The sequence below is a fragment of the Canis lupus genome, chromosome 21, assembly GCF_003254725.2.
Source record: "Canis lupus dingo isolate Sandy chromosome 21, ASM325472v2, whole genome shotgun sequence".
NCBI lineage: Eukaryota > Metazoa > Chordata > Mammalia > Carnivora > Canidae > Canis > Canis lupus.
Window position 1 is genome coordinate 25,040,209 of NC_064263.1, and position 105,884 is coordinate 25,146,092.

At 54.9% G+C, this 105,884-nt stretch overlaps 3 protein-coding genes across 16 annotated transcripts in view; 1 reads left to right on the top strand and 2 right to left on the bottom strand.

The window, feature by feature from the left end:
- Positions 1–9,270, top strand: part of FAM168A (family with sequence similarity 168 member A) — a 188,031-nt gene extending 178,761 nt beyond the window's left edge. For all 8 annotated transcript variants that reach the window (XM_049098909.1, XM_049098908.1, XM_035703844.2 and 5 more), the window contains 3 exons: positions 1,387–1,561; positions 2,807–2,937; positions 3,648–9,270. In XM_049098909.1, the coding sequence (XP_048954866.1) occupies positions 1,387–1,561; positions 2,807–2,919 (288 nt within the window). In that variant the 3' untranslated portion in view covers positions 2,920–2,937; positions 3,648–9,270. The remainder of the gene's footprint in view (positions 1–1,386; positions 1,562–2,806; positions 2,938–3,647) is intronic.
- Positions 9,271–13,103: 3,833 nt separating this feature from the next.
- Positions 13,104–31,819, bottom strand: RELT (RELT TNF receptor). 7 transcript variants are annotated; one of them, XM_035703845.2, is made up of 11 exons: positions 31,766–31,819; positions 19,630–19,698; positions 18,608–18,682; positions 18,311–18,477; positions 18,031–18,110; positions 17,162–17,419; positions 15,878–15,958; positions 15,502–15,583; positions 15,080–15,337; positions 14,433–14,631; positions 13,104–14,304 (listed from the first exon to the last, which is right to left on the bottom strand). In XM_035703845.2, exons 1-11 carry the CDS (start codon positions 31,802–31,804, stop codon positions 14,257–14,259), a joined length of 1,356 nt encoding a protein of 451 aa, XP_035559738.1. In that variant the 5' UTR covers positions 31,805–31,819; the 3' UTR covers positions 13,104–14,256. The 7 variants fall into 7 exon arrangements, with proteins under 7 accessions (XP_035559738.1, XP_025314866.1, XP_025314864.1 ...); XM_025459081.3 differs by lacking the exon at positions 31,766–31,819 and adding an exon at positions 31,415–31,651; XM_025459079.3 differs by lacking the exon at positions 31,766–31,819 and adding an exon at positions 31,068–31,181.
- A 6,060-nt stretch (positions 31,820–37,879) lies between these two features.
- ARHGEF17 (Rho guanine nucleotide exchange factor 17) lies at positions 37,880–96,556 on the bottom strand. Its single transcript, XM_025459092.3, has 21 exons — positions 93,332–96,556; positions 57,372–57,449; positions 51,663–51,845; positions 49,193–49,309; positions 48,907–48,999; positions 48,497–48,673; positions 48,121–48,171; positions 47,766–47,875; positions 47,596–47,681; positions 45,937–46,055; positions 45,320–45,533; positions 44,719–44,792; positions 43,964–44,163; positions 43,522–43,820; positions 42,773–43,022; positions 42,444–42,530; positions 42,061–42,128; positions 41,665–41,813; positions 41,038–41,212; positions 40,653–40,922; positions 37,880–39,460 (listed from the first exon to the last, which is right to left on the bottom strand). Exons 1-21 carry the CDS (start codon positions 96,539–96,541, stop codon positions 39,264–39,266), a joined length of 6,207 nt encoding a protein of 2,068 aa, XP_025314877.3. The 5' UTR covers positions 96,542–96,556; the 3' UTR covers positions 37,880–39,263.
- Positions 96,557–105,884: the final 9,328 nt, after the last annotated feature.

Below are 105,884 nucleotides of genomic sequence, written 5' to 3' on the forward strand. Positions count from 1 at the left end.
CTCTGGCCAGTTGTCACTGTTGTATCATGGAAACAATAACCCTGTAGTCTATATACTCCTTCACCCCACCTCAGCTCCTGGAGGGGTGACACATGAAGTCATTTAGATTAACCCTAGAATGTCAGAGGAGCAAGGGCCCCTGGAGATCACCTAAGATGCTCGATTCCTTTTCATGCAAGTGGGGAAGCTTAGACCCAGAGAGGAGAATGACTTGTCCAAGGTCACACAGAGAGATACTGGTTGAGTCAGGATGAGACCTAATGTGTCTTGTTTCTCTCCCTAACCCCCACATCTACCCTTCCTTGATAAAGTCCGTGAGCCAAACAGGGAGGAGGTAAGTGCTCAAACTTTTACTAGTTCACTGTGTGATCTTGAATAAGTTAATCTCTCTCTCAGTGCCTTCGTGTCCCCTTCTGGGCTCCTTCAGCTAGAGAATGTGTGTACTCTGAGGGGATGGCTATCACGGGGACTATATGAGGCCCCAGCATACCCATGGCACATTTTTGGGGAATGACAATTCTATGTGAGGTTTATTTAAGTAGTGAGGAGAACACTTTGATTAAAAAAAAAAAAACAGCTACGTTCTAGAGTAGAATGTGAAACTTTTTAAAGATACAACAGTAGGCTTGAGATGGATTTTTCTTGTTTGTGGTAAGCTGCTTTGCACTATGTTCTCAGACCTCTGAGATTATAAACTCATATTCTGAAGCTCCTGTCATTAGTTAGTAGAGACATTTGAGAAGCTCTGGATTAAGATGATCCAGGGGCCTGTGTCTACTGCCCACAGAGGTCAGCAGGCCCACAGGCCAGGCTGCTTCCTGCTGGCACCGCCATGTGAAGCGGGAAGTCATCTCAGACCACTGTCTCCAGCCTCACTTCTTTGCCTAAAGAGAAATAGTAAGAGACATCTGAGGAGGTGCTCTGCATTTGTGACAGTTCCCAATAGGTGAGATGGCAGTACTCACACCAATGTGATTGTCCCACTAGTCATGCTTCATGTACATGCACACAGTGGTCTGGATTCACCAGCCCCATCCATCCCTGCCTTTACTTTTTAGGCAGCTGACAGAAACACTGCAATAAGACACAAACGTTTTAAAATGTTAAAGTTGGGGCTTTTACCCCATTAGATCACCATAGCAGCCTTAGGAGCAAGGCAGGATAGGTTTGGAGCCTTATTTTTCATAGAGAAGGTGAGGCTGAAACTGAATTGTCCGCAGTCATGTAGTAAGACAGCTGGAACCCAAACCTTGAGTTCCTGGGCCCATGCTTCTCTGAGCCCATCCCATAAGGTCTGGGAAGAACAGGCTCCCCTCCTTTCTCCTCTCTCCATTTCCTATCCCACTTCTCCAAAAGCCTGTGTGACCTCAGCCTTTTTTCCCCCAGGGAGCCTACTATACACAGCCAGTGTACGCTGCCCAGCCCCACGTCATCCACCACACCACGGTTGTCCAGCCCAACAGCATTCCCTCTGCCATCTACCCGGCGCCTGTTGCTGCCCCCAGGACCAATGGTGTGGCCATGGGTATGGTGGCTGGCACCACCATGGCAATGTCAGCAGGTGAGGGCAGTGTCTATATCAGTGTCTGTCCCCCTTCCCCTGAAACTCGTGACAGACTGGAGAACACAGTCATGGAATCGAGTGTAGCATAGCATGAGAAATTCTCTGCTGTGGGGGTTCTAGAAACCCTGTCCACAGGGATGAGGAAGATTTCACTAAGAAGGACATATTGAGCTTAGTCTTAAAGGGGGAACAGAAGCTAACCAGAGGGATGGGAAAGAGAAGAGCAGTCCAGGTGGAAAGAAGAAGAGCATGACATGTTCACAGAATGGAAATGGTCCCAGGCCCTTGGAAAATAGGGGCATAGAATTGGAAGGGCAGCTAGAGCAGTCAGCAAAGCTAAAGTGGAAAGGTGCAAATACTTTTAGGTAATGGGGAGCTGGCATGGTTAGATGGAAGAGGCTGGAAGCAGGTAGGTCAGTGGGAAGGCTGTAATTTAGAAGGATGATGGTACTAGGACTCTGGTTCCAGAAAGGAGGGCACAGGGCAATGTTATTTAGCAGGCAGGAGCTTAAGACCCTATCCAATAATTAATTGTAAGGCCTGGAGGACCCCTTCTCCATTTCTGGCTCTTCCAGAAATCACACCAGAGCCCTGTTCATCTGGAACCTTGAGGATGAGGGTGAAGATGCCACAGGAATAGCAGGTTTAGGGAAATCTCTGATGTGCTGACATTCAGAAGAAAAGCATAAGATGACAAGACGGCTATGAATAACCTTTAGTGACCCAACTTTTAAAGACTCACTTGAAGGATTAGAGTACAAGTGGTCTAGTGGGTGAGAGGTGAGAGTTGGGATTTTATTCTTCCCCTAATGTAAGGGGTTATTGAGGCCTCATTCCCCAGATCAGGTCAGCAAGTTATCTGCTTGGTGCCAGCCTTGTTGTTCTGGTCCTGGGGATCAGTTACTGATAGATAGATCAGACCAGAGCCCTGCCTTTAGGAACAGCAGGGCTAGTGGTAAATACAGCCATATAAACCAACAATTTCCACTCAGTAGAATAGGAGCATACAAAGAGTAAAAGGAGGCCACTGAAGATGAGTGACTGTCCTGGAGCATCAGCAAAACTTGCCCTAAAGAGATGAAGCCTGGCAAGGTGGGAGGGGCGGGCAGCAGTTTCTGAGCAGGTGGGGAGGTGGGGGGTCCAGATTGGGGAGCAGCTGTGTGAAAGACCATGGCTTCATCCTCTTCATCCCAGTGCCCTGGAATGGCCTCATTGGGTTGACTGTTCTCTCTGGATGCTCAGGTACCCTGCTGACTGCACCCCAGCACACTGCGATTGGGGCACACCCTGTCTCCATGCCAACATACAGGGCCCAAGGGACCCCTGCGTACAGCTATGTGCCCCCGCACTGGTAAAGCCTGCAGCCTGTCCAAGTGAGTGGGGCCCGGGCTGGGAGAGGTAGGAGGATGACCCAGTACCAGAACTGCCCCTAGCAAAGCCCCTTGTTTGGTCTGCACAGGTGTCCACAGAGGCCAGTGACAAGTTGCTTCCTGCTCCACATTCAGTAATCTCACTCTTAACGATTGCTACGACTTTACCTATATTCTAGATACTTGACATGTTATCTCATAATCCTTATGGTAGCTCTGTGAAAAGAGGATTATTAGCTTACAGATAAATACATAGTTCTGCATCACTTAGCCAGTAAAAACTAAGGTGGAACTTTAACTCCAGTCCTCTAGTACCAAATTCTGTGCTCTTTACTACAGTCTTCAGACTTTAACTCTGGTCCTCATTTTTCAAATGAAATCTTACCTTAATCAGATGTTGGCTATGATGGACTGGATGGATATGATGATGCACTGCCCTCCCCCACCAGCTTCCTTACTGCCCTCCACAGCTCATGCGCGGTGCCACTTAACCACAGGGCTCCTGGGATGTCACTTTTAAATTCTCTGCCCTACTGATCTCCTCTGCTCTCTACCTCTTCTAAGAGCTCTTGGCACTGGATGGGAGCTCTTGGCACTAGGAAAACAGAGGGCTCCATGTAGGGCTCCCACAATGAGGGGAGGGGACCCAGTGGCTTCCTGAAATAGCCTCAGGAATACCTCTGTCACTAATGGCTTTCCCCTTCCTTCCTCAGATCTGGAGTCACACATTGTATGCAACTACTCAAGTCTTACACAGGTGCTGGAGCAGTTCCCTAGCAGCACCACCTCTATTTGCAAGAAGAGACAACGGAAGTGCAAGGGTCACTTTATGCATCTTTAACGGTTTTGGTTTTTATTTTTGGTTTTTGTAAAAGCTGCTTTTTCTAATCTCCTGCCTCTCCCCACTGTCCCCTTTGCCGCTACCCTTCAAGCTCTGTCCCCTCCTCCTGACCAGGCATATCCTCTCTGCTCTTCTCTCCTTCCCCAAGTGTCTGGTCCCTGGGGACCCCAGTCTAGCGGCAGGCAGAGAGTGGGGTTTATTGCAATGGTTCAGCTGAAGGTGTGTTTTCCTTTGAAGAGCATAACACATGTGGCCTTCGGGTCCAGGGTAGAAACTCAGAGCTGTTGAACAAGTTACATCTCTGGGGGGATCATTTATTTTTCCTAAGCAAGATGAGTTTAGGACATTACCATGTCCTGACACAAAGGAAATGTCTTCTGAGAACCATCGCAACAGACCAAGAACAGAACCACCTGATTAGGTAGGAGTGTTCATAGCAGCTTAATACCCCAAGTGAGAACCTGGGAAAATCAGATTCTTTCTTTGGGAGAACTTGAGGGAGGGTGGGGGGAGGGAGGGCACTGTGGGAAGGAAGAGGGGAGAGAGGTGCTTGCCTGCTGGCTTTGGTTTGTAAGGTCTCTGGCCAAATTGTCTGGGCCTGGACCCTCTGATTTGCACAGTGTTGTTAACTGACCTGGCACTTCCTCAAAAGGTAATTTTGACCTCAGACCTGCCAAGCAACTTCAGGGTGATGGTATCCCAGCCTCCCAAAGCCTTGGAAGGCCAGGTGCCCTACGTAATCCACACCTTGGCCCCTGAGCCCACATGGACCCACTCTGATAAGATGCTTCCTCCTAATTAGAGTGGGACCCTATAGCATTTTTCTCCCTTCCCTCTGCCCTTCCAGGTACCAGGGCTCACCAGTCTGTCCCTGGGGCTCTTGGTTACCTTGTGCCATTCACGGCCAAAGTGAAGGAACCACATTCCAGGTGGGTGCTGGCAGCTCTGAAGGTCAGGATAGTGAAGGAAAAGCAATAGCAATAAACATTTCATAGACTCATGGAACTGAAGGGACCTTAGCAATCATCTCATCCATTCCCCTGTTTGATGAGGAAGCTGAGGCCCAGAGAAGACAAAAGGACTTCCCTAAATCTAGCAGTAAATTAGCATTAAATGCAGCCTTCCTACCTAGGGGCATGTTATCCACAAAAATCTACCTAGGGATGGAGTAGCTTGGTTTTGTAAAAATGAAGTCATCAGCACCCATACCTGGTGAATTCTGGAACAGTCTCTGGGCCTTGGTTTCTGCTCTTTTCCTCCATGGATTCCAAAGTGGGGGTTGATTGGGCAGAGGTCACATGGGGGCAGATGGCAGGAACAGAAATTGCAAATGAGGAAATAGCATTTGGAAATTCTGTGAAGACATCTGGAACTTTCATTCTATACTGGACTCCAGCCCTAGGAGGAGCAAGTGGACTGGCTGAAAAAAGAAAATCTATGCTTTTAGGACAGTAGCCCCTCATCCTGAGAAGAGAAGAGGACAAGGATGAGGCTCAGGAGACATGGGCTGTCATGGGAGAAGAGGGACCCCTGAGCAGGAAGTGTGGCTAGTCTCAGCCAGGAGCCCACTGTCCCAGCACTGTCCCCTACCCAGCTTCTGGCTGGGCCAGCAGCCCCTCTGGGGGTGGGGGGTGGGGGGGTGCAGGAACATTTTACTGTACAAAATGGGATCATTGATAACGTTTGGGACTTTTAAATAACCCTTTTCATTTTAAATTCACACATACTTGGACATACCCCTACCCCTACCTCCCATGTCTCCCTTAAAGGAGGAAAAAATCAGGAAACTTGAGCCAGAAGGACCTCAGAGGCTATCTGGCCCTTCCCAGGAGGGCAAAACCCATCAGCATCCAACGGAGAGCCAGGAGTTGGGGGACCCACCTTCTTGGCCTTCCAGGGAACTGCAGGATCAGAAGGAGAAAACTAGCTATTCTAAGAGGTCTGTTCTAGGGTGCTGATGGGATTTCATTTTAAAACAATTTTCCAGTGTTAATCCATTTTTTGCAAATACCTCCTCCTACTCTCTGGTTTTGTATGGGTGGGTGAAGGTTGTTCTAGATTATGTCATATGTGTTTGGAAAATGCCAAAATAATACTAATGATAATAGGAATCCTTTGTATTTGTCAAGCGCCCCATAGATTTCAGAGCGCTTCCAGCCTTTCATTTCCTGGTTCTGAGAGAGAGATGGGGTCAGAGTTCTTACACCCATCAAACAAATGAGGAAACTGGTTTTAGAAGGAAAGGGAACTTGCCAATGTGAGGAGAATGCTAGTATCCTAATAGGCTTCCCTCAACCCTGCTGCCTTTAGGTGATCTGGGTAAAACCAGAGAGGAGGAAAAAGGAGGAGCCCTAGGAATGACCTTGTTACTTTTGCTCTTTGTATACCAGTAAGTAAAAACTAACATCTAGTACCTCACAGTTCATGAAGCAATCTCCCATCCATCGTCTGGCTTAACCCTGTGAAATAGATTATTCCTCCCATTTGATCCATGGGGAAACAGAGACTTGGGAAAGCAAAGTGAGCAAGTCAAAGCTCACAAGTGGTAGAGCCACCTGAATCCTGCTTGTCTGCTTTCCCTTGTCTAACTCCACACACAGGCCTGTGAACTGAAGCATCTATGCTCTGCACCCCCTCTTTGCCCTGGTATGTAATCCAGATCAAAGACAGGCCCCAAGGCAAAAACCAGGTACAGAAAGGCTGTGGTCTGGAAGAGCCCAAGTCCAACATGCCTTTTTCAGTATGTGTGGCAGAGCCCCAGTTCTGCTGGCCTCCCCCCTTGCTTTGATGGAGATCCACAAGCCTAGCCAAGCTTGGGGAGTCATTGCAAAGGGAACAAGACCAGGAGAGCAGGGGCAGTAGTGTGCCTCTGGTAGGATGAACATTCCTGGTAGGATCATAGGCATCTTTTGGGTGGCATCCAAAGATGCTGGGTGGGCCCAGTGGTAAAAGCTGGACAGAAGGTCAACTTGCCACTGTGGGAAGGCCAGCATGCCAGAGAGGACAAGGGGTGTGCCCACGGGAGAGTGAGCTACAGCACTGGCACCAGCATGCAAATGCCTCTCCACTCCACTGCCTTCCTGCAGTACTACAGGTCTGGTGGCCAGGTTTAGGGGTATAGGTGGTTCTAGTCAATAACCAGCCCTCTTGGCTTCCCCAATTTCTTCCCTCCTCATTAGCCTGGGGCTGTAGTGCCCCCAAGTGGTCAGAACATAATCTTTTTGCCACCTTTTGGAAAAATTTAATTTTTTTCTGAGACAGGATAGTTGCTGCAGCGCTTCTCTCTTGGCAATGACCCTAAAGTATATATCCCCTTACGTAAATCTTGAACAAGGCCACATACACCTATCCAGCTTTTTTAATGTACAAAGTACTTTGACATAGATTGCTAAATCCTCATATTATTGATGGAAAAAATGAAGTCTAAAAAGACTTAGGAGACTTGGGGCACCTTGCTGGATCAGTCGGTAGAGCCTGTGGCTCTTGATCTTGGGGTTGTGGGTCCAAGCCCCACACTGGGACTAGTGGGGGGCTTAAAAGACTTGATAAAAATTAAAAGAGCCAAGATTTCAACTCTTCAAATCGTCTGCTCTTTGAGCTGGCACCTGCTCACCTGCTGGGTCTCAGTGGCAGGCATGAAGAAGGGGTGAACTATCTGCCCCAAACAGAGGAAGACTCCCAAGACACCTGGGGAACTCAGTCCTCCTGTGGAGATTTTTAGGAGGTGCCCTAAGGACCTTGGGAATACCAGGAGGATGAGACTTGGCAACAAAAGGCCTAACTTGAACAAAAAGCTTTGGGGTCATGATGCTCAGGAGTGAAGACACATTCAAAGGCAGCCCCAGGTATCTATCCATTCAAAGACCCATGTCCCTGGGAAGCCTGTACAGCCATGTTTTCTGAGCCTGGAGAGCCTGCCCACTGTCCAGACCCAGTGAGCTGGCACTCCCAGAGGACCTGGTATAGCCCTGAATGGCCAAAAGCACATCTGACTTCAATTCCTGGGCTTCCTTTTCCCATGGGGGAGAACCAGAGCCAGCTCTTATCCCTGGCCACCCAAATTGTTCCAAATTTGAGGTTTACCTACCCCCAGAGAGCTAGGGGCTGCTCCTTTGGAGGGACTTGCTTTGTTCTGAGTGGCATTCAAGAAATGAATCACATGGAGTATAAAAGGGCAGGCCCCTTGGTCCCCCAGCCTGGAGCCCTGCACATCAGATTCCTTGGTTCTGCTCCATGGCCAGAGAAGGAAAGCCTGGTCTTTAAGCAGTCTGGCTGGCTTAATCATTTAGATGGCACCGTGGCATCTCTCAGTTGCAGTTGAGTGAAGACCGTGGAAGCTCTGCTTTTCCATCCTGTAATCTGCCACATTACTGGGGTATGCCCCTCTGGCTGCTTGCCAAGCTTCAGAGTCCAGAGAGGGGCAGGTCAGGCGGGGCAGTGGCAGGTAGGAGGTGGCTCCAGGCCGGTGCACAGCCCCATGGGAATCCAGGCCCAGCCCAACAGCAGGATCACAGCAGAGGAAACCCAGCCAGGCTGCCCATCGAACCCCATACCTAAGCCTCGGAGATCAGGCTCCACGGCATGCCAGGGTGACTGCAGGGTTTGTCCTTTACCCGTGTTCCCCTCTCCTAGAAACTTGTTTCTGAAGTTACATATTACATGGTTCCAGGGCCCAGGCTTCAGAATTCCTGCCTGACAGGCCAGCTTCAACATTCCATAGCCATCCTTGCCTGAACCAGACTTGGGCCCTATTCCTTCAGTTTCTCCGATGGTTATTTTCTATCTTGCATGCTGTGGAGTCAGCTCAGTGGCCAAGTGAGGAACACAGGAGTTGGGACTGGCTGTCACAAAGCCAGAAAGGGAAACTAGAGCTTTTGTTCCCTGTGGCTGCATCCATAGTCCCTGGGCATTCGTACTGTGGTGGTGAGACCCTGTACCGATCCCAGTTCCTGGTAAAGTGGGTACTCCTCTTCCTGAAGAGAACAGGTATTACAGCTTTGCAGATAAGTACCAGCCCATAGGAGTTAAATGAGTGAAATCTTCTTTGGGCCTGACCCCAGCAAGACCAGCATCTTGAGGCTCTAGCCTTCCTCCTCATGCCTGTGAGTCAGGGACAGAGTGGGAATGCCCACAGACCACCTTCTCGGGTTAGCCAGATCATGGGGCTCAGGGGGAGGGGGAGGATCAAGCTCCTCCTTCCCCAAGGGGAGGTAAAGGCAAGGTGTCTAGCAACTTGGAAGTTGTCTGTAATGACCTTTAAAGGCCCAACGGTCTGTCCGCATCTCCTGACTAAAAGGCATTGCATCCCTATTTCATATCACATGACAGAGAAACCTGTTCTCGTGGCATGTAACATCCCTGTAAGAGCATTGTATATGATTTTGTATTTTTTAATTCATTTTAATCTACAGGTTGGAATCTAATTTTTAAATTTTATTGGAACTCACATTTTAAAAAGAAAAACATTTAAAATAATAATAAACCTTTGACCGGTGTCTTCCAAGTAGTTTGATCAAAGAACTTATAAAATGTTTTTAAAGCACAGCCTGGAGTGTAAAGATTGGAAAGCCCCATGGCCTCGCCTTGTGTGTATGAAGTGTAAATCTGGTTTTGTTTTGTTGTTCTGGATTCTTTTGGGTTTTTGTTTTGTTTTGTTTTGTTTTGAAGATCAGATAGTGATCACTCTGAAAGATTGAAGCCAAGAATTTGTAACTATGATATTTACTGTAAGCTGTAGAACATTCAATAACTATTAAAAAAAAAAAAAAGTTTCCAAAAAAAAAAAAAGTCCAGGATGACCAGACTGGTGGTTCTTGGGGCAGGGAGACACAGGCCACCACTTAAGCCAGTGAATCCCCTGGGTTCTTCCCAAGCTGATTCTAAACTTGTTTTCACCAGTCAGGTAACGCCTATGATGCATCTCCCTGCAGATAGCAGGTCTTCCCGGGGAAGTAGCCATCAGTCAGCACCTGGACTAAAGGTGGGTGACCCAGGGAGGCCACGAATGAGGAGGGCTGCCATCTCCCGAGGGCCTACCATATGTCCAGCACTGTGCTTTATGTTTGGTAACTCTCAGAATCCCCACAGCCCAGTGGGAGGTGAGCCTGTCAAGAGGTGGGCAGCCAAGGAGACGAAGTACCTTGGCCAAGGTCACAGAGCTGGTGAGGTTCAGAGTTGGAGCTCACACTTGGTCTGGCTCCACAGCCCAGGCACCAGATCCCACATTCTGCCCACCCTGGAGGAAGTGGTGTCTATATTAAAGGGTGAATTTGTCAGGTGGGAAACCAAGGGAAAGCTTACAGGTTTGTAGTCACAGAACAGCAGTCAAGGGAGGTCAGGTGGTCTCCATCCTAATAGTTTATGCTGTCAGTTTTCCATCCTGAATCTTGTCCTCCTCTCCCCTCTGGGCAAAGCAGCTGCCCTAGTCCAGACCCAAGCTTCTTCCCCTGGTCATTGTGGCCACCATTCCCTCCCTGGCCCCAACAATCCACGCTCTTCCAGCCTATAAGTATTCAAACTCCTTGACTGGAGAGAAAACGGAGGCCCCACAAGGCCAGTTGACCTAGCCTGCACTAGAGCTGTAATTACAATTCAGGACTCCTAACTCTCCCACCCTTTCTGCCACCCTGTGCCCTGTGCCTTTGCAGAATGCCCCCCAGTACCCCCTGCTGTCACCCGACAGGAAGCTCATTCTCCCTCCCTTGTAGTGGAAAATTCTGTCAGATGTGGGGAGCAGAGGGCACCTCTGGAGAAAGTGTCACAGCACTTGCTCCAGGTCACAGGGCCAGGAGCAGGCAGGGAGGTAGAGATCTGGGCTCCCGTCCTCACTATTCCGGTCCTTGGGGTGAGGGGTGGAGTAAGGAGAAGTCAAACTCTGAACTCCCCTCAGCCCCGTGCTGCAGCCTGTCTTCCAGCTTCCAGGGCAGCCAAGATTCAGAGGGGAAGCCTAGGAGAGGACAAGCCAGAAAAGGCCAAGAGCATTGGATATACCCCTACCTGATCCCTCGGCAACTCATCCCATCCTTTTGGGAGCTAGGCCCAAGGGACAGGTGAAGAAATCTAAGCCAAAGTCCTAGTTTTACCTTCCAGCAGACAATAAGGGGTGAGGGGCAGTGCTGGAGGGGAGCTGTGCTTATTACCCAGGGCCCAGCACCAAGGTGAAGATTCTCTTACCTGGTCTGGGAAGCCTCAGTCTCCACAGCAAGATGGCATTTGGAGTCCACAATCTAGCCTTCCCCTGGGAAAGGAGGCCAGCGATAGGAGGGACCACCTCCCACCTCATCTACCCCAGGGCATTGGCTCTTGCTGTCTCATCATCTTGGTGTGTCATCCAAGTCCTGGGTGAAGTGGGGTTGGTTGGCTGAGGGGACAGCCAAATTTAAGAAACCAAACCCGGAGATGGAGCTAACGGTCGGCAAATAGGGACACCAAATAAGACAACCCTGGCAGCCCAAGGGAACATTTAAGAGTGCTGATGACACCTACTAGTTTCCTGCAACAGACAGTTCTAGACTTTGGCAACCTTTGGTGCTCTAGAAAATTCCTCCTGATGTGCAGCCTGCCTCCTTTCCTGCACACTTCAGAAGCCTGTGAGAGAGAAGACTGTGCCCTGGAGAAGCAAGAGGCAGGGAGAGAGCAAATCTCAAGGCACATCTGCCCAACTTCTCTGGGCAGGAGTTTTTTGTGCTGCTGCTGGGCCAGGCCCCTGCCCATGGCTTCCTCACAGGAGGAAGCCTCTACCCACGGACAAGATGGTGATCTCCCCCACTGGCATCCTACCACGCCTCAGCCTTGGAGAGCCCTGGCCAGGTTGGGCAGGAGTCTGGGAGTGGGCGTGGCAGCAGCTATGGCCTCAGGGGACAGCAGCACCTTAGGCCACTTCTGGCTACAAGAGGAGCAGCAGAGGCCAGAGTGAGCTGGGCTTCCAGTAGTGCTAGCCCAACAGCCACCCTCCCCCAGCTGCAGCAGGCCTAGGACCCCCACAGGCACCTTCCCAGGCTCCCTCAAGCATCAGTAGCTGGTTCCTCAGCCTCTCCCACTAGCATTTAAATGTGTCTCCTTCCATCTTTAAAAAATATACCAAATACCCAGTGAACCCGGAATTAAACCCTTTTCTTCCTGACCCCTAAATCCCTACCCGCTATTTCGTGACACAGTGAGGCTTCTGCAGGGAGGTCGATCCACTCAGACCTGGTCCTGCTCTCTCTCCCCATGTCCCTGTGTCCATTGACCAGGGGCTATGGCAGTCCTGACACTTGTGACCTACCCTGCCCTTCCCTTACCTTTCCTCACTTATAAGGGAGACCACCACCCTAGTCTCCTTCCCACCTCTTGGCAGTGCCCCTGGAACAGCCCAAGAGTGCCCTGAGCTCTCTCAGGTCAAGTCCCGGTATAAATGCCTACTTAAGTGCTTCTAGATACTCTTGTAGCCCAGATCAGCCTCTTGAGCACTCCAGGCCTTCACATTCAGATGTAGGAGGGCTCTTTCACAGCTATCCCTAACCCCTTGACCCACAACCCATTCACAAACCCTAGCAGTTCTTAGGAGTCTTTGGTCTCTTGGATTCCACCCCCCCCCAGTACCCCCCCCCCACACACACACTGTCTCTTGCCTGAACAGCTGGAACAGTTTCCTTGCAGAACTCCTGCTCCATCCTCCACACTGGCCAAGAGCAAACGGACCAGTCCTGCTTCTCCCCTTCCTAAATGCTTTTTTTATGCATCACTGGCATGAAAACAGGGTGACCAAGAGCACCTGTGGCTACCTTCTGTTGCCCACTCCCACTCTGCTCTCCACACGTGTCACCTCTGACTACCAGCTTCTCCAGTTTCTTGTAGTTCCCTGGGCCTCTGCACATGCTGTTCCCTGTCTGGGGACCATGCTTCCACGTCCTCTAGAGCTGTGCTGTCCAAGACAGGAGCCACTGGCCATATGTGGCTATGGAGCCCTTCAATATGCTAGTTCATTATTAAGATGTGCTTTATAAAATACTAGATTTCAAAGCAAAAAGTTAATGGCTCATTCATAATTTTTTATACTGACTTTATATTAAAATGAAAATATTTTAGATATATTGGCTTAAATACATTATTGATAACTTTCATGATTTACTTTTTAAAACGTGGCTATTAGAAAATTTGAAATTACATATGTGGTGTGTACTATCCATTGGACAGCACTGCTTCTAGGAGCTTCAGTGAGAACCCAGCGAGGTGAGGGACCTCCTCCAGCCCCACCTCACATGCTGCCCCATGCCCACCCACCACAGAGCTGGCACCGCAGGGGGAGGGATGGCCTGTCCCACACATGGTACCTGACACACAGATATTTGGTGAATGGACGGGTGACAGGGAAAGAAGCTCCTCATGACACCACTTTCCCACCTTTTATTATCCAATAAATGGATGGGAATGTAGACAGGACAGGACAACAGCAAATTTTCAATAAATAAGAGAAATGGGGATGGCAGTGGGCCCCATGCCTGCACGGCCCCACATAAATAACCAGGTTGCTGAGCTAGAGTGGACATAGGAACTGAGCTGGGCAGTTGCCTGCACTGCCCAGGCTGGGGACAGACACACCAACCCCACAAGGACACAGAAACCACGGAGGCCAGAGGTGCCTCTCCAGCCCCACACATGCCTCTCCCTGAAAGCTCCTGAGATCTTGGGGTGGCTATGCAGGCTGGCACCCCGTATCAAAGCCCTGCCCAGGTCAAGACTGTTGTTCCAATTTCAATAAAAATAGTGGGGGAGGGGGCAGCAGATACATGCATTAAGCCCCTTCTGTAGGCAGAGCCAGAGACAGGCAGCCCCATGGGGGCCTGAAGGCACAGGCCCTGGAAGCCGCAAAAATGGGGCCAGATAAAGCTACTAATGGGAGGGGTGGCAAAGACTCCAGCTCTCTCTGCACAAGACCCAGGCCAGAGCCTGCAAGGACTGGAGAAGCCTTGGGACCAGAGAGATCTTTCTCTCCCCACTTCCTGGTCAGAACAACTATAACCAGGTGATGGCCAGGGGCTTGCCCACGATTAGAACCAGGGAACCCAGTGTCCAGCCCGTGGCTTTTTGTTGCCCCTTCCCTTTACAGGGCCCACCAGAAGAGGAGGGAGAGGTCCATGCTAGGGCCCTGTACAGAGGCAGGGGCAGTTAACTACCAAGGTATGGGGCCAGGGGTGCCAGGCAGAGGACCCCTTCCCATGACCAAGGCCTAGCGACCTGGTGGTACAGAGGATCCTGCAGGGGCATAGGGGCGGGAGCAAGGGAGGGGCTCTGAACCTGCTCCTGCACACAGCACCCGCCGGCTGGCCTGCCTCTTCACAGGGGTGGGCGCTCCCACCACCAGGCCTTGGCCTTTGCTGTTCTGTCTGCTGGACCATTGCTTCTTGATCCTCACAGGCTGGGCTGCAGTTCTACCTCCTCCAGGAAGCCTTCGGAACCTCCCAGGGCAGGGCTGCAGCATCCTCAGATGAGGCCGACCATCAGATAACCAGGTTGCTCTCACTTAGCCGGACCACATAGCGGTTCTCCTGGGAGACGGGAGTAAGGGGTTAGATCTGAGTCAGGGGGCTTCTGGGCTCCAGGAAAGTGGCCCCTGCCCCACGCAAGTCAGGGTTGGCCCAGGTGCCAACAGACACTCTCCCCTTCTGGCCCTCACCTCAGCCTTGTTCTCTGCTGGGGGCTTCAGCCACTTAGTATGGCTTCCACCACTTCCCAGCAGTGCCCGCTGCTCAGTGGGGAGGCCGGGTTGTGGGGAATCTGGGAGATCACCCCCTGAGGGTCCAGCCTCCGTGATAGTCTTCAACTCAGAGGCTGCTGAACTCGACCGTTGCTCCGGAATTCGGGCCACTCGGAACCTGTGAGGAGTGGTGATGCCGTAACCCGCCCCCTCTGGGTTCATTAAAGAGGAAACCCTGGGTATAGAAAGGGCAGTGGCTGCTAGGGTCCCACACCAAGTTCATGGATCAGAGCCTGAGCCCTTCCTATACCCTCCTACCCACAGATAAGCCCCCAACCCCCCCAACCTAGGTTGTAGGTAAACAGTCCTTTGGCTTGAGGGGCCCACAGTGGGATGGCTGGAGGCTAGGACCCTGCCCCGGGGCCTAAGGGCTCATGTGAGACATAGCAGAGCTGGGAAGACCAGACTTCTCCCTGGTCTCCCCACCCCTCTTCTGCCCAGAGGCCTACTGAGGCCAGAGAGGGGCCCTCACTGAACACAATGTTCAGGGCTCAAATAGGGGGCTCAAATACCCACCCTGGGTATAAGGTCTCTCCCTGACCCTCCTGTGTTTGTGCCCACCTCACCTGCCCACAGACAAGATGGTGATCTCGCCCTGGCGTCCTGCCTTGGCCCCAGCCTTGGGAGCCCTGGCCAGGTTGGGCAGGACTCTGGGAGTGGGGGTAGTGGCAGCTGCGGCCTCAGGGGACAGCAGCACCTCGGGCCACTTCTTCTGGCTACAACGGGAGCAGCAGGGGCCAGAGAGTGAGGCCAGGCCCTGCACGGTGTGGAGGTGGTGGCGATGCGGGCAGATGTGTGGCATGCTGGGAGGACCCGGCGGCAGCCTGCAGAGGGCACAGGGGGGAGCGGTCACCAGGGCAGGCCAGTGCCAGGGGGTCCCAGGAGGTAGGAAGGGGAACCAGGGTACCATGAAGGGAACACAGCCAAGTGGGAACTCCCCAGGGAAGCAGGCTGATTACAAACGGGTTTGGGGCACCTGCCCACTCACCTGGGCACAGGCCTGTGGCTGGTCTGCACCAGCTGTTTGCTGTGATACTCCTTCAGCAGCTCCTCCAGGGCCGCCGCATTCTCTGTGGGCAGCTGCAGTCAGAAGCCGCTCTCGGCCAGGAGGGGCACTCCCCACGCGCTCCACCCCCACCCCAGCCGACAGAGCGCCTTTTCCTCCACCTCTCATCAGGCAGGAACAAGAAAAAAAGGGGCAGCGCCCTCAGCTGCTGGCCAGGGAGCACCAGAGGCTGGCCCAGGGCATCCCAATGGGAGGGGCGGGGCACAGTGGGACTCTGACCCCCCCACTGCTGCCTCAGCTTCTGGGAGGAGACGGGTCCTCTCCTGGGCCTGGAGACAGGATCAGAGCTTCCTCTCACCTTTCTTCTCCGTGATCAGGCGTACCAGGACCCCAATAGTGTCCTCGTTGGCATCCTCAGCCCGGTAGGCAGGGTTGATCCCTGTGGAAAAACGCAAGAACTGTGATCCTGGGGTTTTGGGGGGGTGGGGGTGGTCTGGGCTTGACAGCTATACCAAGATGTGGCAGCAGAGGGCGCCCCACCTTCCTATAAGCTGTGCTACAGGCCTGGGGGTTTTATGTACCAGCGGCCCTCCAGGCCTCAGCAATGGAAGCTCATTATCACCGCTTCCTGGGGCTGGGTAGCCTTTCTGGGGCCTGATGTCTCCCCTCCCCAGCTTCAGGGAGCTGTGGGCTTTCTGCCCAGACCCCTGCACAAATCTCTGGCAAACTGCCATTCCAGGCTGATCCACTTCCCTTCACACCAGCCTGTACGCGTAGCAGGACCCTTAGGGCCCAAACCCCAAGAGCACGAGAATGAGCCATGGGACCAATCCTAGGCCAGCAGCAGACAGCTCTTAGGACTTGCACCCAGGCAGCAGCCAGCAGTTAAAGGAAGCCCTAGGCTAGGAAAACACATGGAGTCCCAGGCAAGAGGGCCTGAGCTGCCATCTTCCTGCCCGCCATAGACCGCAGTGTCAGGAGCCGGGCAGGACCCTGGGCAGCCTAGGGCAAAGGCACCAGAAGCACCATTTCAATCCTGACTTGGCCACAAGGCTCCGTGGGCAGTGTATCTGTTTCGGGGACCCCTGCCCTACTGGCCTTCGGGGGACAGCTGGGCGGAGGAAGAGGTAAGGGGCCAAGGGCCCTGGGATAGGGGCAAGAGGAACATATCTCTCCCTTTGGTTCCAGGACTCCTAACTCAAACCACAGCTTGGAGCTGAAACCTGAGCTCCTTGTGGTGCCCGCTAAGGACAAATGCCCTGCCAGTGGCTCAAGTCAGAGGTCAGCTTAAGTTCCCAGAAGGCGGTCCAACCCTTGAACCACATACATGAAACCACAGCCCCTAAGGAGTCCAGACCCCGACAGCTGGGCAGGGCCTCACCCAGGAGAGAATCCTACTGAAGCCACTTGCCCTCTGCTCTGCCCCTGTCGTCACCTCAGGCCTCTTCACCTTTCCTTCCACTTGATCACTACAGCCCACAAGCAGCACCTCCAGGAAGCCCTCCTGGTTAGCCCTCTGCAGGTCCCTTCCAGTTAGACCCTCTAGGCCAACAGGTTCCCTCGCACAGCCCCCCAGCTGAGCCGGCCTGGGCCAGTCCGTGCCCCCTGGCCTCCCCCACTCAGACCTCAGGCCGGGCCTCACCGCTGCCTCCACCTCCAGGGCCGGGCCCAACCTCCTTGTGGGCCGTGCAGTGGTAGCCCTTCCGCTTGAGCAGGTTACACACCAGGATGCCCAGCAGCCCCATGAGGCAGAAGACAGGCACGATGGCAATAACCGCATACTGGGCAGCGGTCTCTTCGGGGCCTCCCGCCCGGGTACCATTCCCAGGCTGCCGAGTGTCCCCAGTGCCGGTGGTCCCAGCTGCTACCTCCACACCACGTCGGGCCCGCCGTCCCCGCTCTGAGCACCACAGGATGGAGGCACGGAGGAAAGACAGAGGCAGAGAGGCCCAGGGCCCGAGTTAAAGTGGGGGGGGGGGGCGCACGAACATGTCCAGAGCCACCTACGGCCACTCTCCATCGTGCTGGGGAAGCAAAGGCCACCTCACCCGCACCACGTGGTTTTGGCCATCTTATCAGCCTGAGCAAGGCCGCCCCACGCCTCAGGGCAGCTAGACCCCCAGCCCCCTGGTCCACCCCTCATCCTGGGGTGAACAGACAGCATGAGATCTGGGCACACGAATACTGGATGCCGCCTCCCCGTGGCTAGGTCCATGAGTTAGTTGCCTCAGAAAGTGACAACAGGTGAGAGGTGTGTGTGAGAGGGGATAAGGACAGGAAACAGGATGTTAGCTCCTCAGCACCCCGAACTCCCCCCTACCCCGTGCCCCGAGCTGTGGCTGCTGCCTGCTGGATGGTGTCTGCCACTCGGAAATACGGTGCGCAGACACGCTGCCAGCAGAACAGAACACATCCTGCCGGACACCCTCTGGCTGCACACCCTTCCCCGGGCTCAGGATTGAGGGCCCCATTGTCCCAGATGGACCAGTCCTAGCCCCATCTGCCACTCACCATAACAGCTGCGAATACCCAGAGGTGTCCAGGGGCACAGCTGACAGGGGACATGGGTGACCTCTGAAGCAGCAAACCACCTACAGAGAGAGAAAACATCACTGAGGCCCAAAAACTATCCTTAAGAGAGGCTCCTGCCAGGCATACTCACTGAGCCTGACCCACCCCATTTTACAGATGGGAAGACTGAGGCCTGCTCAGGGAGGGGGTGAAGCTGGGACCCTAGGACTCCAAGTCTTGGTCACCTAGCCGTAAGCCCTCACAGCACCCCATGGCTCACCCGGGCTGGCAGTCTCCACATAGCGTGTCTTGAGTCGCTGTGCCTGGCTGGGCCTCCAACCTCCCTCGAGGGCTGCAGCGGGAATGGGGCTGGCATGGACCAGGGCCCCACGAAGCAGAGAAAGTGCCGGGGGGACAGGATCGGCATAGTGTGCCCTGCCCCAGGTCCTGTGGGAGGGAAAAGGTAAGAACAAAGCCAGGAACCAGGCCTCAGGTCCCCGGGAAGCCAGGCCTGGGGAACCCGCCCCTGGCCTCAACAGTCTTCCTAGGACAGGGCAGGTGGGCAAGGCAAACTCACCAGGCTGGGCTCCTCCCCAGGTGGGCACTGCCAGGGGGTCGTTGATATCGGAGTGGCCAGAGGCCAAGGCAGCAGCTGGAAGAACAGCAGGCAGGACACACCGAGAGTGCAGAAAGTGCTAGGATGTGGCATCTCTGGGGCCATCTGTCCACCACCCACTTCCTAATGCCCCTAGGAGTGGGGACCACTGACCACTCGGGACCAGCCCCCAGGTTTCAGGGACACTCTGATCTCAATCCCTTATGCTGTGAGTAAAACCTGCCTGTCCGATGCCTGCATAACCGTATCTGCTTCTGGAAAGTGCTGGAAAACCCCAGACAGAGCCAAATCAGGATCTCAAGCCCTCAGGTCCCCGAGTCACACCCATTCCAGCTAACCAGGATGATAAGGAGGAAGGGCTTCCGAATTCCTCTCTCAAGTTCTGTCCGCCTTCTGTCTGCCTGCCACCCCCCTACCCCCCGCCCCATCATCCCTGGGGCCAAGTCTGGAGCCAGTGCTTCCTATTCTGGGCCCTCAGAGGAGTATTTGGGACCACATCCTCAGTGACCTCTCCACACAAAGCCAACCGTTCACACTCGCACACCCACACAGGCCAGGATGCATCCCAAGGAAAGGGATCTCAGGATGTAGCGCCCAGCACACTCCACTGAGAGCTCCCTCTGCTCCCCATCCCAGGCCTGAACTACCTGCCCTGAATCCCTCATGCCATGGGGAGATCTGCCCCACAACCTGTCTTCCAACTTGGGCCCAGCTTGGGAGAGCAGGCAGGGAGCGGAGCCAGCTGCCCTGGAGGGCAGAGGGAGTATCACACAGGAGGCTCTGGGGCCCTCTGCAGACCCCAGACCTGGCTCCAGCCTGCCAAGCACTGGGAGACCTGCACCCAGAGCTGCATAGGCCAGCAGGTGCTTCCTGCAGAGGAAGAGCCGTGTCACCAGCCCTGGCAAGGCTCCTGGCATGGGGTCCCTGAGCACAGAGGGCTGGGGCACAGGGCTCTGTACTCCTAGATCCCATCCCCAACTCACCACAAAAAGGCAGGACAGGGGCCAGTGTGGCCAGCTCAGCTTCATCCTTGGGCCCAGGGAATCACCAGCCTAGGAGAGGAGGACGTGAGGCTCAGCAGGACGTGAGGACAGGCAGGCAGCTGCTCTCCTCCCCTCCCGGGGCAGCTTCCAGGACAAGACCAGGGAATTTGCAAGGTGGTGTTGGGCGGGCAAAGCTGGGGTAGTCCGGCCCCTCTTCCCCCTCAAACCTGAGTAGAGGTGGGGATGCACTGTGTGGGGCTGGCCTCCCAGAGCAGCAGAGGAGGGGGATAGAATGCTCTGCCAGGCTTGGGGGGCTTCCCTGAGGAGCAATGGCTTCCTTCCCCTTCCATAAATAGGCAGGTGCTCTGGGAGGAAGGAAGCCCACATCAGCAGTCCTGGGAGTGGGGGGTGGGGGGGGAGCTGCGAGGGTGTGCAATCCCCTCATGCCCAGACTGCACCTCATCTCTACCTCCCAGGCTCCCACCACCTGGACTTCCTGGTGGGTCTTGGTTTTCCCTGCTTTCCTGCCTTCACTCTTGCCATGTCTGCTCCAAGGAAGGTCCTTTCCCTCAGCCATCAAACACCAACATGAAGTCACTTCTTTCCAGAAACCTCTCTACATTTCCCTTTCCCCAAAGCTGAGCCCAAAACTCCTGCAGGTCTCCCTGGGTAGGGAGACACCCCCACCATCACAGTCCTAGTCTCCCTACGTGTCCCACCCCCCACCCAGAGGTCTTCTCCACCAAAGGATGTGGAAGGATGTGCCCAACACTAGGATGGGTCTGAGTGCATCTCTGGGGCTGTCACAGCAGCCAGCATTCGGCCTTCTGTCCTCTCTTGGTCACCTACTGCTGTGTGCCAGGCACTGCCCTTAGCACAGGAAACAGCCTAAGACAGACACTGTCCCTGTCCTCGGGGAGCTCACATCCCTGCTGACCAGTGACCAGCAGATGAACAGGGACTGTTCCCCTGCCAGGTGGGGGCAAGTGCCAACAACCAATAAGGCAGGGTGAGGGTGCAGAGTGGGAAGGCCACTGGCCTAAGGTAAAGCACCCAGGTTCGGAGTATGGTGTCCTCTGGAGAAAAGCCTCCACCCAGTGGGCAGGTGAGAAGAGCAGGAAGGAAGATTCGGTTTAGACAACAAAAGGGGCTGTGGCAAAACAAAGGAGTCCTGTCGCATGTTTCCGGGGGGCCTGCCTTCAGGCCCAGGAGGGTGAAGGGAGCTGGATCTGTCAGGCCTCAGCCACAGGCCATACGGCTTCTGACTCCCAAAGAGCAGCCAAGCCACTGGCTCAAGGCCCCTGCAGATCAAGGGGCTCCCCAACTGGAGCCCAGCCCCATGCCGCCCGACGCCAAGCCTGGTGGGAGAAGCGCAGCCACACGAGAGCCCCTCAGGCCTACAGGTGGCCTGGCCTTCCCACCTGGAAAAGGAGCCGGAGGAAACTGATCCCCATACACAGACCATGGTGGCAGCAGCCAAGGGTTTGAATTACACCACAGGGCGGGGGGCGGGCTGCGGGCACAACACCCCGGGACTCTCCAGGTCACTGGCAGCGGCTCTCGGCCCAAGGCCAGCTAAGGGAAAATGTGGGACAGGAGAAGGTCGGGCCACAGCAGAAAGGCAGTCAGCTCCCAACAGGCTGCATACCCAGGCCCATCCCCCGACCCGCCCCCTCCTCTAACTTGGTCACAAGTCTTTCTTTCTAGTTCCTGGCCCAAAAGGTCCTTTCCCTTACCCAGGCAGCTCCCATTCAAGCCCTTCTCCCCATGAAGACGCTTCTTCATAGGATCTAACCCACAGACTTGACCATAAGCCCCCAGACTTCAGGCGGGCCCTACGGGGGCTGGGGCAGGAGTGAACAGAGACACAACAGCCACAGAAGAGAGGGCCCCAGGGCCACCTCGGGCCCAACTGGCACCTACAGCGTGACCTAAACCCACAGGGAAGGGCTGTGCAGCTGCTTACCTCCAGGTAAATGGGGAGCTGCGATCTCGAGACTTCCAGGAGGAAAATGGGGGTCTGAAGGCCCAGACTCAAAGCCAGCAAGGGCCCACTCAGGCACATTCAGACACTCGCCGCCTCGCGCCCTGACGCCTTCTAATTACGTGCCTTCTAATTATCCCAAACTGGTACTTACTCCAGTCTGGCCGCCGGAATCTCTGCTGACAGCCGCTCCCCCAGCCCCCACACTCAGCTAGACCGAGCCCCCCAATGGACTGTCCAGTCAGGCAGCCCATGCCGGCCACCCAGAACCCCCTCCATGCATACACCTGCTGCTCTGACCTCCCTCTCTGTACCCCCTTCCCCACAAGGCCTCCAGCATCCAAGCCTAGAAGCCTGGAATCTTGACTGAAAACCAAATTCAGATCAAAGCCCCCTGGCTGGGGGGTGTCCGGGAAGTCTCTAACCCCACCCCTCTGCTCAGTCCTAAGGCCAGGTAGTGCGTGACCTTACAGAGCCTCCAGGGGGCCTCAGGAAGGCGGCCAAGGCTCACAGCAGGGGGCCTCCTCTCCAGGCCTCCAAAAGCCCCCTGGGGCAGAGGAGGAAGTTGGCCTAGAGGCCACTCCTCCCATAGTCTCCCGGCCTGGGCCTATCCGGTTCCCACTGCCACCAACTCCCTGTGGGACTTGAGCCCCTGCTTCACCTTGCGGGGTCTCAGTGTCCTCATCTGCAAGATGGGGATACTGCTCTTCCAAGACAAGGCTGCGGGGAAGGTGAAATGAGGTAATAAGCCTAACACTGGTCCTGGGTCCGGTGATTTCCACCCCTTCACTCCCTTCTTCCCCTCAGCACCTCAGGCCCAGGTTTGTAATTAGTATCTGTTTGCTTACTTGTTTGGCTCTGCTCCCTGCTCCCCACCCCACCCCCAGCTCGACAGCAGCAAAGGCAGGGTGTCTGTCTCACTCACCGCAACCCCCACCCCCGCAGTGTCTGGAGCAGGGGCCACCACAGAACAGGCTGGGGTGGGGGGCGGGCTTCCTCACAGGCAGTCCACCCCCACCTCCAAAAATGCCCAAACAATCAGAACCAGAAATTCCCTGGAAGAAAACCAACTAGCAAAGCCATGACCGACCACTGGGCAGTGGAGCCCCAGGGAGGCACAGCCCCCAGGCCTCAGAGAAAGAGGAAGCTGTGACACTCCCCAGCCCTGGCAACTTCCCCTTTCCCAGAACTGCCGGGCCCCAGGCTGGGGCCCTCCTCTCCATGCTCACCTCCAACCTCACTGGGCCTGGCCTCCCAGAGATCGCCCACCTCCCAGAGGTCACTCACCACGCCTCGCCCCTGGCCCCCAGTTCAGCCCCGACTGCGGCCTGGGGACCCTCACACTGGGACCTGGCCCCTGGCCCTCTCCCTACCACTCTGCCTCCCTCACCAAGGCACTGGAACCTGCTGCTTCCTCCACCCAGAAACCCTTCCCATCACCTGGCCAACACCTACTCTTCCTTCAGAGCTCAGCTCAGAGCCATTTCCTCCTGGAAGCCCCCTCCTGTGTTCATCATCCTGCACGTAACCATCCTGTTTACCCGGACCTGACCCCCCCCTTCTCCCCCACCCCGCATGCCAGTGCTCAGCACACAGCCTGGCCCTGGGTAAGGAGTAGGTATATATCGAACTGGGGATAGCTGGGGGACCCACGGGGGGTGGGGGGCAAGGTAGGGGGAGATGTGGTGGGGAGAGCAGGGATCAGCAGAGTGCATAGCTTCCGCCAAGGCTGGGAGAACCCAGAGGCTGGGGGGTGGGGGGGCATTCAAACTGGATCTGAGCTAACCTGGGGGAGAACCATCCTGCCTGGCTCTGCTCTCCTCTAGCTCCGTGGCTGTGGACACTCCCTCTCCCACCAAGACAGAAGACTGCTGTGAGGCCAAGAAAATTCACCTTAAATACTCAGCATGGAGCCCAGTATAGAATAATCCCTCAATCAGCATTCACTGTGCCTCAGTCTCCCCATGTGTAAATCATGGAGCAGGGAATGGCACACACTTGACAGGCAGGTGTGAGGTATAAAAGATTCTTCTATATTTACACATAGTGCTTGGCCCAGAGCCTGGTACACAGGAGGTGCTGGATTAGCCGAGGTGAAGGTCTGGGAGGTAGGAGGGTGTAAGAGGGGAGAGAGGTCTGGAAGGATAGGTGGTAGGAGTCCAGGTCACACCAAGACTTGGATGCAAGCTGAGAAGCTTACACTGCCCTCAGGGCCTCTGGGAGACTTGAAGGGTTGGGGGGGGTATGGAACAACTTGCCTCTCAGAGGGCTCCCCGGGCTGCCTGCCAAGGAGGCAGGACTGGGGAGACAGAGGTGGGAGGCGAGTCTTCATGTGGATCAGGGGTTGGGAGGCAGGTATTTCTGTTTCCCAGCCAGGGGCTCTAGGGCCTGTAGAACCCCCCTGCAGCCTCCAGAGGCTGGAGTTGCCTAGGAACACATCTGGACACAGGCCTTCCTTGGCAGTGGCCGAGACAGAAAGACAAAGGCCGCCCATCAATAGAGAAATCCAGGTTAGCAAGCAACCCAGTGGTTCCCTGGCAACTGGGGCTGAAGTAGGACACTGTCCACAGTGGGCGGCGGGGAGGGCAGCCAGGCATGCCTCTCTTCCATCCTCCGCCCTCACAGGGAAGGCAACTGACCCTCATTCCCTTGGGGTCAGTCTGTCTGGTTGCTCCACTCCTCACAGAAGAGATGTGCATCCCTGTTTTACACCCAGGTAAACTGAGGCCACAGGCGATCACTGGTATGGGTCACACAGCCAGTGAGTGGTGATGCAGGGCCAGAGCCCAGGTCTGATTCTGCTGCCCACCTCACGCCCACCCCACTTACCCTGCGCCTAGCCTAGGGCCCAGCATCTCGCAGATGTTCTCCAAGTGTGGTCAACTTGCCAGCAGAGGCTAGGGAGCTAGTGGCACCCAGAAGCGGCTCACTAAGAGGCTATTTACAAAGCACCCAGGTGGGCCTCAGGGAAGGAGGTGCTGCCCCCATTCCCAGGGGCTTCTGGGGCCTCCGGGGTTTCCCTGCATCCATAGTCATTTGCATACTGCCTTAGTCTGTGCCAGCCTCCGCAGGAAAAGGCCCTGGCACCTGTGAGAGGCAGGAAGCCCAGGGAAGGCTTGGAAGAGGTGGTCCCAGGGTGGACAGGGTGGAGGCCAGCTCCTCAGGATGCTGACAGGCAGAGATGTAGGGAGGCTATCTCAGGGCCATTCAGTGAGAAGGGCACCCCCATTCCCACCGAGGCCTTGGGCAGCCATGGTCTCCCAGGCCACACCCCTTGGGTAAGGACTCCATGCACATGTACCCCAAATCCTGCAGCAGGGCCACCAGACAGTGGCAGTTCCCTGGCCCCACTGGGTTCTCCCCCTCCACCCCCAGGCTGCCACAGGGCCTGCGCTTTTAGAGGCTCAGGGAGGTAGGTGGGCAGGTGGGGCTGAGGGAGCTAATTGGCCCTTGAGGCTAAGAAAAGGCTGAGGTGGCCAGACTGGGCCCATCCAGCTCCTCCCAGTCTGGTGTGGTACGGATGCAAACCCTGCCCCTTCCCTGATCTGAGTCTGGGGCAGGTGGGGGTGGAGGGGGGCACCAAACCACACAGTCGTCTCTGGGGCAGAGCTGGGGCTCCCCAAATCCCCTCACTAAGCACTTACTGCATGCCTCATTCCCATTCCAAGCCTCAAAGATAGGGTCCCAGGTTTCACAAATGAGGAAACTGAGGCTCAGAGAGGCTAAGCAGTACCCTATAACAACTCAGTCTCAAAGGAGACAAGGTTTACCCACCCAGGAGCGGGGGGCAGATGACAGGCAACCCATGTCCTCGCCACACCAGGCCTGGCATTCCTGCTGCTTCTGCAGGCCCTGCTCTGGCCCCACAGCCAACTGCTCGGCACCCTGGTTTCCTGCAGGGAGCCGGGGAGGGCTGGAGGACACCCCACTGCCCACCCACTCATGCTACTGCTACGTCTTCCTCCGAGAAGCCACCTTTGCCTCAGATCCCAGAGGCACAGCTGGTACCGCTCACCAACATATCAATGTCAGGTCAGCCCAGAGTCCACGTAGCACAAGCCCTACCCCATCACCCCCACTGGGCGAGGCTTCCAAGAGACTGAGGGAGCTCACAGGCCCAGGCTGCCCTGTCCTCTAGACTTGGGGTGCCGGGGGAAGAGACCCCTGTCCCCAGCAATCCCAGGCCAGGCCCTATCCAACGGCGACCGAGGGCTGGGCTCAGCACAGGCCGAGCAGTCACTCCTGGGTTTAAGCTCTGGCTCGTCACTTAGCTCTGTAACCTTGGGCAAGTTACTCACCCTCCCTGAGCTTCCGGGTTCTCCTCTGCAGACAAGGGCTCTGGCCCCTGCCTTCAGAGATGCTGCGGGGATAAGTGGAGCCACTATAAACAGTGCGGACCAGGGCCTGGCCTGACAACCTCTCCTATTAGTTCTCACCACAGCCCACAAGGGCCAGAGGAAGAGCCAAGCTCAGAATTAAGCAGCATCCAGCCAAGGTCATCCAGCGGCTTGGAGTAAGCAAGGGTGCTTTGGGGAACCCAACATCAGTCCCAGCAGCCTGAGTAGAGGAGCCTCGGCCTCCTAGGATGGCCCCTGGCTGCCCATTTCCCAGCTGCTCTACAGGCCTGTGTCCACCTTCTCCCATGCCAGCTGAAGCCACGGTCTGGAAGGTGGAGGGATGCTGAGCAGTCAGGACCCAGCCCCACAGCTCCAAGCCTCAGTTTCCTCCTCTGTAATTTGGGATAGTTGTGCTTATTCAGCTGACCTCTTGGCTGGAGGATCCAGAGTTCAGAGAACAGTGTCTCTTCTTACAATCACGCTTCAGCCCAGATGCCACCTCCCCCTGCAGGAAGCCTTCCCAGCTTCCCTGAGTGGACCCTCCCCTCTCTTGCCCCCTCAGCCACCTGTGATCTCCCTGGAGGGTGGAAGGCACGTGCACGCAGGAAGCTGGGCACACAGCTGGGCCAGGCCCCTCCCTCCCCTCACTGTTCCTTCTCACCAGTGACCACACCATCACCATCGCCATCGTGGTCCAAGATCCAAGCTTAGGTCCCTCCCTCCAGGAGCCTTCCTTCCTTCTCTCTCCACCCACACAGTCAGACCCTGCTTCTAACTGGCTGTAGAGGCCCCTCCATCCCGCTCTCCCTGCCAAGTAGCCAGGGCACACACTCACAGCCACATGGGAAGTTTATTTATAGAGCTCTCATCTTTCCCAGGGTGGCCCACGAAAGAGCTCTGGCCTTCCAGGCAGCAGACCCGGGTTAGGATCCCAGTGACATTAGGGTCTTGCAAGTCCGTTCCCCTCTCTGGGCCCTCCTTTCCCTACTTGTACCTGGAGAAGACTGCTGGCCCTCAGGACATGAGGCTAAAGATGTGAGAGCCTTGGGGGCCCTAATCCCAGGGTTGGTCACACAGTAGGGATGCAGTACTGGCTTCCTCCTGTCCTCGTTGCCACCCCAGCCACTGCCACTGGGGCCAGGCCCAGGCACCCAGGCCCTCGGCAAACAATGGGTACTGAGCTCTGGCAGAAACCTGGTCCAAGCAACCCCCGATCCTGAATGGAGGTGGGGCCAGATGGGCCTTGCTGGCTGATCTTCAGCAAAACCCCTCTCCGCTCCATATCAGAGGGAGGCTGGCCTTTACCCAGCCAGGCTAGGTGAACAGTCCCACCACTTCCTCCTCCCAGTGCAGGCCAGCATGGTCCTTTTGTGGAAACTGATGCCAGAACTGTCAGACAATACTTGCCTCCACCTGGAGACAGGGCTATGCAAGCTCTTGAGTGCCAGACTCCAGCAGCAAGACTGTGTGACTCAAGCTAGGGCTGGTTCCCTCTACCCTGAGTCTCAGCTTCCCCACTGAGCAGCTCTGGAAGGAAGGAGATCCTCTCTGTCAGTACTGTTGAGACCTGAGCCCAGGGCCTGGCACACAGCAGGGAATTTGCTGGCCCAGAATGTCTGGGTATGCAGCACCCAGGAGAGCCCCACATCTGTGTCTGTTGCCAAACTGGTGAGGAGGGACTGCCGGGCAGGTGGGACACAAAAAAGAAGAGGGACTAACATTGGGCTGGGAGGGCTTCCTGGATGAGGGAGCGCTAAACTCTGAGTGGCCAGGAGGGCTCTAGAAAGAGAAACCAAAAGCAAAGGCAGAGTGGAACTGAGACATCTGGTAGGGAAAGAAGGGTGTGAAAATGTAAAGTTCGAAAGGTCTGGGAAGTGTCAACACTAGGATGAGGAGTCTGGACTATATTGTGTAGGCAAAAAAGGATGCATGGAAGAATGGGAAACGGAGGCAGAGAGGCCAGTACTGGGGTCTGAGGCAGGACATCAAGGCCAGAGTGGAACATAAGAGGGAGCCCTGATTTTGTGAAGGTGTGTCTCAGGCCTGCTTCCTGCCTTAGGCCACATCCTGGCTGACAGGAAACCTGTAGCAGCAGAGAAGGTAGGTAGGTACCACATCTGGAGGGTGAGAGCCTGAATATGAGGGTTCTGGAGCCCTTGGGAAGTCCCAGCACTTCTCAAACCTCAGTCTCTCTCTCTCTTTAAAAGGAGGCTGACCCCATGAGCAGGGGCAGAGTGCTGACTGCCCCTCAAAGTCTCCGCTCCTTGGCCAGACACGTGCCTCCGTCCCGCAACTATCAGATGAGTCTCAACTGGGGCCACATATGGAAACCCAGCCTGGCCCCACCATTGTCATCCTGGGAGGCCCCAGTCCCCAGAAAGGTCTAGCTCGGGCAAGGCACGGGATAGGGCTGGGAGGGCCTCCATCAGAGCTAGGACCAGAAGACGCTGGTCCTTCTCCTCTCCCAACCCCTCCCTGGGCCCTGAGCTATTTCCCTGTTTGCTAGGGATGGAAATAACTCAGGGTCAGCCCCAGGAGACCAAGATAACTATTCTGATCAGCCCCAAGAAGCACAACTCCAGTCATTCCAGAGAGGACCAAGGGACACCCTGACCCCAGCTCTAGCTCTCAGCCAAGCTGCGAGCAGTGGTAAGGACTAGCAGGGGCCTCTGGGAAGAATGGGGAACTGAGAAGGGGCATAATCTCAAGGTCACCCCCAATCTGGGCCCACCACAGAGTGTGGGTAGATTTGGGAAAATGCCCCTAGAGCAACTCTGAATAGAGGAATAAAGCCTCTCCAGTATGGTGAAGGTCACTGGGACTCTCAATTATCCTTGCCACCCCCTGGAGCTGGGGCCGTGCTGCTGACTCCCGACACTCTTTGTAGCTATGTGGATGCTTCCAAAGCCAGTTGCAGGCTCTAGAAGACAGGAGACAGGCCTCTCTGGTGACCTCTGGCTAGGGGTGAGACCTGTGGAAAGGGAAGAGGAGGAGGAACAGGAAGACCACATAACCTACTCACCCGCAATGTTTCAGACATGTGGGCAAATACACACCACTTTCAGAACTCACAAAGGGACACCCTGGCAAGGCCATGCTTATCAGTCCAGGTTTGAGAGAAGCAGCCTAGGTAAGCCCTGAAGATATTAGAAAGGTGGGTGGCCCTCTCCAAGCATCTCACATGGTTTTGGGGGCAAAAGACCGAATTCCAATCCCGGCACTGTCCTGTCTCTGCATGACCTTGGGCAAATCACTTTGCTTCTCTGAGCCTTGGTTTCCTCCTCTGAAAAACAGTCACATCTCAGAACCACTGTGAGGATTTAGAAGGAATACACCATAAAGTGTTCAGCATAGCACCTGGCACTGTCCCTCTATCCTCACCCCAACACAGAATGCAACCAGAATGCAACCAACATTTTCTGAGGACAGAACTCTAGATCCTTTAGCAGGTATCCCCTCACCCCTCCTGGTCTAGAGGGTCCAATTTTCATTCCACCCTGTATAAACCCAAAAGACCCTCTTGTGGGGGTGGGAGCCTCAGAGAGGAAGGGGCCCTGCTCCAGGTCTCCAAATCAGCGACCACTTGGGAACAAGTCCCACGGAAAGGGAACTGAAGGAGACTGGGACCAGTCGAGGTCTATGGATCAGAATTCTGGGCTTGGTCAGAGGAGCTGTACTTCCATCCCAGTCACCAGCAGCCCCTGGGCCACTGTGTCCCCAAGCAGCCAGCCTGCCCCCACCTCCCACTTGCAGTCTTCTGCCTGGAGGGAGGGGAGAACAAAGGCAGTTGACCCAAAAACAATAGAGGATCCCAAAGTGATGATTCACAGGCCATTCACAGCCCAACACCTCAGTGTGCAGAAGGGGAGACTGAGGCCCAGTGGGGACAGGGTCTGAGAGGAAGATGGTTACAGGTTACCAGGGACAAAGCTCTGCCGGGTGTCTGGGACCTCAGTGTGTGAGTGTGTGTGTTTGGGAGGCGGAGCCTGAGGCTACTTCAGGGCCCCTCCGCGGCTGCCAGAAGTGTCAATCACCACACCAGATGCCACCCAGCCTCGCCTCCTCTCCATCCGCCAGAGCAAGTCACTCAGGGTCCTCCTCCCCACTGACTAAACTGAGATCCTGAGAAGGGGCAGTTCTGGAAAGACCCCTGGCCTCCCCCCTCCCACGACAAGCAGGTGTTTGAGGTCCCTCCTCCTTGGGCCTCTTACTCATTCTCCTGAGGCTCAAAAGGGACGGACACACACACACACACACACACACACACACACACACACACACAATACTTGCTCGACCCGACGAGCACACTACGGCTCCAGTGATTTGGGGGCTGGTTTGTCAGTCACTTGGGGTCCCTCTCCCTCCATTTCACACTCGCATTACGGAGCCGCTCTGGCCCTGCCCTGGTCATGCATGTCCCGGGCCACACACAGGCTCGGGGACCGGGTGTCACAGTAAGCTGGGGTGGGTCACGGCCACCCGCAGGGGCCTGGGTCTCTCTCACACAATCACACGCACTCACCGGCCTGTCAGAGGCACACAGAGCCCCTCTGTGTCTCCCGCTTGGCCCCAGCGTCCCCGCTCAGTGTCCCGGCCACACGGACTCCCGGGTTGGGCCGCCTCACGCGCCGTGTCACCCAGTCACGGGCTGACACCGTTCAGAGCCCCCCCCCCCCGGCCCCCGCGCCGCAGCCGCCCCGTCCCGCACCCGGTCCCGGTCCCGGTCTCGGCCCAAGTTTCCCGGGCCGGGGGCGGCTGCGGGGCCCGCCGGCTCCGCCGACTGCAAGTCCCGCCGCTGCTTCGCCATCGCGCACGGCCGGGCCTGGCGGCGGCGCGGCCCGAGGACGCGCAGGTCCCGGGGCCGGGGGCTCCGAGGCTCCGAGGCTGCGGGGAGCGGGGCGCGGGGCGCGGACGACGCCGGGCCAGGGCGCAGGGGCTGGGGGCTCGGGAGCGGGGGAGGGGGAGGGGGAGGGCCGGGGGCCAAGGGCTGGGGCCGCGGCACCCGCCGCGCCGCCAACTTCCTCAGAGACGCGGGGGGCAGGGGCGCCCCTCGGCTCCGCACCCCCCCGCCCCGGCCGGCAGCACCCCCGGGCCGAGGCCCCGCGCGCCCCGCTCACCTGGCCGCCCCGCGGCAGCTCCGGCAGGGCCCCGGGTGGCGGCGCGGCGCGGCCCGGCCCGGCTCGGCGAGGGCGCAGGCGGCCGCGCAGGCTGCGCGCCTTTTGAATGAATCGCCGGCCGGGCCGGGAGGCGCGCAGCCCCGCCCCCGCGCGCCACGGCCGCCGGCCCCGCCCCCGACGTCGGGCCCCGCTCGCGACCCCCGGCCCCGGGCCCCGCCGCGCCGCTCCGTGTCGCCGCCTCTGGCGCCCCGCGGGCACTGCGGGGGCTGCGCGGGGAGGAGGCCTCTCGCACCAGCCTCCTGGGGCAGCGAACGGAGAACCAAGGGGCTGCGCGGCGCAAGACGGACCGCACGCTCGGGAGCTGCTCCGCGTCCCGTCACCGTCACCGTCACCGTCACCGCCGCGGCCCCTTCCTGGGTCCTGTTTTCCTCCCTGAACCGGCAGCGCGAGAGAACCACCCCACTGTGCCCGCGAGGCCGAGGCCTGGCCCTGGAAGCCCCTGCCTAGTCGGGAGGAAAGCCCAGGTGAACGTGGATCTGTAATGGACGTCCCACGGTCGTCTGCACGTTCCTCCGGGCCCAGCCCAGATCTTTCTCCGGAGGCCTTTCCTATCTCCACTCCCCCCTCACCCCATCCTCTGACAGGAGAGCAGGCCCCTCCTTCCGGCAGGACAGATGACACCGCTCTCCCCTCCCTACCGCCAGCTGTCCACTCTGCCACTTCCCATCGCCAGCCATCAGGGTGCGCAGCAAGGCAGTGACCTGGACCCCAGGACGCTATTCACCTGTATCCCCCCCCCCTCTGTGAACTGGGCCCCCTGGGGTTGTGCAATATGGTGGCGGGACCGGAGGTGGCCGCTCGCTCGGCAACCAGAGTCTCCCCTGCTTCGTATTGAGGAGATCCCAGGTGGCGCTCCCAGGCCAGCAGGGAGGGAGGGCCTCATGCTGGGGGCAGAGGCCTGACTGGGCAAAGGGATAATTACAGCCCGACTGAGGTAAAGGAAGGTAAATAAGTCTGTTGGGGATAGGTTGTGGGGAGAGGTGGAGAATTCTAAACAAACTGAGTCATAGAACCTGAGCTGCGGGATGAGGGGGCGGGGTAGGTCAGATCCCCAGGGTCCAGGAGATTCCAGGAAGAGAACCGGACACCTGCAGAGAGAGGGGGGCAGGGGAAGAGTTTCTGTTTCCCTGGGCCATGCCCAGGTTGTAGGGAAAGAGCAGAAAGAGCTCCAGGTGACTGGTGTCCGGATCAGAGCCCCATCCCCTTCATATCCCAATGGAGACCCCCCCAGAGCTAGGGCAAGGATGGCCCCAGGGTCGAATATCTCAAATCCAAGTCCATGGGGGATGAAAGGGGGAAAGCCCAGAGAGGGTCAGGTGGGGACCTGGTGATGGGGTGAGAGCAGCCCAAGAGACCCTCTGTTCCTGCAATGTTTTCTTTGTAAGGGGACCTTCTATACCCCAGCTCCAAGTTCCAGAGTTCAAATGGTGGCATGTCATGTGCCACTTAATAGATCAGATGGAGAAATGCTTTTTGGTCAAGGAGCACTGGCTGTTCATCAGACATCCTACAGAAAAGGTCTATACCTACTGCCAGCTTTCTGTGAGGCTTTGGTCAAATCCATCCCCAGATTCAGTTTCCTCACCTGAAAATTAGGGTGCCAAACTTGTTACCTGAAGGTCGTTCTAGTTCTCTGCGGGCTGAGGTGATCTGCCTCACCTGCCTGAGAGGTAAGGGTGGGCAGCAGCCACCTGAGCCAGGAGAAAAGATCAATGATGGTGGGGCTGATGTGTCCTGCATGTGGCTCTGGGGACTTTGGGCTCTCAGGCTGCAGCTCCATAGAGTCGGGCCTCCTGGAGCCACAGACCACACACATCTCACCCTCACACCCTCAGGTTATGAGGGAGCCTAATTGTTATTTACGGCCAGCTCTGACTCCTGAACCACAATGAGCTACAGATGGGACCTTGCCTAAGAATCTAGGAGCATCTAGTGAGGAGACAGGGAAGGAGTTGTGGAGGCCACGGAGATTTAGATTGGCTTTTTATGAAGCTTGGAGAGCCCGGGGCTCCAGAACAAAGGACTCTCACAATCACAGGCTTTTAAAAATCCTGGCATCTCAGATAAACCCTCGAAATCTTAGCATTACAATCCCTGCCCTTAGGGACCTCAGAGACCGTCTCATTTGAACTTCTCATAGTGCGGCTGAGGGCGGAAGTGAGCCCAGAGAAAGCCTGCACCTCATCCTAGGTGGCACAGCAATGCCCCAATAAGCAGGGATAAGCTGTGATGGTGCTCCAGAGTCAGGGACATGGGCTCCAGGTCCCACTGAGGCCCTGCCTGCCGTGGGGACCCTGTCCCACAGGATCAGAGGCATGGGGTCCAGTTGTATGCAAGGGATCTGAACAGATGTCAGTCTCTGGGGTTGTGGACCAGAAGTCGTGGCGCCCTCTGCTGGCCGCACTGGATTTTAACAAAGAGGCACAAAGCAGGAGGAATGCACTAGGGGCGCCGGGCTCGGGCTCGCTCAGTCAGTGGAGCGTGGGACTCTTTAATCTGTGGGTTGTAAGTTTGAACCCCACATTGGATATAGAGAATACTTTAAAAATCTTCAGAAAAGTTTTTCACTTTTTTTGAAATTGCACTGCACTTGACCCACCCCTAACTGGCCAAGTCGTACCCCTCTAAAGGTGGGCTGCCCCCCTGTGTGTGCGCCTTAGCTCCAAGGGGAGGGTGGACTTTGGTCTAAGAAGGAACTTGGGCTAGGAGGCCAGGGCAGGGCTCAGCCTTGGGGCAAGGCAGGAACTCAGCTGAGGCTGCTGGGCCTGAGAGCTAGCTTCAGTCCAAATTTAGGTCCAGACCCTGAGCTGGGTCTGGAATCCCACTGGGGTTGGGTTTTGGGGCCACATAGATAGGGGTCAAGTCCTAGTTCTGCGATTGCGGGGCTGTGTGGCTTGCGCAAGTGGCTTTACTGCTCTGAGTGCAAGCTCACCAGCCCAGGGTGGTGTGAGGATCCACTGAGACCCCATGTCGGGGGCTTCTTCCAGGACGCTGGCCTCAGAACCCCTATCTGCTCCCTCTCGTCCTGCTTGCTCTGTGTCCTCCCCACAGCCTGGCATCGGGGCTCTGCCCCCTGTTTGTCCCTGCTACCTGCTCAGTGTCCACCTCCTCAGTTCGGCCCCGCAATCTATCCCTGATCCAGCTTGCAATGCCTGTTCACTTGCCTTTGCAGGCGGGGCTCCTCATTGGCCATAATGGGCCCAAAATAGCACTTCCCCTTGCTGCTTCCTGCAACCTGGCCTGTGGCTTAAAGTCTGCGAGGACAGAAGGGAGAATTGGTGTTTGGCAAGCATGCCAAAGATGTGAAGGGCTCACAGAGGTCATTTGGTTCCAGAGAGGGGAGACACTTGCCTAGGGTCACACAGTGAGGAGAAGCTAGGGCTGAGGCTTGAGTTCAAATGTCTAGGTCCCCCCATCTCCTCCCCCGGCTCTGCCTAGAACGTCTAAGCCAGGGCCTAAGCCAGACTTGGCCTCCCTTCACCAAGACTTCTGAACCTGCAGACTACTGCTGACCCCAGTTCGAGATGTACAGTGGGGCCCCTGGAGGCTAGCTAATCTAGTCCTGTGCTTCGTAGGCTCTAACGGTCATTCTCTGACTATTCTGACCACAGGAAACCTTCCGGCCCGCCGGGGCTGTCCTCCACACCCACCTCACCCCGATCGCACGCCGCCCTCCCACCCTGGCCTCAATGCCACCTTGCTGTGTGACCTGAGGTTAAGTGTCTCTCCTCTGTGCCTCATCTTCTCCATGAAGCTGATGTCTAGTTAAATCCTGCCCTCCGTCCCTAGCCCAGGAGACCACCTGGAGAACCCCTTGGAGAAGAGATGGCTCTCTCCCGGCCTCTGAGATCAGGACACCCTGCCCAGGGCTGGTCTACAGAACATGAGCCAGACACCTCATGAGCGGCTGGATGTGGCTCTGGCTGTTCAGACACTGTCTCTCCTGTGGCCGCCCCTCCTCTCTTCCCTGAGCTGCAGAGACCTGAGCAGACATCACATGTGAATCCAGGCCATAACACTTAGACTGGTGACCTTGAGGAAGGCAATTTACCTCCCTGCGCCTCAGTTTCCTTATCTGAAAAAGAATAAGGATTAAGTGAGAGGGTCCACACTCCTGACTTGCAGCAAACAACTGGGAGCTGGGGTTATTATTCTGTAACATTTAAGACCCGGGGAGGATGGCGAGGGCAGTGCCTGGGTGGCTCAGTCCGTTGAGCGTCTGCCTTCAGCGCAGGTCAAGATCCCAGGGTCCTGGGATCAAGTCCCACATCAGAGCAGAGAGCCAGTTTCTCCCTCTCCCTGCCACTCTGCCTATTTGTGCTCTCTCTCTCTGTGTCATATAAATAAATTTTTAAAAAGATTTTATTTATTCATGAGGGACACACAGAGAGAGAGGCAGAGACACAAGCAGGGGGAGAAGCAGGCTCCATGCAGGGAGCCCGATGTGGGACTCGATCCCGGGTCCCCAGGATCACACCCCAGGCTAGGTGCTAAATCCCTGATCCACCCAGGGATCCCTGTAAATGAAATCTTAAAAAAAAAAAAAAAGACCCAGAGGAGGACCCCAGCTGAAGTCTCTAGATTTAATTCCACATCTGCTGTTAGTGTCAGGCATTACAGGCAACCTGGGGATGGAGCAAAGAACGAAATGAAGTTGCCTCTCCCAGAGCCCACATTCTGGCTTCCCTGCCTGCCTTTTCCTCTGCTCCAGCTGGGCCTACACCATGGACTCCTCACTCCTCTGACTGCCTTGGCTCAAGCTATCCTGCTTTCATCCCCAACCCAAGCCCCACTTCCTCTAACCCCAATGGCCAGCCATGGCCAGACCCTGGTTCTCCACCTCTGCTGGCAAAATGAAAACATGGTGCCATAAGGCAGGGTCGTGGTTACCCTTGAAGGGTAGACACGGAGGGGGCTCATGAGCAGCTTTCAGAGCAATGGAATATTTCGGTTTTTGATCTGGAGGTGTCCACCTCATGAAAATTCATCAAGCCCCACACAAATAATTTGTGCATTTCTCCATACAAACATACTTCCACGTAGTTCCTTTGAAAAATAGTGACACCTGGGCCCTACCCTCCAAATTCTGATTTAATTGGTCTGGGATGTGGACTGGGCCCCTCAGGTGATTATAATGTGCAGCCAAGGTTGACAACTACTGCTTTAGAGGAGCAAATTCTTCCAGGACTCTCCCCTGGGCCTCTGGCCTGATAGCTGTTCATCCCAGGACCTCCCTGCCCACAGCTGCCTGGCTCAGGGCTGAGCACCCACCCACAGGCCGGCCATTGCTCTGGGATGTGACCTCCTAAGTAACACTTGGCTGGGCCAGGCCCAGTCCTGCTAGGCACTTGAGCTGGGACTCGGCCTTGAGCTGCTAGGCACTTGAGCTGGGACTCGGCCTTGCTGGGGACCCGGCCTTGAGCGTCAAGTGCTGAAACTGAAGTCTGGCCAGGTTCCTATGTTGAGGGCAAAGAGGCCCCGAGGCCACAGAAGCTGTGAAGCAGTGAGAACAACAGCCATTTGGCAGCAAGGGAGGAAGCAGAGTCTCAAGGTGGAGAGGTCAAGTGTCCTGAGATGGAGCTCCAGTATCTGGGCCATGGTGCTGACAACTATTTAATAAGTGGTTCCACTAGTTAGCTTCCCTTTTATTTCAGAGCAAATCTTTGTGGAAGAAAGGACTGGCCCCATTTTACAGATGGGAAAATGAAGGCTTATAGGGGATGCAATTCATCCAAGGCCACGTAGCTAGTTAGTGGCAAAGTCAAGATTTCTGTTCAGCTTCAAAGCCTGTGTTCTTTCTGCTTTGTTTCACCGCAAATTCCACATGAACATTGCCTTCTACTCTGGAATATACACGTTTAATATAATCCCCTCCTCCTCAGATCTTCCAAGTGAAGTGGTGCTGCAGGGAGATGCTCCATGCACGTCCTATGGCCCTGAGGGCCCAGCAGACCCGAGATGCGTGTACACCAGCTTGTCAAGCATGAACCTGCACTCCTCCTTCAGCAACCGATTTGTGTAAAGTGTTAATCACTTAGGCTGAAGAATGTTCCAGAGTGTTCAGCAGAGCAGAGGCATGCTCTGTCCTCTACGGGTGGTTGCTTTCTTGAGCTCTGTGGGTATACCTGGTGGGAAGAGACCTGCCTGCGTGGACCAGCCGGTGCCCCGGGGTTGGCCTTTCCATTCTCATGTCTGATTTAATGACACATCACTTTGGACCAGAAATCAGACAGACTTGGATTCTCCCCTTGCTCCAAAACCTGACGTCACCTTGGCTTTTGTCAGATTCCCCAGCCTCATATGAGGCTTTGCTGCAGAACATCATTTCCTGGAAGAACCGTACCGTCTCCTGGTCGCCTCGTTTTTCACTGCTGCCTCATTTTGACTTGTGTCACCTTCGGATTCCCAAGCCCCATCCGAGGTCCAGTGACTGAGAAGCTGTGGGGAGCCTGGGAATGTCTACTTACACGGATGTATGATTATGTCTCATGCTTTCTATTCACACATGTCTGTAAGGGATTCTAACATGTAGCCCTGGTTACAAAGCAGTGAACTGGAGAGAACTACAGCCCAGACAGGGGCAGCAACCTGCCCAGGATAACACAGCAAGTGGCAGCCTTGCCATCCCAGCACCCTCCTGGGTCCCTGAGCCCTCCCGTCTGGGCAAGTGAGTGGGTGCCAGGAGGCCCATCAGCTGGGGAGCCCTGAGGCTGCTGGCTGGAGGCCACTGCGCCACTGATGGGGAGCGGTCATTTGGTGTTTCTATTTATTGACTCTTTAAAATTCATCATCCAAGGAAAGTTAATACATGACTGGTAGCAAGAGAAACATAATCTAAGACCGCAATGACCCACGCACCCCAAACAAAAACAGAGCCAAACAAACCCCATCTGAAACCAGACCTTTGGAGCTGTAGCTGAAGAAGCGAGGGGGCTGGGGGTCAGACTGGCTCCTGCAGCCTCAGGAGCAGGGAAGAGGCTGCCCTCAAATGGGTCCCAGGTGACCAGGCCATGTCCAGCCCCTCGGCGTTGGGCATTCTTCCTGGAGGGACTGCCCTGGCAGGAAGGGTGTGGAGAGAGGGTCTCCATGGTCAGAGTAAGGGGGCTCCCGGGCCCACCCTTCCAAGATGACCATACACACCAGTGCATGAGACATAGGGGCTGGGGGCCAACTCTGAGGAGGACATGGGCCCTTTCCTCTTCCCTGCTCAGGCCAGGAGAGACCCCTGGCCAGGTCCCTATCAGTGTTAGCAAATTTGGAAACGACTAAAGGCACTGCCAGCAAGTTAGGAAATGCCAAGGCCTGGGGAGGCCCCCAGATGGGAGTCGCTGCCCACTCCAGTCCTTGTCTTGTTCTGGATGACTGAGGGTGCTTGTTCCTGGTCTCCGGATACTGGAGGGCAGCCCAATCAGGACAAGGCCGTGGAAAGTATACGTTAGGAGGCAATCTTTTAGTGCCCTGAACATGCAGTGTGTGTGTGTGCGTGTGTGTGTGTGTGTGCGTTTGTGTGTGCGTGGGTACGCACGTACGAACCCATGTGTATGCGCACACATGTGCGCAAATATAATGAGGGGGGACTGGTCCTTCCGGGAAGGCTTGCCTAGGGTCCCAGGTGGCCCCCAGAGCAGGATTAGGGTTTTTTTCCCTTCTGTTACTTCCTCAGATCACCCCCTGCCCAGGTCATTGCATAAATAAGTGCTTGGGAAGGTACACATCTAAAAAGGAACATAAATACTGTACATGGGAAAGGGTTCATCCTCAGCCCTCCCACTGCCCCCAGAAAACCCTCCAAATATTGCACATGGCCCTCCCCAGCCCTGTGGGGTCAAGGCCCGGCCGTGTCTTTGGTAGAAGCTCCAGGGACAGAGGTCCTGGGCAGCCCACACGCCCCCTACTGCACCCCCATCATGAATGGGAGCACCGAAGCAGCCAGAAGGTTGGGAAAGGCCTTGGCCCACCGGCCAGCAGGTGTTCCATCAGGAATACTTCTGTGGGGATGGGAGGGAGCCCACGCAGGCATAGGCGTGCCCCTGGTGGGACGCTCCTGGTCAGAGTCTGCTAGGAAGTGTGGGCTAGGAAGAGGCAAGCAGGCTGAGGGCAGGTGGGCGGGCAAGTCCTGCGCCATGGTGGACAGGGTCACACCCTCCATAGGAGGAGGTGGTTTGTGCTGTCGTCCCGGCCCACAGTCTCGCTGCTGCCACCACCCCCACTGCTGAGTCGGAAGTCCTCATAGCCGTCACCTCCACTGATAACCAGCATTTTTGGCCTGGCTGAGGCAGGTCCTCGGTTCCGAGGGGAGTCCCGGTGCTCCAGGGATGGCAGCTTCTCAGGGCCTGGGGGGTGGAAGGAGAGGATCCATTAGCCTGGGGGTGACTGGTGGCTGTGCTGTCCCCTAAGGGCCACACCCCACAAGACAGGAAGAAAGACAGGCACAGTTTCTGTGGGGGATCCTACTTTCTGTTAGCGAAGAACTTCTTATTTGGAAGGAAATAACCACTTCCTGGCAGTCACACAACTTCTTACCTCTTATCTGTACTTTCTTCTCTCTCTCTCTTTTTTTTTTTAAGATTTTATTTATTTATTCGTGAGAGACACAGAGAGGCAGAGACATAGTAAGAGAGAGAAGCAGACTCCCCACAGTGAGCCTGATGCAGGACTCAATCCCACGACCTGGGGATCACACCCTGAGTCAAAAGCCCGGCCCAAGGTCTCGCTACTGCCACCACCCCTACTGCTGAGTCGGAAGTCCTCATAGGACTGAGCCACACAGGCGTCCCTCTTATTTGTATTTTCTAGTCAAGAGTGACGCAAGTTCCCAGGACCACATCACTTTCTCTTTCTCTCTCTCTCTCTCTCTCTCTCTCTCTCTCTCTCTCAGTTACTGGTTACTGCACATGTACTGTCCTCCTCAAACTGCTTCCTGCTTCCAACAGCCCCTTCCCAGCTAGGGAGCTTAGGTCTTTTCTGGGCACAGACCCCTCCTGCCCAAGGCTTCCCTGTTCCTGATTCCCACAGCCACTTCCTCTTGGGAATCTGGTTTCCTGCCCAGTCAAAGCAAGACTTGGCTAACTTGATGGATGCCATCTCCTAACATGTTTCACTTTCTAATCCTCATAGTCCACTTCTGTCCTCCCTGCCATTCTGTGTTCTCCCTGCTGGTGCTACTTCTGTTTCCACTCTGCACATCACTTCCTGACTTCCGGACGTCTTGCCCTAGACATCATTTCTGGTCCTCTTTTAATTCTTGCCATATACATCCCTTGCTGTGCCAGAGTCTAATTCCTGGGTGACAGTTCTTATACTTCACTCCTTGTCTACTGTGACACTTCTGGGTAGAGTCTTACACACACACCCTATCCTAAAAGGTTTTGTTTTGGCGTCTTTAGAGCCTATTTCCTGTCGCACACGCCATGTCCAGCTCTGTATTACACTCCTCTTCCCTCTTAAAATCTCTCCTGGCAGGACAGGGAGGATTCTTAAATAGAGTCCAGGATCCCTGGGTGGGGGTAGGACGCACAAACCCACCGGTGTCTGGGGGAGGTGGTGGGGTTGGACAAAGCAGGTTGAAGCCATCTGGCAGTTGGACTGCAGCCAAGAAGCGGACGTGGCCAGTATGTCCCTGGCCTAGGCCAGCAGGGCTAAGGGGTGCTCGCGGGCAGCTAACGGTACTGGGTGAGGTGGGCATGGTGAGCACGACGCCAGCACTGGTGCCCACCCACAGCAGTTCTTCGCACACCAGCAGCGCTGTGATCCTCAGGCAGGCGGCCTTGTGCTGCCGGATGATGGCGTCCGAGCCTAGGGCGCGAGAGACAGACCAGAGCTGAGGCCAAATCCTCGCCTTGGCTCGGCCTCCTCAACGAGGGCGCAGAAAGGCTGGAAGGAATGGGCAGTGATGGACTGAGGTCAGTACCTGCCAGCATCCTGTGCACGGGAGGTGTGACGTCCACCTCAGCCAGCTGCTCAAAGGTGTCTGGATGGTAGAGACACACGTGGGCACTGCCTTTCAATGTCACCCATACACCCAGGCTGGAGTCTACCATACAAGCCACGCTGCGGCTGGAATCCTGGCCCACGTAGAACGTGTGCTGGTAGCGGGGGCAGGGAGAGACCAGATGGGTGACTGACAGGCCTGCCTTCCCTGGCTCTCCCTGCGCATGCTCCACCAGTGCCTACCTCCCCCACCTACAACTCACTCCAAACCTCTCTAGAAAGCCCACCTGGACTAACAGCACAGGCAGCCTTGTTCCTTGATCAAGGTGATCAACCTGTGGAAGCTTGAATTTCATGGAAGACCACCCCCCCCCCCCCCGCCCCACTTAATCCTCAGGAATTAAAATGAGGCTTCCTTTTCCCCAGAAACTCTGATTCTGTGATCAGAGAATTTTAGAGCTTGAAGCGTTTTTGGATCAATCACTGGCCTCTCCCTGGACAGAGAGATGCTTTTTTATGGCCCCCATGGTCTCATCTCCCTCTCTCATGGGCCAGGCTTACCCCAAATCAATTCTGTCCCCTTCCCCCCACCCCCTGCCACTGCTACCTCTAGCTGCAGCGTGTCAGGGCTCAAGACAAGGACTCGGTTTTGGCAGCCACACCACAGCCGCCCACCAACAGACACCATCTTGGTGATCGGGCTCCCCTGAGAACCCAGGGTCACTGACTTGAAGTTCTGAGGGTCCCAGAAATGGCCTGGAGTGAGAGTGGGATAAAGAAAAACAGAGCAAATTCAGTCTATTATTGCACTGGAGCCTCACTCCCACACCCTGAAATGAAATGCTAAACACCCCATTTATATATGAGAACACCAAAGCCCAGAGAGGGCCTGAGAAGTGCCCAAAGCCATGTCTCCAGACTCATGGCCCCAGAGCCCCACCCTTGCTCAGAAGAGAGTGCCACACTAGCAACATTAGCTGGGTGGGGTGGGGTAGGCACTCACCTGCTTCTCTTTGGTAGACCACAAGTTCTCCATTGGCCAGAGACACAAACACCTGGTTATTCAGATACCTAGGCAGGGAAAAGAAGGAGGAGTCAGGGGTTTCAGGAGGCCAGAGGAGGTCACCTGGGGCCAAGGCAATCATAGAATGGCTATGGCTCCTGAGAGACCACCACTGCAGGCAGGGGAGCCTGAGGCTAGGAAGGGGTAGACACTTGCCCACAGTCACATAGCGTGTGGGAGGCACAGCTAGCCTAGGACGAGGCTTCTGGCCTCCAGCCTCCATAGAGAGAAGGGGCCAGCAAGGCAGGGAGACCTGGGTGAACAAAAGGAGGCCTGCGTGTGTACAAGGGTCTGGAGCCAGGAGGACTACCCAGGGGTCTTACAGGATGCAGGTCACAGAGGCTGCGTGCTGGAGCTTCATGCTGTTCCTGCGGTCGCGGATGCTGTCGGAGGACTGGTATACGTGGACACTGTGGATCGGAGGTGGGCACCTGTGACAAATGCTTGCGTATGCCAGTCCCTCAAGGTATCCCTCCGCCTCTGTCTCCACCACCATCTCCTCCCTGCCGGGTACTGCGCGAGGTACTGAGATCCCAGAGCCTCCCCGTGGGTTTCAGGCCCACTGGCAGCCCAGGCTGGCAGTGCTCCTGAGGTCTGACCCAAAGCCTTCCTGCTTCTTGCACCGTGTTCCCAGCCCCTCTCCTGTCCCTACCAGCCATCCTCAGTGCCCAGCCACACAGAGCTCTGGTAGGCCTCGGGGTCAACGCTCAGCAGGTCCTCAAGGCTGCCCCGGGTGAAGGAGCCATGGCTGGAGCGGCGAAGGGCTCTCCCATCCATCGGGCTGGTGCTGCAGGGACCGCTAGGCCCGAAGGAGCCAGACAGTGGCAGGAAGCCGGGCTCCTGCTCCTCCTCTGAACTGGTCGTCTCTGCCGTGGCCTCCTTGGAGCTCGGGGTCTCCTCATCTGAGGGAGACAAAGTTCTCTCCCTCCATTCCCCTCTGCCAGGCCCAAGACCTGATAACTTTCAAGGTCCCTATCTCCCCTCCATGTATCCCTCCTGGCCACGTCCCTCCTGAGAGCCTCCCACTGCTGTTCTCCCTTCCCCGAGGCCTCTGTGGGGCTCAGGCCTTGTTATTCTGGTCGCTGACAGGTCAGTGCTACGGGCTCCTACTCCTGACCTGGCCCACTCCAGACCACCACCACATCATGGATGGGGGGGGGTCAACCACCCCACCCCCTACTCTATCTCACCTACTCAACTGGGCTTTCTGGCGTCTTCAGGATCTGGCCCGACTGGCCCACTACCCGCTGCCCGCCTTGCCCACTGCTCTGTGTGCTGACATCCTGAGACTTGATTCCATGCCTTTGCCTATGCTGGTCCCTCCTCACCCACCAGTACCTATTGGGCTGCCCCTCCTCTGTGTAGTCCATCCTGCCTGACAGCCCCAAGCTGGGCACTCACTGCCAAAGCTGGAGGAGATGGTGGACCGGCTGGCTTGGCTCTGCAGGGTTCCCGAGGGGCTGGGCGAAGACTCATCATCAGAGTCACTATCAAAGGGCACCAATTCTGGGCGGGGATCCCCTCCGGCGGGGCCTGGTGCCATCTCCAGCCCCGAGCCAGCAATGGAGATGTGCAGGCAGGGCTGGGGCCCAGGCTCTGCCAGTGTCGCTGCTTCTTCGTCTGTGGCCTCAACGTCCAGTTCTGGACCGGGGGTCTCCATTGCCGTCTCTGGGGGATTCCTCAGGGAGGCAGGCTGCTCCCTGTGAGATACAGGAGTCGGGAGGAGGGCCGCCAGGACCCAGGGCTCTTCCCACCTCGTCCGCAAGCCCACTAGGCCCCGCGCCACCCATCACCCCGATGTGACAAGACTGCCACCACATCGGGGTTAGGGTCAGGGCCTCACCTGTGGCCGCGGCGCTGCAGACCTGGCACTGCGCCAATGCAGAGGATGCGGGCAGAGCAGACGGCAATGCAGGCTTCCACGTCCGGCTCAGCACGCAGGCTCAGCAGGCACACCTGGCCCACATAGCCATCGCTGTTGCACACCCACACTTCAGGCATGGGCTCGGGGCAGCTACTCTGGGTCGGGGCCGCACAAGAGAACTGCAGAAGGCACCAGGGGACAGGGGAAGATAAATGAGGAACTGCTGGTGGCTCCCCACTGCTCTCCAGGCTGACTCGCAGAATGGACGGGTGTGCATGAATTCCCAATATACACGTACACGCACACACACAGCGCATGTGACACTCTACAGATCACATGCATATGTGTCCATGTGATGTAGGTATCATCCATTCACACACATATGTGCACCCACACCCACACATATAAACCCTAATGTGACCACATATATGTATGGGTAACAAATGTGAAAAGTGTAACCTCTGTCCAGATGTATGCAGACTCATAAAAGTACATAACTTAGACATCTCATGTTAACCAGACAGCCTTTGTTCACATGCACCCATGGATGTGCGTGGCCATACCCACATGTGTGACACATGTAGTATCCATGTGCATGTGCAGAGTTATACACTCAAAGGCAGAGGGGGCGACTGTAATGTTCAAGACATATACCTGATGTTGTGCACAAAACAAAAACATGTGAACACATGCTGGAATACACATACTCACGTGACCCAGGTGCCCACACGCACCTGCATGCCACTGCGGGTTTTCATGATGGGGATGGCCTTCAGGAATTCAGGGTCTAGACAGCTTTTGCTGGATGCTGTAGCAGAGGAGGACAAGCAGACATACTTAGCATCCACCTCACCTGTGACCATCTCCTTTCCTCACCTGTGACCATCTCCTTTCCTCCCCTGCTCTTCAGGGTCTCTCAAGGAAAAAGGAGGTGCCTGTAGGTTATGCCCTGCATGTCCCTGGCCTCAATCCTCCCATCTGTACAATGCAGGAGGCAGACTCAGAGGTCCTGAAGGATCTTCTAAGCCCTGGACCCTGATGAGTAGCTTTCCAGGGCCTGCTCACACTGTATGTGCGTGGCGGGGGCAGGAAGGGGGAGGTCCTGGCATCCTCTCTCACAGTAGCACCCCTGCCCTGAGCTCACCCTATCCACTGAGTCCCCTCCCTGCCAGTGAGGCCCTGGCAGAGTCCCCAGCTTCTCTGTCGGAGTCTCAGTCCACCCTCCCAGCAGCAGGGACCAAAGCACAGGACTCAGGATTTCTGACAGATCACTACATGGTGCGGTACACTGCCTGGAGGTGCTAGAAGGAGGACACCAGCATGGGCCTGGCTTACCCAGCTTCCTCTTGGCCTCATCAAAGGCCTGCTCGAAGCCGAGGCGGGCGTCAGGGTGAGGGAACTCAAAGATGAAGGAGTCAGTGCCTTCAGGCCTCGTGGCGCACAGCTCCAGCTTGGTAGGGGGGAAGGACAGTGCATAGCACAGTGCCTGCTTCTCCGACAGGTCCCGGTGCATGGCGGCTGAGAGGTCCCGCAGCGCTTCATCCAGGCTCTGCCGGGAGGAGGACCTAGGCCTTAGGCCCTGACATCTCCCCACAGTCTGCTCCTGCCCTGAGAATGCAAGCGGGGCCCTGCCTCTCCCCTCAGACAGAAAATGGGACTCTGTCTCCCCACTGGAGGAGGTAGGCTGGCCTCCAGCCCACCCCCCACCCCCCCACAGACACCATGGGCCCTCTCTCCTCCCTCAGCTGGGGACAGAGCTGTGTCTCCACCCTCAGGCCTGGAACATGTCACTTCCCTCAGCTGCAGTGAGGCTGTATTTTCCCCTTGCAGTAAGTGACAGAGGTGAGTGACCTCTTCCTCGGGCAAATGAAAAGTCTGTTCTCTCTCCCTCAGAGAGAGTCTGGTGGACCCCACCACCCCCACTGCCCTAGCCTCAGGCAGAGGGCACTGACCTGGTGAGGGAAACCAAGGCTCTCAGAGAGCTTGCTCATTTGGCCTAGGGTGGTCAGGTCCTCATCTAGGCGGTTGATAGCTTTCTGGATGTTCTCCCGATTGGTGGCCTGGGATGCCCCTGGTAGGGACAGAGGAAGGCCATTGGTAGATACAGAGGCAGACAAGGTCAGGTTTGGACAGACATTCTTCCCCTCCCTCACAGTCTGCAGTTCAGTGTGGGGAGTGGCCTGACAAGCTGAGAGCTTGTAAACCCTGAGATCCAAGGAACAAAGTGACAGGCAGCTTGCAAAGAAACACCAGGCCTGGGAACAGGGGACTGCCTGATGCAGAGCCACTTGGCACAAGGTGCTGGTCCCTTGGAGAACTCCCTGGAAGAGCATAAAGCATAAACAGCAGACAGCTCTGCAGCTTATGCAGGCTCCAGCTGACACTGGAAGCTGCAGTGGTACGGCCTCCACAGGGGAGTCAGCCGGGCAGCCAGAGCCTCAGGCGGTCAAATCTGCTGACCAAGGGACTCAATTCCCCCACAAAGGAGGGAAAATGAGCTGATGCTCTGGATTTCTCTAGTCCTACCCCATACCTGACCATAGCCAAGTAGCTGGCCCCATAGGCCAGCTCAGCATCCCCACACCCAGCACTGCCTGGCTGGGGGTTTACACCCTGGGCCAGTAACCCACAAATGGGCAGAGTAGACAGCAGTGGAATGTACTAGACAAGCTAAGGCTTGGGTCGTCTCGTACTCCTTCTGAAGGAAACCGTCCCCCCCACAACCCTCACAACCTGGGCGCCATATGTTCTTCCGTATGACCCTGTCTCACTCTCACCATACTTGACTGGACAGGAGTAGACACCTGACCTAAAGGTAATCATTTTATCAACTGGCCTGTGCTCCAGTGAGAAGAGACAAATTAGACCAATAATCAACTTGTATTCCTACATACAGGCCCATGTGAGGCAGGCCTGGCTTTACCCTGGGGGCCACCAGGGAGCCTAGGGACAGAGTCTGGACCTAAACTGCCTGCTGGCCCAGAGGTGCCCACACCACCATCTCAGACCAATCGCCCCACTCAGAAAGGTAAACTTCAGACCCTGGAGTGGCTAGAGAGAAAGACCACGATGCAGAACAGGCCATGATGGATCACAGGAGTTGGGGGGAAGGAAGAAGCAAAGAAAGCGGAGTAGTGAAAACAAGCAGACACACAGAAGGAGACACAGACACATGTACACACAGCGGGAGGAGCAGCTCTTTGAAACCACCTCAGCTCCTAACAGCCTCAGCCCCAAACAACACGGATCTTTCCAACCAGCCCCGTGCTTGGACTGACTTGAGAGCATCTCTGCTCCCTATGAGCAAAACTGCTGGACCAGAGCAGCGTGTTGTGGTCTAACAGGATGCTTATACAGTGGTCAGTGGCAAGCAGCGGGTGTCTACACCCCTGCACCACCCCAGCCTAGGTTAGGGTCCCGCCAGGTCAGAAGGTGGTCCTGGTGTGGCTCTGTGGCAGGCAAACTGATCCTGCAAGCCACCTCCCTTGTCCTGGATGGGAAAATGAGGCCCCAAAGCGCAAAAGAGGATGGGTAGGCAGCCAGCCTGGTCACAGTTCTTACAGGAGAGCCCGGATACCCAGAACCCTGGGGTGGGCCCGAGGCAGCCCCACCTTTGATGATGTCCGCATCTTCCAGAGGCAGCTTCCATAGCAGCTTATACTTGCTGGCTGTGTCAATGACACTGGCTGCCGTGTACCTGTGGGGAGCCAAGGGGGTGTTGTGGCCAAGGCAAGACAGCTGCTCACCCCTACCCAAGGCCAGCCCCACCCCAGGCACTCACAGGCTCATGGAGCTGCGCCGCAGGGAGCCCGACTTCCGCTTCAGGGTGGTGCAGACAATGAGATCCGTGAACAGGAAGAGGGACCGGTCCTTCTTGCCACCGACTGCCTTCTGTGGAGCCCGAGGCAGGACTCATGTCCAGAGGCCCACCCTCCTGCCCACCATGCCCAAGGGGACAGCCAGGCCCAGAGAGGGGTGAGGGCTCTGCCCCAGGTGCCCAGAGGCAGAGTTGAGACTCCACCTGGGACTCTTGTTGTGGGGAAGAGCAGGGAGGCCCAAGGGCAGCAGGTGTAAGCAGAAGCATGAACAAAGTGGGGTGATGGGAACAGGTGGGTAGACAATGGGACACTTCTTACCACTTCAATGACCATCTCCTGCCTTAGGAACCGCCGCAGAGGGGCTTGGAGCTGTGGGGCAGGACAGATAAAACATCTTGAAGCCCAATTATTAATCCCACCTCCTCCCCAGACCCTGGCGACCCCTCGGCCCCACCCCATGGGCGAGGCCAATAGAAGCAACACCCCATCTATCCTCCTAATAGTGTGTCAGGTGGTGGGACATGTGGCCAGACACAGACACGGAAGAGGACATGGATATGGCCAGAGATGGGTGGAGATGCTGGCAGACATGGATGTGAACACACTGCAGACACCACTGTGGATGTGGTCGTGACTGTGATTCCAGGTGACCACAGATGCAAACAAAGCCATGGGTGGAGTGGGGGGCACTCACATCCTCCATGCCCTCGATGTGAGCCTCAATTTCCTGCAGCACACGGGCATGTCGCTCTGCCTCCTCAGCACTCCGCACACCCTTGTTGATGCGTTCAGCCACCTGTTTGATGTTCCGCTGAGCATCCAGCAGGAGTGGGTGGTCTGGGTGGTCCTCAGGTGTGTGCTTCAGGAGGTCCTGGGTTAGGAATGGGGACAAGACCTCTACTTCGCTGCCCCTTCCAGGCCCTGGGTGCCCACACTGACTGCTGGAACAGGAGTGACTATAGGTGGACTGCAGAGAGGATTTCTTTTCCAACCCAACCCTTGAAGACTCTGATATCAGCCCCAACCAGGTAGGGGCCTCCCAGCCCGCTGCATCCTCACATGCCTCCCGGCTTTGCCCCCCTGCCCACCCAACCCCATGCCCACCTTCACCAGAAGTTCATAGCGTGGGATCCGCTGCACAGGCTTGATCATGAGGTCAGACAGTGCCTGCTTCTCCTTGTTCTCACGCATGCTTTGCTGAAACCAGAAACAAGGTGGACAGGCACCCGTGTGAGGAATGTCATGGAAAGAAGGGAATGTCCAGGGGCAAGCCCCCAGCTAGTCCCTCCAGCCCAGCCTGGGAGCTCTTGCCACCCCACTCTCCGCGCCCCCAGCCAAAATTGGCCCACGGTGAGGGTCATGGTCATCCCCCTGAGCTAGCACACCATACCTCCAAGAACTTGAGAAAGGCAGGCCTTGCCTCCTTAGCCACACGCACGGCATCCTTTGCATTGAGAAAGTTATCAATGTAGGCAGAATAGATGTTGACCAGGACGTCCTTGGAGAACTGTGGATGAAGAGGAAGGTTGGGGATCTTCAAGGTGTCCCTTACTCCACCTCATCCTATCCTGGTTTCCAGTGACTCATAAGCCAATATCCTTTCCCTCCAACTGGACATGATATGGTCTCTAAGGGATCGAGCATGTGCTCCTGTCATGTATACATGTGGTATGTGTGACCATGTGAGTAGGTGTGTGCATGGGTGCACACACACCCACATATCTTACCTATGGTTTGTGCATACACAGACATATGCCTAGATGTGTCCTGTGGACAGGCTCTCCCATTTCCAACTGGGTGTTTCCATTCCTTGGTCTCCAACCCCCCTAAATCCAGCCAGGCAGGTCTCCCTCCTCACTGTCCTCTGAGAGATACTCATTCCAGCCACTTGGCCTTTGCTCATGTAATTCCACCAGAATGCCCTTAGACATCAAATCTCACCTACTCTCAGGGCTAAGCTCCACCTGTGCCTCCTCCAGGAAGCACTCCCTGCCCTGACTAGGGCTCTTCCTGGAACCATACCTGGCCTCTGGCCTCTGGCCTCCCTTGATCCCCCCAGGACAGGTCTCCTCTCTGCAAGATAGGTACGAGATACAGACACCCACCCTGTCCAGTAAAATCTTGCTCTGTGGGGGCACACAGCTGGTGGCTAACCCCTGATAGCCAGCAGACAGCTGGGCTAAATGTGAAAGGCCCTGGCTGGGAGTTGGGACACCCTGGTTCCTGTCTCGGCTGTACCATGGACGGGTTAGGTGACCTGTGGTGGTGTTTGTTTCTGGCCCCTCTGGACCAACAAGAGCCTCTGTTTCAAAGACACTAACTGTCCTCCTCCCCAGGCCTGGGGTGTGCTGCAGGGCAGAGGCTGCAGCAATTTGAAGAGGAAGACAGCCCTTACCCCCCAGCCCACCCTGCGGTAGAGCATTCTTTGTTGTGCCTTCCCTGGGGTTGGGGTTTCTGCTCCAGTCAGACCATGGTCAGCATCAAAGTCCAGACAGGGGATGAGCCTGGTGACACTAAGGGTGGTGATGGCCTGGAGATGTCAGCACTCAACCGGGGTCCCATCAAGATTCTTGTCACATCAGTTCTAGGTCAGCAGGCACCGTCTAAGATCTTCTTAGGCCCAAGGCCCACCCCCATCATCACAAACACATGAAAAGACATCCACATCTCACAAAAATAGATAAGGTGTTTTGTTTTTTTTTGTTGTTGTTGTTAGTACAATTTTTGGAAGGGGTTTTATAATTTTGCTTTTGAAATTATTTGGCTCTGAGTAACCATTTAGTTTGTATTCGCCTATGATTTATCAGTCATCACCATGCATTCTTGGGAATTCTGGCCAAATAACAAAATGTCACTTAAGTTTTTTCAAATGTAATTAAGTTCATATAAATGAATACTAAATTTAACAATGAAAGAAAATGGTATGCTATGTTTTTACATTTAATTAAACGTTTATTAGTTTTGCTTTTACAGTTCTTTTTGAATTTTGAAGCCGATGCCTTTTCTAATTTCCCATTCACTACTGTAGGATCCTGAAGAGCTCACAGGCAGGGGTCTGCTTGTGGTGAAAGGGGGTACAGAGTAGGGCAGAGTGTGGGCATTGGAGCCGCATTTCCTGGAGTTGAACCCTTTATCACTCACTAACCATGATTTTGATCTGGTTACTTTCTCTCTATGCTACAGACCCATCAATCTTAAACATAGAGATATAACTTAACTGCAACTTTCTCCTAGACTTGTGGATATATATAACGTATTTAGAATGATGGCTAAGTACCAAATAGTCAGCTATCTTATTAAAATGCTGGATGGAGAGGTGCCTGGGTGGCTCAGTCAGTTAAGGGTCTGCCTTCTGCTCAGGTCATGATCCCGGGGTCCTGGGATTGAGCCTTGCACTGGGCTCCCTGCTCAGTGGGGAGTCGGATTCTTCCTCTCCCTGTGCCTTCTCCCCCCTGCTCATGCTCTGTCTCTCTCAAATAAATAAAATATTTAAAATGCCAGATGGAGAAAAGGGCTAGTCAAGGTGAGGGCTGAGGTCAGTATCAGCACCAGCTCAAGGTCAGGACTAGTGTCAAGTGCCAGTGACCAGAGTTGGGTCCAGGATCGGGGTCAGTGTCTGGTTGGGATTGGGGTCCATGCCAGCTTCAGCCAACTCTGGGATTTGGCAGTGTTCAGGTTCAGGTCAACCCAAGGGCTGGAGTTAGTGCCAGTGTTTGCTCAAGTTCTAGGGTTGGATTTGGGATCAGAGGCAGCGTCCAGGTAGAGTGGGTGTGGGTGAGGGGTCTTCAGTAGGAGCCATCCCCTTCCAGGAGGCACCCTGGCTTGTGGGGGCTGTGGTAGTAGGCAGCTGGGCCACTCACCGACTGGACAAGCAGGTCTCCCACCTTCTGCTGGGCATGCCAGGTCTGCACACAGTGCCGCACCTGCTCTAGGAATTGTTCATGATGCTCCAGGAGCTCAGGGATCTGGTCGAAGATTTCATCCACCAGCGATGGGTCACACAGCAAGGAGTTCTCTGGCTGCTTCAGTGGCTGCATGTAGCCCTGGGGGACCCACAGGGTCAGTGTGGGTACCCTCAGAGGGATGGACCCCAACCTACTGGCACAGGTGCACACGAAATCACCTGGGCCAGTAACTCAGTGGCTGTGCCTCCCGGATCTTCCACATGAAACTTCAAGCTCTAGGAGGGAGATGGAAGGCCTATCCCTACACCCCTTGCTGTGCAAGGGCCTGGCCCAAGATGGGGTTCAGGAAAGGTTTGTTAGATGCATGAACAAGCAGAGCTTGGAGTGAGGAAAGCAAGAAGATTGGGCTCCTGGGAGACCCCCACACACAAACTTAGCAAACATTTTATTGAGCACTCACTCTGTTCAGCAGTGAACAAGGAAGACCAAACTCCCTGCCCTAGTAGAGCTTACAGTCTGGTAGGAAGAAACACACAAATACAGAAAGAAACAAAAATAAGCCACATTTCATCAAATCTTTAAGAAAAAAACTGCTGCCGGGACACCCAGGTGGCTCAGCAGTTGAGCACCTGCCTTGGGCTCAGGGTGTGATCCTGGAGTCCTGGAATCGAGTCCCACACCAGGCTCCCTGCATGGAGCCTGCTTCTCCCTCTGCCTAATCTCTGCCTTTCTCTCTCTGTGTCTCTCATGAATAAATAAATAAAATCTTAAAAAGAAAAAGAAAAAGAAAAGAAATGCTGCCAATTCAGTTATTATTATATGCCATCAGTTATAGGATGAACCTGGATTTCAGAGCTGTTAAATTGTGAAGGAGGTATCTTAGAAGCAGTTACACATGGAGAGTTAAAAGATGAGAAATGCTGTAGGGAAAATAGAGCAAGGAGGGGCATGGGAGGCCTTCAGTGCCACTATCTGAGCATTGTTTTCAGTTTTCAGATCTACTGGTCAGTCTGATTAAAACTGTTCTTTTTCACCTCAAATCTGCATTCACCTTTGTTTCCTGAGAATGGAGAGAACCTGCTTAGCAGCAGGCCGGGCTCACAGAGCGGTCGCCCTCTACTGGCCTAAACTGTAACTACAAGCCCAAGAACTGATGTTTGAAAAAGTAATGCAACGTTGGGGTAAAATTTAAATTAAACATATTTAAAAATTGGCGTGTTTTATAAAGCAGCCTCAAGAAAGTGAAGCTCAACAGAATCCTCTTGCCCAGTTGGGGATTCTTAAAAAGGCCAGGAGGGTGACGGTGAGGAGACAGGCAGGGAGCCTCCTCTTTTACTGCATCTAGGCTAAGGCCTTCTCTGTGCGGGGTGAGGCAGGGTGGGGGGTGCTCTCCCACAAAGAGAGGAGCTAAACTGCACCACACACACAAGCAGGCCCACAGTGGGAGGAAAAAATGAGCTGAGAACCCGATATGGAACTTCCTAGGAGCCAACACCTGCACCCACTCACCACATACTTGCTGAGCAACTACTGAGTGCCTCACCTTCTAAGCTCCTGGCAGACACAAGTCCCCTGTGCGTGTGGAGCTGACACTTCAGTGCAGGGAGGCAGAAAATAAGCACCGTAAATAATGACATTATCACACATGTATTAGAAGGCAGTAAATACTGTGGGAAGAAAGACAAGGTCAGGAGTGCTAGAAGAAGGGTGCTGGGTCAGGGAAGAGGGAGGTTGTTAGCTGGGAATTCAGGGGTCGAAGAAAGACTCAAAGGGTGAGGGGGACACTGAGGAAAGGTGTAGCCTTAGGATGTGGGTTCAAATCCCATCACCTCTGGCTGTTAACCTTGTTATTTATTTATTTTATTTCTTCATCTTAAACTCCTGGCCTACACCTGAAACTACTGTAACGTTGTGTGTCAACTATACCTCAATTTAAAAAAAGAGAAAGAAACTCCTGGCCAGCAGGAACAATATCAATTGATGCGGGGGGCGGGGGGGGCGGGCAGTGGTCACTGCGAGAGAACACTAGGGCTACGGAGTCCAGTCTCAGCTTGAATACCACCTTTGGTCGGGCAGTGTAGACTAGCTGATGAGAGGGAGCACCAGAGAGTCACACTGACAGGGATTCAACCCAAAGTGTGGCATTTCCTGGCTCTGTGACCTTGAACAGAGGCTTTACGCCTCCGTGTCTCAGGTTCATCATCTGTAAAATGAGGGTGACAATGAGACTTATATGATGTAACTTTATGTAAAGTGCACATAGTCAGCACTCAATAAATGTCAGCACTTAGTATTACCACTTGTATTCCCCCAGAATCCTTATGCTTAAACCTGATCCCCAACGTGTTGGCATTTGGAGACAGGGCCTTTGGGTCATGTGTGTAGGGCCCTCATGAATGGGATTTCTGCCCTTATAAAGTAGCCCCACCTACTGTGAAAGTTGGGGCAAGATGGCAAGGTCTGGGTCAGATGTGGAAAAACCCTGGAGTCAGGATGCACATGCGGGCCTGGGGCCTGGGACAGAGAATGTGGATCCGAGCTCACGTGGGGCCTGGCAGGCACAGTGGAGGACGAATTTACTCAAGCCATCTAGGCTGAGTGAGAGCAAAGAATAGAAGGTAGAGCTCTGGAAACATCCAGAGTGTTCATTCGTTTACTTCACAAATCTGCCTCGAGCAGACTGCATCCTGGGAGCAGACTGCATTCTCTGTGAGGATTCAGCAGTGAGCATGAGTGATGAGATCCTGTGTCCTGGACTACAATACCACTTAAAAGTTTGACCCTCGGCAGTTTCTTTAACCTCTCTGAGCCTTCATCTCCTCATCTGAAGAGGGAGTTAGAACATCACAACCTTAATGCAAGGATTAGGTGTGATTTTATACACTTGCATGCAGATCTGCCAGGCAGGATGCTAGATTACACATGCGTCTCTCTTGTAATCTGCACTCGAGGTCGTACTCTTACTATTCCCAGTCTGCAGACAAGGAAGCTGAAGCAGAGACTGGTTATGTAACTCGCTTCAGGTGACATGGCCGTTCAAGACGTAGTGCCAAGTTTGAACACTGGTGGTCAGGCTTGGACCTTGGTCCTTCTGGCTGCCTTGTGTGACAGTCCTTGAGTTCAGCTGACACTCTCTTGCTCATCTCCACCCCCTGCCACCAACACTGTCAACCTGGCCTCCTGAGAACTGTTCTCCCTTAGCTCTTCCACCTGCAGGTCCTGCGAGCCTCCGCACCTGCAGCCCTGAACTGGCCAGGAGATTTGAAGGTAGAGAGACATGCCCAGGTCCTGCCAGCCTCCTATACGTGAGCAAGTTGTGAGCAGCCTCATTACCTGTTCATCTTTGCGATGGGACATGGGTACGATTCATCACATTTTACACACAGAAACAGAAACACCGAGGCTCAGAGAAGAGGAGTAGGCTAGCAGGGAGGCAAGTGACTCAAACCTTGGACAGCCCCGACCCCAATGCCTTCCACTCCCACCTAGGGGATGACAAAGGACCCCACGCACTGGCAGACCCCCACATAACCACTGCCACCTGGCAGCCAGGGGCATCTCTTAAAGATGGCATTCTAGTCATGTCCCTTCTATGCCTTCCTTGTGCTTTCAACAGAGGCCAGCACCTAAGGCAGCAGCCACCTTGGCCACCCCTCCAGGGCTAACTGCTTCATGTTTCCTCCCACCTGCCGGCCTTTGTTCCTACTGTACCCCCGGCCAGAACCATTCCCTGCTGGGCTCTCCCCCTGCCTAATTCCTACCCATCCTCCAGGTCAGCTAAACACCCCAACCTCAAAGAAACTCTCCCTGGCCTGTGACCCCAGGGCAGGTCCCCCATCCTGTGTTCTCATCTTTCTGTGCCCTTACTTTTAATATATAAAAGCAGTGTATTTCCTGTGTGGCAAAATATACATCATAAAATTTGCCATTTTAATCATTTTTAAGCATACTGTTCAGCAGACTTACATTAAATACATTCATGTTGTTGTGGAACCGACAACACCATCCATCTCCAGAACCTTCTCAGCTTCCCAAACCATTAAACACTAACTCCCCCTTCCCTTCCCCCAGCCCCTGGCAACCATGGTTCTACTTTTCTGCTTCTGTGAATTTGGCTACCCCAGGTACCTCGGGGGAGTGCAATCATACCGTATTTGTCCTTTTGTGACTAGCTCATTTCATTTAGCATAATGTTCTCGAGGTTCATCCATGTTGTGGCATGGGTCAGAATTTCTTCCCTTTGCTGGCTGAACGAGTCAGGTGTTACAGGTACACTCTCCATGCACTCTTGTACCCTATCTGTCCACACATATGGTCTGTCTGGCTGGTTACTGTCAGTGTCTGCCATAAACTATGGGCTCCAGGACACAGGATCTCATCACTCATGCTCACTGCTGAACCCTCACAGAGAATGCAGTCTGCTCCCAGAAGATGCTCATGGCAGATTTGTGAAGTAAACGAATGAACACTCTGGATGTTTCCAGAGCTCTACCTTCTATTCTTTGCTCTCACTCAACCTAGATGGCTTGAGTAAATTCGTCCTCCACTGTGCCTGCCAGGCCCCACGTGAGCTCGGATCCACATTCTCTGTCCCAGGCCCCAGGCCCGCATGTGCATCCTGACTCCAGGGTTTTTCCACATCTGACCCAGACCTTGCCATCTCACCCCGACTTTCACGTAGGCGGGGCTCCTACTGTGCTTCGGTCACCCAGACCAGGAGTCTAGGCCTCAACCCACAGCCGACCTGGCCTGACCAGTTCGCTTCCTAAATACCTGTCCCTACTCCCCTCCCCGGTGCTTCTGTCCTCACTGGCCTTTGACCATCTTGTCTGCTGCCCACTTTCCCCCCAGACAGACTTTGTAAAGCATGAATCACATGACATGCTGCCCTTGCTCAAAGCCCTTCACAGACTCTCCAGGGCCCCTGGCAGGGTCCAAACCTTCTTGCTGGTATTCGAGACCCCTACCACATGGCTCCTTACCACATGGCTCCTGCTGGCTCCCCCAGCATCCCCATAGGACCAACCCTTTGTGCTCTGTGCTGCCTCTCCTTACTGGACTTTGCACATGCTGTTCCTGCTGCTGAGAAGACAGATGGGGTGGGAGCCAGCACCTCCTCCAGGGAAAATCCCTGACCCCATGCCTCATAGGTGCCCCCTCAATGTTTTGAGAGTGACCACATACTCAACTATGTCCACCACAGGACTATGAGGTCCTGTGGCAGTGGCTCGTCTCTCTTCTCATTCTTGTGCTTCCTATACCTGGCACAGGGCCTGGCACACAGCAGGGGCTCAACATTTTATTTCATTCAACAAATATTTTCCCAGTCAATGAGTAAGATGGAAGAAGGGGGAAAGCGGGTGGGGGCAAAGATCTAAGCTCAGGCACAAGGCTGCTAGGGGAGGTGGCAGGACAGTAAAGGGAGGGAGTGCCTGCCCTGGGGTAGCCTATCTGGCCTTAAGTCCCCTCTATGTTCTCTCCTGCCCTGGAGGGGGCTTCCTCCTCTGGGGTAGTCATATGATGGGGCACTCTCCATGGGAGGTGATGTATTCCATCTCTCCTCTCTAGTCTCAATCCACAAAATGGGTTTGTTCCCATATGTCTGACAGCCTCCTAGACTCAGAATGGCTGCCCTCAGGGGTGTGGTCCAGCCTCGAGCCTCACCTGCATCAAGGTGCGCAGCGACTCCACATACGACTGCTCTGTGTCCAGCAGGGTCATGGTCACGTGCTTCCGCATGTCCTTGGGGGACAGAAGGCAGAGGGTGAGCAGTGCCTTGTTCCCTTCAGACCCCGCCACCTACAGTCATATGGACCCAGAGAGCCCATCCACACCCAATCCCTGGCCTTTGAGGCCTGTACTCCCACCCTCCAGGGCTGCTGGCTGTTACCTCAAAGCACCACGGACCTCCACTCTGCCAGATGCTTACTCACATGCTCCCTGTGCAGGGAGCACCCTCCCCCTACATCTGAAATGCCCTCCATTCCAGAGTGTGCTCCTTACTCCTCCACCACCGCCCCAAGGCTGCTGGCAGACCTGAGGATCTCCTGTTTACTCCGTGGTTACCCACTGGGCTCCTGAAAAGGACTCAATCAATAACCTCTCACATTTGCAAAGGAAGATGCCTCCAGCCCCACCCCCCACCCCCCCAGCTGCCAACTGTGAAAACCCCTCCTTCAGGCTCAGAGCTACAGGGTCAGACCCTACCAGACTGGGCTGCACACCACCCCTGAGAGTGGAAACTGTGACCTCCCACCACAGATGACAAAAGGGTGGCTCAGAAAGGTGAAGTTAGTGCCAAAGGTCACACGGCAGGTGGGGGCAGGGTTCACCCACTCTCAGACAAGGCTGGATCCCAGTTCTCCCAGTAAAGAAGGTTAATTGAGCCCTACTCCACACCAAGCACTGTTCTAAGCATATATTAGTTCATCCTTCTGACCATGCTGTGAGGTAGACATTCTTCTTCTTCCCATTTTAAGGATGGGAAAAGGACACCCAGGAACTAATGCCTCCATTCTATGAATCTGACGGTCTGTAGTATAGAGTCCCTGAGGGGTCGGTCACCCAGACTCTGCACCCACACCTCCAGGGATAGGGTGTGCACCCCTTACAGGGCAGCCCCATTCCGTGGGAAGGCTTTGCTAGAAGCCAGTCACAGGATGCCTTCTCTGTGTTTGACTCCCTGAGACTCAGTTTACCTACTGCCCCTTGCCACTAGTTCCTATGCCTCTGGCCCACTCCTCCAAGAAGCCTTCGCCAGATGGCACCAGCTGCAACAAGCTCCCTTCCGGGTGAGGGATTCCACTCTGGGTATCCTCTAAGTCCTTGTAGAGGTCCTGAACAAGGCCTCCTCAGAGCCCAGATCTCTGGGGTTTATTCTCCCCTCTCCACTCTTCTTCCCAGGCCTCAGCTTGGCCAGGGCACTTGTCTGGACCTTGTCTCAGGCTCCAGCCATCAAGGCCTGCTGATTGAGTGTCTGTTCTTTGCATGTGGCAATGGAAGTGTGGGTGTCCATGTCTGCGGCATCCCGCCTGTCCCTATCCCTGGAGGCCTTCAGGGGAGGGACTCAACCAGTGGAGCTGAGCTGCCTTGGTCACCTCGGTGCCCAGGGTCAATGTCTGCTGAGTAGATAGGAGTCCAAGGCCTGTTCAGCTTGCCTGATCCAACTCCTGCTCACCCCTCTGCTCGCAGTATGCTCACCTCCCTGTGATCCCTTTCCTCTGATTCAGGGACTTGGGGCTAGGTCTGTCCCCAAACCTGTCAACAGTGAGACACACTCATGAAAGTAAGCTCCTGTGCTAGGAACTCAGGGGTGGAGGGGGTGAGAATGACTTTCCCTTGAGGGAGGGGAGGAGACTAGCTTTGCCCCACCCCCACCAGCTGTGTTTCCTGATAAGTGAGAAGACACTGGGCTCTGCCTCAGAGCCCCAGCTACAGTCAGATCATCTATCCTCAGTGATTCAAAGGCCTTTAAAACAGCAGGGCAGCTTCCATTAGGAGGGAACACCAGTTGGGCCGACCCTAGGATGGAGAGTTTGGGAGAGTACCAAGGGCCAGAAGGGCCTCCCAAGGAAAGGCCCACATGCCCAATCCTCCCCTTGTCCTCCAGGGTCCTCTAAGCACAGATATGGCCTCATTTCTGCCTCACAATCACAGCTCTATGATGATGGTATCATCATCTCCATTTTACAGATGAAGTAGTCAAGTCCAAGAGGTGACTTGACTTGCCCAAGGTCACACAGCCAGAAACCGGCAGAGTGAGGACCAAGTATCTTTATTTTTTTTTAAAGATTTATTTGAGAGAGAGAAAGAGAGAGGGTGAGCAAGGATGGGAGCAGGGGGAGTGGCAGAGTGAGAGGGCGAGAGAGAATCTCAAGTAGACTTCCCACTGAGCACAGTCTGATGTGGGGATCAAGCTCACAACCCTGAGATCATGACCAGAGCTGAAACCAAGAGTCGGACGCAACAGATTGTGCCACCCAAGTGCCCCAACCCCAGTCTCTTTAGCCACCTCATGCTGAGTCTTAGGACACAAGCATCCAGAGTTCTTGCCCAGACTGACCGTCCAGCCATGGGCCACACGGTCCCCGGCTATGCCCCTTCCTAGGCGTGTGAGCTGGGGTAGTCACCTAACTGCTCTAGGGTTCTACATTCTCCTCTATGAAATGGAATGAATTATGCAGCCCTCCCAGTACTGTGAAAGCAGGGAGCTGGGAAGCAGGGCAACTCTCTACTCACGCTGGATCTTCAATGTCCATTCTTACTCTAACTCAGCAAAACAGTCCATCTATATCCATCTCCCTGCTTGGACAGGGAGCTCCCTGAGAGTAGAACCAGGCCGGGCTCAGCCCTGGGCAGCACAAACCCCTCCCCACTCCACTGCCTGGACCTGGCCCTGCCAGGCCCAGTGGTGAGGGTCATGGGCAGGGAGGCCTTCTGAGGGAGGCAGGGCTGGGGCTGAGCCTGGCGGCCCAGCGGGCTGGGGTAACTCACACAGGGAGGCTGACGCTGCAACACCCGCCTTTCCCAGCCTCCTCTGGCTTGAAAGCACAGTGCGCTGTCACTCAGCTGTCAGGTAGAGGCATGGAAAATAAGGCCAGCTCCCTGTCACTGCATGGAGTGCCCTTCTGCACGTGCCCAGACACGGGTGTGAGTGCATGTGGGGGTGGGGGAGCGAGGGGGAGCAAAGGGAAGCAGGAGCCGGGCAATGCAGCTGTCAGGCAGATCAGCAGGCCCACCTGTTCTGGGCGGGACAGCCCTGTAGGCCTAGCCTCCCCCGGGAGCCTGTCACCTCTCAACAGCCCCATCCCCAGACCTCCACTACAGGGGGCACTGAAGTGGGAGAGGGAGGGGGCCTGAGGGCATACAGCAGGAAGACAGAGGGCGGCCTCTCCTACGAGTATGATTGGACATCATGACCCAAAGCTTAAGACCCTATGTACACAGCATGAAGACAGAGACACATGCACACAGAAGCTGTGGAGGCCAGACACCCCGCAAAGAGACCAAAATGAAATGCAGCCAAGTCACTTAGCTGAGAACCAGAGCCTTCAGCCCAGAGATGTAAGGTGCTGGGGAGAAGCACACATTCCACAGCACAGGAAAGACAGAACCAGAGCCCCAGGAGCCCAGGAGAGCAGGACAATCAGAGTCCAGGCCCAGAGAAACATACAAAGGCATGGATACAGCCCCTGGAAACCTCCCCCTCTTCTTCCCCCAGAAGGGAAGAGCACAGAGCCAGGAATGGGGACACCACCATTGCCACCACAGCACGACATCTCCAAGGCCCAGCGGGTCCAGTGGCGTGGAGAGAATGGCAAGGGGGGGGGGGGGCGGCAGCAAATAAGCCAGTGTCACGGTCCCATCCCCCCAGCACATACATACACCTGGGGACTGCCGCAGGCCTGCCAGAGAAAGGCTGATAAAACCTCCCCTTCCTGAGCCGGCGAACCCAGGATTCCGCAGGAGACAGCCTCTGCCTGCACGCTGACCCATATCACGCACTACTACGTATCACCAGGCCTTGCCAAGGCTCGGTCTCAGGGTACCGGCCCCCCACCCCGGTTGAGGCTGCCAGCCCTTCTCCCTGCCCCCATCACCAGTCTCTGAGCCCCCAGGCTCAGATCCGGCTCAGTGTGCCGGCTCGAGTTGCTGGTCCTGCATCCCAGCATCTACCCACGCCTCCCCAGGCCCGCGGCCGCTGGGTTCTGGGTCTTGGCCCCGGCTCCCTGGCTGTCTCCCCACCCCCCCCACCCCCCGTACCTGGGCCTCCCCAGGTTCCTCTGCGTCAGCACCGCTGCTCCCGGCGGGCTCCCCGGAGGCGGTGGCCGGGCCCAGATCGCGCATGTCTTCCAGCGCGATGGTGAACTGGGCCAGGGTCTTCACCATCTGAAGCATGCGGCCGGGCCGCCGCCAGGGCGGGGGGCCGGGGCGGCGGGGCACGGCGGGCCCCCTCTCTCCCACCGTCGCTCCCTCCCTGGGGCTCAGCGGGGCCGCGGCGGCGGGCGCGGCGTCGGTTCCAGCGTCGGGCTGACCGCGACGGCCCGGGCGGCGGCGCTGTTGCCTCCTCCGCTCGGCGAGTGCGCGGGGCGAGCCAGGCGCGCAGGGCGCCGCCGGGCGGGGGAGGGGAGCAGAGACGAGTCCCCGCCCCGCCCCGCGCCCCGCCGCCGGGTGCCCCCTCCGCGCCGAGGGCGGCCAGACCTCGCCCCCGCCCCCGCCCCCGCCGCGCCCCCGCCGCCCCCCACGCAGCGGCCTCCCCTGCGGACTCATCCCCCTCTGAGGACAGAAGTCGGCGCACACCCGTGGACAAAGGCAAGTACGCCGGGAGGCAGGGCCTTTTGTCCACACCTGCGCCCACGCAGGCACACACGGGGGCACGCGCGGATCTACACAGGACAGGCCCAGATACAGGGAAACCTGCCCCCTGGCCTTGATTGGTATATATGTGTGCGTGAGGGCCAAGTGCACACACATGGATGTAGCCCATACACACCTGAACCCTGACACTCAGGACGCCGATCCAGTGCTTCAAAGTGGCACAGGCTCCCGTGTTCACACGACTATAACCAGGCACAAACAGGCACACATATTTAGGGACGAGAATACGAGCACATCCCTGGACACTGGCACTGTTCTCCCGACCCGGGACAGAGCATTAGGGCCTGAGAGAGGAGAGGGCCCTCCCTGAGTCATGCCTACTCCCAGCCCACCCAGTTGACCTGTGTCCTATACTTGAGGCAGTCCTAGTGGATTCCAGTCCTATCCCTCTCCACCCCACCCCCCACCATGGGGAGGGGCTCAGGCATTTGCAACCCCACCACCATCACCAGATGATACTCCAGAATGTTTCCAAGCATGATCCCCAGGAGATGGTCCTCAAATCGCAGGTGATGCCAGAACTCACAGGGTAAGCTTTGTTTTTGTACCAGCTCCCCTCCCACCAGAGGGTCCTGATGCACCCTGCAGCTGACTGGGGAGCCCTCTGTGCTGGCTGGCTTTGTGCTTCTTTAGTGTACCGAGGGCGGAACTCCTGATGCTTTCCCGCAAAACTTACTTTCCCCTGGTTTTCTTGCACAGTGGAAACCTTCTGACCCATTGCCCAAGCCAGTCCCTGCCATCCCTCTATGCCTTGCTTAATGTGCCCCAACCACTTGTTTTAACTCTTTAGAAGCAGACCAGACTCTCTCCTAGCTCAGGGCCTTGGCCCTTGCCTTTTCCCTCTCCTTGCAGTGTTTTTGCTTTCCCTTTAAGACTAATTTTGGTGCAAATGTCACCTCCTCAGGGAAGCCCTCCCTGATCCTCAGATCAGGCCAGGTGCACCTGCTCTGTGCTCTCAAAGATCTTAGTTTTTCTTAACCAGATACCATAGTTTGTAATTACACATTTGAACAATTGCTAGATTGATGGCCATCTCCTCCCAGGAGACTGTAGGTTCCCTGAGGGCAAGGTCCATGGCCCTTTGTAAACCACAGCACTCTGCACATAGGTGTTGGCTGATAAAACTTCAATAACTCTTCCCCTTCTCTTCTCCCCACACACTGAGCAGTCATCATGGGGAGGCAAATCTTGTAATTCCCTGCTCACGAACCTCCCCTGGCAGCCCCGTGGCACGGGATCAACCCCTCTTACTGGCCCTTGCAGCCTCCTGTGCTGTTCTGCTCACCCTGCTACCTTCTCCTGTTCAGCCCTCAGCCAGGTGAATCGATACCCCACAGTCCCATCCAAGGGAATTAATTATTCCTTACCCTCTCCTGAGAAGGCAGGACAGGAGCCCAGTAGCACTAGCCTCCTCATCTCTGATGAGGAGGCTAAAAGTCCAACACTAAAATTTCAACTTCCCAACAGACAATCCCAGGGTGGTCAACAATGAAAACAGGCATTGAATTCCAAGAAAGTAGCAAGACAAAACAGCTGTGACCCCCACCTGGCAGCGGCTCCCAGAGCAGTGAGGCCCGCGCTCACTGGGGAGTGGGGTGTGGGGAGGATGGGGGGAGTGGGCAGGGCCTGACGCCTGATAGGTGCTTGCTGAGTTTGTGCTGCCCTAAACAATTGGTGAGCCCATCTGTCTCTCCTGTGTCCCAACAGGGCCGGGCCTAGAGTAACTCCTGAGCCAGCTCGTTGAATAAAAATGAATGAAACCATGAGTGTGTGCTGATCCCTCTGTGACAGTGGCTTGTGACAGTGGTTCTCAAAGTGCAGGCCCTGTGTACCCGCAGGGAATGTGTTAGAAATGCACATTCTTACCGTCCCCCCCCACCCCCCCCTCCACACTACCTTACAGACCTGAAACTCTGGGTGGGGCCTAGCAATCTGTCTACTGGCAGTCTTCAAGGCCTAGAGCCTGCCTGGCCACAGCATCTCATCCCTTCTGTCCCTGGGAGGCAGAATAAGGGCTCCCCAGGAAGGCCCCAAGCCCTTCTCTACCTCTAGTTTGAACCAAGAATCAGTGAGTCCATCTACCTCTTATCCTCCCAGTGGGATAGATTATGGACTTCCCTAGGGGAATTGGCGTGGGGCCTCCACCTCCTCCTCCTCTCAGGGCTGGGCAAGTTGGGGGAGGGTTTGGAAAAGCCAGAACAGTTTGCTGAGTGATGATTTAAGCATAGAGAATGGACACACCCCGTGGACAAATCTAAATAGCCAGGTCCCAAAGATAATCCCACACTCGCACAAGGGCTGTGGTTTGAACGTCCCAACTCTGCCCCATTGCTTGATCACTGTCACTACTTAACTCACTTTTGGTTTTTCTCTCAGCACCTCCTCCCCCATCTGACTCTCCCTCTCCTGCAGTATGACCTGGGGCCTCATTTCCTCTGAGCACTTGCGAGGCCATGCCTAGTGCTAGGGCTTGTTAGTAAGGTGGATCTATTCCCTCACTAATTTCAGCAGGACCAGGCCCTGCACAGATGAATCCACTCTGGCTGGCATCCAGGAACTCCCAAGCAATATACAGGGCCCTGCAGAAGGAGTCAACTCTGCCTGGGGGGTCGGGGGTATTCAGGGAGGGCTTCCTGGAGGAGGCAGAGTTTGAACAACATCCTGAGGTCAAGAAATCCAGAGGCACGTGGGTGCCCAGATGGCAGAGTTCACTGGAGTTGCCCTGGAGAAGGGGGCAGGGCTTGGTGCTAAGGTACTGCTTGCTGCTGCTGCTTCATTAAAGATGGCTAATTACATCCAAGCCCGTTGTCATGGCAACTGGGGAGCTGGTGGGGTGGGGAAATGAGAGGAAGCTGAGAGAAGGAGCAGGAGCACACAGTGCTGAATCAGGGTGTCCAGGGATCACCCCCACAACAGCAAGGCATAGGAGCCCCTGAAGGGGAGGTCAGTTTGGATGGGGGGGTTGGGGACACCATGTATACCACGGAGCACCCCTATGTGGGTCTGGTTTTTTTGTTGCTTGGCTGAAATGAACTCCCTTTTTAGGCACTGATGTCTTCTTTCCTTTTGGGTATCTACAGTTGTCTGGAATGGGTCTGGCTCAGAATAGTTTTTATAAGTGTATGAGGTGGCTGGTAAGGGCCCTCCTCTCCATATTCCACACCCCACCACAACCCATATACCACCCTCATCCCACCAAGCAGCTCCCTCCTCCTTAGGGGAAGAGGAGAGGCAGGGAGGGGAACAGGGCTTTGCTCCACAAAGCCACCACCCTACTGTAGGAGAAGCAGAGTGGGTATGCCAGTTGGGTGGAACCATGCTTCTGCCGGTCTTGGGGAACACCTAACTCTCCCTGTCTAGCCCTGTCAGCTGACAGCTCCCCATTTCTCAAGCCTACTATCTTGTTTACCTGCCTCTGGACAAGCCTCTCACTATGAGCCCCACCAAGATCTCCTACAAGACTTCTTGCCCACTTGGGGCCACTTGGTCCTGCAGCTAGTGCTGGACCAACTGATGCCCAGTGATGAGAAAGGACAGACGGAAAGGTAACGAGTAAGGGCTGACCAGGATGGGACAATGACAGGTGAGTAAATAAATGGATGAGTGAGCAGAACGATGTATCTGTAACAAATCAACACATGGATGGATGTGCATACACGTGGTTGGGGATGAGTAATTAATTGAGTTTTTATTTTCTTCATTTGTTGATTAGCTCAGCAAATATTTACTGAATACCTATCAGGTATCAAACACTGTGTTGGGGATATAAAGGTAAGAAAAGAGGGCTGTGCCCTGCTGGGCACCACAGTCTAAATGGGAAGACAGGAATTAAAAAAGAAATGACAAAATGAAACAAACAACAACAAAAAGAAATGACAAAGACAGTTCAGGTTCTGGGCAGTGGGTCTCACCGAGCTCCTGTGGGGTGGGGAGAGGTCTCCAGCCTTTCATATCTGCACAGCTCTGTGTAAGTATCCGCCACAGAGGGTCTGGCCCCCAGAGCTGCCCAAACCAGACCGGGACCACCATAATCTTAGAATCCTCACCATCACTAATGCTGTTTGAGTTCTTTCCAAGGTGTCAAGCCTCCCACCCATTGCTTTCCAAGCTCTGGCTCCTTTAATCCCCACAGTAGCCCTACATCAACGGCTCTGTTATTGTTTCTTTCTTTTTTTTTAAGATTTATTTATTTATTTATTTATGAGAGACACACAGAGAGAGAGGCAGAGACACAGGCAGAGGGAGAAGCAGGCCCCATGCAGGGAGCCCAATGTGGGACTCGATCCCCGCCCGCCCCCCCCCGCCCCCCCCCCCTCCCCAGGATCACGCCCTGGGCTGAAGGTGGCGCTAAGCCACTGGGACACCAGGCTGCCCCTCTGTTATTGTTTCTCCTCCATTTTACAAACAAGGAAACTGAGGCTCAGGGCAGTCACCTAACTGATAAGGGGTGAAGCTGAGGCGGTTGCCTGCAGGGCCCACCTCCTCTGAGGGGAGAGCCCCGCTCCACCTCCTCTCTGTCGTCTCATGCACTCAGCTTGGCCTCCCCCTGCCTCCCTGGTGCACTGGTTGTCCGAATTGCCTTTTCCCAGCCTTTCTCATTGCTACCGAGATAATGACATAAAGAGGTTGTCCTGACCCAGGGTGGCTTTGGTGGAAAACAAAATGCCGTCAACAGGCAATGCTGGGATCAAGGAGAACCCTCCTCCCCCAGGGAACCAAGCCCTGGCCAGTGGCCCAGAAGGACTGTCTTCCTGACCTCACCGGCACCACCGGCATGGAGTTAGTCCCTAGCCTGATGGGCTGTGCACGCCATTGATGGTGCTGCCACCCCCCAGGGTCTTCAGGTTCATCAGTGAGACCAAAGTTCCAAAAGAGGGACTTCCCAGCATAGGAATGAAGAGGGCAGGCTCTGAAGCCAGACTGCTTGGGCTCACATCCTGGCTCTACCACTGGCTAGCGATGTGTGACCTTCAACGAGCCACTTCCCCTCCTGGGGCCTTAGTCTCTTCATCTCTTCTTGTCTGAGACCCCTTCCCTCTTCTTCCCATAGTCTGTCCCTTTGTTGTTGTTGTTTTTTCCCTTTCTTTTTTTTAGATTTTATTTATTTATGAGAATACACAGAGAGGAGAGAGAGAGAAGCAGAGACGCAGGCAGAGGGAGAAGCAGGCTCCATGCAGAGCCCGAGGTGGGACTCGATCCCTGGGCTGAAGGTGGTGCTAAACCACTGAGCCACCCGGGCTGCCCTAGTCTGTCCCTTTGTCCGGCCTTCCCAGGACATGGCCTGTCCCCTACAGACCCTCTCTTCCGGAAGGAGGAGTCTCTCAAGGCTCCACGGAGTTCCCAGGCACCATCCAGACCACAGGGCTCCCTTGGGACTGGCTGCTCAGGGTGGGCCCCAGAATTCTGGGGAATGTGCTGGGGAATGGGAAAGAGAGACTGAGGGCCAAAGGAGCCTCCGGTCCTTCCTGCCACAGGAAGGCTGCTGCCCTGCTTAGGTGGGACTGTGTGTAAGTGACACGATGTGTGTCTCATCTGTGTGGACCCACCCACATTGTCTGTGTATACCTGTCAGTGGTCCGTGACCACACCATGGCACAGCCCATCGGTGGGTGATGGTCCGTGTAGTTCCTTGGCAGAAGTGAATGGTGAAGGCCACTTCAGTAATCATCAAAAGCAGCCATAGCTGTAATTTTCTGAGTGCTCACTATGTGCCAGGCGTGAGCCTCGCACTTTATACCGCTGTTTCATCCACAGAACCACTCAGCTAGGTGTGGCAGCTTGTGCTTTTCAAAGAGAGCCACCACAACACCTTCCACACCACGTGCTCTTCTTATAGGGTGGCACTGACACTCTTCCACAGTATGATTAAGTTTATGTCCCCTTCCCCTGGAAACTGGGTGACCTCTGTGACTGCCTCAGTTTCACGGAATACAGCAAAAAGGATACTATGTGACATCCAAAGCTAGGCTGTAAAAATGCCATGTACTTCCACCTTGCTCTCTTGGGTCACTCGTTCCTGAAGCCTAGCTGCCGCAGAGGCCATGTGTAGGATCTTCCAGCTGACCACCCAGATAAGGTCCCACCCACGTGCTGGCACACACTGCCAGATCAATGAGGGAGGATGCCTTCAGGGTGACTCCAGCCCAGACGCTATCTGGCTGCAACTGCATGAGAGACTGCATGACAACTACCTAGCTGGGGAAACTGAGGCCTTAGAGAGGGAATGAAGCCATAGTCATGGAGTCAGGAAGTAGCAGAACTGGGCTAAGAACCCAGGGTTCCTAATGTCCTAAAGAGAGAAGCGAAGCAAGGGGATGATTTCTGCGCAGACCTAGACTTCATCTATTGGCCCAGAGAGGTCCAGCTGGGACCCCCACCTCAGCAGCACTAAAAAAAAATCTCACCTTCTAGAAATTGACCCTGATGGCTGACAGGAGTTCAAGGTGGCAGCTCTCACTCCCTGTGCTGGGAGCTCAGGCCCAATTTCTGGCTGAGGAGCCGCACTGGCCACCTCTCAACCCAGAAGAAGCACCTCCACCCATGGCACTCCTGACCCCCTCCTGGACCTCCAGGAAGGCATGCGCCCCCCATACCCTCGGTGGAATCTGACTTTTACTACCAGCTCATGTCAAGTGAAGTGCTGTTTCTCATGTATTATCTCATTTAATCCTCTAAGTTATATATAACTCTTACCCCGATTTTACAGAGGCTCCAAAAACTGAAGCAATATGCCTGAGGTCAAGAAATTGCGAAACTAGGATTGGCAAAGCTGGGCTTTAACCCCATATAATCATCATATCAGGGAGGCGAGTGACTTCCCCAGGGTCACAGAGCACATAAATGAATCAAGCCAAGTCCAGGACACCTTGACATAGATGGTGATGGGCTGTATTCTCTTCCTTGAATGACTGGCACTAATAGAGACGGAAATAGGAGGAAGGTCCGTGTCCATAGCATTCCCCCTCCCCCTGCCATAAGGTACACAAAGACAGAGACCAAGACTCTAGGAGGATGGTCAGGCTGGGTCCCTGACTTATACCAAGTGCACAATACGTATGTGTCAAATGACTGACTTGCTTCATGACAGCAGAGTCACTCCCCACTCTGGGATTGTTTCTTCCTCTGTAGACAAATGGGGAAGGAAGGAGGGTTCAGGTGGACTCTAAATTCCTCACCATGCTCCCTAAAGGAGGCGTGTAAGTAAGGTCACGGCTGAGACGGCCAGTGGACAGCCTGATCATCCTCCTAGATTTCGGGGGCCAGGATCCAGCCTTCTGGCTAAAGCCAGAACTGCACTTCCACCAGACACCCACAGATGGCAGCAGAGGCCTGCATGGCAGGGCCTGCGGTGCATGTGGTTTGAATTTAACTGGTCTTTTTTCATGTGGTTTTTTTTTTTTTTTTTCCTTTCTTCTCTCTGCCCTCCCCCATCCCTGCTTAATTTCAAGAAGATACAGCTGGACCTTCCATCTTGGGAAGGAAGAGTTTCTTAACATCAAGGATAATGGCCGGAAGCAGGAGGTGGGGGGTAGGGGATAGGTGGATAGACCCCAACAGATGTGAAAAATACCTCCTGACCAGCTAATAAGTTCTGAATTTCCTCATCTCCAGGGCCCAAGAGGCTGGGACTGTCATCTCTACCTTTCAGGCAGGCAAACTGAAACCCAGATCTTCTGGGTCCCACTTCTGAGTCTGAGGGGCCAGGTTGGCCCACCCTTGGAGGCCAGGGGTGTGGGACAAGGACTCCGCTGGGAATCTGATGAAGCCTTAGAGTAGAATTTGTTCCATCTGGCAACTGTAGCTCCCAGGAAATGCACCCATCCAACCCTGTGCACATTTCTGCCCACAACAGTGGTCTGGCCTGCGGTCCCAGTCCTAGCTCAGAACCTGTGTATGGTCACCTCCCAGAGCCCTCCCGTCCCAACCCTAGAAACTGTCTCATTCAAAATGTCTTAACTGTGCTCGGCATAGAACACTGCCTAGAGATCTGGGCCTATATGGTCTGGGCCCAGCACGGCCACCTTCTAGCTGTTGCAAACATGCCTTCCCTTCAGCCTCGGTTTCCCTGCTTGGAAAATGAGGCTGAACACCTGCTGCACAGTAGATGCTCTGCAAAGGAGGGCTCCCTCCCCTCGCCTCCACCCAGTTCTCCACCATGCAGGGAGGCTGGGGTGAGGGATCGTGGGAAAGGAAGTTATCCAGTGTCTGTTTCCAGACCCTCCTGCTCCCTCCCTCTCTCGGACCCAGGCACAAGCTGGGGGAGGGAGGGTGGGCTCCATTTGTGTGTGCCTTCGGGGTGGGATGGGGTGTCCTGCCTCTAGAGCGGAAGATGACTCACTGGGCTGTGGGCCAGGCACCCTGGGAAAGGCCAGGCCAGCCTCAGGCCAGAGCCCCAGGGAGCTGAAAGGCAGGGAGGAGGGGGCAGGGCCTGCCAGAGCTGTAGATATAATCCTGGGGGTTCTCAAAGCCTAGCAGACAAAAGAGGCAATCTTCCCCACTTACAATGGTGCCAGAAATTATACTCAAGCCACCAAAGGCCAAGGGAAGCTTGAGGCTTTATCAGCTCCTACCAACCTACTGATACGACCTCTGTTCTAGGTGTGGATGCTGCTGGAACAAGGCAGAGGTGATCCCTCCCCTTTGGAGCTTGCAGACTTCAGTATCCATGCCTAGAACAGTCTGGCCCACACAGTAAGTAAGTGCTCAGTACATATCTTTGAATCAATGAATGAATGAAAGTTTCAGTGTTATGACTGTGCACAGCAAGCTTAGAATGCCCATGTTCAGCCTTCCTTATAAAGGAGGGAGCCAGAGAAAGGTGCATTCCTTCTCATTTTATGTATAGGCACCAAGGCTCAAGGCTCGGAGAGGGAAGTGTCTCGAGACTCCCAGGGCAGCAGGCAGTCAGCTGAGGCTAGAACTGGGCCCTTGGGGCTCTTCCACTAAATCTTGTCTAAAGGGGCCTAATCTGCTGGGAGGCATTGTGGCCCCTACCTCCCCTACCCCTACCCTATTCCAAGACCCAGGGGTCACCCCAGGAGAGAGCAAGTTCAATCCATAATTAAGTCATTCTGGACCTTAAGTGAGCTCTGAGTACCCTGGCCCAACCCATAGCTCAGGGAAGCCCCTCTCATCATACCAGATAAGCCTAGGGTGGTAGAGAAGCCCAGTGACAGTGAATAAGCACTGCTCAACAATCCTTCCACCCCAGCCTCCAGGGGGCTGGCACTGGGTCTGGGTCATGCTGGTAGAAGTGGTCTCTTCCAATGGCTGACCAGAGGCAGCCTCGACTTCCAAGCCTCACTATTCTGCATCGACAACTAGTGACCAGAACTCATGCCTGGGCAGCCACAGTTGCCTGTGTGCCTGCACACACACACACACACACACACACACACACACACACACTCACACGCAACAGGATTCACAGCTGCAAGTCAGCCTGAGACAGGCCTAGGCTCCACTGTCCCAAAGCCCCAAGACAAGGACTATCACTTCCAGGAAGCTGTTCTAATATCCCAGATCTGATGACTCCCCTCCTGCTCTGAGCACCTTGGGCTTCTGGAGTTGCAGCCTTGCTCTCCTGATACTGACAGTAAGTGGCATCATCCAGCACTTCAGTTTACAAAATGCTTGTCGGGCCTAATCTCATCAGATTCTCATAGCCATGCAGCGGGGAAACCAAGGCTCAGTGAGGAGTCAAAACTTGCTCAGGCTGTCAAGATGAAGGTGGTGAGGCTGGGGCTCAATACCTACCCCCCCACACCACCCCCGCCTGGCAGTGCAGCAATGGCACAATGATCAGAGTTAATCTCTCAAGGGGTTCCTAAGTGCTGCTTACAGGTTTTTTTGTTTGTTTTTTGTTTTTAAATATTTGACTTATTTATTCATGAGAGACACAGAGAAAGGCAGAGACACAGGCAAAGGGAGAAGCAGGCTCCATGCAGGGAGCCGGATATAGGACTCTATCCCGGGACCCCAGGATCACGCCCTGGGCCAAAGGCAGGAGCTAAACTGCTGAGCCACCCAGGCGTCCCTAATAACAGGTTTTTATTTTAACCTGGAGATGGGCCTCCTTGTTGGGCCCTATTATTACCCTGCTTTACTCAAGAGGAGATGGGCACTGAAGAAGTTAAGGACTGCGCTCAAGGTCTCAGGGTGGCAGGATCTGTGCCCACAGGGTGCCCCAGGGTCAGGATATCGATCCACATCTATTCCACTGTGCAGGAGAGGGGGTGCCTTCCCATCCAGGGAACAGCAGCACAGGAGGACAAGGACACTCACACGGCCTTCTTCACAACAGTGGGAAGCGGCCACGAGGCTGTGTGAATCACACACTTACAGAGCTCTTGAAAATGCCATGGAGAAATGTTCAGTTCATATTTACTGAAAAGCAAGAAGCATACATGCGGCACCACCATCATGTCATGAAATATACATACATATATATGCAAGGAGAAAAGCCTGGAAACAAATACACTGTACACCTGAAAGTTAACAGTGGGTCGGGGCCCTGGAAAAAGGAGGGCAAAGCCAGAGAATACATTGCACTGACGGCTGCCCCAACCTCCAGGAGGCCCATATCTGTGCCAGTTTCCTCTATATAATATGGAATATGAAGGGCTTACTTAGCTCAGTGCCTGGAACAGAGCTCTCAATAAACACTGGCTGGTAATGAATAAGCAGAGAACCTCAGAAGGCAGGTGATCTCAGGTTGCCTGGGTGGCACAGTTGCTTGGATGTCCGACTCTTGGTTTTGGCTCTGTCATGATCTCAGGGTTGTGGGATCTCTGCCCCGGATTGGGTTCTCTGCTCTGCTCAGAGTCTGCTTAGGATTCTCTCTCCCTTGCTTTCTGCCCCCCCACCCCCATGCGTGCGTGCGTGCACGCACGCACGCATGCACACATGCACTCTCTCTAAGTAAATAGGTAGGTCTTAAAGAAAAAGAAGGCAGGTCATCTCAGAGGCTGAGTGCACTACCCCTCTTCCAGGATAGGCATCCTCTGGCAGTCATTTTTTATAACCCCAGGAGCAAGGAGCTCACCCCCTCCAAAGGTATCAGGTAACTCCTTCCACAATGGGGGATGTCTGCTTGGGAGAAAGCCCAAGATAGGCTGGGCCCTTCAGTCCCTAGGCAGCATAGTGGTGACCTTAGGAAGGCTCTTCCAACTCCCATTCCAAATCCTCAGTCTTAGACCCTTTCATGGGACGATTCTCCAGGTGTAAGCCTAAATGAGGCTTTCTGGGTGGCTCTCTTGTCCCCAGCCCAGGTGACCACCTTGTTCCCTCCCACTGTGTCTGGGACAACAGAGTAGCAGTTTCTGGCAGCATTTTGTGCCTTTTCCATTTTCTCCTTTGGAAAACAAATGAGAAACCAGCTGGGTCTGATCTCCTCCCTACCCCACTCCCAGCCCCCCTAGTCCCTGAGGGGCGGGAGGCCCTCTCTGCCTCCTCCCTGGACAACAGCCCTGGTGGAGAACCCTGAGAGGAGGGGCCCTGCGAGCTGGCTGTTACCACGGCAATGGCAGCCCTGGAATTTGACCACTGGGGCCTAGGAGTGGGGGTGGGGAGTTGGTACAGGCTGCGTGGGGGCAGGGAGGAGGGTCTGGGCCCAGGAAGCCAAGAAGAGCAAAAGCAGAGCAGGGGTAGAAGCCCCTCCATGGCCTCAGTTTCCCCATCTGTATAGAGGCAAGGACCTCAAGCTCTTTCTTCCCAGCTCCAATCCAAACTCGAATCTGAGTGAGAGCCAGGGATAGCAGAAGCATGCAAGTCCAGTTGTCTCTTTTGATGGATAGTGACCCCAGTGGACAGAGACTGGCCCCAGGTCACACAGCAAGTCCAGGACAGCACCAGGACTAGACCCTGGGAGGGTGGTCTTTCCCTATTTTGTCACTGGAGAGGACAACAATGCCTGCTTCATGGTAGAGGGAAGAGGAGCTCCAGGAATGGCTATGGTTGGGCTGGGCCGGGTCCACTCCTCAGACAACTGACAGTGTGCCTGACCCAGCAACCCTCAGCATTCCTGGACCCAGAGGGCTGGCAAAGGGCCTGCCCCCCACCTCTGCCCACAGTTCCAGGCTGCAGTGGGTATTTTTATTTATTTACTTATTTTTTAATTTTTATTTATTCAATCATAAGAGACAGAGAGAGAAAGAGAGAGAGAGGCAGAGACACAGGCAGAGGGAAAAGCAGGCTCCATGCAGAGAGCCCGACGTGGGACTTGATCCCGGGTCCTAGGATCACACCCTGGGCCGAAGGCCGCGCCAAACTGCTGAGCCACCTGAGCCATCCATGCAGTGGGTATTTTTATTTTTTTTATTTTTATGTATTTATTTATTTATCTATTCATGAGAGACAGAGAGAGAGAGAGAGAGAGAGGCAGAGACACAGGCATTGAGAGAAGTAGGCTCCATGCAGGGAGCCCGGTGTGGGACTCGATCCCGGTACCCCAGGATCACGCCCTGGGCTAAAGGTAGCGCTAAACTGCTGAGCCACCCAGGGATCCCTTGCAGTGGGTATATTTAAATGGGTGCCTGTCAATCTCTGCCTTCCTGCCTGCCTACTCCAAGAACACAGTGAATTCTGCTGCCAGCCCCAAAACTCCCTCCACTTCAGCCCAGCCTGAATGGGTACTGGACCTATAGCCATCCTCTGTGTCCCCGCCTTCAGAATGGCCCCTGCTTGCTGGCCACCACCTCCCTCACAGTCAGCCCTGGGGTCAGGGTGATATCCAGGGCCCCTTCAGCTATACTCTAGGTAGACTTTAGGCCCAGAGAAGGGATAGGACTTGTCCAATGTCACACAGCACAGATGAGTATTTGGGAATGCTATGCCACCAGCCCAGGCCCCCTCTCCAACTCCCCTCACATTATACTGGTGTTGCCCCAAGCCCTTCTCACCACCATTGACCTTCAATAGTTATAGCCTCTGGCCTTCATACCCACCCCCAGGATACTCTAGTTCTGGGAAAAAATAGAGTGGGAGCCATAACTCACACTACACACCAGGATAAATTCCAAATGGGTCAAAGCTTTAAATGTAAAACAAAACAAGAAAACATAAAACACCAGAAGAAAACTTGGGGAAACTGCTTTATAACCTTGGAGTGGGAAAGGCCTTTCTAACCGTGACTCCAAACATAGAAGCCATAAAATAATAGCTTGATAAATCAGACCACATAAAAACAAAATCTTCTGCATGGCAAAAGTATACCATAAACAAACTCAAAAATCAAGTGACAAACCCGGAAAAAATATCTACAACTCATAACCCAGACAATAATAAACTCCTTAATATTTGAAAGGTTCCTAGGCATTGATAAAACGAAAGGCCAAGAACCCAACAGAAAAAATGGGCAAAGGATACGAACAGTTCATTGAAAAGAGAATCCAAACGTCTCTCGGACATGTGGAAAGATGCTCAGTCTTACTCATTGTAAGATAATTGCAAATAAAAATACACTGAGATACCATTTCACCTCTCAGATTGGGAAAATATCTTACGTCCAACTTGGTGGGGCTACAGGGAAACAGGCTCCTTACGAAGGTGGTAGACCCCTCAGTAGAGCATCCAAATCAGAATCACATATACTTTACATCTTAGCAATTCGACTCCTAAGAAATTGCTCTAAACATATACCAGCCTCCCGTACAAAACAGCCTCGGAACAAGCTTGTTCACTGCAGCACTATTTGTAACAGCAAAAAGCTGAAAATAACCTAAACATCCTTTAATGTGTGGTTAAACACAGACTTGGTAATCAGTGTGATGGGACACCACACAGCACAAGAAAGAAGCTCTTAAAGCACTGATAAGCGAAGATCTTGGAAAAGATCTCACTGAGCAACCCCCTCCACAGTGGACAGCAGGGTGCCCCGGTCTGTGTGGAAAGGGGAGGAAAGATAGTGCATTTGTTGGTATTTGCACATAGAAGGATTCACAAGAATTCACAAGACCTAATAATGGGGTATCCTGGGTGGGGCAGGATAGGTGCTAGGCAGCTTAGTGGGAAGGAGACTTTTTACCCTTTTTGATTTTTCTTTTTCCCCTTTTTTATGCATTTGTTTTAGAGACAGTGTGCACAAACGAGAACAGGGGGAGGGAGAGAGAATCTCAAGCAGACTTCCCACTGAGCATGGAGACTGACACAGGGCTTGATCCCACAACCCTGAGATCATGGCCTGAGCTGAAGCCAAGAGTTGGCTGCTTAACCAGCCGAGCTGCCCAGGAGCCCCCGCTTTTTTATTTTTCTTAACCCCATAAGTATATATTCAAAATACTAAATACATACTTTGGATTTTTAAAAACTTCACCTCACAACCTGGTATCTGCTGCCTGCTTCAGGCTCCCGTCTCAGCCTTTGCAACCCTCTTCATCCTCCTTCTCATCCATCAAAGGCTTAGCTTGACTCTCTTCTTCAGGAACTGTCCCGTCTATACACTGACTTTCTGGGCTCCCTCAGCCTCTGGGGATCTCCACAGCAGCCCCTGATTAGTCCTGGGCACTGCCCTGTGTTGCCAGCCAACGCACAGAACCAAGTCCCAAGGGGGTTCCTGATGGATGAAAACCAGAAGAAAGGAGGAGGTTGCTCTGGGACCCTGAGTTGGGAGCTTTTGTCTGCTTTCTCCCTTCAGTTACCACTTGGCTTCTCTTGCACAATTCCAGTGCCATCTGTGGTCCCCTCCAGGATACTTTCCCTGAGCCAGAGAAGAAGCTCCTAGCCCTTTCTGCAGAGAACTATCAAATTCCTCCTTTATAGCCCCCATGCCTCCATGCCTCAGGTCGGGCAACCTTGGGGCTACGCTTTGACCCAGCCAAAGCTTGGAAATGAGTCCCCGGCCTGGATGAGGGACCTGGGGCTGGAACTCACTGGGCTACCCTGGAAGTCCTGCCTTTCTCTGGGCCATAGATAGCGACTACAAAGGGAGGTCAGCCACAGGCAACTTATAGCAGGGTGGGAATTTCTGCCAGTGAGACTCCAACAGGCCCCCAAGCCCATAGAATGCCACCCCACCTCTGCAAAGCCCCTTAGCTCTTTTCCTATGGTAGCTGCCTGGCGGGGGGAGGGGGGATGTTTTGAGCCTCCCTCAGGGAACTCAGCATATCCTCTCCCTCAAAGATGACTCTAGGCTATTCTTGGTGACCCCATTCACTTCTCTCCATCCTTGGGACCCCTCCTCAGCCAGTCCAGGTCACTACCCTCCCCTTCCAACTTTATGATTTCCCAGTGATCCCTTGTGGTCAGTGGTCCAGCCCAGCCAATGCAGGCATTATCACATTTAAGGTTGACAAAAACCCTATAATAAGTGTCATCATCATCATCATCCCAATTTTACAGGTGCATAAACTGAGGCACAGAGGGATTAAGTGCTTGCTCATGGTCATACAGCTAAGAGGAAGAGCAGGATTTGAACCTAAGTCATTTGGCTCCAACCTACTCTAACCATTATACCAATGCAGCTGGATGTAGTAGGATTGAGTGTGAGCACTCAGGCTGACCCCCAACACTCTGGGTGACCCAGCTCTTGCTGACACATAAGCATCAAGTCAAATCTCCCCACCTGTATCATACTCTGGCTGCATGATGCTCTGGCCATAGCCATTCCTCCAACCCAACACATTCTTACATACTAGGCCTCAGCATATGCCAGTCCCTGCAAGGTACATCATCCTGTCTTTATGTTTGGAGACTTCTGACTCAACCAATATTTCCGATGACCAAAGAAGTGGAAGTCTAAGCTGTGTGGCAGGCCAGGAAGGCTGGTGCCTGAGGTGGCAAAGCTTAGGTCTTAAAGAGCCTTGGACTTGCCAGGTTCAGAGCTCAGGTTTTCTCCTGCCAATATGTGTTCATACTTCCTTTCACTCTGAGCTCTGGGAGAGTCTTCCCAATTCTAACCTAAACCACCTCTCCTCAGTCAGTGATGGAGCTGGGCCAGACATCATGCCCATGCTGGGAGTATGGCTAGCTGCTAGCTCCTTCCTGCCTCCCTCTGAGCACCTACTGTACCTTCCCGGGCAGCAGCAGTCAGCATCAGGGTCTTCCCACCCTGAAAAGTCATCTTCCTAATTAAGTAGGGCTCAGCCCAGCTCTAAGGGCCCCTGGTAGGCGACATCATCTGCTCACTGGAACCCTAAGGTGGGGTGCTCCATCATCCTGACTCTTTCTGGAGACATAGCCCCAACAGGGTTTGTCCCTGCCCAGGGGTCCCACCTTGGCTGAACTTCTGAGCCTGTGAAGGAGCTGAAAGAGGCCTGTCCTGCTCTCACCCTCTCCACCAGGGCCCTTCTGCCCCAAACAGGGATTCTCTCCCTGAGTCCTAGGGGGCTTCATGGAAGTACATGGGGGGAGACAGGATCAACAGGGCAGGTATGTCCCCACTTTCACTTAAGTCAACAAGGTTCCACGCTGACCTGTTTTACATCAGTGTCAAGATTTCTCTAGAAGAAAGGGTTCCACTATTTTTAAGAGTTTGGAAATTACTGCCCTGGGGCCTTCCAGACTTCCCAGAACCCACCTGACTTCTCCAGAACCAGGGAGCTTTCTTTTTTCTTTTCTTTTCTTTTTTTTTAATATTTTATTTATTTATTTAAGAGAGAGACAGAGTGTGTGTGTGTGTGTGTGTGTGTGTGTGAAAGAGAGCATGAGCAGGGGGAAGAGGGAGAAGCAGGCTCCCCACTGAGCAGGAAGTGTCATGAGGGGCTCCATCCCAGGACCTTGGAATCATGACCTGAGCTGAAGGCAGACGGGCTGAGCCACCCAGGTGAGCTGAACCAGGGAGCTTTCGTGGCACCCCAGCCACACTGGGGCTTTTCCATCACAGGTCTCTACTTTCCTGGTTCTCTCTGATTGAAAGGCCTGGCCCCATTTCTTTTTTTTTTTTTTTTTTTTAAAGATTTTTTTTAATTTTTTGTGATAGTCACAGAGAGAGAGAGAGAGGCAGAGGGAGAAGCAGGCTCCATGCACCAGGAGCCCGATGTGGGACTCGATCCCGGGTCTCTAGGATCGCGCCCTGGGCCAAAGGCAGGCGCCAAACCGCTGCGCCACCCAGGGATCCCCCTGGCCCCATTTCTGCCAGTCAATCCTGCTTGTTCTTCAAGGCTCCAGCCATACGAGCGAGCCTCCTTCACCCTCACCCACTTTGGCCTCCTTCTGATCCCCAGTTCTCAGATGGGGCTCCCACCTTGTCCTGGGGCAGAAACCTCTGTTTGTCGTATAGCCCATGAACTAACCCTGCACAGAAGGTACCAGTGGGCGACAGCGGAGCTCAATTTTAAAGGTTACTCTCGGCACTCCAAACCCATTACCCAGGCTGATTCCAGAGTTAATTACTCAGGGCTAATTAGAAAAGCTAGGAGCAGCTGTGTAGGCAGCTCAGCTACCCCACCAGTGATGGTGAGCATCTGGGTCCTCCCCCTGGGAACGAGGTCCTGCTCCAGGCAGAAAGTGACCTGAGGCCCTCTCCCCATTCACCTGGCTCTAGCATCCACTGCACAACCCAGGCCCACACGTTGGGCACTTGGAGGTTTCAGTGCAGGGATCAGCTGCTCTGTCTGCATATCCCCAGATGGATAATGACTATTTAGAGTGTTTGTTAAGGTGACATCTGGCTGTTCCTATCTTTTCCAACTTTGCCGTCATCAAAGCTTGCTCCAGGGAAGGTGTGAGAGGTTCTCAGGCTGGGTCCTCACTTCTGATAACTGCACAGATGTCTCTGTGACTACATAAGTCTGCTGGGGATTGAAAAGAAATGTGTGTGTGTGTGTGTGTGTGTGTGTACATGCCTGCATGTTATGTACCTCAGGCTTTGCCACGCTGGGTTTATCCTATAGTCAACATACCCCATGACATGTGAATTGTTGGTGTGTGTAACTCCCTTCCAACCTGCCAGACTTCCAACCTTCCGGGTTTTGCCAAGACTCCTCTCTGCACTTCCACCCCCAGCTTGCGGCCCAACACTGGGGGTTTCTTTGCCAACCATGGCCCAGGTGGGCCACATGCAAGGTGGCCTGATGACTGAGGGGAGGAGGCCACAGTGCTGCCTGAGTTCCAAGAGTTAAATTCGTGGGACAGGGCTCAGGGCTAGGGGCCCAGAGGGAGACTGGGGGTGGTGGGGAGGCGGCCTGGGCTGGCTGCGGGTCCGGGCCTCTCTGGGCTCTTTGTCCAAATATGGAAGGTTTTTTTGTCTCCATTTGAGTCACGCCGCCGGCCATGGCCCAAGAGATCTGCTTTCCAGATACTGCAGGCGGGACGCGCCAGCGCTGCCTGGCCTGCCCTTACCCACCCCTCCTTCCCTTGCCTGTGGTTCATCTCAGCACCCTTCCAACATAGAGCTTTCTCTCAAGCAAGGAGCCCAGCACCCACTTCAGCTGTACTCCAGCACCAAGAGAAACATCCCTGGGCAATGGTAGGGGGAAATACTCATTCCCTCTGCCTGCCCATCACCACCTCTTGCACCTCAACGGCCCCTCATATTCAAGTGAGCCATTCAACTAGGATTTACTAAGCAGCCACTGTGTGCTAGTTCCTGGGACTGGGGCTGTGGACCACAAATCCAGTGGGTTTCCTATGTCCAAACAGGAATCCACTCTCTCCTCCCTCGTATCTCCTTGGTGATGGCACTACCACCCATCCAGGCAGTCCTGAAAGCCAGGAGCCTGAGTGATGTTTATAGATCCTGGGACTAGAGTGCCTGGATTTCAACTCCAATTCCCCACTTAGGTTCCCTAACCCAGGTGAACTACTTTATCATGCTTTTCCTCGGGCTCCTCATCCAGAAACAGGTATGACTACACCTCCCCACAACTGGTTGTGAGATTAAATGAGTGAATGCACGGAAAGTGCTTAGACCAGAGCCTGGCATACAGGGAGAGCTTGACAAGCTTTGCTATCACTACTTGTGAGGCCCCCACCCCTCACACCATATTCAGTTAAGCACTATGGGCCAGACCTCCTAAGACTTTCTGTCTACTTCCTCCTAGAAAGAGCTGGAACTGTGCTCTTCTCTTGACTTCTCTGCTACATTAGGACCAAATTCACCCCTGCAGCCTTAGAGTGAGGCCAGCCTAGGTTCTAATACCAACCCCCCCCCCCCTTCTGAGCTCTGCGATCTAAGCTTGGAACCTCACCTTCACTGGGCCTCAGTGTCTAGTTCCCACCCCACCCCCAATTGGTACTGGCTTGGGACAGTATCCTTTGCCCATCTGCCAGATCTCAACTGCCTGGGTACTCAGGCCTGTGATCTCCAGGACAGAGCCCACACAGGGCTGGACACGGGTGGTGGGAAGAGCTCCGAGTAGCCTGGGAACTCCCCAAGGACAGGGCCCAGCTCTCCTCCTCCTGCCTTCCCCACTCCCTCCACGTTATTTATTTAATAAATGTGTTTTGATGCCCTGTGTGCCAGGAACAGGAGGGCTTGGCAAGGGTGGAGCCACCTGACAAGAACCATGCACCAGGTCATGGGGTGAACCAGGGGCCCCATTCACATCTCCACACCTCAGGACCTTGAGGTCTCTCATACCCCTCCCCTGCTCCCACCCCACTCCCACCCCAGAGAGGGGCTGCAATCAGCTGCCAGTGGTTGGGGGGGTGGTTCCTGACACTCAGGCTAGGATGCCAAGGAGACACCTCCCTATACAAGGCCCTTTTCTGAAGGCCTGGTCCTGGCCACGAGCCTCTGTTTGGCTCTGCCAGAGGCAGGGAGATACAGGGAAATGAGACGGCCAGAAGGAGCGAGGCTGGGGGAGGAGGGCAAGGAGGACTGAGGAGGGAGAAGAAAGCACAGAGCCCCAGTGAGGGAAAGGCCTGGTGTGAGTGAGGAGACCAGAAGTGGAGGAGGAGGGGGCTATCCTAAGCCCAGGCCCTGGGTCCAGGTGAAGAGGCTCGACGGTCAGGATAAGGGCTTGCCTCACCCCCCTCCTCCTCCAGCTTCTCCTCCCCTTCTAGCCTTGGGGCCGGGCCCAGGACTATTTTTAGCCAGAGCTGAATTTAGCTGTTCCCTCGGAAATTCCTCACCCGCCCCAGGCAACGCCCCCGCTGGCCTTGGGGAGAAGCCTGAAAGCTCTGGTCCAGGAGGAGGAGAGAAGAGGACCGGGGTGCAGCAAGGAGCTGGAAGGAAACTTAGACAACCGATGAGGAAAGAGGCTCAGATCAGGCCCAAAATCTGAGTTACTCCTTCCCTACAGCCTGCCCTATTCTCCTCCAGGAAGGCCTCCAGGACTGCCACATAATGGCACTTGTCTTGGGGTCTATGGCACAAATATTACAAGGGTATTTTGTCTCTGACTATAGGACCCACTGCGAGCACTGCTAGCAAGATGGCCTGCCTGTCCACCTACCAGTCACTCTACTCCCAGATCCTAAGGGTCTGCACAAGTCCAGAACTTTCCTGGACTCTGCATATCTGGGATTCCCACTTCACAGATGGGGAGACTGAGGCTGAGTAACTCTTGGGTCACAGCTAGCAAAGGCAGCACAGGCCTGCTCCTTCCACACCCCCCATGCTCCCTACCCAGGTCCCTCCCAGAAGGAGTGGAATTGGGGGTATAGCCTGGAGCTCTGCTCTTCTCTGATGACCCCACTGAGAAGCAGGCACTTCTGCTAGAGCAGGAGGGACTAAAGTTAGACAGGAAGCATATGAGGCACAAAGGTAGGGATCTGAGCTTCCTCAGAGGCCCCTTCCCCTTTTAGAAATGCAGTGGAAGGGATGCCTGTGTGGCTCAGTGGTTGGGCATCTGCCTTCAGCTCAGGGCATGATCCCAGAGTCCTGGCATGGAGTCCCACATCAGGCTCTGTGCAGGGAGCCTGCTTCTCCCTCTGCCTGTGTCTCTGCCTCTTTCTCTGTGTCTCTCATGAAGAAAGAAAGAGAGAAAGAGAGAGAAAGAGAAAGAGAGGAAGGAAGGAAGGAAGGAAGGAAGGAAGGAAGGAAGGAAGGAAGGAAGGAAGGAAGGAAGGAAGGAAGGAAGGAAGGAAAAAATGAACATTCTGCCCTGAGGAAGGGGAATGACTCAGATGACCCTGCATTCTGTCCTAATGCCATACTGTTCAAGTGAAATAAGGGAGGTGGGTCCCACTCCCCTTGTTCTAGCTTCTGATAGGGACACGAGCCAAAATTTAAATTGTCAGACTTTACATCCAAATTATCTCCCTAGTAAGTCCTTTTTTCTCCATCCCTGCATCACCAGTACCCTTTAGCTCAGGCTTCTCCTTGCTTGCTTTCTCCAGTCAACAACCAGAGGATGTTTTCTAATGTGTCCATCTGGCACTGGCACTGTTCCTCCTCACCTTCTAACCTTCCGTGGCTCCTCACTGCCCACAGGACAAAGCTCAGGCCATTTAATTTGGCACTTTAGGCCTTCAACCTGGTTTCTGCACACAGCCTTTCCCTGTGTGCTCTGGTCAAACAGACACTTCTCTGCAGACATACATCAAAGCTTCATTTTCCTGCTTGGTTCAGTCCAATCCCCTCAAAGGCCAAGTGACCCATGCCATCTCCCCTCTCAGGAATTCCCCGTGGACCCTGATATGCAGCAGTCCACATGTGGGGCTGGAACAGCAGTGAGGAGCACAGGGCAGATTGCTGGGCCTAGGCCTTGGGCAAGACCCCTCCCCTTGCCAGGTCCTCAGTTTCCCCTCTGAAAAATGCCAGGGTAAGGGATGGTTAGAAGACACAGCTGGTTTCTAAAGATCTTTCCAGGTGGACCTCCTGGATTGAGGGCACTATCCCTTTTCTTCCTCCTCCTGCCTCCTGGGCTGCCAAGAAGTTGGACATCTCACCACCATGCTGCCCCATGCTGGGGAGACAGGGAGAGACAGAGGGGGTAAAGTGAGGAACCAGGAGTGAGACTTCAGTGACATAGGCAGCCAAAAAAGATGGAGTCAGTAGGATTTTTTTGGGGGAAGGGTCCTTTCCTGTCTTTCCATCTGTTCCCTTCCACATCTGCTCCTTGACCTCCAATGCCCTGTCCTGGGAAAGGACTGGATGTTTGTCTAAGGGGGCTCAGGGGGAGGGGTCTCAGCAGTCCCAGGAGGCCGGGCTGTGGGGCTGGCTGGCAGCCAGGACACCCCGCCTCCCTCCCTCCCTCCCTCCCTCCGGCGCCTCCCTCCCTCCTGCTCCGTGCTGCTCTGGGGCAGGGCCTGCTCACCCCCTGGGAACCAATAAACAGGAAACAGACACCAACCTGGCGCTAGCTCCCTCAGCCTGGCCCCCTCCAACGCAGTCCCCCTACTGGCCCAGGACCTGCCCCGCCTCTCCTTGGCCCCGGCATCTCAGAACCAAGAAGTAACCATCTCAAATGCACGAGCAGAATCAAGCTAAGAGGTATGGACTCCTGGAAAAAAACAGAATCCTTCTTCCTGAAACCACAAGATTCTACACTCTGAACTGGCAATCTCAAAAGTACATGCTCTTAAAGTAGCCACCGTTCTGAGAGCTTCTAAACCTGGGGTCCTGGGCTGATGGGGCAGGACACTGAGGCTCAAAGCGAAGATGAAATGACTTGTTAGTTTTCACCCAGCGAGTGACTTAGAGTCAGCTCTGAGATGAGAACCCTTATTGGTCTGACCCCAAAGCCCACCAGGCACACAGACCCTCAGACTCCCCAGCTTGGGGGGCCTGTGAACCCTGCTCCAGAGGCTGGTTCCAATGGGTCTGGGGCTTTGACCAGAGAGGGGTCTGGCTCTGCTCAGCCTCCCAGGTTGGGGCTGATGGTAACAAAGCAAGAGGGAGAGCTGGAGAGAAGAGCAAGGACTTGACTCCACCCAAATGCCCAGCCCTCTCCTCTGCCCACCTCTCATCTCCAAATACCCAGGCTACTGGGCCACCTACCCTACCCAGTCAGTACCCCAGCTGCCCTCCCATCCCAAGCTCTGTCCTCTGCCTTAAGCTGGAAAGAGATGCTGAGAATCTGAGCATCCTGGATTCAATGTTTATTAGAATCTTAGCATTCTAATGTCTCACCTCTCAATCATGATGGAAGGAACTAACACTTTTTGAGCATGTACCATGTGCCAAGCCCTCTTAGCATGATTCCATTTAATCTTTTTTTTAAAATAGATTTTATTTATTTATTCATGAAAGACACAGAGAGAGGGGCAGAGACATAGGCAGAGGGAGAAGCAGGCTCCCTGAGGGCTCCTCAGGGACATAGGCAGAGGGAGGAGCAGGCTCCCTCAGGGAGCCTGATGTGGGCCTCAATCCCAGGACCCCAGGATCATGACCTGAGCCAAAGGCAGATGCTCAACCACTGAGCCACCCCGGTGCCCAGATTCCATTTAATCTTAACAAAAATCCTTGGTGGAGTGAGGGGGCAATGCAGAGGAGTCTGTAAATGCTTGCCCTGGATCCCCAAGCCAGCCTCAGGGGAGAAAAGATCTGGGCCATGCTTGTTCCCTCCACATGCCACCTCCTGGGAAGTGTCTCGGCCTCTCAGGGCATGAAAGACCTGACAGGTCCTCTGATCCAACAGCATCAGAGGCACCAATCCCCAGCATGGTGCTCCTGGTGCATGCTGCTAGGGAGCTCTTCCCCATCTGCCCCTGAGCTCTCTAGGGTAGCCCAACAGAGATGTAATTCCCACTCCCTCCTAGACCCTCACCTTAGTCCTGGCTCTGAAGTCCACAGCCAATGGCCCTTTCTAGAAGCTGCTTCATCCCAATTTTTAGTCAGCAAGCTCAGGGCCAGCCACCTTAAAAGCCAAGCCCATCCATAAGAGACCCATTGGCACTCTGGTCCCTCTGCTGCTAGGCCAGTGCTCAGCCACCTGCTGGACCCCACCCACCTCAGGGGACTGGGACTCTTGTTGAAAAGCACTGGCAGGCAGGGACAGTGTGCAGGCTTTCCCTGTGCATCCCCACTGCCCATTAGGGGGCTCAACAACTGATTGCTGAATGAATGAATGAATGAATGAATGAATGACAAATGACCATAGAAAGAAACAAATGCAGCAGGCCTATGTTAACTGGCCATGCCTTGTGCCCAGCACCTCCCAGGGACGCTGGATCTTGAGAGCTGACAGCCTGTGAATACCTGTGGTGGGCAGAACAATGGCTCCCAAAGATGTCCACATCCTGATCCCTGGAACCTGTGAATGTCACCTTCCATGGCACAAGGGACTTTGCAGATGTGAGAAAGGATTTTCAGAGGAGGAAATGATCCTGGATGATCTTGGCCTGAAGTAATCACCCAGGTCCTTACAAAAGGGAGGCAGGATGTACAGGGTGAGAGAAATATTTGAAGGTGTGATGCTGCTGGCTTTGAAGATGGAGGAAGGGGGCACAAAGCAAGAAGTGCCAGCAGATGCCATAAGCTGTAAAAGGCAAGCAAACAGGTTTTCCCCCTAAAGTTTTCAGAAGAAACACAGCCCTATTAGCACCTTAATTTTTTTGCCCAGTGAAACCCTTTTCTTCTGACCTCTGGAACTGTAAGATAATATTTGCATTGTTTTAAGTCCTACACGTGCAGTAATTTGCCACAGCAGCAAAAGGAAATGAATAGGCCACCCAGCTGCTGGCCTAGACTAGAATCAACTCATGTCCCTCTGACCTCGCTCTGCCGGTTCAGACTGCCCCTCAGTCTCTCCCTGCCTTGGGAGAGTCTCAGAGCCCCGTGACGGCCCCATGCCCTGGACAAAGTTTAAAAATCCTGGCAGCAACAGCATCACCACTTCTGAGGCTAGGCCCCATACTAAGCCTCACAGCTGCCGCAAGTGCGGGGAGAGGCCTCATCTGTGTGTGCGTGGTGGAGGCTAGAAAAGCAGCTGGTTGGCAAGAAAGAGGCCTGGGGCGGGGGGCAGGCCGGGTGGGGTGCAGCCCACTCAGCCTCAGTCTCCTCAGCAGCCTAATGGGGCCATGAGTCTCCACCTGCCAGTTCTTCAGTCTACAAACTGGGGCCTACTCAGGAAAGCCATTGCCTCTCCCAGCAGCCCTGGGCGGAGTGTTTCTCCTGGTGTCTAAGAGCATCGAGAAATCTGTGGCTCTGAGGGAAAGGGGTTTACCGAAGACCACACACCAGGAAAATGGGAGGCTAAGGTTGGAACCCATCTCCTGACTCCTAGGGCAGATCTCCAGGTGCTACACCAAGTCATCCCTGGTGGCCCTGGCTACTGGAGTGGGTGGTTGTGGAGTTCACCCTACCCTGGCTGGGGCCCCAGGCCCCCGGATGTCATAGGATGGGGCTTGCTCACGGCCCAGGGCTGGGCAGCCTGGCAGTTTTTCTCTGCCTTGGTCCATGCCTGGAATGCCCCAGAGGCTTGGGGTGGCAGTGGGTGGAGGGGATCAACTGCAATGGTGGGGACATGGGCTCCAATAGACTCCTGCTTCCCAAGGGACCCAGAGCCCCCGTTTTAGGGCCTGCCAGCAAGGCGCCAGGCTGCCTGGGCACATTTCCCAATAAGTACGCCAGGGCTTCAAGCCTTTCTGGGAAACATGGGCTCCCCCTTCCCCCACCCTACCACCACCAATCCAGCCAACTCTGCTCAGTGAGAACTCTGTGGGGCCAGTGTATGGCCTGGGTGGCAGGACACCTGGGGCCAAATCCCATACTTGAGCCACAGGGCATTGGGCAAACCTCCATCTAATCTGGACCTGTGTCTTCATCCATATATTGGGACCATGGCAATGCCCACCTAGCTGGAGGACCAGATGGGAGGGACAGAGGTACCTTAGGGTGGCATGAGCTCCGTGTCCCAGGAGATATGCAGGCTGGAGCTGACGGGTCTCATGGTGGGTGTAGAGGAGACACCAGTGGGCCATGGCTCCATCGCTATCCTCACTAAGGCCCTATGGTGGTTCCACCCTCCTTCTCTTAGAGCAAAGACAGTATAGGACCACAGGGGGCAGTCAGTGTATCCTCTTGCCCCATTATACCCTGGGGACTTTATCAACTCCTCCCCAGCCCCCATCAACCCCTCACACACTGCCCAGCTCCGAGAGCCCAGCTATGAGAGCTGCAGTGCTGTGTTCACCTTGAATGCTGGGGTCCCAGTCCTCACAAAACCCTCTGGGTTGCAGCAGAAAGCCACTACTCCACCTCTGTCCCAACCTAAGCCACCATCAGCTCTCCCCCAGATTATTCCAGTGGCTTCCTTACTGGCATCCCTGCTTCCACCATGGGCCCCTGCAATCTCCCCTGCCAGAGCAGCTACAGCACACCTAGGAAAGTCTAAGTCAGATCAGGTCACTGCTCTACGCAGAACCTTCCGAAAGTGCCTACCCCATCTCACTTCAAGTAAATGCTGAAGTCCTCCTATGGGTCTCTGAGATTTGCCTCCACCCTGATCCACTCCCACCCTCCCTTACATCTCTGACCTCATTCCTACCATGCTCCATCCACACAGTCCTCTGGATAATTTCTCAAACACACTCTACCTCGGGGCTTTTACTGTTGCTTTTCTTCTCTGCCCCGAGAATGTCCTTTCCCCGAGACCCAGACCTCCCCGAGACCCAGACCGAGACCCAGACCGCTACCTGGTTTGCTCGCTCACTTGCTCCAGGCCTATCCCCTCCCTGTCATTCTCTACTCCCTTAACCTGCTTTCTTTCGCTCCCTAGCGCCTACCTCTCCCTGACACATAATAGATCCATTTACACACAGGTCTCCTCACTAGTCTGAAAACTCCATGAGGTTAGATCTTTGTTTTGTTTGTTACCGTATCCCCAGGACCTGGGAGAGTGCCTGGAGTGTCTAGGAGCCCAGGAGGTATTTGTTAAATGGATGAATGCATTGCTCTATCAAGGGTCACCCAAGTCTCTGATAGAAACTCCTACCACACACAACCTGCCATGTCTTTCCTACTTCCTAGCCTTTGTTCATGTAATGCCTTCCTCCTAGAACCCCTCCCTCTCTTCTCTGGCTATACAGAGGGTGCCTCTAAACCTATGCAGGGCAGCATGTGTAGCCTCAGATCACAGATGAGGGGAAGGAAGCAGGAGAGGCAAATCTCTACACTGGGAGAGTGCTGGGGACAGGATTAGCAGCAGCCTAGAGCATCCCAAACCCAGTTGGTCCCAGAAATGTACGGCTGAAAAATGTCAGAGTCAACTCTGGTCCATCCCCTAATGCTTCTGTGCCTGGGGGGTTGGGGGGGGCGTTCCTGGACTGTACTCCTTCCAATAGTCCAGAGGAGCCCTTAGGAAGGAGTAGGGAGGCAGGGAATAAACAAAAGAAAGGGACAGCCCTCTGCCTGTCCTCCCCATCCCACCCTCCTACCGGGTGACAAGATGTTTAATTATAGATATTTGGTATCGCTCAGAACTCCAAATGTCCTAATTGCCTCCCCTCCCAGAACCAGTTTCCATGGAAAAATCACAGCAAAGAGCCAAGTAAGGAAAGGAGAGAACCCCTGCCCCCATGAGTTCCCTGCCAAGGGGACACAGAGAGAAGAAAGGTGAGGAAGAGCTACAGTCCAGGCCTTCCTCAGCAAGGCAGGGAGCTGCCTGGGCAAGCTGCCGGGCAGGGGGTGGGCATGTCTGCTGGGGCAGGGGCAGAGGCTGGTGCTTGGGCTTGGCTGTGCCTTGCCTTGCTGTGTGACCTTAGACCCAGCATTCTCCTTTCTGAGTCTCAAAGTCCTTTCCACCCTACCCTCAGGTCCCAGTGAACTAACTAACCACCAGGAAGGTGTTCAAGCTGTGAGGGGTAAGTATACAGGTGACACCTCCTCGGCTCCCCCTTGACCCTGTCCCGCTTACTTAGATGGCAGGTCAATCCCAAGAAACAAAGATCCCTTGGGCTCCTTCACCTCTAAGACACTGACATTCTAGGACTCAGTGGGAATCTACCAGCCAGCAATTCTAAGAATCCAGCCCTGGAAGATTCTCACAGCTTTCACATTTGAAGAATGAAACATTCAGAGTGTCTGGCAACAGTAGATATTTAATAAATATTAGCCACTGTTACTACTATTCCAGTATGCTAAAATTCTGAGTCGATCCATCTATGATTCTGAGACACAAGTCATTTCCTGTTTCTGGGCTAGATCCTGTACTTTATGGGGATCCCTGGGTGGCTCAGCGATTTAGCGCCTGCCTTTGGCCCAGGGCGTGATCCTGGGGCCCCGGGATCGAGTCCCACATCGGGCTCCCTGCATGGAGCCTGCTTCTCCCTCTGCCTGTGTCTCTGCTCCTCTCTCTCTCTTTCTAGTTCTATCATGAATAAATAAATAAAAATCTTAAAAAAAAAAAAAAGAAAGATTCTGTACTTTAAGGCCGGGGTAGGGGAAGCCCTGGAAAGAAGAGTTTGATCATCCAGGCTATTGTGGGTCTAAGTGCAAATGACAAGGGGCATGGCAGGGGCAGGACATGGAGGCTCTAACAGCTCTGCTGCTCCCAGAGGAAACACAAGCAGGTGTTCAGAGAATAAAATGACCACAAGTTACTCCTCATTCCCTGGGCTCCTAGGTTCTCACAGCTGTTGCACAAGCTGCCTTTCTCTTCCAGCAACACTCCAAACTTCCTGTTTCTCTTGACCACTCTGCAGGCTGTCCTCCCTCAGAGCTTCAAAGACCAGGATGTTTGACATCCCACTGTACAGATGGGGAAATCGAGGCCCAAGATGACTCTGTCCAGGTCTCAGAGCGAGTCAGAGGTTGAGCCAGGCCCAGTACCCAGGCCACCTTCTCACAATGGGGATACACCATGCAGAGGGCAAATACAGATTCTGGGCTGGGGGAGACCTGAGTTTGAGGGACTCCCCAAAGCCTGGGGTCAGGGGTCATTTCTGCCCCACCAGGGCCTCTCCTGTGAGTCCCTTGCTGGGTTCAGCCTGGTTTCTGCCTCATCAGCAAAGTGTGAAAGCCTCTTCTCTTCCCTTCTTATTCTGGAGCTCACACCATACCATCTCCACCCACAGCCCAGGGAGCGTGACTGGAGCCCCAGGCCCGAAACAAGGGAACATTGTCTCTTCCATGGAGGCCATAAGGAGGGGGTGAACAGCTGCTCCCCATCTTCCTGATCTTCCTGGAGGCAGAAGGAAGGGGGTAGCAGAAGGGACTTGGGCTAGCAGATGGGAGAACTTCCAGGCTTTCTGAGGGTATTGGGGAGTTAGGGGATAGGTGAGCCAATTCAAGTCCACCAAGATACTGAGGCTCAGAGTGCTCAGCCCTGTGCTCAGGAACCAGTAGGGGACAGGGACGAGGGGCCAAGGCTGGTCACTGAGAAGCAGCTGGGGCAGTGGAGCCTGTTTTTTCCCTCTCTCCTGCCCCCAGGGAGGGAGGGAGTGATTGCACCACCCACTCACCCTACAAGAGCCTGCCAGACAGAAACCATTACCCCATTTTACAGAAGGGGAAAGTGAGGTATAGAGCAGGGATGTGATGGATCCTAGGCCACACAGGGATCTGGATGGATCCTGCTCTTAAATCCTGCTGTTCCAAATATAGATTTATTGGTTCTTTCCTCTATGAGGCAAGAGAGAACATCAAGTTGGGCCTAGAAAGGTGGGAGGACTAGAGTGGACTAAGCTTGAGACTGGAGAGAGGCTCCGTAGAGGACAGGGAGAAACCTGTATTATGGGTAGATATGCCCCCACCTCATAGCCCTTTGGGGGTAGCAGGAGCTAAGCTTCTCCCTGAAGTTGGATGGGACAGGGGGATAATATGAAGAGCAGGAGACCAAAAGCCACTTCTGCAAAAACTCCCACCTCCTCTCTGGGTCTCAATGCTGCCTCTTAGGAGCACACACACACCCCCTGCCCCCACCCCCCCCCCCCCCCCCCCGCCAGTTTCCCTGAGTCCCTTGATTCATTCCTGCCTTCTTCCCTAATTTAGCCTTCAAGGCTCCCCAGGAGATAATTATATGGGGAAGATAGTTGGGGAGGGGGCCCCTGGCAGGAGCTCCCCTTGCTCTTGGCCTCCCCCCCTCCCCCCCGCTGTGTTCCAAAGACAACTGGCACTGGAGTTAGGGGCATCTGAGCTGTCCTCTCAGGCTCTCAGAAGGAAGGACAGGTCCAACATTTCCCCTCTCTCCACTCCCTGCCTCCTGGCTCTCTCTGTGGCCTCTGTGAGAGACACCAGAGCCAGGACTAGGGGGAAACAGAGACAAGGAAAGAGAAACAAAGAAAGAGTTCAGAGGGGCCGTGAGAGTGCTGGGAACTGGGAGTGACCAAATTAGTCCAGGGTTTAGGGTTTCCAGACACTTCACACAGGCAGGGAACACAGTGGGAGTGCAGGCCTACGTTGAAATAAGCCTGAGCCATCTCCATACTAGGCCTGTAACCCAAAACCTAGAATCTAGCTTCCAATTCAGATGCCAAGGCATCATGGCACCTAGAACCTACCCGAACCCACAGCCCAAACTCCAGGGACATCTGAAGGCAGAAGGGGGTGGTGCTCAGGAAGATTGAGTCCCCAGGGCTTGGGGTCTGGCAGAGGAAGGGGGGAGGCATTTCAGAGTCATCAGGAAGGGGGTAGGGTGAGAAAGATGAAAACTGGCAGGATGGGGGACCGGTGCCCCACCCTGCTCCACAGAAGCAGCCCCCCCAACCGCTGAGCTTTGGAGGCCTCTTCTCTGTCCCTGCTCTCCCCTACAAGCCCCCGTTCTAATTAGAAGAGGTGCTGGCAGACCTCAAGAATCAAGAGTGCTTCAACTCCAACTGGGAACTCCCAAATCTGTGCAGCACCAGCTGGATGGAGCCATAGGTACCTTGTCCACAACCCCCTGCTTTTAAAGATTGGGAGGTTGAGGCACGGGGAAAGGCCAGGGCCACCAGAGTACTCCATGGGGTCTTTGCTGCTCCTCCATAAAGTAATGCCTGTAACCTCTCCGAGTCTCCCAGGCTCAGGGACAAACCCACATTTTGATCTGCCATAGGAAAGCCACATGAGGAAGTACAAACCTATGTCACCTGTGGGCTGCAGGCCCTAACATCCTGTGAGGGTCTGGCCAATAGGGCAGCTCACCTTAAGGAAGACCTTCACGCCTCCTTGTGTATTTATACAAAAGAACCAGATAGAAATCTCTAAAACCAGTCCCTGAGAAACAGCTAAAGGACTAGATAGAGCCTTTTGTAATTATCATCCAGAATACCTCAAAGCAGGCAAGAACCTTTGGCATTGGCACCATCAGCCTTTGGGCCCTGAGTCATTAACGGGAACCCTGTGTCATTAACACTCTTAAAACCACCTGGGCTTCCAGAACCAGAAAAGCACCCTCAGATCTGGGCACCTACCCAATGAGCACACTCAAAAGGCTCCTCTGGAAGTCAGCGCTCCTGGCCCTTCTCTGCACCACCACCCCCAGAACCCCCCAAAAAGCACTCACCACCTGTGGCTTGCTGCAGCACTTGCTGGCCTGGGCAGGCTCATCTGGAGCCCGGGCTGTCTCGGGGGGCTTGGCCTCAGCAGAGGGCAGTGCAACAGGAGTCAAGCAGGGCATATCCACTGGTACTGGGGCAGGAACCTCGCCAGAGTGGAGGGTCAGCATATACTGCTTAGTGACATCCTCGAGTGATGGGGCCTGCAGTGTGGAGTGGGCTCTGGCAGGGAAGCCCACAGGCTCTGGCACAGCCACGGGGGGGCCAATGGAAGTTGGTGGCTCAGGCACCACAATAGGTGTGAAGGTGGCGGGCACACTCGCGTGGCGAACGTGTTTGGAGGATGGTCGGGCCCGAGACAGGCTGCTAGTCTGGTCCTCATCGGCTTCCTCTCTCTGTAGTTCCTGATGACTGCTCCGGGCTGGGCGCTTCTTGGAACCCCGTCGGATGAGCCGTGGGGACAGGACATCAGCCAGTTTCGGGTCAAGGTGGAAGTCACGGTGGGCAGTGGAGGAGGCGGCTCGGGTCTTGGGTAGGGCCCTCTCAGACTGTGCCCGGCCCCTCGCAGCACTGGGCTCTTCTGGTTCTGCCCGCCGCTCTGCAAGAATGGGCTCACTGCTAGATGGAGGCAGCATGGGCTCGACTTCTCGGATGGGCTCCCCACCAGGGCCTTCAAATCCAGGCCCAGCCAGCTCCCCACGACGGCTGGGATCACTCAGAGATTTCTTCTTGGGGGCTTTGCCAGCAACCCTGTCGTCCACCACGCGCCCCAAAGCTCCAGGCCCCTGAACAATACTCTGAATAACCTCCTGGTAACCCTTGCTCTCTTCACTGCCCACTGACCAGTCACTGTGGCCACTGGTCAAGCCCTCATCCACAGCTGGGGCCACTGGAAGCCCTGCCTTGGGGCTCAGCGAGCCTAAAAGGTTGCTATCCACGGAGAACCCAGAGGGCTCCTCAGAGGTGGCGGCCCGGTGGCGCTGTGGAATTGGGTCACTCAGAGACCGGTAGGCCTCACCCGCCTCCCCATTGCTCAATTCAGTCCCACCAGGGCCTGAAGGAGGGACTTTGCGTCTCCGTCGGAGGGCACCTGGTGTGGGAGGGGTGTCAGGGGACACCAGGGCCCATCCTCCCAGACTATCTTCTGCCCCAGGGCCATGGTGGTTGGTCTGGGCTGAGGATGAGGAAAGGGGTCGCCACACCCCTGTGGTACCCAGGCTGCAAAAGGCTGAAACCAGAGGCTCAGGGTCTGCCCCAATGCCCTCATCTGTCAGGCTAGACTCAGGGCCAGAGAGCTCCTCCTGGGACCGCTGCCCTTGGGTCACGTCTCCCGCCCAGTCAGGGCTTCCAGGGGGCACATCACTGCCGTCATCCTGCTGGGCACCCATTCGCTGGATCTTCTCAAACACCTGACGGGCCTCCTGTACATACTGATCCTGGACAACGAGGGGCAGTGGGTCCTCCTCGGCACTGGGGCCTGCCAGCAGGAGCTCAGAGGAGCTGGGCTTCAGGGTACTGGTGCGGCATAGGCGTCGGGCCATGGGCTTCTCAGAGCAAGTAAAAGACTTTGCCCTCCGCAGGGTGGCCGTCAAGTCTTTGAGTGTGGGGCGGGTGCCAGGTGATGCGGGAGCTGGAGCAGGCACAGGTCCAAGTTGTGCCCCAGGGCCACCTGCTGATGGTGAGTCTCTGCCATCTAAGGGGCTGCTCCCAAGGTCACTGGGGCGCCCACTGGGCTTTCGGACTCGCAGCTCTGAGAGATCTGAGCGGAGGAAACTGAGCAGTGTCAGGGTCTCCGAGGCAATATCTGGATTCGACAGGGACTTGCGCTGCCGGCTCTGGTCCAACTCCAGTCCTCCATCTCTCAATGCCCTTGTGGTGCCCACAGCCCCCTTGGTGCGGAGTCGAGGCTGGGGCCTTAGGAGAAGCCCTTCTCCAGCTCCAAAGCTAGGGGAGCGATACATGCCCCAGCCCCCAGAACCCCGACTAGCCCATGGGTCTTCATCCTTGAGGGTCTCTGTGCTGGAATAACGGCTGCTGCCACGGGAGCCTGCCGGACTGGCTAGGTATGCAGGAAAGCTCACCTTGGCCACACGGAAAGCTGCCCCCCCAGAGTCAGACATGGGCCGGAGTCCCTCCTGAGGACCTGGTACACCGGGAGGTGAGCCAGTACCCCACTCCGGGGGTCCTTCCTCACTAGGAGACTTGGGGGGCTCCGGACTCCTGGCTCCCCCTGCTGAGTCCATGCTGCCCAGATTTAACCCATAACTGTCTGGCCTACAGTTCTTATCCGAGAGGGAGCTTCCAGGCCTGGGTCCCGGCCTCCCTCCCCAGCGGTGGCCGCCCTCACCGTCTCGGTCCTCGTCACTGCCCGAGGAGTGGCCTCCGTGGTAGGCCGGACTCTGAGCCCCGGGCGGCGGCGGCGGCGGGCCCTCCTCTTCCTCCTCGCTGGAGCTGGCAGCCCGGCCGCGGCTGACAGGATAGGAGGAGGCGATGGAGGAGGAGCAGGAGCAGGAGGCCCGGGCCCCGGCCCCGGCCTGCGGTTGGGAGAAGCTATGCCAAGAATGTAAACCATCCGCCGGACGCTGCGCCCGCTCCTGCTGCTGCTGCTGCTGCTGCTGCTGCCGCCGCCTCCTCCCCTCGGTCCCCGGGCCGGGCAGCGGCCGCGCGGAACGCAGGCCCGCCAGGGGGAAGCACGTCCGAGGAGGTGGCGTCGGTGGCTGCCGGGGTTCGCGAGCCGGGGGCTCCCACCCTGCGCCGTCGGGGCTGGGCGTCCCCGAGGCCTCAGAGTCGGCGCTGGGCCGCCTGGAGCCCGGGCCCCCAAAGAGCTTGCGCATCTCGGTGACGCTGGGCCAGGCCCCGCGCGCGGCGCCCTCCGCCGCTTCTTCCGCGGCCCCGGGGGAGACGCCCCCGTCTCGGGCCCCGGCGTGGTCGTCGTCCGGGCGCGGCGCGTCGAAGCGCCGGGAGAGCTGGCGCACCGACGGCGAGAGGCTGCGGAGCGGGCGCGGCTGCGCGGGGGCGGCCGGGGGCCCCGACGCCAGTTTGGACACGCGCCGGGAGGGCTGGCCCGGGACCGACGCGGCCGGCCGGCACGAGGCGCGGCGCCGCAGCCCGGGGGTGTCCGAGGCCGCCTCCTTCGGCCCGGGCCCGCCGCTCCAGCGTTCCAGCAGCTTGAACGAGACGCTGCGATGGAGCGGGGAGCGGGGCGCCCCGTCCGCCATGGTGCAGCGCTCACCCCGGGGGGGCCGGCCTCGGGGAGCCGCGGCCAACCCCCCCTGCGCGCCCCCGCCCCCGCCCCGGAGGAGCGCAGCAGCCGGGTTCCGAAGGCCTGGCTTCCGCAGCTGCAGTGAAGGGGTTTGCGGGGAGAGGACGCAGACTCCGAGCAGAGGTTTACCGGCCGCGGCTCAAGTTTCCGAGGCCGCGGGCCGCATCCGCTCCATCCAGCGCCGGCCCTCCCGCCTCAGCGCCGACCCCCGGGACCGGCCCCCTCCTCGGCGGGTGCGGCTCGGAGCATCGCGGCCCGGCCCGGCCCGGCCCGGGCAGGATCCCAGGGCTCCGCTCCTCGGCTCGGTGCCCGCCAGCCGGCCCGCCTGCCTCCCCTCGCGCTCCCGCTCCCGCTCCGGCTCCCGCTCCCGCTCCCGCTCCCGCTCCCGCTCCCTCCCTCTTGGCTGCTCGCTCCGCGCTCCCTTTTGTTGCAAATAAACTTTGTGGCTGAGGAAAGGGGGCGGGAGGCGGGGCCTCGCGCCCAAAAGAGGGGGTGGGCTCCGGGCGCGCGCGAGGAAGGGAATCGGGATGGGGGGGAGGGAATCGGGGTGGAGTCGAAGGAGAGAAACAAGACTGCGGGAGCACACGCGGGCCGGAGCGACCCTCCGGGGGGCCCCCTCTGGACGAGCGGCTGAGCTGCCCCCCGCGGGACTCGCTCCGACGCACGGAACCCCTGCCGCCGTGCAGCCGAGGCTGCGCACCCACTGCGGGTCAGACGCTTCTGTGCGGTAACACCTTCTGTCCGAGGGACCCCAACATGGCAACCTCCGACCCGTAAACTGGTACACACCGACCGTCAGGTACGCCCAGCAGCACTCTTCCCGCGGGAAGGGGGCGGGACTCGCCGCCAGGGGGAGCCGTGGGGGCCGCAGGCGGACCTGGGCGCCGGCGGCTCCCCGCTCCACCCCTCCGCCCCGCCCCGGCCCCGCCCCCCCGCCCCGCCCTCCGCGGTGAAGCCCACAGCCCCCCGGACCGCGTCCAGCCTCTCGCGCCCCCAAGGCCCCGCCCCTCTTACCTCGGCGGCAGGTCCGGCTCTGACCCTCCCACGGCGCTCCAGGTGCTCCACCCTTCGTGGCCACGCCCCCGCCCGCCCGCAAGTTTCCCGCGGCCCACCCTAGGCTCGCCCCCCCACCTGCCCCCGCCGTCTCCGAGGCCCCTCCTCGATGCCCGCCTCCTGAGCGCCTTGATACGCGGCTCTTACGCCCTCTACCGGCCGGATTCGCCCATCCCATGGAGTCCAGGACAGGTAAAGCAATACCCCTCGCCAAAAAAACGGGAGGGTTGGGAAGACTTCGTTTCCTTTACTTCCTTTCGGTCCTTTCCTAATCCCTTCAAGAGCCGTTTCTAGCCTACTCCCTTCGCAAAGTCCCTTCAGCCTCACACACAAAAGGAGCTCCAGCTGAAACGACTTGCCACTGCCAAACCGACACACCTACCTGTGGCCCTCCACCCTCCTAACAAAACGAATGGGTCGCCTCTCCTACTGCAAGCTGATCCAGCCGTTGAGCTGGCCTTCCACCTCTGCCCCAGTCTGGCAAGTCTCCCATTGTACCGGGTACTGGGGCCTTCCCACCTCCACCTGCCTCGGGGAGGTCCCATTCATCCTCATAGTCCCAGCTTAAGTGCAAGGTGGCTCCTTGACATCTGAATGAGCCAATGGGAATTTATGGAGTGCCTTGAATATATGCGTAATATTATTTCATTCATTTTATTTAATCCTAGAACCACCCTGTAGGTAGATAATATTGCCTCTTCTCTATGGGTCATGAAGGAGATATAACTTTGACCATTGCCAAAGTCAGGAAATGGCAGTGCCTTCTATGACTCAAATTCAGATTTGAGGACCTTCAAACACCATGCTCCTCCAGTCTTCACTGGCCCCAGATCCCTGATGAAGAAGGGGTTCTCTCTCCTTGAGCCCCCAGCAGCCTCTTCGTTCTCCTTGGGGCTAGGCTCACCTTCCCCAGAAAGAGAATAGCGTGGTCTGACTCACTCCCCTCGGCCCAAGAGGACTGTGGCTAGACCTGACTAGTCTGGCAGGCCCTGGGAGCAGGAGGCCCTGGTCCAGATCAGAGGGACAGGGATGGGCCTAGGGCAAGATGGTAGACACTATGGGATTGATTGACCATGGGCCTTGCCTTTTGCTTCCCCTGGGTTGTGGCAAATCACTGTAGGGAGAAAACTTTCTCTTTGAGTTGAGACCAGCCTCCTCTAAGTCCCTCACCTCAACTTTGTCTCAGCTCTGCCTCAAAAGGACATCTCTCCTTCACTGGGGAATTGATGGCAAGAAAGAGAACCCTCCTGGCCTATTGCTCTCTACCTTTGCCTTGCTGTGTGACCTTGTGTGTATCCTTACACTTCCCCGGGCCTCGGGTGCCTCATCTGAAAAGTGAGGAGTGGGTCTAGATTTACCCAAAGGTGCCTCTCTGACTCTATTTGAAGTCAGACTCTTGTTTCCTCTGAAGTGTTTTTCTACTCTTTTGGGGGAAGTTTTGGTATTGTGGGGGGACCCTCATTCTGTGAATCACTGCTTTCCTCCATTCACAATGGTTTCTACCACCTGAAATTTGTACTTGTTCAAACTCTTTCATATCCTATTTTGTCTTCATATCACTTCTGGAATAGAGGTTTTTATTCCCATGTCACAGATGGGTAAACTGATGGAGAGGAGCAGGGACTCAGGTCACCTCAGCATCCTGCAGCTTGGCCTTCAGGGGGGCTGACTGAGGACTTTGGATCAGGAATTCCCCTTGGTGGGGAGGGAGAGTGTCTGATGATCTAGGCTGGACCTCCACCCAATGCAACACTCACCCAATCAGAGAGTGGCTTGGCTGCTTCCAGCACCTCCTGAGTCCTTCCAGCCTCGGTTGCTTCTGATTCATGATGAGACAAAGTCATCTCCCAGGTACCGAGGGGGCCTGGTTGTGTTTAGCCCTTCAAAGACTTATCTAGGAGGTGGCTGGAAACATGGGGAATCAAGATGGAGAGGGGGACACTGTGCTGAGAGTCTAGAGCTGGGCCCAGTGCAGGCATCCTCACAGACATGCCAGGTGACCCTCAGCAGGTCGCTCTCTTCCTTTGGGACTTAGGCTCCTCGCCTATGAAAGGGGAATGAAAACAACCCCATCTACCCAGTGACTCACGGTGACCCAGCAAGATCAGGGCTGTTGGTCCCTTGGAGAAATCAAGATAGTAAGGTTGTGATGATCACAGTCATGGCCAATGATGGGCCTTGGGTACTTAAGAGGAAGAAAGATGAGGAATAGAGGACTCCCAAGAAGCAGTAAGCCCCAGGAAGGAACTGTCTTGGGGGAATCGGGCTCTTGACTCCATTCCCAAGTCAATTAGAGATGACCTGACAGTGTCCCCTTTCCTGTATAATTAGCCCTCAAACGCACAGAATTGAATTATTTATGACTTTTTGTTCATGGCATATTCTCACCACTTATTTAATTGGCTCCCACCACAAAACAAAACAATTAGGACTTTGACGATCTCCTACATCTCATTATCTAGCTTCCCTAACCCCTTCTCCTGCTGCCGTACCACCCAGGATAGCTATTTCCTCCTGTGCTCAGCGTGCCCTTGCTTCCTTTTTGTATAGTTTTGTTGCATCTGTGTATTCCTCCAAAGTATGTATTTTCATTTTAGTTGTCTTTTTAACTTTAAAAAAAGGGCATCTTGCTGTGTACAATTTTCTTGAAATTTGTTTTGTTTTTTTGTTTTTTTTTTTTAATTTATTTATGATAGTCACAGAGAGAGAGAGAGAGAGAGGCAGAGACATAGGCAGAGGGAGAAGCAGGCTTCATGCACCAGGAGCCCGATGTGGGATTCAATCCCAGGTCTCCAGGATCGCGCCCTGGGCCAAAGGCAGCCGCCAAACCGCTGCGCCACCCAGGGATCCCAGAGATTTGTTTTGTTTTTAAAGATTTTATTTATTCATGAGAGACACACAGAGAGGCAGAGACATAGGCAGAGGGAGAAGCAGGCTCTCTGCTGGGGGCCCAATGCAGGACTTGATCCCAGGACCCCAGGATCACACCCTGAGCCGAAGGCAGACACTCAACCACTGAGCCACCCAGGTGCCCCTCTTGAGATTTCTTTGTACTTAATATTATACTGCTAGATTTATCCATATTGTCACGTGTCGGTAAAGGGCATTCTGGCTGCGTGTAATATTCCAATGTGGGAATATAGCACAGTGTATTCATCCAGTCTGTCATGGACGGGCATTCGGGTGTTTCCAGGTGTTTGCTTTTGTGAATGGTGCTGCTCTGAGCACCTTGCCTGACTCCCACAGGCGCAGGAGTGCTCAGGGTAATGGGCCATGTGACTACTCAACATCCAGGAGGCATTATCAAGCTAGGATCAAATCTCTCTCTTTCTCTGTTTTTTTTTTTTCTTTCTTTTTTTTTAAAATTATTTGTGCTTCCTTTTATGTAAAGTGCCTGTTTGTGCCTCTTCTATTGCATTATCATACTTTTTGTACTTAATGATAATTCTGCCCTAATTTTTCCATGCTCGATACCGTTGGTGGCTTAGGGAGGCGGCTGGTTAGTATTATTGCTGTTTTGTAGGTAAGGAAGCAGAGGCTTAGAGAAGTAAACAGTCTTGTTCAAAGTCATGGAGTCAGTAACAGCCCTTCTGCACTGAGCTAATTAGCTTACCTTCAGCTAAGAAGGCTCCTCTGCCCCTCAAGCTGAGGCAAAGCCCCCCTGGTCCCCAGCATCTCTCAGCCCTGACCATTACATGAGCTTATAGTCTCCCTAGTAAGGCCTTCCTTGCCCCCAGCCCTCTTTTCTTTTTAAAAGATTTATTTATTTATTTTGGAGAATAGGGGGTAGACAGAGGGTGAGGGAGAGAATCTCCAGGAGACTCCCCACTGAACATGGAGCCTGAAGCAGGACTCAATCCGATGACCCTGAGATCATGACTCTAGCTGAAACCAAGAGTCATATGCTCAGCCCCAAGAGTCTGAGGCTCAATGGACTGAGCCACCCAGGTGCCCCATCCCCTACCCCTCTTTATGTTCTTCTGAGCTCTCCTCCCCAATGGGCATGATCCAGGGTGTTTGTTTATTTCATTATTGCCATTCTCCTCCATCAGACTAGGAGCTCCCTGAGGACAGGAACCCACTTCTCAGCACAATGCCTGGCATGTAATAGGTGCTCAATTAATGTTATTTACTGGATGAACTGTTTCCTTGTCTGTACCCCTACCCTCACCGCAGATTCTTTCTGAGAATAGGGTCTGGGTCTGAGCTGCTTCTGTGTTCCCATCGCCATCTTGGAGGAGCCTAGAGGATGTGTGTTGAACAAATGAATGAGGGAGGGAGGAGAAGGCTGTATCTCTTGTTAGGACAGATCCAGTGCTCCTGGGCTTTTCCAAATTGGAAAGGTCAAACCCTGGTTCCTGACTCTCTGGCTACTCCATCTTTGGCCCTGCCCCTGTCCTCAACCTACAACAGCCAACAATCACAGGTCTCCTGTCATAGAAACACCTTCCCTGTGCCTAGCCTCCCTGGGAATGTTCTTCTCTCTTCTACCCATCACCTCCACTTCCTCCCCTCCTGCTACGCCCTCACTCACCCACCTCCACTGCCACCATCATTCAGAAACTTCCAGGCTTTGACCTTCCACCTCTCCGGCTCCTCCTCCTGCCCAGCCCCTTAATGGAGTTCCCAGGTTCTCTCCAGCCCTTCCTTCTTTCTCTCTCTGGAAACCCATCCACCCGCTCAGCCTCCAGCAAAAGCAGCATGACCACTCCCCAAGCTTTTCAACTTTTCTAAGCCTTTCCAGGTATTTCCAGCTCACACCAGGCTAGACCCTGGGCCCCACTCCAGTCCAGGACAGTGCCTGGCCTCCGCCTATGTCCATCATCTCAGGATAGTACCCAAGTAAAGGGATTCCTTTGGCTGTGGGTAACAAAGGCCTGAAAAACTAGTGGCTTAAAAAAGATAGACATTTATTTCTCTCTTGTGCAGAAGTCCAGATTTAGGTGGTCCCAGACCAGAACAGTCAGAAACCTGAGCTGCTTCTCATGGTCCAAGATGGTGCTTCAGCTGTGATGTCCCCATTGTAAGCAGTAAGAAGGATGGGGAGGCAAAGGACAGACACTACCTATCTTTTAAAGACACTCACCCCCTCCCCGTGTTAAACTGCCTTAGGGTTTGCTTATCTCCCATTGCCCAGGATTAAATTACCTGGTCATACTTAGCTGCCAGTAAGCCTGGGAAATGAAGTTTTCATCCTAGGAGACCTTGTGCCCAATTAAAAAAGAGTTGATATTGCAGTTGGCATTTAGCTCTCTCTGTCAGAACTTCCTAGGGGGTCTCCAGTTACTGGGACTGGCTGAGGCAGGTGGGCACTTGGAAGGCAAGTGAATAAAGGAAAGGGAAGAGAAGGGAGGGCAGGTGGAGGGGGATGTCTAGTATTTGTTAGAGAAAGGCTGTGTGACCTTGACATGTCAATTCCCACATCCAGGCCTCAGTTTCCCCATCTGTAATTGGGGGTGTTGTAAGGACTCAGTGAGAAATGGTGCCTAGAACCTGCAGAGCCCAGCAAATGGCCACTGCTGTCATTGTTGTGGCTCCCCAGTGCTTCCCTGGGCTGGCACCAAGCCTTTGACTCTCTAGCCCTGCCAGCTCTCCAGCCTGATCTCAGGCCACAATTCTTATCAGTCCTCCAACACCCTCCCTCGGGCTGTGCTGTTCCCTGCACCAGAACGACCTGGCCCTCTCTTCTTCCATCTGATTACATCCATCCTTCAAGCCCCAGCTGCACTGCTCCCTCCCCAAGAAGTCTTCCCCAAGCCATAGTGAATCACCTTGGAATCACACGCTACCCCCATGCCTCAGTCTATGTCCCCTCTGCACCCCAGTAAGTAGACATCCCCAGTGTGATCCCCCATCACTGAGTTCGCTCTGAGTTAAAGTGAGGAGAGTGAGGGGTGGGGACAAAAGGAGGGAAAAGGAAGGGAACATTCAGAGTCCCTCATACTGGCATGTAATAGATGATTTTTCCTCCTTATAGGAACAGATGGGGCTCATGGATTATGGCCCTTGTTCTGTAAAAAGTGTGCTTGAGGTTTTTTTTGTTTTGTTTTGTTTTGTTTTGTTTTTCTTAAAAGATCAGCTGCCTACCAGGTGAAGGAAAAGGAGAAACCCCCTGCTCAAAGCCCCTTGTTTAGAAACCTCCTAGGCCAATTGCTAAAGAGAAATGCTGGAGGAACTTGTGTGCACAAAAGGCAAGATCATTGTAATAGTAACATGCCTTGCATGCTTACTATGTTATGTTCCAGGCATTATTCTAAGTGTTTTGCACGCATTAATCCTCACAACCACTTTACAAGATAGATATCGTTACTATTACCATTTTACAGCTGGGGAAGTTAAGGTACAAAGAGGCTAAATAATGTGCCCAGAGTAACACAGCTACAAAGGGGGTAGAGCCAAGATAAACACCAAGATGACCTGACTGGAGTCTCTACCCTTTATCCTATTACGCCTCACAAAGAGAAGCTGGGAATGAAATTTACCTGTGGCCCACAGTTTTCACTCTTGGAAAAGTAACCAAAGGGTCACAGTTCTTGGCAGTCTGCTAGGACTCTGCAGGGCTCAGCAGGCACTGTGGGCAGAAACCCTCTGCCTTCTGCTCTCCTACTCCCCAGCACCTCCGGGACAGGCAACTGATGACGAGTCTGGTCTCAGACTCGGAACAAGACACAAGGTAGCTGGTATTTGTACTACTTGGCAAGGCATTGCATCCCATAGGGAATAGACGTCTTCTGACATTTCCGCACATCTTTTCACTGCGACTTAAAGAATCAAAGCTCCTTCTGTCCAAATTATCAGCCTCTTCTGGAGAACACTTTTGATGGATTCCCAAGATGGGTTGGGTCTGGTTTTCCCACTTCCTCAGCCAGCTGTAAGCATGCCTCCAACATGACTATGGAGTTTAACTCCAGCAGAGTCTGTCTCTCAATGGCTTCATGGCCCAACAGCCTGGGGGATTAGAGAGAGCTAAAAGAAAAATACTAAGTTATGCAGTCCTTGCCCTTCCTGCTCTGTCCCTCTGCCCTGCCCTCTCTCCCCTCTACCTTCTAGGTCGGTTCCCATACAGGGTCAGCGTGGTAAGAGGGGAGGGAACGAGGACCAGAGAAGAAGTGAGGGGGAATGGGGTGGGGTGGGGTGATAGAGATATGAAGGAAAGGAGCCAAGAGGACAAGGAGCTGTATGGGTGGGGCTGGAAGGAGGGGTGGGCGGGAAGAGCAGATAGAGAGGCCTTGTGTAGTAGAATCTCCTTCGTTGCCTCCTCAGAGATCTTCAGTGAAGATGTCTTTCCAGAGCTTTTGAAGGCTCAGCTCTGTGTTTGCCTCCATGAGATGGCCTCCAGCAGCTTCCAGGCACCTACGGGCCAGAATGATGGAGCTGAGAGGGCAGGAGCAGAACCCATGAAACAGTCTGTCTTGAGACTGATTGGCAGGCTCCCGGCCACAGAACCTCTGCACCTCCATGTTGCAGCCTTCTGGTGGCCCTAAGTCTCTTCAAGCTTTTGACTTCTTCTAGTATGAAGCAGTGTTGAAGGGCTATTTCCCCTCACTTGGGGGGCCTAGTGGAGGGTCCTCAGGCACCCAGGATACCCTGAGGCTGAAAGAGGCATATTTGAAGAGGTGGGTGGAGAAGTGGGATCTGGAGCTCTTACTGGCATTTAGTGCTCTAGTTATCCCCCCCACTCCCCCACCCCCACCCCACTCCTGGCTTAATTGAAACTCACTATTGATTTATAGCCAGATTCAGTACATCTCTACCTCTGGGTTTTGTATACATACAGGGCTTTCCACCAGGAGCAGCCTTCCCTCTGCCTTTTTTTTTTTTTTAATTTTTTTATTATTTATTTATGATAGTTACACAGAGAGAGAGAGAGAGGGGCAGAGACATAGGCAGAGGGAGAAGCAGGCTCCATGTACCGGGAGCCCGACGTGGGATTCGATCCCGGGTCTCTAGGATTGCGCCCTGGGCCAAAGGCAGGCGCCAAACCGCTATGCCACCCAGGGATCCCCCTCTGCCTTTTGGATTCCTTCCCAGCTCAACCTCCACTTCTTTGAAGAAGCTCTTCCTAATTCCTCCCTCTGCTGGGCCCCCACAGCCTGGAGCATCTGGACCACTCTTGCCACTGTCTAGAGGAAGGTGGCCATGGGACAGCTCTTGTTTTCTCAATTTTCACACATAGGAGGTCATATTGCCTGCCCCTCACTCCAGCTCTCTCTACTCATCTGCCTCAGGGCAGAGTCTTGCATATA

Coding starts and splice junctions, on each gene's coding strand:
- RELT (XM_025459077.3), bottom strand. CDS start 21,694: ATGTGCCTGAGTGGGCCCTTGCTGGCTTTGAGTCTGGGCCTTCAGACC. Junction 15,959..17,161: donor CCCTGGAGGTGGAGGCAGCG/GTGAGGCCCGGC, acceptor GTTTTTCCACAG/GGATCAACCCTGCCTACCGG. Junction 15,338..15,501: donor AGCCACAGGCCTGTGCCCAG/GTGAGTGGGCAG, acceptor TGCCCTCTGCAG/GCTGCCGCCGGGTCCTCCCA.
- ARHGEF17 (XM_025459092.3), bottom strand. CDS start 96,541: ATGGCGGACGGGGCGCCCCGCTCCCCGCTCCATCGCAGCGTCTCGTTC. Junction 47,876..48,120: donor AGGAGATGGTCATTGAAGTG/GTAAGAAGTGTC, acceptor CGGGCTCCACAG/AAGGCAGTCGGTGGCAAGAA. Junction 42,531..42,772: donor CTGGGCACTGAGGATGGCTG/GTAGGGACAGGA, acceptor TCCGATCCACAG/TGTCCACGTATACCAGTCCT.